General features: G+C 39.5%; 1 protein-coding gene across 1 annotated transcript; it reads right to left on the reverse strand.

The window, feature by feature from the left end:
• Nucleotides 1–9,389: 9,389 nt before the first annotated feature.
• On the reverse strand, nt 9,390–68,233 carry LPCAT1 (lysophosphatidylcholine acyltransferase 1; the record flags this gene model as incomplete). Its single annotated transcript, XM_082276989.1, has 14 exons — nt 68,102–68,233; nt 62,359–62,501; nt 60,616–60,830; nt 51,074–51,186; nt 49,606–49,666; nt 47,148–47,206; nt 42,340–42,374; nt 39,739–39,793; nt 36,114–36,196; nt 25,368–25,493; nt 19,660–19,813; nt 18,683–18,781; nt 14,602–14,740; nt 9,390–9,574 (listed from the first exon to the last, which is right to left on the reverse strand). The coding sequence occupies exons 1-14, from the start codon at nt 68,216–68,218 to the stop codon at nt 9,390–9,392; spliced, it is 1,584 nt and encodes a 527-aa protein (XP_082133115.1). The 5' UTR covers nt 68,219–68,233.
• Nucleotides 68,234–144,179: the final 75,946 nt, after the last annotated feature.

Raw genomic sequence — 144,179 nt, forward strand, 5'->3', positions numbered from 1 at the left:
GTTTCCTGGATAAAAAAATGTAGCCAGAGCTAATCCAGTCTAATTTAGACAGACTTATTCTCCGGAATTCTGGAGCGTCTTTTTTGAATATTTTTTGATCTTTCAATATTCTTTAAGCACGCAAAATAGAACTGGAACCAATATCACAGTCACAGAGGGATATTGTCTTTCTCTTCTTTTTTTCCATCCCTTCTCCCCCCCACCCCCCCAACCACCTGTATTTCATGGTCCCAGTTGTCAGGTAAACAAACACTGTTTTGCTACACACACTGGCACAGAGAACACACATCAACAAAGCATGCCTAAACATATACAGACTCAGTCTTACTCACAATTATGGTTTCTATCCTTTCCCTTATTGTAAACTCTGTTGTTTATAAAAAAAAAAAAGAAATCCAGAGGAAACCAAGTATTTTTTGTTTTATTTTTAATTTGGCTTCACACTGAAAATTCAATTTACAAGCCATTCATGAGGAAAATGTCCAGTTGGGCAGAATGAGCCATGATTGTGTAACTGCACTCAACACTTGTAATGTATCATTTAGGTCCCTTTCAGTAAATCATCTTACACCTTCTATAGCACAGTTTAAGCACCTACATCATATGCTCACTTCATCACACCCTATAGTCCATTTTAACCTATCAGACAAATAACAAGAGAAGAATGCTTGAATTGAGGTATTTCCTTAAAAAATTTACTGATCACTGGCATTCAGAGGTAATGTTAAATCATATAGTTTTAAACATTGAAAAAAATGTACAAAACCAAGTTAATTTTTAAAAAATATTATCCTTAGTCTTCCATGCATGTTAATAAAAAATATAAAAATCAAATTTATAACACTGAAGCTATACTTTTTGTTCTGCAAAAGTATTTCCACAATTGGAGCCACAAGGTATGGTCATCTTTAGTACATTACTTGTTTTTGCTCTTCATTTTATGACGTATAGTCAGTTCAGTGCGAAGGTAATAGTCTATGTACACATATAATTGGAGCCACATGAGGGAAATTTACAGCAGAAAATATGCATTCAGATCATTATTATCCAGTAGCACTACATGTTACAGATTTACACTGCTCATCCAAGGGCTCTTACAATAAAAAGCTTTTTTTTCCTTTAAACACACCAGGTCTGTTTAAGCAGCCTTGAAGTCAACAACAGAAGTTGTACCACTGATGGAACAACCACATGATACCTCACAAGTGAGTCTCTACAAAACAGATTCATGCTCTGTCAACACAGGTTTCCAGCTAAAAGCATCCTTTTCATGGCAGTGCCTAACTTGGATTCAGTAGCAGTACAAGAAAATTCTGGAGTGTGATCATTTCAGTGTTAACTTTTTTGATTTTGCATTTAAAGTTTCAAGTGTGTTCAAAACCATAGCAATCTTTTTTTCTCCAAAATACAAAAATGATATCCTCAATGCAAGTTCAACAATAGAGATCAAAGCTATTTTCTTTGAGTTATTTCTCAGCTTGTTGATGACTCAATTTTATTTTTCCAAAAAAGATGAACTAGTACCTATGATCAAATTAGAAATGTGTCACACACCTGGAGAGGTGCTGGGAATTACAAAAAGGTTTAGAAAGTGGTCCCATTGAACAAATGTCAAATTCAGCACAATGCTGCAACACTGAAGTAGAATAGTACATAATACAAGGTTAGCTGATGCTTACTCTTGGTCCTCTTCCAGGAAATAAAGTCTATCACTTCTAAAGAAATTTAGTTCTGACTTCTATTTCTAACATTGCTGATTTACATGGACTCTTAATACCCTTAGAGCAATCCGAAAAAGCAATATAAATAAATCACCAAACACAAACAACTATAGAGACAAGCAGCTGCAATGGTTTTGCTTTTTGTCTAAGTATATACAATTGCTAAGGAGACATGTTTAACTTAAAGGAATTCTAATTCACATATGTAAAAATACAATTTCATTTTTAGATGTTTACTTTAAAACTGCTTTTGTTGTCTGGAAAATACAGCACTGGCTAACCTAAATGTCCCTTCTGAAATATAAGAAATATTTTCCTTGAAGTTCATTATAAAAGAAAACATAGGACAAAAAATATATATACTTAGGCCATAAAAGATCTTTCAAAGTTTATTTCTTTAGTGTTTAAAATACAAAATTGTCTTCATGCTGGATAGTGAATAAAAGACATGTATTTGGGTTTTCCCCATATACATTCATAGACTTAGAAACAACCTATTGTCAGATGAATTTAATTTCCAGTACCATGGTAGGATGAAAAGTGTCGGGGCATCAGCTTTCTTCGGTATCCATGAGAAGGCTTTGTTTGCAATCACATTCTAGAACCTGCATTTGGAACATGGAAGTGAACAGGCTCACACTGACAGTGACATATATAGCGAGTCAGGAGTCAATCCAATTTAAGGTTGCACTGTAAACTTCTAATACTTCTAAATTTAATTTCTTGTTGCTCACAGGGACAAGAGAATCCCGTAAGCTCTTTCTGACCTGCTGTCACCTGGACACACCTGCAATGGGTGAAGTGTATGAAAAGAAAAAGCAGTTCTGTACCTAATGGCAGGCATGAGCTAAAATAGTACATGGGCTTTTAGTTTTGGGTAGCGTTACCAGAACAGGACTCGAATGTTCACCTGCTGCTCCTGGCTCAGGGAGAAAGTCCATGAATGTCACGTCAGCTTAAAAAGACAGCAGGGTCTCCCTCCAGCTGCAACAAACCTACAAAGAACAGACAGCACAAGCAAGAACTAGGGATTCAGTAAACTGAATTCACCAGCCCAAGAGGCAGAAAAGATCCTTCTTTACTGTCAGAAAAGGCCAGCTGCAGAGTGAAAACTTTGCTGCCGTGCTGGGCATGGATGGGATTTTCTACTTGCTGGTTCAGGATCAGAAGTTCAGCCTGATTTTTCTCCAGCTGACTTTGGCCTAAAACTGGCACTCTTAAATAACACCCCACTGATAATATAAAAATAGAGTATTACAGAAGTCATTATGACTTTTTTTGTCTTGCTTCTGACATTTTTGGTCAAAGCGAACAAACTGAAATGTAACACTATACCAACAGATTATCATTCAGCACCTTTTTTGAGATTCCCAAGCTATCCCAAGTGAGCTCTGATGTTCATATGGCTCTGTGCAACTTCACTCAGAATAAAGCAGCATGGTAATTGTGTTCATAAAAAAAAATAACACAAAGAGCTAAGTTAAGTAACAGGAATAACTTACTGAGGTGCAGTCAGTGCTAAGGTGATTCTACTGTTTCTGTTCCCAGTGATCATTTTAAAACTGCAAATTCATCTATATCCCAAAGCTGGCCTGCACAGGAGTACTCTGCTCTGCCACCCTGCTAAGGAAAATGGAATAAACAGCCACTGCTATCACACAACTAGTAAAATTATTTTGCATAATGAATTTGCAAGCCAGTCTAGGCAGTATCAACTACCATGCAGAAATGTCTCAGCATATCTGACAGAAACATGAACCCTCTATTTCATAAGCCTCTTACATCCTCTGCTCTCTTGGTATCACCCACTTCCGTTTAATCACATTGCACATGATAAAGCACATCACACCATCTGGGGAAAAAGAAGCTGCTTTCTACAAAACAAATCACTCTTCCACGTGAAGAAGTCAAAGTAATTATTAGTATCTTGAAAGAAACCTGAAATGTTTCCTAGAGAAAGAAACTGTCTTGACTTGAGCAGTATGAGATGCAGGAAATACTCACAGACCCAAGTCCAAGCACAACTAAAGGATGCCCTGTTTGCTGCTGTGTTCTCTCAGTAGTTTTACATCAGTATTACCATTTATACATGGTTTGACCAAAGGTGCATACCCAGTTCACCACCATAACTGTACCACACAATAATCGTCTTGTGCCTCTGAGGTGGTGCTGGAGGGTTTTTACCTGTAAGGAGATCTTACAAGGTTCTTGTCATGGTTTGAATACTTTTCTCCGTAATTCAAAGAAAAAAGGCAGGGTGAGAAGATGAAGTCTCACTGTCTACACTGCCAGTGACCAAACCTTTACTGGCATGCTGCAGTACCTTCAAGAAATCATCCTCTGACTAAAGAGCACCTGGCTTAAATACTGCCTAGTCAGGATAGCAAAATTACCCGAATGACCATGTCAGCCTTCCTGCTCATACATGAAACAGATTTTGCAGCTTTGCTGGACTCTTCAATTAATAATTTAATTAATATCTCATTATCAATGGCACTGATGATAACTCTTACTTTCCATTTTGTATTCTTCCTTCTTTTTTTTTGGTTAAAGATCTATTCAGAATAATTTAAGTTTTCCTTATCAGCTGAAGTTCAGATACCTAAAAAGTAGCAAACTGTTTGAAGTGCCGGGTTCACAGGGAACTTGTGCATCAGTGTGGCTTTAGGAGCCAAATCTGAGTTTTGTTAATGTAGAAATCTTGGCCAGTGTATTTGTAATTTATTTCTAGAGTACTCATGAAAACTCTGCTAGAGAAAAAATCAGAGGCTTCACATTAAGTAAAATACAACATTTCAGAAAGTTTATGAGATACACTCTGACCTAAAGAAGAATTAAACTTAGTTGGTCAGAGTTTTAAATCTGAATTTTCTTTTCTCTCCAGCCTAGTTTAGTTAGTCCTGTGACGTATGCAAAGCTGTGCTTACAGGGCTTTTTTTTTTTTTTTTTTCCTAAGATCACAAGATCTACAGCAAGTGCTACTAGGGTGTTGTGGTTTTGTTGTTCTTTTTTAATTTTTAAATTTTAAATTTTTTTTTGTCTTTTAATGAGAACACTATTTTTGAAGGAGCAGAGAGCAGAAGGTGACTGAAACAGTTAACATGAGAAGCTCTACTTACCACATGGTAATATAAAAGTAGGAAGAATAATTTAATGGCAATACCAAAGATGGACTTATCAGGGAACTCATAAATAAATAAAACCATACCTGCTTCAAAAATTTATCAGATGTTGAAGTGCATCAATGACTTTTCCAGAAAAATGTTTACTGCATTTTATGAATACAAAAGTACTCCAAGCAGCCCAATGCTTAAACTAGCTAACAGAAGTATTCAGCTTGCATGAACACATTAATAAAGAGCCCTGTGTGACACTTAGCTATTTCCTTCCGGCAGCTGTGTCACTTAAGAGGTTGCATCACTTCCCTACTGCACACGTGTCCTTTTCAACCCCTGTGACCTAAGGATTTATACCTTCAAAATGGGATTAGCAAACACACACAAATCTGTTTGCTATTTATCACACTTAGATCATTCTAGCTACAATAAATGCATCAAAACGTATAGTGTAATTAATGAATATAAAACTAAATGTACACCCTAGTTTCTCCATAAGGCTTATAGATTTCCTATGAAGCATTTTATCTGCTATAGCAACGGACTCTCCAAAAAATCTGTAATAACACTCACCGTACTGTGCTAGAGACAGTGGTTTAAACATGCTTTGCACCTACTAAACATTTGTTTGGTTTTAGTGGGGCTCCATTTAGCTTGAAAAAATATAAATGAAGCAATAAAAAAACCCAAACCCCCAAATCTTCAGTTATCTTGGATTTTGTGCTTTTCTGTGTAACTTTAAATACTTGTTCAGAAGTATTACTGAATACTTCTGAGCCTTGGCTGGGTACCTCATACAATATGTAAAAATTCAGGTTGATGCAAGAGCTCTACTTGGCAAGGGATGGCAATGTTACATAAGAGTACAAAAATGCTCATCAGAAATGTCAAATGCCTTCACACCCCTACATTTTTTTGTATAAGGATTATTTCTGAAGTTAAGTAGTTGCAAAGAATCAAAGTAAATTCTGCATATGTCTCCTTGTAACTTTAGGGGCTGTTGATAGTACCTGTTAAAATGTAACAATCTGCCTATAAAATCAGTAATATTTTAATGGAAAGCATTTACATGTCAATGTTTGGTGAAGGGGAAAGGAAGTTTTCACTTCTACTCCAAGTTTGCAGCAAGTCACTGAAACTTGACTGTCAAAACCCAGCTGCTCCATAGTCACATGCCTCTAAAAAGGGTTCTCATCAGGAACTACTGAAACACTTCTGCAGTTGGAGTTTGATGCATGAGTTGTAACAAATATTGCTGCAGTCATGCCACATGTTACAAGTCTTGGCCCTCAAGAGTCTGAGTTCACCACCCTGTGGTAATGTGGCTTTTCTCTCACTACAAGGCACTCTCATATAATATTCTACAGTGGAATTATATTAATAAATCTCAGTGTTGGTGACATGATGTGTGATCTAATGCTGTTTCCATGCATGCTGATCCTTCATCCTATCATTGATCCTATTATGTCTCCATCTCATTCAGTAATTTCTCAAAAGAGGAAGAATCACAATTCCTTCCAGAATATGTTGTTTTGTCTTATGCCTTTTTTTAAAATGAGTTTTAATCCACCAAGAATACTTGCTTGTGACTTGTGTTGGTCACCAGCCTTCTGCAGCAGCTCTGGCCTGAGCTCACTGGTGCACAGGACTTTCCGTGCCTCTTCACCACAGAATGTGGCTCCTGTTTAAGGGCCCATCTACTACAGGCTCCAGCGCCCTTTAGTGTGCTCTGTACAGCTTAGGTGCACACAAGTACAGCTATTATACTCACCACAATTACAAAGCATCTCAAATAAAAATAAAAAAAAGCCAATGAACCTATGGGCTTTCATAAAACAGACCCCCAAGTTACTCACACCATACGTGCAAATTAGACAATAGTATTCAACCAACTTCAAGCAGCTTTCTTTACTCTTTCACAGATGTGGGCAGAGTATCTCTTCCTTTGGAGCTTCTCTCACTTCAAAGTTATCCACAGGATTCTATGCTTACCTTTTTCTTCTTTTCAGACACGTGTTGGGGAACTCTCTTTCTCCGCATTCTGAAATTCTCAAATTCCCAAGCTCACATACAAAGCAAAAGATAAATATCTTAGACAGGCAGCTTGAGCCACGTGCCATAGTCTTGTAGAGATGCAACATGTCCAGACTATATGTGCCTTCCCTTACATACTGTATAATTACAGAAAACAGACCATAGGGACATTTCCCTGTGACCCCGGGGCATGATCAACAAAATCAAGTGTCTCTATCTCAGCTGTCTTCTCTGTTATTAAAACCTCCGGTGAAGGAAGGCAGGCACTTCACCCCATCTGGAATTACCCTTCTCCTTAGCTTAACTAAGTGTTTTGTCAGAGACTTTTCCTAATGCTTAACTTGCCTTTTCAATTAATAGCTGGTATCTACCATCCATGAGTTCCTGTTTTCTCTATAACAATTTTTTCCATATTTGAAGACTGTTCACATCTTCCTTCAGTCTCCTCTTCTTTGGATTAAAGGATACTTTTGATCTCTCTTTTTGAGTACTTTCTGTCCTCCGGACTTTATCCAGTTACACCCAATCTCTCTCAGGTGCCCCAGTATGAACAAGTACCTCAGGTGAGACCTAATCACATCTTGGTAATGCAAAAATACCACCCTGCTTCTCACAGGCCACATGCTGATGCATCCCTCTATCATGAGCATCTTTTCTGCAGCAATGAGTTAACAGTGCTCAGTTTGACATATTCTATGCCATCCCTGCCTCAAGATATAACACAGTAATACCTTCTCCCTCCTCTGAGCAGCTGACTATTCCTACTTAACTGTACTTTATCATATGCCTTATTTTTTCAATCCATTTCTCCTGTTTTTCATGATCAATTTTAATTCAAGTTAGGAAGTCTGCTGCCTCCCTGTCAGCTTGGCTTTTGTTACCTAGATAAATCAAAAATTTAATTATTGTCTCTACATACCTTCATAAAGCATATTTTCTTACTTTTTTTCCCTCCTACCATTTTTATTAAAGCCAGTTCCAGTTTGGAGACCTGTCACATATGGTTAGGGATTTCTAAGGACACATTCCAATACCCTAATGAGCTTTAAAACACCTCCTGCTATTTAAAAAAGAGTTATAAAAGCATTTGGCACAAACAGACTTCCTTTGCTAAAATTCCTTCCTTTCAAATCTAGTTTTAAATTCCTTTGTGGAAGACTCAAATCTCAACAGTTTTCCAATCACAAAATCATCATATTTTAGCACAGCTCTACAAAATTAGTCAGAAATTACTTGAAAGATTTTTTTTTGTTTGTTTGTAAGCAGAGTTGCCATCACAGTTATTTTGTGATAGAGTCCTCCTTCCTATTCCTTGAGGCTTTTGTCACATTTCCTAATCAACGAAGCTCTGTGGTTTTATAATAGTCCTGATTTTTCTCTGAGACCCCCAGTAGTAGTTAAGGCATCTGGCTTTACAAAAGGAAACATAGGTATTACTAATAGAAGTGTGGTGGGTTTTTTTAACAGTTCTAAACTATTCTAAGATTCATATATATTCTATGAAGTATATGTAATGTTGCTATAGAGATTTAACTAGCACTTCTTCAGGATGTTCTGTAACTTGTTGCTGGCTTGGCCTCTGAAGTGACTGCAACCTTTTCCAACTTGTGCTGATACACCAAAGTTTTCATGGTGTGTTCCATGCTATGTTATCTGTACAGGCTTTCTACAAAAGAAACCTGTGATTCCTGATAAATCTAAATCAAATATAGCTGTGTAAACATCTCCCATTAAAATGTTTTATGGACATGATTTGAATTGGTTGTAAGAGAAAAGCACAAACAGTTCAGTTACGTATTTTCAAACAGTATGTGGCATGTCAGTTTGGAAAGAATTCATGTTTAATTGCATCCGGAATATTACAGTAGAAAAGTGTTGGGGTGATGGATAAGGAGCCTTTCCTTTTCATTCTACCATGGAAAGAGAAATAATTTTGTCATTCAACAATAAAAATAAGAAGTAATCCTTAGCAAGTTTTTGTATGACCATTTCCAAACTGTTCACTGAAACCAAAACAAAGGGCCAAAGTATGCTTGCTTTGCTCAAGAGAATAATCCCACTGAAATCAACAAGACTGACTATTCAGATATGGACAGCAAAGTTTGGCCCCAAATAAACATTCCCATACCTAGGGAAAACACTGATCATCAAAGTGCACTTTACACCATAGTAGCTACAGTTTCTTTATACATGCACGGTTTGTGCGACACTTTGTACATGGAACTAGCCAATGGAATATAAATAAGTTGTGCCGCTTCCTTTTAAATATGAACATTAATAATGAAGCACATTCACATTATTACCTTTCAAAGACCTTTTAAAAAAAAACAAGCAAAAACAACCTTTCCCAAAGTAACCTGGAACATGTTGTTAAATATAGCACATACGATTCAAAGGATGGTATTAAGATAGATTTTTCACACACAAAACTGGTATTTGCTGTATAATTGGAGTGACTTATGAAAATTCCAAGAAAATACAACCCTCTCACCAGGAGAGGAAGGTAACAGTTGTAGTGTTAATTCAGTTTCTTCTGCAGGGGCTTCTTTCTATCTCCAGCGTTGTCAGGGCTGAAGTCAGTACAGATGCCATTAGGAGCAGAAAGAGATGAAGTCTCCAAGCCACTCTCAGCTCCCATCTGATCAGCATAGAGATAGTCTTCTGCAAAGTGTGGGTGCAACTCAGCAAATGTGTAGAAGTCATCTAAAAAAAAAAAAGTTGCACAGAATCAGCTCTTTGAAACAGAAGGATGCTAAATTTGAATACTTACACATATATAATCACATGATTTCTTCAGAGAAAAATAGCAGCAGTTAACATAATGCTATCCCCCGTGCTTGTTTTAGCTTCTCAGCAAAAGTTTACCACATTCGCAGAGCTGAGATGCTGCAAAGAGTTATCTAAGCCCTCTGAAAACACTTCAGGCCAGAGCTTAGCTTGCATGAAGGGGCAAACAGGCTCAGATTTGCATTAAAATGCATGATGAGCACCACATGCCCTGACATAGCATTTCACTATTCACTGGGGAAGTACAGAAGCCCTCCAGCTGAAGATCACTGAACATCAAGAGTCATTTCTTAAATTCTTAAAACTCTTTTGCAGACATGCCCTTTAATACTTTGCACTCGTAATTTGATTCAACCCAACAGCAGCTGTCATTGCCACCTTCTGCTTTCAAGAGCATTTCAAAAGTCCCAGTATTTTAGAGAATAATATTGAGGGGATAATTTATAACACATGAAAAAACTCCTGATTTTAATGTTGGATGATAATACAATAATAAGAAGAGCCAGATTACTTCTTAGGGGAGTGGGAAAGCCTTAATATCAAGAAGTAACATTTTGTGTTAAAAATCAGACTTTTGAAACTTTGTCTCAATTTGCCCATATGACTTTATTCAGACATGATTTGAACAGAGGATACTGTAAAGGATCCAAGCAACAAGCAGCTATTCTTATAACATAAACTGACACTAGAAAAATCTGGATGTGAATGTTTTCACTAATTCAGTCACCTACAATGTATCACACACCTCCCACTCAAATTCACTGTGCTATCCCAGAAGAGCTCATGATCAGAGAGTGCTGTGAATTCCCCGGAGTGCAGAGCGATGACACCTGAAGAAGCCTTTCAAAGGAGTGAAGCCCAGTTTCTCCTAGTACAACTGGGCTGGTATGGAAGAAGGGAACCACTGCAGCTTTCCCTCTCTGCCACTCTTTGAGATGACATGATTTTTCACTACTGCAAAGGGCAAGGGAATGCCATATGGCTCACAAGGCACTGAAGTTGTAGGGCAACCCTGCCTCTGAACTGTTGCAAAGGGATAGATGGGGAGAAGGAAATAAGCGTAACTTTATCCTTCCACTAACAAAAAAGTGGGTATCCTTTATCCACAGTTTATATAGAGTATTCTGGACCTATAACTTCAACAAAAGTTGATGAAATTTAGGTCATGAAAACCAACATTGCTATCTATGTTGAAAAACCTCTAGGTACAACAGTCTGATGGATCATATAAATGCTAAAGTCTCCATGAGGAAAGAACAATCCAAAATATCTGAAAATGCACACAGCAAAGATGTTTCTTTTGACAGTGTTTAATGCAAGTTCAACTTAAAAAAATCTCGTAGCGAAGAATTTGATTCATCTAACCTTTTTCAAGACAGAAACATGGGACTTTTTAATATTTAAAATATTTAACAGTGGTAGTATTTGCAAAGATGTATTAGAAACACTTGAGGGCAAACTGATTCAGAACAGTTAAGTACATTCAATGAAACCAACTGATTATATTCTTTTTCTGCAGCTAACAAGGAGACAGTAATCAGCTGTCAGCCTTAATCTTAACTGGGTCTGGCCTGCAGCAGGACCATGAAAGCATTCCCTTTTTTCATATGGATGCTTTAAGCACATCCCAAGGACGTACTGTTTTTTGTAACAACACATACAATGTGTGCATCATATTAATGACCATGAAAAATAGCCTTTTTTTCTTGGGAAAGGTCATTCTAATATTTGGCTCAACTAAGATAAATACAAAAATTTCAACCAGCAGCACCAAAGATGCTCTTACAATCACATTAAACATGGGAAAGACTGGACTATTTACTGTAGATGCCAGTCTAAGTGATTTCTCAAGAATTTACAGTATTTTTTCAGAAAATAAATTCAGAAAAATCCCTTGAAGCAGTTGTTCACACAGTTACAATAGTTTATATCCAAATTTTCATCCTGATAATTATGTGAGGATCCATCCCCCAGTGTTTTAGCAGTACTGGATCTAAATGAAAAACCTCTGTTTTCAGGGAGCACTGAATTGAACAGGGTAACATTTTAGATAGATCTCAGTAAGCTGACATTTTGGGTCCTGCTGAAATAAGTCCTGAAGATATTAAGGAATATTTATCAAGGTTGTACTCAGCAGAGTGCAATGAAAAGTGCTTGGAATCCCATTTGCTTCATTCATCAGAAATGTGAAACAAGGGGATGTAGAAAGAACCAGCTGTTCCAGCATTACTTCTAATCACAGAAGAGCTCAAACTGAAAGCAACTGTGAAGCGCTAGACTGAAGGAAAGATTACCTCAGTCTAACTTGGGGAGGAAGGTGATTTTGCTTCTACCTCCACTAAGAGCAAAGAGACATAAAGAAAGAAAGAATCCAAAGTGGAGGTAAGACTCACGTCTGTATCTTTGTATTAAGTATGCATATGCACTGCAAGAACTTCAAGAGGTTTTTATCCTACCCTTGAAACACCCTCCTACTACTTGCTGCTCCCCCGGAAGCTCTGTGTTCACCAATCTCCTCTAGTTTTTGTTTCCACTCAGGTAATAATTACCTTAGTGTACAGCAACTTAACAGGATAATCCGGTGGTTAATATATAATCATTTTAAATAATGCATCCTTCTCTGATTGTTCATCCATGCAGATACTCCAAATATGGCCACTTCCCCTTTTTTTCTGGTTACAGCAAGCCAGGCAGTCTTCAGAACACTCTCACAGTCTGAATTGTCTATTAAGAGCTGGTAGAGCGTTTCCTAGAATTTGAGATGCCCTCCTAGAGAACCTATTCAGACTCCCCAGAATCATGTCTTAAGACTGATAAATCTTGCCTCTGTCTATATTAGACTAAAAGGATAAGCTTTGCAATCAAAGTGCACCTGAACAACTAAGCCAGCTGCACACTGCTCAAGAGAACTGATACACAGATCTTTGGCAACCAGTGTACTTTCAAATGCAAGAAAAATCCAGATTTCCAACAATTCAGACTCATGATTACCAATCTAGTTACACAATCTTGATTTTGCTACTGGTTATTCTGTTTACCTGCAACCTGAGCTTTTCCTTTGGGATGAGATCTGTGGCTTCAAAGACTCTGCCGTGTGTGCAGCAATTTAGGTTTGATACTTTTATCTTTCGTTCTTACAAGTAAGACTTGACTTACTACTCCTGCTTTAAATTCCAACACCCTAGAAAGAAGATTGTCAGTAGACCTCTGCTGTGTGTATCCAAAGTAACATCAGTTCCAACAGATTCAATGTTTTGATTTCTCAGAACTTGTCTGGACAATATCTTCAGAACCGTGTAGTCTTCAAGTTTTTTCACCTCTCCTTTCTAGTAAGTAAGTGCAACAAATTGAGCATGTGTGAAGTTCCACATAATCTCGGGAAAGGCAAGAGGTTGAATATTTGTGGCAGGAACTTTCAAGACAGAAATACAATACCAAAAGTTTATTTGCAACTTCTAATTCTCTAATCTAATAAATTGGATATTTATTCTCACTATTAAACTTCCAGATATGTTAAAATGACATGTTTCTATTATAAAATGAGCACTTCTCTCAGAAAAAGCACTAAGGAAAGTTTCAAAGAAATTAAGTAAACACCATGCTACTATCTACTTTGTGTTGCCTCACAAAAGACTGTTCTTGACTACAGGAAATAAAATGGTGAAAATGAGAGCCAAGCACTCCAGTGGCCACTGCTGTGGCTTGGTGGTCCACATTTTCTTGTGATGGGAACATATGAGGACCACTTAGGGAAGAAGTGCAGATTAACTGCAACTATTAAAGATGAATATTAAAATACTAGTTCTTTGGTAACTCACATGACCTTCTCTGAGTTCACTTGTACATGACTACAAATTTAGCTATTCTCAAACAATGAAATGTGCTAAAATTAGAGTTCTGCCATGCTTACCAGCTAAAGATTTGTGCTGGTATTTTTGAAGCTGGTGACTGGGAGGTGGGGAGAAGAGCTGAGTTGGGTATGAGTTGGAAAACACAGCAACAGTGATAGGCAGGAAGAAGGCAATGGGCAGGATGGATGTGGAAATACTGGGGATGTGACAGATGAGAGGCACAGAAAGGAACAGGGTAGGGCATCAGGAACCAAGGAGAGGAGACACAGTCAGGAAATAAGGAAAGGACAGTGGCAATGACACTCATTTCAGTAACTAAAATATTTTTGTATTTGAAGATTTACATGCATATTGTATGATTGAAACACAGGAACTACTAGTGTAGAAACTACGATTTACTAACACTGATGCATTAATTTGTAAGATTTTTACAAATTAAATTCGTACTGATTATCCTGAGGGAAAAACAATTGGAACAGGGTATGTCATAAGCACCTCTACTGGAAATACATAATATGTTGGCTATCAACAACTCAGTTCATACTTAAATAATACAACTAAATTTAGAACCTTACTGCATAAAACAAAGAATCTGAAGTAACACACAAGTACTCTGACTCCCAGCACAATCTATTCACCCAGGTCTCAATTTTTCAAATTCAACTTTCTCGCCTCCGTTCCACCTACATTACAGACTACATAATAGGCAGCCTGGTTAACCCCCTCTTTTTCTGCTCCCAGACATAAGATACAAAACAACAGGACAGAGCTAAGGTAGCTTCCTTTAAAACTACATATCCACACACATGGAAGTCACAGAACAGAATATGCTGAACGAGCTAATCCTTGTATTATGTGACTTGATGTGTTAAGGGAAAACCGAAAACATGCAAACATGGTATTTGATACCAAAGGCGAAACTAATTTTTAAAATGTAAATTTACTTTGTTTGCAGTGCTTCTATCAGTACTGAAGTCAATAAGCCAACTAAAAAAGGTAGAGTTTAATAAAAATACAACTTCTTTGTTTATCAACGTGAGTGCAGGCAACTTAGACATTTTGTGCCAGTTCAGATGCAGTTAGAATACTTACCATATGTAATCTTTCCTTTTTCGTCTTCATCTACAGCCCTAAAAAGATGTGTAACATCAATCTGTGACACACCCATGGCAGTCTTCAGAATATGAGCTAAATCCTCTTCTGTTATAGTTCCGCTTTCTGACTGGTACAGCTATAAATCAAGACAGCAAGATAAATCATTGCAAAGCTGAATGCCAACTCCTAGAAACAACACTACATCGAAGTAAAGCGAAATAAAAATTTGGTATTAGAAATTCTAGTCATTCTCAGACTGATGTGATATATCAAGGATTTCAGATTAGTCTGGGTAAAAGATATCATCATCAGTTCACCTGTGTATGCTTAGAAAGTAAAGCTTGTTATATTCAGAAGAAAGTCCTATGTTTACATGCCTAACCACTGGAATTACAGTGATACTCAGGGACAAGACTGTCAATCACTAACAAGTTTTGCAAGTATATAAATGAGAATAATATTCAGTCCATCGAGCTACATGTCTAAACTCCAAGACAGTCTGTGGTATCGAGAGATATATTTAGGTCAGCTTAAATCAGATACCATTTCCACTTGGTCAGATGTAAAACTCAAGATTCCTTTGACCAAAATCCAAAATCCAGTTGGCATAAAATGCCTGTATCTAAATGGCATTAATCAGGAGAATCCTACCCCATACATCAGTGATGGGCATATAATTTTCTACAAGTATTTGTTCTAGAAAACAAGAATTTGCATAATCTTACATCCTAAAAAGTTCTCACAGAAGGAGTTAGTTTTACTACTGACAGATTGATAACTAAGAATAATTGTTCATAGTCTCATTCCATCTTTGCATATGTGCAGTTTTTCCCTGAGAAATGGACCTGAATACTTCAAAACATCTGTACGAAATACAGCTTCATTAAGCTTCCTTAAGATAACTCAATTTGCCTGTACAATGTAAAGTGAGAGAGAAGAGTTTTTGAAACATTCCTGTCTCCTTTTCAAGCATGGTAACAACTGCAAACATCAAACAATGTAAAAAGTGCTGTTTTGGAAACTTCCTTTTCATTTCTCTACATCATCGAGAAGGTGGGAACTGATGAGATTGAACAAAACAGGCATAAGTATGTATTTTTCACACAAGCAGAAGCTGTTGTCATGAGGTAGCACACCTCAGTGGAATAAAAATATTGAAGTTCCATGGAAGACAACATACGCTCAAATCAGGAATCGTGCCTTTACCCCCCCAGCACCTAACCTGCACAGTGTTTCACAGGAATAGGGGAAAGGACAAGACATTTCTTAAATAAAACCTGCTACCTTTTGACAGAACAAGCAGTCAGGTAGTACTGGGTGGTCAGGTTCACAAACACCATATTGACAAGATCTACAACAGCCTTTCGTTTCTTTAGCAGTTCAGAAGGGAAGGTGCAGCACTTACACCGGAGTGCAGCTCTTAGTCCAAACCCCCTGCCAAGGCAGGGCCACCTAGAGCAGGGTGCACAGGAGTGCATCCAGGTGGGTTTGGAATGTCTCTAGAGAGGGAGACTCCACAACCTCCCTGGGAAGCATGTTCCAGTGCTCTGCCACCCTCAACATAAGTAAGTCTTCTTCATATTGAGGTGGAACTTATTGTGATTTAGTTTATGGCCACTGCTCCTCATCCTGTTGCTGGGCACAACTGAAAAGAGTCAGGCACCATTGTCTTGACACCCACCTTTGAGATATTTACATGCATTAATGAGATCTTCTCTCAGTCTTCTCTTCTCTAGACTAAACAGTTCCCTCAGTCTCTCCTCATTGAAGAGATGCTTCACACCCCTCATCATCTTTGTGGCCTCCACAGGACTCTCTCCAGTAGCTCCTTCCTTGTACTGAAGATCCCAGAACTGGACACAGCTCTCCAGATGTGGCCTCACTAGGGCTGAGTAGAGGGGAAGGATCACCTCCCTCCACCCGCTGGCCACACTGTTCCCAGTGCACCCCAGCATCCCACTGGCCCCCCTGGCCACAAGGGCCCTGCTGGCTCATTGTCAGCCTGTCATCCACCGACTCCAGGTGCTTCTCTGCAGAGCTGCTTTCCAGTAGGTCAGACCCCAGGCTGTGCTGGTACTTGGGGCTATTCCTCCCCAGGTGCAGGACCCTGCACTGGCCTGCACTTGCTGAACCTGATTGGGTTTCTCCCCATCAAACCCTCTAGCCTGTGAAGATCCCACTGAATGGCAGCACAGCCCTCAGGTATATCTCTCACGCCCCCCACTTTCGTATCAACTCCATATAACGATACTATTTTTCAAGTTCTTCAGTCATATACGAAACGCTCTCACTTTTAAAACGTGTAGCTATGTGAAATGTTGCACTTTTTCTGAAAGCAAATGACAGCAAAAAGTAGCAGGAGGCAGAGGACAGCACCTGTTCAAAGTCATACACTCATGAACTGGCTAGATCCTTCAACGGGTCCAGGTAAGCTGTGTGAATATCTTACTGTATGTGAAGTCAGGACAGGAGGTAGGAATGGATTAAAATGGCTCTTTCCTTTTTTTTTTTTTTGCCTAGAACGAGCAAAATTTCCTCAGCTTGAGACTTTTCGTAACTGTTCCAATCATCACTAGTAGGATAAAATGAGCCAAACCTGTTTTCCCTGGCTGAGTACTTCTTAATACACACATAAAGCTTCTTTGCAGTTTTACAGCTAATTTTATATTTTGTAATTAACAAAGTAACTCAGAATTATGTATTATGAGTTGGAGAATGAAGCAGATAAGGAAGAATAGAAATTTTCCTAAGAAACAGTTTTATTAACTTCAAATGCTTCCAGAAAGAAAATAACCACCCTATCTTAGCTTTTCTTCCTCTCAAATGATAAAATGATATTGCACATTATGAAACATGACAGCTAAATTAAAAAAAAGAATTCCCCAAAGCCCCCTTTACGTTTACTTCAAATTTGTTCATTTTAGTATGAAGACATGGAGCTGACCAAACAGCACCTGACTATTTCTCTGTGCCATTTCATAGCTGAAGTAGACGAAGTCAGGACAGAGACCTTTCTGTCAGCTTTTCCCTCAGAAGAAGTAGCTAACAGCAGCTATTAGTGGCAGATTTCCCACAATATTTGTAGGAACTAATTATTTTTGCTCTTTCCTCCTTTGCCAAATTTATTGGATTCTGGCCGAAGGGTAAGAATGATACATGTGAACACTAAGCATTCACAGGAGCCTCATTTCTTCAGCAAGACGTAGTTGAAGTCGTCATGCTGAAGAACCTGAACACAACTACACAGAAAAGAAGGCTGCAATGTAGCACCATGCAATTGAATGCTCTCAGCTCCATGCATTCACTAGTGAAGACAGCATCAAGACTTAGCACTTCTCAGTTTCAGTAACACTGAAGACCATGTGAATTCAAGGCAAAGAGAGAAGATGATGCAGGATGCAGCATGTTGAAACAGTAATATTAAAGAAATTAATTGAAAATTAATACATCGAGGTGTCAGAAACCCGTTGGTTAAGCATTGCTGCTGTCACTTTCCCAAAAAGCTTGCATTAACAATCTATGGTGATGCTACAACAAACCACTGAGGCTAGAGCAAGATCAGGAGCACTTCTGGGAAGCATCAAGTCTGGACAAAGACTTCACGACCACCACACAAACATGGTAAGACTAAGAGGGAAGAAAATCTTTACAAGAAGAAAAAAGGAGATAAAAAAAAATACTCTATTAACATGTAGGAAAAATTTAAAAAATACTTTATTAACTTGAAAAATTAGATTTGGTTGAAACATTCTAAGAGTAGTAAGTACAACTCAACAGCCGGTTTGTTTAGAGGAATCAATATGAAGGACTTGAGGTTTGAGACTTAATTTGCTGAAAAGGATTCTACCAGAATTCTACAAAGAAAAATTTCAAACAGCAAGCTTCCATAATTTTACACAACTCACACTTGAAATGCATTCCCTGTTAATGTGAACTCTTAATCTAATTTTCCATTAGTACCATTTTAAAATGTAATTAAGTATTAAAAGGGAATGTGGAAACTTCTATTGAGTCTAACGCCAGTATTAACAATTTCTAAAAATAAGTAAACTACATAGAGCAAAAAAATGCTGCTTACCTGAAATGCCAACTGAATTGTTTCCAGAGTTTTGGATGGCTTACAGACAACTGACAGAGCAATGACAAATTCCCGAATGTCAATTACGCCATCTTCATTCTGTGAAGGAAAATCTCCCCTCAAAACAGTGCAGTTTGTCTGAGAATTTTCATAACTAACAGTTGCTAAAAATACAGAATATTCAGAAAGATTTTTACATGTGCCACAACAAAAAAACCAGTCTCACTGAAATGAAATCACATGAGGACAAGAACCTGGGTGAAAGCCCTGCAGGTCCTTCTCAGAGTCTCAGTCAAAAGTCATAGCTTAAATATTCTTGGAAGACAGTGCTGCTTCTGTCACCCTTCACTTGCATATTTAAGATTTTTTCCATTAAACCATCTGAATTACTGGGCTGAAATTAAAACCAGAGAACCAGAGGACAACACACCCTAATTTAAGCCCTGAATACATGACATCTGCTCCAAGAGAGAACACTGTGGACATATCCCCCTCCTGGTCCAGACAGCACCTCATCCTGACAAAGATAATCATCATTTCTCCATTCTGACTGATTGCCAGAGGAATGAAAAACTGGTTCATTTGCCAAGATCCTTCAGGTTTCAGGCACCGTAGAAGAACAAGTTTATTTGTATTTATTTATATTTATTTACATGGTAAATGAAATATCAGCTACCAGACACTTCATTCAGCTGCAATGAGCAGCAGCAGAGGTCTTGCCTGACCCTTTCTTCCTCTTCATATTTTGCATCTAGAAAAAAACAGGTTTTGTCCAGCTGATACTCCTTTTAAGTTCTACCTGAAGGAATGCTTTATTTAGCTGATATGTGCCCTTACCTTGCTGAAAGGGAAGTGCAGCAAGCAAATACTATGAAGTGCTCAGAATAAGACCTCAGTGAATTTGATTGAAACAGAAGTAGGCTAAAGTGGAGTTTACCAAAAGTAATAAATTTTTAAAACTTAATATTGCTTCTTACCTCATCAAAAAGTGCAAACATACTTTCTAATGTCTGAGAAACTGGAAATTCCAAGTAGGCTGAAAATTCTTTAAGATCAACCTTTTCTTTCTTCATTTTCATGGCACTTGCAGCATATTTATCAAGATCATCTTCAAGTTTTTCTGGCTTCAGCCTATAAAGCGTATTATTTTTGCAGATTTTAAAAATCAACCCAGTTTTAACAATACATATTTGAAAATACCAAATGAAACAATGGATGATAATGGTGTAAAGCATTACAAAGTCTGGATTAAGAATTATTACACAACTTTATTATAAAACACTATATTTCTGTAATTTTAAAGCTCCCATTAGTTCTCAAACTGTTTTAAGAATTACTGCAAGGGCTTAAGAACCCAGGACAAACTCACGTCCTTCAGTCTACCTTGGTTATAAGCCGTATGTGTAAGCAGTTCAACAGGAAGAAACACAGTCTAGAACTAGCTAGTAAATTCCAAGCATGGAGAATGAGGTGGAATTTAAGTCACCTGAATATGGCTGTATTGCAGGACAGTAACACAAACAAATTATGTTTCCAAATTCACTAATGTCACTGAACAGGAAGGATATGATGCATCTTGCCTTAAAAAAAAAGATCAGGGATTACATAATAGTGATTATACTGTTAATCCTGTTTGTCAGTCCTCATTTATCACATTCAGCCTTTAGCTGGACACCATTATGAGGTAATGGTAACCCAAACAAAATTCTAGCAGTTCATACAGCTACAGCATTTCCTCAGTCCTTCCCATTGCAAAGCCATACCTTGAATGCTGAATGAACAGCTTTATACTTATGCAGATATCTACTGCGTGGTTGTTGGTTAGTTTTTTTCCTAAGTCAAGCTTCCTGTTTTGGCTTTGCAAAAGAAAACAAACACAAAAACCAAACAAAAAAACCCCTACCAAATAATCTTACTATGAATAAAATAAATGGTGCTGCAGTATGATGCAAGGAAAAGTAACTTTTCCCTGTAATACAACATCAAGCAAATCTTGATCTACCCTCCTCTGAACTGATTGAGGGTAACTTGGGCATCCAAACTTCCCACTCTGAAGGCAAAAGCTGCCAGCAAAATCTTCTACAGTGTCCTTCTGCAGTTGCCTGTTTTGCTGTTTGCTGCTGCAGACAAGGAAAAGTAGTTATTCACACAATTCAGAAGCTTACACCAGAACTGTTCCCAGACTGCAGCTGGGACTCCTCAGCAGCTTCCTCTCAGTTACAAGAATGAATAAAATGCTTAATATCAGCATTCTGAGGAGCTTCTGAAAAAAGATAAGAGCATTTCTGCTAGGAAGATTATCTGATATACCAGCTCCAGAACTTGATCACTTGCCGTAGTGACCCTTCCTAAACCTCATGACTTTTAAGTAAAAATACAACTCTCATGTTGTCTGTCATGACCTATACTGACTTACCAATATGTACTAACTAAACAATTCCAAGACCTGTATTTCTGAATTATAAGACTTGAACAAGCAAGAATTCTTCCAGAAACCCATGGCTCCTATAGAACACTCACAAGTTCTCCACCCTAGCATTAAAGCACCTATCTTAAGAATTAGTCCTAGACAGTACAAAAGAGTGAGACACCCCTCTGCAAACATTCATTTTCCATGATCAAGTAGAAAAGTAGAAGGAACAAAACCAAAAAGAGTCCATAGAGGATTTGAGACACACACAGAACTCAGCTTCTCACATGCAGGATTACATGCAAGAAGTGTCCACTGATAATACATCCCAGAGCAGTAGCTGAAATGGATTTTAACTGTAGCATGTGGACAGCTGGCATCTAAATCCTTGGGATAAGCCCCCACTGACACAGAATACGTAGTGTAACATTTGTCTCTAAATCAGAGAGATTTTGTTTGCAATGAAGTGTCTCAAAATTCACCTTCTAGAACTGAGGGAGTACTCATCTGGTGAACAGCACTCAAGACTTGCAAGATCTTCACCAGTAATTAAATTTGAAAAGCTAAAGAAGCTTGAAGGCAAAACCTTGTATGGGAAGTAACATGGCTCACCACGAATCTTACAGACATCTTGTGGTTTGTGTTTTATAAATACAGAAAGAGATGTGAGGCAATCTCAAAAGCAGTATGTGATCAGTGAGGCAAACTGTTTCAACTTGAGTGTGACTTCATTGTGCTTCTGGTAATCCAAGGTGGGCTCACTTCCCTCTAACTCTTCAAAATCAGAAAGTAATTAATATGTTGATGACTATAAGCTGCTCAACTGAAGTCTTCTGAAGCCAAGCACAAATCTCATAATAAGTTCTGAACCAATGTGAAAAGGTTTGAATGTCCCAATTCCTTTACAGTTGTTACTTTTATCCCAATGGAGGCCATAAATTCTAGAAAGCCAAAGCAAATGTCTTTCCTCATGAAATCGTGCTTGTTGGCTCAATGGTTTCCATGCAGAATCTAGGCTTTATGACACATAAAATTATTTGCTGTTGTGGTGTTTTGCTTCATTTTTTAGGTCAGTGCACATTAGAAAGGGAACAAGAAGTATTCCCGAGTCCATGAAGATGGAAAGGACATTTTTCAAGATTAACAGCTCTGGACATTAAATTCTTCACAGCACACTTCACAAGAAAAAACAGATCCCTGAAGGTAGAATATTTTACAGCATAATTATCACTATTTTTAGCAAGTAAGCTAGTTTTAGCTGTATTTGACTATTTGAAAACAAGCTCATTTCTTGCATGCTGGGAACCTGCCAAAAAACCTTCTAGTGTCTCAGAGAGCTGAAAGAACAGCTGGATCTTGTAGCTAGCTACTGTAAACTGCAAGCACAGGAAAACATGCCCTAAGCCAGAAAAGCACAGTACATTCAGTTTTATGTTTGCTGATGTACTTCTGTGCAACTTCTTGCCATAATGGAGCAAATATATTGAAAAACTGCAAAACTGACCTTGAATACTCTTGGCACACCCTGCCTTGATCCACAAAAGCAGGGGCTGCCATGGTTGGTATTTGCTGTCATGCCTGATCCATGATCACCTCCTGTAGTGGAGAGTATTGCTTTTATCACAGGACGGTAAACATCCTCCAGAGGTTTTTTCCCTTGTCATAGATGACCTCTGAGCACTCTGAAGTTACAGCACTGGTAGTTAGATGTGAGGGTTATTACTCTGGGGATGCAAAGTTCTGCCTACAGTCTGGACCACCATTTCAGGCACACACGGAGAGTAGAATTCTGCATTGTAGTCTGGATGGTAAAGGCTGCTGAGCAAGAATAGAAAGGCACCAGCCTATGAGGTTCTTGCAGATCTTGGTAGCCTACAAATGCATGGCCTAAAAGGATCCTCACGGTCAACTTGAGGAAGTAATATTGGGAATTAGAACAAACAGAAGCTTGAAACAATAGGAGCAAATCAATTCAAATCAGAACTCAAGGATCTCCTTGCAGGCAACTACCAAGATACTACTTCTAAGAAGCGTCTCATAAAAAGACAGAGACTAGACTTAATTAACTGTATTAACACTTCCTGAAGGAGGAGATACCCAAAGAGGTCTTAGTAAGGCACAAAATCCAAACAAGATTTAATGTCCAGAACATGGCAATAGATCCAGTTCAAGTAAAAACAGAGATTCACTTTAAACAGTGGGGTAATTAATTACAGAATAAATCATCAAATGAAGCAGAGGATTTGCAATGTATGAAAAAAAATATGAAAGCAGTACCATAGACTGCACATAGCTTAGCAATCAGCTTGTTGGTCAGACAAATTATCAGACTGAAGAGAAACACGACTGCTTGAGGACTAATGAATGCACAATTTGAGAAGGTAAGTCTATGATCAATTGATCTCATTGATAAGGCAGTCATTTTATCACAGAGTGTGGTGTACAGCTCTGTTAACAGAGCCTGAGCTCTTCCTTAGATGAAGCATGAGAACTCTGCTATGCCTGCATGGATTCTGGACTGGATCCCATCCAGCTGAGCACAGACTAAGCAAATTTTACAGACAATGAAAATGAATCCTGTAGACACAATGTACACAGAAGTAACTCTTCAGTGTAGCAAACTGAGGTGTAAGTTGATTTCAAAACATCTAAACCACAAAGAACTCTGAATTTGTCTTGCTATAGAAATCTTCTAAAACTGGACATTATCTTGAAGGTACATCATTGCTCAAAAACAAGTACTAAGACTGGATGAAAAACCCATTGGATAAAATTTACTGTTCCAGTTATTTAGGGATGTAAGTGGATGATCTTAATGCCTCCCTGGCCTCAAAACCTTTGAATAAACAGCAAAATGACTACATTATTATCAAACATGCATTAGAGATGAAGTCACATTACAATCTTCATCCAATTGTGCCAGAAAAATACCATCATAATATCCTTCTTATTGGCACATGCCCAAATTCAGAGAGGATTATATTTCACTGATGATTAATCGCTCAAACCAGAGAGAACTTCTGTGCTGCAGCAAACCTCACTCACAAATGCATGTAACTGTTTCAGAGGCCAAAACAAAACCCTAGAGAAGCATAATTTCAAAGAACAGCTTTAAATTGAGCAGACAGAAGCCAGACAACTTAACAAGAGGATTAAACTGAATCCCGGGATTATCAACTGCATAATAAGAGACGTGGGTGGTTGGTTTGTTTTGTTTCACTTGCTTTTATTCCTTAGTACTGTAAATTCAGAGCCTTTGAAACAAAGTAAGAATCTTTCTTTTCCCTTAGAAGTCTCTCCTATCCTAACAAAATACTTTTCAGATGAAGGACCTGACAATAGCTTAATATATGCTTGTCATCTGAATTCATGATGTGTGCTGTCCTACATTCCTTATTCTCCAATAGAGCTTGCTCTTCTTCATTTTCATTTATGTACGCAAGCTGAAGATGAAGGAAAAATTAGTGAAGGCAAATAAAATACACAATGGAAACATTAAACTGTGCTCTGTACTTTCAGGTGATGAGACAAGAAAATGAAAAAGGGTGTTTGCATATTGAGAGTTAATAGGACGAGGCTTGTACATTTAGTTCATGGTTGCTCAATATGATCACTGGAGAAGCAGGAGAAAAATTGGAAAACAGCAGCAAGTTCTACTATTTGGTTTATGTGAGTTTTTCAGGTTTGCTGAGGCTTTTTTGAAAGGTAAAGCCAACAGGAAATGGTGCTATGGGAAGAAAGAAGAGAGGATCCACGCTGCATGCATTGACCTACAGCTCCACTAGGAAGTTCATCTGGCAGTGACCTGCTCAGAAGATCAGCTACCACCTTGTGCTTCTCAGGAAAGGGTGACCCCTCTATCTTCACTATTGCAAGGTTAATCCAGTCACAAGATGGCTATTGGCAGCACTTGTTTTCCCTGCACAGATGTCATAGGAAAAGGCAATTGACTCTTAACTGTATCAAATATTAGGAATCCCACAGTATTTGTGATCCTCTTCAGAAAGCGTCTTCTAGGTCAGGAATGAACGATTCAGACTCACTCTGCTCACTTGTCAGATAGAAAATAAGAACTTTACAACCTACTCTACTCATTAGGATTCAGGGGTGCTGCTTGCAAGTGAAGTACAGTACTAGTTTAATTTTATACTGGTCTCCCTGACTGTATGATGACGACATTCCATATTTATTTATTTATAAAAGCAATATTGTTACATGACAGGAAAACTATATAAACATAGATGCACCTTACATATAAATATTGTATATGCTCACCCAAGGCTTCTCACAAGCTTTGCAAATTCTAAAAGACATGTGTCTGAAGGTAGACGAAGTTGTCCTTCAGCCAAAGCCAGCTGACAGTCTTCAAATGTGTAGTCTGTCACTGAAACTCCCAATGCCCTTGAATAAACCAAAGAAATACTGTAAACAAGACAATCTAAGAAGACTAAACAGAATAATCACTTTTTCACAGCAAGAAATCCTGTAACAATTATGCTCTCTATTCTGAAAAACCATAGAGCTCATAAAAGTTCACATAGAGAAAATGAAATAGGGTACTCGATCCATAGCAGAACATCTACTTTGACTGAGTCCATGAAAATATGCAAGAACAAAAGGCAAAAATTGGGCAGTGCATACACTTTCATAGACATATCCATTTCACAGAAGTGAAAAACTACGATTTTAAAATTTTTACTCTAGAACACAAATTTATTAACAGCTGTGTCCAATATTTTTATTGTGATTGATTTATTAATGTGTTAATGCAATCACCTGAGCACAACGGCTATTACCTGTAGCTAATATTAATACTATAAAAAAAGGCAACATTTCTCAACAAAGAACAGGTAGAACATAACATATAAAAGCAAGTGTAGTTAAAACTCCAAGCAAGTAAGTTATTTTTAAATGTATGACATAAGAAAAGTAGAAAAAAAATACTCCCAAGACTTTATACACCAAAAAATTCAGTATTGGTTTTTGCTTTACTTCTGACTTGATGCTCTGTAGTAATTGTAGCACCAAAAGATAATTGATGGAAATCCTGATATTACAGCTGCCCTGCATTTGCTGTGGCAAAGTTGACAGAAAGACACTTTGGTGTGAAAGAGGCCTTTAAGAATTCAGTGTACAAACATAAGAAGCAATTTAGAAAGCCAACACTGCTCCATATAAGCTACTCATCTGCCACATTTTCTATTATACTTGATTTTACTTAGAGTAGTAAGGAGCATCATCTCCTTTATGCAGACCTTTCTAGTTTGATGAAATCTTCACAAAGCTTTTTTATTGACTTAGCTTTATTCTTTTCATCTACAGTTTGTCTGCCTTACTGCTAACCACCTTTTTCATATGTGAAGTTAATATACACTAATGGCAAGATTGATGCAAAACCCCGAGGCCTGCCACACTAATTTCAGCTTTGATGAAAACTCTGCATTCAATTCTGTGCTTCATAATAAATAGTTTGTTCTGTAATGGCAGTTCTCTCTCATGCAACAAACAATTTCTGTCAAACAGTCTCTTCCTCAGAATCTCATTCCAAGACCTTTGAATACCAAGGTAAATAACATAAGCCAGTTCTCTTCTGTCCACCAATTAATTATCAAACTTCAGGAATTCTGATATACAGGACACACACTAAACCTTAAAAGGTACTGATCAGGGTTTCTCTCTCTTTAAGGCTGAGAAAGTCAAACAATCAGGAAGAACACCTCATTAATAAATAGTCAAGCTCAAAAGTACCAAATATGGCAAAACCCCCAGATATTATTTATAAGCCATTTATGCACAAAACAAGGACATAAAAGGTAGTGATCTTGGCTGAATAGCCTCCCCCTTCCTAAGAAAAAACAACAAAGAGAAAGAAGCAAAAGGACAAAGCCAACTAAACCAAATGATTCAGGTACATAGGAAAGCCATCTTAAAAGCAGAGTGTTGAAGATTAGATTGCCTCATACTGGTGATCTAAGCAATTAAATCCAGTTCCTCAAAAGTTTTCTCTACTTTATCTGTTGTTGTTTCAGCAATCCACTCCTCCTATGAAGTGTCCTAGCAGTATTTGTAAACCAATAAATCACCTTAATGGAATGGACAAAATTCTTGTGATACCGTACCTCATCCCATAGACTTATGGTTAACCTAGCAACAAGTGTGTAAAATACAGATGAAGAACTCCTCCATGCTGTGGGGATTTAAATCCACTTCCAAGTTCAACCTGACTTAGAGATCAGACACTGCAAGCATGTCAAGACTTCTGTTTTATAGTATTCAATATAGCGTTGTATTACACAAGATGAAGTCCCTAGTATTTTACAATACAAAATCAATTTTCCTCAAAAGAAGAAAAAAGTGGACAAGGGAAGCAGAGTCTATCCTGCCAGTTGAGGTAACTTCCTATTCCCCTTTCGTACCATCTGTGCACTCCATCGTCCCTACAGACTTCCATGTCAACTGTCTCCAGCAAGGACATGCTACAGGCAGTACTACGCAGAGCAGTTCCATTAAAGAATGGGACAATAAACAAAGGTCTTGCCCAGCCAAGCACATTACACCAAAATCCATCAGTTCTCCAGGCCACACTAGGTACAGCATGTAAGAGAAATACAGGGACTTCGAGGCGATCAGCTGAAGCACAGGGGAACTACACGCAAAAAGGGAAGCTTGTTAAAAGTAAGTTAAAAAAAGAGTGAAGTGTTCCTCTGTTGGACATATTAGGGAATCAGGAGAAGTGGTAAGGCACTCAACAAATAAGATTCCGAAAGGACAAAAAAAAAAAGTGTCATTGAAACTGATTAAAGGTGGCAATTAAAATAAAGAGACTTTAAAGAAACAAAAGAAACTCAAGGTTCTCTCAAGGGAAACAGAGAAGATGGACAAGTTAAAACATAACCATAAGGTGACAAGCCAAAGCAAGAAACAACAGCCTGTTAAAACCAAAAGCAAGACATGTTTCCAACGCATCAAAAGAAAGACGACTAGGAAAGATCAGGGCACTCAGCCTGGGGGAAGGGTTGAAGCCTGACTGACTGCCAGCCCAGCACCAATGCCAGATTTAAATAACTGCTAAATAATAGTCCCTGATTATGTTGGAAGGAGCCTAGCCAAAGAGGAATAAAAAAACCCCAATACAAACAACCAACAAAAAATCAAAACCAAACTTAAGAAACAAAACAAATTCCAAACAAAACCAGGGGTCATTTCAGACTCAGCCAAACCACAAGGGGAAAGCACAACCTGCATCTTTTCATAGCATTCTGAACCCCTTATAAAAGGGGTGGTAGTTGGGCCAGACTTACACAGCTAACAGTACAGGAAAATCCCCACAACAATACCTACATGTATGTTAAATGTCAACACATACACAATATGGGATTGAGAAAGACAAAAGCAGCTTCTCTTGTTCACCTGCTGCAATTTTCCAGCTGCTGGACAGAACAAACCCAACCAAACAAAAAAAACAAACAAAAAATCAAACCAAATGAACTTAAAACAGGGTACATATACTTTCAGACTTTCACAATAACAAAGATCAGAAATGAGGAAGGAAAGAAACACTTTTGCTCAAAGCAGAGTTCAATCAGAATCAACCCAGGCCAGTAAGAGTTCAAGGGGCTCTCGAGTTCAGAAGAAAAATCACAAGCTGTATAGGGCTAGCAGCTTAAAGGACCTTGATTTCAGCTCAGAATGTTGAAAAAACTGAAGCTGGGGAACATATGAAGTTCATTATTTATGCTAAGACTTGTGAATTTTTTAATTTCTTAGAATAAAGCCTGGCATATTAGAGTTCACTCTAAGGCCTCGGTACAACTGCAACTCACAGGATTTTCTACAGAACCACTTATCAACTATTTTAACTTACCCTCCAGGGCAATCTTTTTCTACTTCAATTGGAAAAAAAAAAAGGAAAAAGAAAAAAGATAATTTCCATTTGAGATGCAAATCACAAGTACAATCCTGTATATTTAATAAACTAAAAATAAAAATTTTTCCCATATTTTCATTTGAAAGCATTCTTCCCCTCTCTTTTCTTCAAACTACCTCTGCTTTTGCAGTCAGTTAATGTGAGCCTAGCCTTTTAAAAAGTTCAGCAGATTTATATGGCCTGACATGAATGCCTGGCTTGACATACCTTAAGACTTTTTCCTTCCCTGCCCTCCCTGAGATGCTGGCTACTTTACCTGTCATGATATCACACTACATAAAATTTCAAGTCAGAGGGTCACTTGAAAATAATAAACCCAAATGGAACAAAACCCCAGAAGTTTTCCTGCAAACCCAACTGGTTAAACACAACAGTTGTACTTGTTATATCCTGATGTCTTACACCAAACAGCTCTCTATATCTAACATTTGTGCAGTCATAATATAAAATGAATTATTAACTTCCTCATTTTCTGCATACCAATCCACTATGCAGCAAAATGCCAAACATAAAACAGAATGTGACTGCTGGAATATTATGCAAAGGGAGAGAAAATAGTACAGGCAATATTGGGACATTCTGAACCTACGTCTCAACAAAAACACTTTCAAAATGTTTTACATTGTTAATAAGCAGAACTGTGAACTAATCAAGAGAATATTCCACAGGCTGCTCAAAAAAACCCCTTTATATCTACTGTAAGCTTTATACGGTGCTGAAAACATTAGAATTCTATCTAATTTGGCATTTTTCTTCATTATCCAATATTCAGTAAAAAGACATACAAAACACAGTGGACAAGTAACTCCACTTATTAGCAGTCATCTGTACAGGAACTTCCTGAACCAGAGACCTTTTGTACCACTATGTTTTAGAATCACTAACCACAGTTAATTACAAAAAAATTAGTTTTTTACAGTAAATCTCAGCTCTGATGAAGTCATTTTATCTATCTGGTAATGAATGCCACAATTTTGCATGTTTTAAAGACTTATTCTGTTTACTTTCAGCTGATCTACTGTTGAGTGCTTTCCATCTCTTCTGCAATGAAAAGTAAGACTTCCCTCATTGTGCTTTTCCAGAACACTCATGATTTTCCTGATCTTCAAAACAACCCTCCATTTTTTTTTCCATCCTTTCCCAAGCTGAAGAACTGTCAGCTATTTAGTTTTGGAAGGCCAGAGTAGGTAGTCCATTTTCTCTCCTCAGACAACTACTATGTGACATTCTCCAAGCAAAAGAAGGTCCAGTCATGAGTCTGAAGTTCACATCAGGAATCTATTATCTCATAATGGTTTAATTTTTAAGACAGAATAAGAAGCTGCCAACAGCTGTATTTCTCCCTGGTGTTGTTTGAAAATGGGTCCTGCAATTGTTGGTCCTGTAGACTTGCCCATCACAAATCTTCAAGGGGCAAAAAACAAAGGAGGTTCTCCTTGTGTTGTCAGCATTCAAAACCCAGTTCAAACCAGACTGTCATGAAGTATTACTTCACTTTAAAAAATTTATTTCTTCCTTGAGAAAATGAATGTGGCAAGAAGCTGCACAGTTAACCCTGTTCCGTGACTATGTTCTCCACCTGCCACACTCACAGTATTCACAGAAATGAACAGAGCACACAATGTATATCTCATCTCCGTTTTTGTGTATGGCCTGAAAACCAAACAATGCACAGAATCTTTTAGGTGGGAAAAGACCTATGAGATCATCAAGTCCAACCTTTGACTGATCACTCTCTTTTCAACTAGACCATGGTGACACCATGTCCAGTTGTTTCCTGAACATCTCCCTGGGCAGCCCATTCCAATATTTAACAACACTTTCCATGATGAAATTCTTCCTCATATTCAACCTGAACCTCCCCTGGAGCAGTTTGAGGCCATTTCCTCTCATCCTATCACTGGTTGTGTCAGAGAAGAGGCCAACCCACAGCTTAGAACAACCTCCTTTCAGGCAGTTGTAGAGAGCAATAAGGTCCCCCTGAGCCTCCTCTCCAGGCTAAACAACCCCAGCTCCCTCAGTCACTTCTCACATGGTTTATTTTCCAGACCCTTCACCATGGATGCTTGTTAACTCCAGCACTACAGTAATTCCACTTACACTGATGCTCATGCCTTTGATGGTATAAAAATGCCAAAAAACCAGTTTGGATTTCAAAGCTGAATGCTGAACATCCAACCAGTACCTGCGCAGAATCACGCACGGAACTTCAGTCAGCACAGGCACAGAGCACAGCAGTTTTTCCAAAGTTAGATTCAGGAGGCCACTGAATACAACATCTGGCCATGAGACAGACCAGCAAGCTGTTGTAAACTCACATCCTCAAGGCTACTCTTCAGCAACTAGCATTACTCTATCATGTATATTGGCAAAGACCACATTCTGATGCTGTCAGAGCCTGCAAGAAAAGAAACAAACCCTGATTTTGACTGTGTAGATGACAAGAGAAGATGGACACAGAAGACTACTGTAATATTTTTTGTCTTCACCAGCATGGTGGATAAAAGTATTCACTTCTCAAAAGCAAAATGTAATGCTCATAAGTCAGGCTGATAAGTCACTGCATTAATTGTATGACATGCTCCAACATGGGGAAAGTGATCCTGGCAAGCACTTGTCAGAGAAAACATCAGGAAGACAGATATTTCAAGTTCCATGTCTAACATGCTGCACTTCAATCAATTTCAGTATCTACTGCAAATATAAAAACATGTCTTTAAATGCTTCTGTAAGTGAGGAAGAAAACCAAAGTTATTAGAAAAATGCAAACTGTACTATGGTATCTTGGTATTTCTACAAGAGTCTGCCTTTCTGGGCTTGCCAAAAAAGAAACTTCACAACTCCTGGACAGTGCCACACATGTTATAATGCCGAGTTTAATACTTGAAAGATCTGGGAAAACAAAATGCTCAAAATCAGGAGTACTGACAGAACTTCAGTTCTGAGGTGCTTACAGTTTTGAAACACAGAGGGGCAAAGGTGTCTGGTTTCCATCAAGTTTCAGTCTCAACATGTGCCACATACAAAAAAAAATAACAAATTTGCAATATTTTGTCTTCCATTTTTTCCCAAATTGTACCACCTAAACATATTCTTCCCTGTTTTGAAGATAGTCTCTAAGAGAAACTAAAACAAAAGGAAAACAAACTGTGTTTGCATGTTAGTAAATGACTTATGGGTTTGTGTATCATCATCTAATCAGCTTATATCTGTAATTACAGGTGAGGTTACTTTGGCCTTGCACAAAGAGCCTGCAGTGCAGATTTCCACCATCAGCTGCCTGCAATACCATTGGCTCACCTATGTACAAAATCAATTTTTGCAACTTACTAAAAGCTAAGTTACAAACATACTTCTTTCAAACATATTTGAGTCCTAATAAATAGCAGTGTAACAAACTAACTTCCTTCCCCCCCACCCCAAAGTGGGAGCAAAAGTTACCTTCAAACTGAATTCTATACCTTAAACAGTACTTGGATTACAACTATGAGATGTCTTTCAGAATAAAGTTGCTAATGAACATTAGGCATTTAAGAACAGTAGCAAAAGGCTACAACCCCACAATGAAAAGAGGCAACTAATATATTTCTTTAGGGGAAAATACTCCAAACAAACCACAAAACAAATCACTCTTTAAATAGCCATCAATAAATTAGGAATTGTGATGCAGCAAAACAACACAGAGAGGTAAAAACAGATAGAGAGTTGCAACTGATGTAGCTAAGAAGAATGAAACCTTTTAAAGCATAAAAAATATATATAAAAATAACATAACTAACTACTAGCTAAGGATAGTAAAATTGCCATTAGGCAAAAAAGAAAAAAAAATCTGTCATGTGAAATAATTTACATTGGGAAACAATTAAGACAACATGTCTTATGAATAAAAGTAAGTATTTCCCCATGTTCTAAGAGTGGTAGAGGTATTTCCTCTATCACTGAGAAATTTTTAGAAATAAATACTTGTGATGGCAAGGTCAAGTGATTTGTTCCTGATAATTCTGGAAAAGCTGGGACTGAAGTCTCAAGTGGCTGACAATTTTACAACACTACCATAACTCCAGTAAATTATTACTTATTAATTTGAAGATTAAAAAAACCAACACAGGCCAGAGTCTGACACTCAAGTAGAAAATATATAGAAGAAACTGTGGAACTCAGTAACAGACCAAAACAACCCATGTTGACTACCCCATCAACAAAAGATGATAATAGCTTGTGCACATGAAGACCAAAATGATGATTTTGCTCAAATAATACAAAAGTAAGGCAATACAATATTTACCTACATGGCATGACTTACTAGCAGGGTGGTTTCAGAACTTTGTTAGAGCAACAAAGAAAACATGAAGTGAATTAAAGTTCAGGATAGCACCACATTTTTTTTATTGATTTTACCAGCCTGGACTGTTGCCATATTTAATAGCACTCAACATTTTTAGTGATTTGGAAGTGCCTCTAAACACAGCTCCTGATAGCACGTTGTGGGTGAGACGGGCATGGACTAAACCGAGCAGTAGTCAGAACAAGGCCAGAAAGACCAAACAAGACAGACTCAAACAAGACAGACTCACTCAAAATGGGTTGTATGAGAAAATCAAATGTGAAGCATATCATTAAGGGATAAGTAGGGACCATAAACAGCAGAATAATCTATTCTGCACATACCTTTTGTGCAAATTAAGAAAATGACCCAAAGGATGGCAAGCACGTTCAGCGCCAGTGGTGACCCTGTGTGAGTAATTCCAGTTCCAATAACACATGCACACTTTGGATTTCACTTTTTGGGCAAACATGCAAGAAACTAATGTCCTAAAGAAGCAAACTTCTGTGAATGACAGCATCTCCTTCATGAAATAGTTTGTGCTCACTTATATATAGAAATGGAGTATCTAGAGACCATGATCACTCACATCTGTGGCTGCCCACAGAAAAGCTAGTCAAATATGGGTAAACCAAGAATTCTTCACAGAGTCAACAAGAAGAAGCAGCATAAGATACAGAAATCTTGTCAAATGCTTTGTTCAGTGCTAAATAGAAGCCATTCACAAATCAAGATTATTGTGAAGGCAAACAATTTCAGGAATGGCAACTGTATCTATTGCTGCACTCAGCAACTTCTACTGACTCCTCCTGAAACCAGGAGCAAGACACAAGGTTTGCACAACACTGGTTCTAGACTCACGAATACATTATTACCTGGGACTGCCACCTTTGATGCTGTAAAATATCCAGTAGGATTACACTCTTCTGCCAGAGAAATATGATGGGGAGGAGGGGTAAGCAAACATCTAAATAGATCCTGAAATGACCTCATGACAACAAATTGCTACATCGCCACTGACTCAATCCCCAAGAAAAGCAAGACAAATCTAGATGAAGCAGTAATATTGTCCTTTACCCAGCAATGCAGAGTGCAATGCCAGCACCGAACAGCACCTGAGGTACTTGAGTTGCAACTGCTACAGCTCCAGAACAGTCTGACAGCATTTGAGCTCGAATCTCCTGTACCAAAAGTTGCATGAATAAACTGGGAAAGTCTGGAGAACTGCCACAAGAAGGCATCTGGAAGTGGTCAGAAGTAAATAATTTTTAACTATGTTTATGTTAACTGGTCTAGAGTTATGCCTGGTATCCAGGCATCAACATTCTGTTTCATTCTCATCTGCATTTTAATTTCAAAACTTTGATACCCAAACACATTTATTTTCCTATTCACAACAACACAGCATCTACAGCCCGTGCTTCATCCCAAAGTAAGTCTTTTTTGACATCTCTCATTCTGACAGTCTTCCCTTTAGATCTGCTTCCCTCTTCTGTTACCCCAAATGCCTAATTCTTCAGGGGTGGGAGGGAGAAACAAAACCATGTCTTCCCTCCTAAGTGCACTTAAAAGGACGGCTTGTGACATGGCAGTTGTTGTAAACTTTTGCAGGCTTTCAAAATTTCTCCTTATAGCACACAATCCCTGTTATCTGATTGGAGCAGAGTTCAGAATGAAGGTTTAGTAACCTGGCCTTCTACACAAAGTCTGAGGACAATACTTGACGGGCGATTGTCTTTAATTAACAACAAAAGTCTTTGAGGTCAGTGCCTCAAAGATTTTTGACTCTAAGACAAGATGATTCAAATAGGTCTTTTTGTTCTTTTCTCTTTTGAGAAATGTCCTTTTGTACAATGGATCTACTGCTATATTATCATCCCAACAACCTTAAGGAAACTCACAGACCTGGGTTCAGTCAGAGAAGAATTCTCAGGCACTACCTACAGACTGGCCTTTGGCTTAAATCCAAAACTTGGAAACAGAAGTTACACAAAGGAAATTAAGATTTCACAAGTTCTTTCGAAATCAGGGTTAGGAAGATTCATAAACCTCTCAAGACTTATTAGTGATCACAGGCCTGAGAGTTTGCTGTAAATATGCAAAAGAGTTATCTACTGACTAATGGAAGATTTACTGAAAGGACAAAAAAAGGAATGCAAAAGATGTTAATAAAAAATGCAACAGAAGAGTGAAAGTATTAAATGTTGCCTTTATTATACCCTACAGAGAAGTGTTTTAAGTGTCATCACATGAACTTCAATTAATTTGCATTGTATCAGTTCTCTGTTTCTAATGAAGTGGCTTTCCTGCACTTTACTATTTGAAATAGCCACAGGCTAACAATGAGTACATGAAACTATTCTTAACCTCATTAAAATAGTCACAGCTTAAAATGCAACCCCAATAGCACAAAATTCAGTTACATTATCTTCCTAAGGTTCAACCATACCCTTCCCCCAAGACTAAATACCCACTGGAGCAAGCAGAACTGGCTTGTTATATGAAGGCATGTTAAAAAAAACCCCAAAAACAACCAACCAAGAAAAAAATATCCCAAACCCATCAACTCCTACAGTTCTTGCTGTATTTGTGGCTCCCTGGCCTCCTCAGAAGGGAAAGCAACAGCTATGTAAAAGGTCTTGCAGACACTCCTGCACACTACAAAGTTCTTTGTAGGCAAACAACCACACCAACTTGATTTTGTGACATTTTCTTCACTCTAAACTTAAAATCACACATCTATTTTTATTCAGTATTACAACATACTTACTCTGCCATTACACGTCTGACATTATTGGCATATAACACTGGATTTTTTCTTTCTTCTTCTGAAGGAATATACACAGGAAGAAACTGCATACAGAGAACTGAATTATACCAAAAATATTTAACATTTTAAACAATATCTTACAGCACTATGGTGAAAATTTTATACAGTTTGTTGTTACTTACAAAATTGTATTAAGACTACAGAATACATTTAAAATTAAACTCTTAAATGCTTAAGTATATGTCATACTTCTAGAAGTTCATATAACATTGACTCTGCTCATTTCTTACCTCATGGAACCCAAGCAGAGTTTTATCTTCCTTTCCTAAGTGGGACTAGGAATTTTAAAATAATTTAAAAGTAGTAGTAATATTTTCTTGCATAAACCTTTCTCTTACATCTTGTATTGTTCAGCTCCTTCCAGATAACAAAAAAACCCCCCACACACTAAAGGAATATTGTTCTATAGCTTAAATATTAAGAATCCAAATTTTAAGGACATCAGGTATTTACTGTTCCCCCTGCACATTTTGAAATCATGTATGACTGCCTAATGTACACACGAGAAGTGTTTTTCTGTTGTTGGACATTTTGAAAGCTTCAAATTGGACATCAGCCATTAACACTCCATTGAAAGAAAAAATCTAAATGAATACAGATGACCAGAGAACCACAGAACAGTTGATGTTGGAAAGTGTAAAACTGAACCAGAACTGCTGGAGACCTGCAGCAGAAAGGGCAGCTTTGAAAATGGCATGGCCTACATGAAAAGATCTTCCAGCATTTTAAGCTGTTTTTAAGTGTCCATTGAAAAATTACATAATCCTCAAGATCATGGCCAGTCTCACCTATAAAAACCTTCAAAACATTTTGTTCTGCCAAGTAACTAACTTCTCAGATGGGAGGAATGAGGAGGCATCACTCTGATCACCACTCCTACTCAGCACCAAACAGACAGCTCTCTTAGTAGCACAGCACAGTGAGATAATTTATGCACTAAGTGAGCAAAATGCTCACAATCCTGTGTAAAGCCTCTGAATTAGAAAAAAAGCTGCAAGAAGTTTAGTTATAGTACATACAAATACCTATGGGTAGTGAAAAATGGGAATTATGATCCAGATATTTCACACTGGTCCTTATAATAGAGCCTAAGAAATGGGGAACCTATATAAAGTTTATAATTTCAGCAAATACTTCTCAATAACCATGAAGCTAGCTGTGTTTTTAAAAATACATAATGGTATGATCAACAGCACCCAAATGCTGCCATTAGACATTCATCTGTTTCCTGAATGGAAAAATATTGAATTTATTTTGAGTTTTCCTGGAGTTTTCCCTACATGCACCACTGCAGCTGAAAACATATGGCCCCTGTCTTCTAGGTTTACACTGCTAGTAGGTGCACCAGCCTCACATAATATACAAAACCACAAAGACTGTGAAGTTAACAGAGATGAAAAGACTCTTCCTTCAACTTCCAGACCCCATTCCATTTATTTGAGTTGCAAATGGCTATCAAGTCACTTGTCTAAACACAGAACAAACTTGAATATGAGGTGATTTCAGAGGTGTTCTGTGTGTCTGTGCCTAATTCAACATAAATAGCATAATCATTTCAACATCACTAACAAAACTAAGAGAAGAACTCTCAGCTGCTGCAGACTGTTGTGGATGTACGAACACTGAAGTTGCCAGGTCAGTAAAACAAGCAGACATGAGCCAAACCAAGCCACATGTGCAGATGATCATATATCCTTTCTTCATCGTGCACTGCCAGCATATCAGTTTTAAGTACCTGATGGGTGGATGGGCCAATATTTACAGAAACCTATTATAAAACCTACACAGATGCTTGCTTCTTAAAACACATACTGGATGACACACATAGTATGCCAGAACATTTATTATATGCACAGAAGCCCAGACTAGCTAACTTTGGATCCTGATTGCTGGCTGTTAAATCTTACTGGCTATCATTTAATCAAAAAAAACCACTGAAGTTGTTTTGTAGCATGTCTCTCCGAGTTCTTGGATCATCAGCACTAACCGGGGTATCCAGGCTGGTAGGTATTTGCCACTATCTCTGTGTTGATGAAACAGAGCAGGAATATAAACCAGAGAACTTCAGAGAACAGGGGAAAAATGAGACTTTGAAGACAGAACAACTAATTTTTCCTCTACATTCCTAGTCCTCACCACACTTCCTTACAAAAACAGATTTCAACAAGTAGCTCTCAAATACTCTGCCTCATACTTGAGAGCAACCTTGCAAACAGGTCTGCTCCTCTATCCTCTTCCAACTCCTGCTCTATATGGAATATTTCAGAAGGTCACTAGTTAGTTTGCCTTTTTCTTTTCCCCCCCAAGAACTACTGAAGATCATAGCTTGTTATGCAAGACCTGTAAGAGCTGCAGAAACTCAACATCTGCTAGCAGCTGCTGCCTCAAAAATCAAGAAAGCTCTGCAGTGTTCACTCCTGTGTGAAAGAACCCATTTTACTCACCTAGGGCAGAAAACTGTTTCTGAGAAAGGGTAAAAATCCTGCCAACCAGCTGGTTTGTCTTAGCCCTGCGTGAGCCAGTCACTCCCCGGCCCTTCTGCAAAACACAGGCCACTATCCTGGAAATCCCATTTGGTTTTTTATCCAACTAAATTGATAACACAAACCACAAATTTCTACAACACATACAACTGTTGAGTGGCTGGTATTTTGCACATTCTTTGATTTTGGGAATAATTGATTGCAAAAATAAGCAAACACAGAGCAATGATAAGCACCGTGATTAGCATGCAATATATGTTACTATTGTAACACAGTGTATGTAAATATGCACTAATTCTTCCTACTGATTTACCCTGCCATCAGTTCCATCTCTCAGAGCTAAATAGCCGCTTCTTTATTCAAAAAGCAAAAGAATTGCAGAACATCTGTCAAATATCCTATATAACACTTTTCAAATACTGTAATTGTCCACAAAAATATAATTACTCTGTGTAAAAGGCATAAGGACAACAAATTGAAAGGAAAGGCTTTAATTGTTTCCACATTTTCCCTACAATAGTCTTTAGCCTTAAAATTACAGTATTTTCCTCAAAACAAAGTTAAGAATATAGATAGATTCTCTTTTTGTTTTCCAATTTCACATTCTGAACAGTGCAGCCTAATAAAAAAATTAGCCAGACATTAAATAACTTATGTGGCCTATAAGAAGCCACGTACAAATTTTTCTCTGCAAGACAGTCCTAAGTTTGTACATCAGCATTCACACACTTGAATGTCTAACATACAAAGTTGGTACACTACTTGAAACAACAATCAGGCCATTAAAAGACAAGAAAATTGTTCACAAAAGGCTCTTTAAACTGAGCCAGAAATTTATCTACTCAATTCAAATCAGTAAGAAAATAAAGTCTTATGCCAACTGGAAAACTGTATTTTGCTATTTCATTTTTAGACTCTATTTTCAGATACAGATATTTATTTGTATAAAATACAAGTGGTATCTTAACCTATTTTTACAGACATACATACAAGACTTGAATGCAAACTTTTACTGCAGAATTAAGTACAATATTACGTATTCTGCAACTGCTCAGAATACACCGGAATTTTCTTTTACTGACCTCGATTTCCACAGAATTGTGAAATTGACATAAAGTAAGCCACAGAATTTCAAACCTAAAAGGGGAAAAAGATAGGGAATGATGAAGGAAAAAAAGATTATATGTAGTGAAACCTCAGTACATTATGCTCCAAAGACTTCACGTAACATTCCTACTTGTAGGTATGATCATATACAGATAGAATTTAAAAGAAAAGGTCTTTGAAAGTACTCCTACATATTACATTCTGTAAGGTGGAACAAAAGTAGTTTACACTGAATTGGCATCTTAAAAAATAGTCAAAAACATGGAAGACAAACAGTAAAAGGTAATATATGCATAATGTGTTAAAGGAAGAACAAGTCTGTTTCAGAAAAATGCTGTATTCAGCACAGAGTTGGCAAGATTAATTATGTAACCACTGAGATTTTATCATTGCCTCAGTTTGGAATCAAAGTTCATTACACTTCCAAAGTCTGTTAATGAAATGCAGTACGTATGTTTTAATAGCCTAAAACACAAGATAACTGGAATCAACTTGACCTTAGAAAGCATTAAGATTCAAATCCAGGAAAGGATTTAGTACACCTAAATTAAGAAGCAGTGTTAGTAGCCACATTTTTATACAGTATCTAGGTAGTTACATCAGTCAATCATTGTGATGGGCAGCTGGTCAAAATCCTCTTGCACAGGTAAAGTGCAGTTCCTGGAAGCAAAACCCCACTCATTTTGTTAGACAGTCATGTAGGGCTGCAAAACATTTCCCCCCCCTTCCTTTCTATTTAGCTTCCAACACATTAAAGCAAAGAAAAGGATCAAGAACAACAATGGAGCCTGTGATTGGAAGTTTATGTCCCTGACAGAAACATGAAAGTCTGGCTTCTAGGTCCTTGTTCGAGGGCATTAAAAATCCCCAATAAGTTACAAGTAAGATTTTCTCTCTGTCAACTCTGTAATCCTCAAGGATTAAACCCTGAATTTAATAAAAATTTAAAATGATAGAACCTGTATCTAACTCAAGTCCAATGTAGAGAATTCAAGTTATGTACTATGTTCATTCTTTGTTTTCAAGGCAGACTCAGTTGATCTGCTCTGAATACTGTCAAAGTTGTAAAAACATTACTTTCAGTAAGTGTAAGAAAGCGTTTAAATTTGCATGTGACAAGTTTTCAATCCATTTTATAACCCACAGCACCTTTAAACAAAGGGAATACTCCAAGATACAGAACCATTTCCAGATTAAGTTTTGGCTAACACTAAGACAGAAAAGATACGGGCTTCCTTTTCTCAGCAAATGTCTCAGTCTTAATAGTATTTTCTGCTAAGACATCACAAATACATTTTAGGTCACTCAGGAGAATTAATCCTAATTAAGCAAAGCTGTAATTTAAACTGACCCAGTCAATTTGTATAACATGACATGCTGCTGCAGATTCTGATTCAGCTTTAATTTAACTTTATTAGCAGAGATTGACATTTCAGAATAAGAGTTTTGTAGACATCATAGTGATCTGAGGAAACACACCCACAAGTTTCTTCCCTCTTTCTCCTTTCATGTGTTCTTGACTCCTCAGTTAGGACACTAGAGTGGAAGTAAGCTATTCACCTTTCTCCTCTATGGCTAAGTTATTTTTACATGAACTGCACTGCAAATGCAAGGGAAGAGGTAGTAGCTCCCAAGAACAGAAATCCCTTTATGCAGCAAGTGCTGCAGTGTCTATTTATGTTATACACAACCATGGACTTATTTACTTCCAAAGTGACAAATTAATTGTAAGCTGAACCTTTGGAAGTGATCAGTGATTTCCTCAAGTCTCCAGATCATGTCCTTAATTAGACCTGGCTCTCAAGTGCAAAACTAATTGACAAAATTCCAAATTACTTGAATCTTGGCTAATCCCCATGGTTTCCTCATTACTACAAAAATATAGAAACTCAGGTGGGACATTCAAAACAATACAAAGCATTAACCATAGAAGCCAACTCTCCTTTACTTAGGGTTCAAAATTTGTTGTTTTCATCTTCATCAAAACGTTTTGGAATTTCTACTCAAATCCCAACATGAAAATAATGCCAAAATTTTTTAAGCAAGAAAGAACGGCTTCATTTAATATTTTACATTACATGAATTTGCTAAAGAACCTCTAGAATAACATTTTGTTTAAAAAAAAGTCAAAATTATATTCCGACAAGATAATGGAATAGTATCTCCAAATTATTTGAGTCTGTCGACTCTTTTCGTGAGAGTAGACCCATTTCAAAAAACAGCCCTAGAAATTTTATACAATAAGATACCAAATCAACTTGCAGACAATAAAATATGTAGAGCAGAAGCAAGTTGTTTTACTTCAGGCACTTGGCTAAAAAAACCCAGAAGTTTGAAATAAAAACCTAGAATTCATTCTGCAAACCAGCAGAATCATAGCAGCAGAAGTACACTGTTTACACCTGGATTCCTCTTAGTAACTATTATCATAATCAGAGAATAACAGATAAAAGATAAATTAATCCCAAAGAATAATCAAATAACCAGCAACTAGTTAACTACATATGCACATAAGTTATGTAAATAAAAACTAACTGAGAAAAGCAATGATAAAAGCAATAAAACAAACCACTTACGCTCCCGGCCCTTGCCATGTCCATGTTATTGTGTCCTATGAAAAGAAGTGTGACATTTGCAATTAATTATTGTGCTTTCAATTATTTACGTTGCACACAGCATAACTGACAACATATGACTAAAAAGTTTTCATGGAAATTTCTATCCTCTCTTTGCAAAAGTTCTTAATCCTGTTAGGAATCAGCCTCTCTTTTATATAGCTGTATGGCCAAAATGACACTGTGTGAAACTCTAAGAAAGGACAGACTGCAGTAAAAGCAGTGAACAAGACGCAAATAGCAAAAAGGGAACAGAGACCTGAAAAGAAATATGTAACAGGTAGGAATATGACAGTAAAAGTCATCACATTTTTAACTAAGAAATAGCACAGAAAAAAACTGCACTACCTGGGGACAAGACTTAAGTGTACAAGTAAGAATCTGAAAACCTGGAAATTAGTTCTGTTCTAACTGGGAAAAAGAGTTCAAGTCATTAGTGTAAAGACAAGAGGACTCACTAAATTCAGGTTTCTAAAAGACCAGATCAGAAAGATAATTATTTCAACCTACTGAAAACTGTTCCAGTTCAGTTCTATGCTACCATCCAAACCCATTCTATAGATTTCAGGTGATCACATGTGCCACGACCATGAAAAAACTTGAGTTTAACTTGATTTAATTACCACTTAGAGCAAAAGGCCATCAAAAGTAAAAATAAAAGAAAACAAACCCGTTCATACAAGGTGAAAAATGCAATTAATGTGATAGAACAACAGCTTGGAGAATAAAGTCAGTATGTCGAAGATCTATTAAAAATTTAAAACTTTACTTTTAACAATCATTTTCAATCCAACAAAATATGATAAAGGATGAGTCTCTCTGTAGCAATCAATTTATCTGCATTAAAAAACCCCATCTCCATGTAGAGGTCTTTCAGAACTTTAATGTGGACAGTTTTATTGTTACACTGTTTCTGGCTATTTTGATGTCTCTGATAACACTGCAAGCAAACACATTATGGGGGTTGCTGTTTTTCCACAAGGAACTTTAATTACAAACCCTGAGAAACCAGTGTAGATAGCTGATAACTTATCTAGAGACTAGATCTGCCTTACAGAACACCAAGCACTACACATCTCCAGCTCAGCTCTCTAAATTGCAACAGTGCAGAGGGAGATAAAGAAAAATGTGAGCTCCACAAAGTATCTGGATCACTGAACAGTGCATAGGTATTTTCAGAATCCATGCTGGCTAGCTGGCAAGTCAAACTCAAGTAAGCCATGCTGTCTATCAACAATCCTGCAAGAAATTCCCAATGCAAATATCATAGCAGATAGACACGCTTTTTCTCATCAAAACATCAGGATGCATCAGGGATAATGGCTAGAAATGCTATCTAGGAGAAAATAGAATTCTGATCCGGAAGAGGCAGATCCATGTTACAGGAGACTCCTACCAGCATAATCACTATTTTTATGATAAAAACAAGAAGCAGACAAAGGGAAGTGGGATTTTTCTTACATAGCTAAGTTACCTTTTGTATTTATTGCAGCTACGCTTCTGGACAACATTCACTTTGACAGCACTCTGAGTACACTTTGAAACTATTGTATCTAAGTAATGAATACTTTAAATTGTGTGGAAGTACATAAAATGATACAATAGCTTAGTTGGAAGGGACCTTTTAAGGCCATCTATTCTAACTTCCCTGCAATAAGCAGGGACATCTTCAACTATGTCATGCTGGCCAGAGCTCCATCCAACCTGACCTTGAATGTTATCCCCTCCGTTTTTCTCCCCTCAGCACGGGAGGAAACAGGGAGAAGAGCCATCTTCCACAGTTTGTATTTGACACAAGAGGATACTGAGAATCACATGCCAACCTTCAAACAGGAGATTGGCTGTGTTTTTAAAGGCTCAGTTAACTCTGATATACCAAAACTGTACAAGAGTTGCTGCCAAACCTCTTATCAAATAGCACAGTTACTTGTGGAAGACATTTGGACGGAAAATACATTTTAAATGGCTATGTGATATTTAAACAGGTAGACAGTTTATATATTTTTATAATTTCATAACTAACAGCACTCTGACAGAAAATTCAAATGAAGAAACAACAAAGAAAAAAATGTAAAAAATTGTAAAAAGGATTGCAGTAGAGCGCCTATGGGTGAAGACATTAGAGCATTTATTTTAATTAGAGTATAGGTCATAGCTCTCAGGCATACAATACCCAAAATATTACCAATCTAGATAACCAGTAGCAAATATTGAATATCAGGTCTAAACAACATTTTAAGCCTTAAAATTTCTTTCTACTCATGCATCAAGAAGAGCAACAGACTAAAATACTACTGCTAAAAAGCACTGATATAGGACCAGAGATGTCATCTAATGCAAATAATCACAAGGCCCAAGGCAACTGTTATTCAGGGAGCAACCTGACTATAAATAATATCAAATAGAGAATTCTTCACAGCAACCAGAACCAGCTGTATTTTCTAGGAAAAAGCTGAATTTACTTCTTCACTTTTGCCGTGTTTCAGCCCACTGCAGAACAGTAGTGCTATCCCTAGTTCTTGAATAGACTACAATGAAACAAACATGCCAGAGTGCACCCATCTACTACATTCACCTCATGCTCTGATCTCAAAAAGCCTCCCAAAACAGCCAGGTGTACTCAAATCCAAGACTGTTCTCATCTGTACTGTGGAACTCAAAGCTCTGAACGCAGATCAGAGCAGGCACTTCAAGCGAAAAGCAGTGGGGTGACTGCACACAATGTGCATCTGGAGTTCACTGTCTAAGCAAAGATCCTAAAAAGTTCCTTTCTAAACCTAAAATTGTATGCAGCAGTCAAACAAAACAACAAATAGGAAGCCAGAGACATTTAAAGTTTGCTAAAAATGGTGTCTTAGTGTATGAAAACCAATATTCTTTCCTTACTCTGTTCCTACATGTGTTGTGGTTTAATCCTGGCTGGCAATTAAGTACCATGCAGCTGCTTGCCTGCTCACTCCTCCTCCCCCGGAGTGGGCAGGAGAATCAGGAAGAAAAGGTAAGCCTTGCCTTGTAGGTTGAGATAAGAACAGCTCAATAATTGAAACAAACTAATCTAACTCTGTATCCTCACCAAAAGAAACCTCACCTTCATGTAGCACATCATATTCCTTCTGCCTCTCCTCATTCTAACTGATGCAACTCTCCTGCAACCCTCAAGCTAATGTAAAAATCAAGCAGTAATAGCAGTTATTGCCTCTGTCATTAATGCTTAGACCTTTGGAAGGTCTCTAAGAAGTACACCATGGGAGGTTAAATTACTCAGTAAGGCAATTAAAAGTAGTAGGAAAAAGTAAAGTCCCATACACAAATTCATGCCAGCTCACAATGGATACCTATATAAATAATTACAATTTCTTTTATGACATTCTTGCAGTAACACAAAAATTATAATAATCTTCATGTACATTTACACTGTCTTAATTCAATGTTAAAAGCTCACAAATTTCTGTTAATAAAGTGTTAGGAACATTTAAAATTGGTTTACAAGCATTGCATATCATGCACTACAGGGAACAATGACATTTCAGTATGCACCTGGATTTTTGCAGATATTTACAAAATAACATTTGACAGCTTTATATTGCTATAGGCTTATCATTAACAAAAAGTTACAGGGCCTATTAAGTATGACATAAGCCATGAGCATATTTGCCATTTTAAATGGCACTGCCATCAAAATTTCAAACTATTTTTAGAAAAGAATCCTTCTTCCTGAAAATATAACAATTATGTAATGAGAAGTCCCAGGCAGCCTGCTACAACGCACTCGATACTATGCAAGCATAAGCAGGCTGCTATTCTTGTCACAGCATCTGCAAAGATAGTTTTTGGGTTTGTTACTGCAACTATTTGATTGCCATTACACCTTGTCTCAGTCAAGAGCAAATGGTGGTCTGTGTATATTAACTTTGCTTGGATCCTGTTCTTTTTTAATCAAGCATATGTTTTATATAAACCTGTAAACGACAAAGAACAGTGGACAGAAATATTTGTAAGCTACTCAGGTACCAAGAAACAAAATCCTTCCTTAGAAGAAGGGATTGTTAATGGGCTGCTCTGAGATGTTCTGATGTGATATGCACAGCAAAGAGACCAGGTAGTCCTCATTTTACTTCTGACACTCTCCACACCCTCCCTAAATAACTTCTGCTTCAGAAGGGGACAGACTGGACATGAAAATAGCCCCAGTGGGTTCAAAGAGAAACTTCAGACATTGTAAATAAACACTGTAATCTGCATTTTACCTGAATATAATTTATACTGTATGACTAGTCCGGGTTAGCTAATTCCTTACCCAAGTGCACAGTGAATGCAAAACACGGACAAGGTGATGCTTTACAAAGGTGCACAGGTCCTCAGCACGTTACCCTATACCATTCAGCCAGTCACAGTAATTGGTGACTGACACACCCCAAAGGCAGGAGATGCAGAAACATCTTCCAAAAATAAATGACACTAAGAAAACTCTCCAGCACACGCTGCAGGAACAGGGAGCACATGGGCACACAGATCCTGGTCAGAAATTGCCATTTGCCTCATCATTTGTACAGGACTTCTTGGAACAACCTGAACAACTTTCAGAGAAGAAACGTTTAAGCTGTCTCAGTTAAGACTCCTCATATTGCTTGAGGCTTAAGGAATGAACACTTAACTAATAAGAACTTACTAACAATTTTTGAATTTTTAAACCTAAAAGGTTGTACAAGAACCAATGTATTTAAAGGAAAATGCCCTGAATTTCCAACTACACTGCAAGCTGAACTTACCAGTTTGTTTGGATAACGTAAAACCACCGGCTGTACAGGAACCCCAGGAATAAATGCTCCTAGAAGGCACATATGACACATAATTAATTTATGGTGCATATTGGTAGAGAAGAAGTTTACTGCAGCAAAAAACAATACAACTAATGGACTGATAGGAAGTAGCTGATGGTGAAAAAATAGGATCTGAAAGCAGCCTCAAAAGTAATCAAAAAAGCAAGCACTGGAGAATGACAATGCATATCCACCTTTTCAGCAGATAGGCAATTAAAAATGTTTGCTGTCATTATCTAAATTATCCTCTACAACTTACATGTATTGTCATTTACACGAGTCAAAGCTTAGTACCAAATTCAGCTCAATAAATGAACAAAAAAAATATGACCACCTACAAGATGGTTAATTCCCTGTCACAATATTTTTGGTGAAGAACCCAAGATTTCTTATGCAAAAGAAGCTTTCTATTTTTATCTGAACAACAACAATTTATAGGCAATTTCTCATCTCTGAAATAACAGAATTAATGTCACTTCTATTCAGTAGCTATGGGAAAACTAATCATGATAAATTAAACTAGAGCTATATTGAACTAGAACTATTATACAGAAGCATTGCTTCAGCTCATGTGAAAATTACAGTTCTAATAAATAAACAGCACAAGTTCTATGCCATTTGCTAAGCATTTTCTTGGTTTCTTATACAAAGATTGGGTAAGCATGATAACTATCTTGTCCAAGACTTCTCTCAACATCTCCTTTCTCATGAAGAAATTAAGAGTTTCACTCAAAGTATGTTATTCTTGACAATTTACTAAGAGCTCACTAATATTCCAATTAAAATTAAGAACCAAATAATTGAAGTACACAGTATTCTTAGCATAACATTTGATTTACAACATAACTGTTGAGACATAAAAGGAATATATGTTAATGGAGTATAAACATCTTTAAATGAAGGTGGTCTGAATGGAATCCTTAGGAGGTTTGGAGGCCAGTGGACCTTCTGCTCTTGAAGAACAGTCTAAGCAACTTCTGAAACAATCCGAAGCTGACAAAAGCTGAGTGGTGGATGACAACACTACCATTTAAACACAAACACAAAGCCAAGAAAACGTGTACTAAGAGCAAGGAGTGTACGCCATGTTAGTAGAATGGAGAAAGGCATCCTGAAAGCAGTAACTTGAATAGAGACCTAAAGTAATGTGATACAAGTGAGGAATTTTGAGGCAAAGGATTTCTGGAAGGCTGGATGGATACAGAAGCCCGGTTTCAGTAGGAAAAGTGAGACAGTCAAGAGGCAGACAGCAGCATGTTCTAGACCAGAGCAGAAGAAGACAGAATGAGAATTTGAGGCAGAAACACATGGTGCCTGGAACATGTGTGGCACAGAGGGAGGGCAGGAAATCAGGGCTTACATGAAGGATTCAGGCTAGCTTTCAAAGCTAAAAGGATTCAGGTGGAGAGAGAGGGAGAGTAAGGAGCTAAAGAAGTGGATGTTTCCCTAACCACCATTCATTCATCTAAAAAGGTAAGAGCTGAGAGAAAAGTCTGAGATTGCTTCAGCCAAATGAATTAGTACAAGGAACCACAATGCTGACTCACTGCATGATATTCTAATAGTGATATTTAAATTGCAAGCCAAACAAAATACAAGACACACAGCAAGACCAGAAACTAGGCAGAAAGCTAGGAAGAGTCAAAAAACACATTCACAGCTGCCTTGCTCACTGAAGCTTCTTCATTGACCATCTCCCTGCCTAATGATAAAGGCATGTTTACATTAAAGGTTGGTGGTTTGCTGCAGTACTGGCATTTGTCCCTACTGGAAATGCAGTTTACAGCTGCAGCAATGTTCAGTGTTACACCCTCTACTAATCTGATAAGCTAAAAGGGTGATACTATTGAAAAGAGCTTAGAACATGGATCTTACATAAAAATTATAAAAAATGGCAACCTCCACAACAATGTTACACGGGAAACATTTTTGTGTCATCTTCACCAGAATGCAACTCCACAGAAGAGTTAGAGAAGGATCAGCCAGATACAGCACAACAAACTATTTCAGGCTGGGCATCCTGAAATAGATACACTATTAGAGCTTAAGGTAGCAGAGAGTATTAAATGCTGCATGACAGACCCAAAATAGGAAATGGAGGGGGCAAGGAAAAAAAAAAAAGCTAAAAGACAACCACAAACAAAAGCCCAGTAAGAAACATTAGTCCTCCTGCTCATATGCATCTCAGAAGCCAAGAAAAAAATCTGAATTATCTAAATTGTTTTGTTCAATGGTAGAATTACAATCTTCCTGTAGCATCAGAAAATTTATATTCCAATTTCACCCGACTGCAAGATTTTTAACTCAACTTCTGCAACAGCAAGCAAATTAAAATGCAAGTGGTATTTCAGAAAATGAAGATACAGGAACATTCTGTAGAGAACAGAGAAATGAGCATAATACCTACCAGGTTTGAATGTAATTAGACAGGATCGGTTTGTGCAAGTGCCCTCTGGGAATATCATTATCTTGAAGTAAAAAAAAAAAAGTTGACTTTTAAGAACTATTTCAATGTGAATTTATTTATAAACACATCTTTTCAAAGCTGTCATTAACTGATTACAGCAAAAATGTTCTCAGGGAAAAACAGTTCAGTTAGAGTTAAAAAAAAAAATAAATGGCACCAAAGATGTTAAGTAAAGTTCTACCTTAATAAGAGAAATATTTTTATCTGTGAATTTGCCTCTTTCTTGCCCTCCAATAATAATTCTATTTACTGGAACTGTGACCAGAAACACTTGTTAAGTATAAGAGCATTTTCACCAGAAGTTTTGGTGCTGGTAAAAATATCATATTCTGTTTTTGTACCAGAACAAAATTCCTGCTCCCAGGCTACCTGCTTATAGGCTAAGACATTATTTTCTCTTTGCTATTACTTGGCATGTGCACAGATGTCCAAATGACAGAGACTGAAAATACCTAAACAGAATTCTAAAAAAAAAAAAAAGCAAAAAATGCTTAAGTTGAACCAATTCAGCAGAAGAGGGTAGCCTCTACAAAAACAAAGCCCCCCCCCCCCCCTCAAATCTGTATCATAAGGGGATGAAGCAATGGACTAGAACCAACATGACTAGTTTTATTCCCCACTCTGTACTAGCTTTCTTTGAAACCGAATGATGAAAGTCATGATGCAAAAGCTATATATCACCTGTCAATTTATTTATAGCTGTTTATAATGTTTTTGAGGTCCAGTATGCAGAGGCATAACCACTGTTAGCAGCAATAATCCCACAAAAAACATACAGTAACCTAATCTCAAAAAAACCACAGGCATGCTTCAAATTTGCAAAATAATCACATGCTTCTAGGAATTTGAGATCTTAAATAGTCATCCCTTCTTTCCCATTACTCTCTTTCAAGGCACATTATAAACAGTCACACTCTAGGTACAGAAAAAAACCCTGAGCCACTTATTTATCCATGCTTTCATAATGTGGTTTAATAGAGGTGGGCTCTGGTTATTGGAACATCCAAATTGCTTGGGCTGCCTTGCTCAGTATCACATCTCCAACAATGGCAGTGCCAAAACCTTGCTAACAGCAAGAATACACAATACATCCCCAGGTATTCTGCTGAGCACTTCATTTTTTTTTCTTCTTAGAGGACTTCCTAACCTGCTATGGGGTCTGTCCATTTAGCACCACTTAGGAGCTGTCTACCCATGTACTTACCCAGTTTCCCTTGAAACACAGTGCAATGAGAGACAGATGAGAATCTTACATTTTATCTTCTGGAAAGAGGGGGTGGGGGAAATTTCACACACACACACACCACCCCAAACCATCTAAAGCCACCCACAATGAAAAAAGCAAACTGCATATCCAAAGCCTGGAAATGCCAAATACCATGTCTTACAGAGTAGCAGAATACAGTACCTGCGGCCATTTACCCTCAGACTGAGCACGTCTCTTTATCTCTTCAACAGTTTTCCTGCGAGAATCCTGGTCTGACCGAGATACAAACACTGGTCGGATATATTTGATCAGAGCTGAAGAGAAGGGAAAACAAAAACAAGCAACCAGTCTTTATTTCCCCTTTGTTTGAAAAACATCTCCCCCCCCCCCTCCACCCACCCACCTATTAGTCCTCTGGACAAAAATTCTGTTAGAAGAACATAACCACTTTACTATATTACACTGCAAAGTCAAATACTCAGCTGAATTATTGCAGTTTTATTGAAATATTTTTGTAAGTTTCTGTGAGGAAAAAAATTTTCAGTTTTGGCACTTTGCACTTTTTCAGTTTTTAATAGATCATTACATACAACACAGATAATGTAAAACATGATGATACATATTATGTACAGTTTTCTGCAACAATGCAGCTGTGGCTGTCTATAGGCCATTTTCTCCTTCCACAAAAATCACAAAATCTATAGCCACTCCCAACTCAGCAAAGCAGCAGGAATCTCCCTGCTACGTAAGTGCTTCCAAAAGACATCCTGTGGGTCAAACTGTCTCTGTCTTTAGAGCTCTTGTCTTCTATGACTGCTCAGCTCCACTAAAGGTACACCACCAAAGACATTATATACACTGATGTTATTTTTTGTGAAGAATCAGTATCAACAGAAAAAGCATGCTCTTTTTCTCAGTTGTCACTTGTCTGCCAGTTCCTCATACCAGATCAATTAGATCTCAGACATACTCTTCCTGCCTCAGTGGGAAAACCCTTGTACATAGCCAGACAAAATGAACATGAGCAAAAATCAGAAGTCAATCCACAAGATAATCTCCATGCATGTCTGTCACAAGGACAGCAAAGACAACTTTCAAAATAGTAAGAAGCCCATACAGCTCTTTTGCAGTGTCCAAAAGCACTAAAAGAGAAGCACCTTCAAATGTATGCTTCAAGCCTTTATTTAAGCAGGTTGTCTTCAAATACCTTTTAATAATTTTTGTATCGTGTAATCTTACCTGAAGGTTCAAGAGTGACTAAACATTAGCTCTCCTACTTGCCCCAAACACAGTTTCCATTTTTCCAGACACTGTGAGAGGAGCTCACTGACACCAATTGTATAATCTGCTTTTGTCAAGGATAGACTTGCTACATTAATGGATCAGCCAGTGCTTAAAGTGTGAAGAAAAAACAGTGTAAGGAATTACAGTCCTGTACTCAGCAAAAGCTGCTGGTTCTGGTGTTATCCTACTGAAAGTTTAGCCAGCAACTCACCAAAATCCTTCAGTTCTGAAGGTTCTGAGAAACTAATCTGTCAAACCTTACAGCAAGTTCCCAAACATTTGGCCAGCCTCTGAAATACTACTTTTATCCCACAAGTTGCCAAAGCTCAGGAGACAGTGTAACAGAGAAGTTACCTTACTCTTGCACTTTTTCCTACACGCCCTGCTCTCAGACAATATCTACAGAACAACGCTTGTCAGGGGAGCAATCTTTGGCCAGCTGGGGTTACTGTCAAGGGAAGGTAAAAACAAACAAAAAAGCCCCAAAACAAATCACAAAAATACTAACACACAAAGAATAGGGGAAAACCCTGACAAACACAGAACAAGCAATAAAAACAAGGGAAATCACACTTGATATCATAATTGTTTTCTTTTAAGTGATGCTACTTCTGAGTTTGCCCTACTGTTGCAAATTACTATTCCATAGCAAAAACATTATAAAGCAAAGGAAAGCAAAAGATCCAACATCCCCAGCCTTCACTTGGAAGTTTCTTTTACATTAGGCCCAAATGACAGAATTTAGGTTACTTCAGGCCAAGGAATGAGTAAGATAATTCCAGAACTCCAAGGGTCTTTTCTGAGGACACGCTGCAAGCAGGGTCTTATTTATAACGCATGAAATTAAGCAAGCAGACAGATTTTTCTTCGGGCAGTGTGACAGAAAACATCAGACTACACTGATGTCATCTGTAGCTGAAAACTGCACAGGCAAGTAGTGTGAACCTGGGAGCTTTACTGTTACAACCTTCCCAAAAGCAAGCTACTGCAATGGCACTAAGTTCCAGAGGAACACAAGGCCAGTTACCTTACAAATGACCAGCACCACAAGCAGCAACATACCCCTGTGCAAAGAAAAATAATTATGGTACGCTGAAAGACAGGCAACTGAAATCTTGGCTTCCTATGGATTTGTCCTGCCTGTTGAATTAGCCTATTAGGGCGGTTATATTAAGCCTTACTTCCTTAGACATTGGACTAAAAAGCTGACAGAATTATTTTTTTAATATTAAACAACTGAAGCTCCTGTGAGACACCAACTATCAGGCCCCTAGTGGTTAAGCCCAACAATTTAAGTGAAATTGAAACTCTCGGTCATCAGCAAAAAGCTGAAAATACACACCAAGAAAAGTCTAACTCTATAGTCTTTTCTTAACCACTTCTGAAAACAGAGCACAAGGCTACACAGACCTTTACTCTCACCACATATATTCATGTTCAGTCAATACACAGAAATCTGAAAATTCAAAGGCTGCACCAAGTCTGTCTGTGCAAGAAAGTCAGGAGCAGGGCCAAAGGTCTGTAAGGAGAAGCTGAGAAACATACCAAATAGGCAGCCAAGATGAGACTGTGGTCAGAAGGCAAGCTGAAACACAAGGAGACACTACCTAAGGTAGTATGGGATGCAAGGAACAGGCAGGACTGGGGCAAAGTCAGGCCAGGAGCAAAGACATAAAAGGCTCCAGACAGCTGGCATACTGAGCAACTAAAGGAAACAAGCAGAACTCTGCACCACGTTCAATAAACAGAACATAATTATATCCTTCTCTGCTCAGTGATTTAACTGTCCAAGACTGGCTGTAACCAGGTAGTGAAGACCACAGCTCAGGTGCTCAGATTCTGAAAAATGTGCTTGCCCAGCTCATCTCACTCCATTAAAGCCAGCCTTGAAATATCAAATCTAGTGGGCAATGACAGACAATCCCTCAATTCACAAAACTGATCTTCCGAGCATCATTATTTCAGCTTATTCTCTAGCAGTGTCAATCCTATTTCATCTAGTCACTCTCATTCCCAATTTCAGATCATACAAGGAATCCTGAGGACAGCTGACATGCTGTACTCCACCTTCTGAGGCAGGTGCCTGCAATTTAAATAGTGCTGCCAGTATATCACTAAAACCTCTGCCTTACAGGGCAGCCAGAATGCCACAAATACTCTAACCAACTGAAAATTGCTCAAAACAATTTATTTTCTAAAGAGAGCCTGCAAAAACTCAGTATTGCTTTAATTAATTGCAGGGTGGCAGCTCCAACTGATTTCAGAACCGTAACTCCCACGCAATCAATTTCAGCACCAGCTCAATGCATAAACAAAACCCACTTCTTTTTCCCCAATAAGCTGAACACATACAGTTGGGTGCCACTAAACTTCTTAGGACAGCAGCAGGGAAAAAAATTATTTCACCTCTCTATTTGCAGGCAAATGTGCGTGAGGAAACCTTGTTTTGATTCAAGACACAAAGTGCTGTATAACACACAACAGCAGAAAGTATTGTAGCAAACCATTTATACTGGCAACATCACCACTGGCTCTACAAGGCACCAGAGAACACAAAAAGCTATGGAATAGCAACGTGGCACTACATACAATTCTTCTAAGATGTATCCATACACACATTTTTGAGTGGGCAGTTACATTTTCCCCACTGTAGAATCAGCAACAAAGCAACAGCCGCAAAAGTACAGAATGCTGAAGCTGAGGGTTTCACTTGGCCTCTCTCCCAAACAACACAAACCCCCATCACTACACTCGCCTGACACTCTAAAGGAATCCTACAGAGGCAGCACAACTGGCTCTGCTTGCCTTTAACATGGAGGTAAGCTGTACAAGCAGTCTGCAGTGGGGTATCTATTTACAGCATTTACTCCTCACTTTTTTTCTAGTATGGAAAAAATGCAATTATTTTGCTGACTGCAGTTGCCATCTTGTGCATTTTGTATTTAGGGGTACAAAACCCTAAAGGCTGAAAAGTGCCATCTTGGGCTGAGTTCTCAAGAGCTGCCTTACTCAAATGTACCTACAAGGTTCTGAACTCACAACTTTTCTAACGAAGTAACATCTACTATGAAAACTGCTCTTTCCTGTAGAGAAAAGAGGAAAAGAAATCTGCAAGAGGTTCAAAATTGTTCTGAAAGTTATAGGGGGAAAAAACCATTAAGGTTCCAGATTACAATTACTTCCTGTGTATTTGGATATAGACCTTAAAAATGGAAAAACTCAAGAACACACACACCAAATACACAAAGTTGTACCAATGCACAAAACTCAATTCAACCAAAATTAGGAACTTTTCCACTTGGAATTACACTGTTCTTACAGAAGAAGCGTTATTATAGCCATGATACTTTACAAAAGATTTGTAAAACTGGTGATAGTAACTTACTAGAGCAACAACCATACACAGAAATATATACTTATTTGACTCAAGTCTGAACCAACCACTGAAGATAAATGTATGTCAAGAACAACTTCTCCAAGTTTGACTAAAAGCTTAGCAGATGGACCACCTGACAGAAGGCATACCAAGTATTCATGGGACAGAGGCAGTATTAATGGGAAAGTTCTCCTCCCTACTTCCAAAGACAAGGGCAGGAAACAATGCAGCCCGTAGGACAAAGAAAGGTCAGTAGCTGGAAATAATCAGTGTCCTCTTTAGCTTTAACAGAAGTAAATTCTGTGGTATTTGGGTTGGTCTTTCAAAATGGGAACTATTTCCTTAAGGACTTCTTGAGAGACAGAGACTTTGCTTGTATCTCAGAGATTGCTGTTTGCTCTCACACGTGCAGTAGCTGTATGAGGGCATGGGTCTATGTTTTAGCTTTCTGCTGCCAGTCTATAAAGTATTTAAAGCAGGCAGCAGCATTGGTTTGAAGGTTTCCTATATACTGCACTTTGTAACTTCAATAAATGATATTAACAAGTAACTTCGTAACTTCAATAAATTATATTAACTAGTAATGGTGGTTTAGGCATTCCAGCAGCAGTTTAAATGAGAAATAATTTTTACAGAATTTTCCAGGACTCCAAGCCAAATGATAAACACACCTATAATACACGGGTGACAATGCAAGTATCTTAGGTCTCTCCGAGAGAGCTTCTGTGAGGACCAAAATCTTGCAGGACCATCTGGGGGCCCAGAGTCTGAAGGAAACACTGAATTTTGAAACACAGGGTTTTAAAGGAGAAGATGAAATGGATAAGCTTGGCAACAACTTCAAGATGCTTCTCAGAAATGGGGAGCTCAAGTGTGTACTCAAGGCGGGCTACAATGCCAACGTAGCGTAAGACATTGGCATTCATCCTGGTGACCTCAGCGTTTAAGCTGCTGATTTGCAGTGTATAAAAGAGAAGAAATCTGTGATGCCTTCACCTTAGAGCAGGTTTTTCCATAAGGAGTTTAAGGACTGTTTTAGTGAATCTGAGAAGTGCAAGATTCTCACTGAAGAACTATGGGTCCACCACAGTTCTCCTCCTCTTGTGCTTTGGTGGGGGGGCACTTGGGATGCAGAACTAAAAGATGAGGTCGCACAACAGAGCTGGTGGGTAATTTGGCACCTTTTAAGTTTTGAGATGAAAACATACCCAGCTACCTAAGCATAAATACTTTCCCCTGAGTTACTTACTCTCATCTTTTAGTCATGATACTTGAGAAAGGCCAATAATGCACTTTAAAAAAACGAGCTTGAACAAAACCTCACAAGTTTACTAGATGTGGAAAAAACCACCTACAACAGAATTGATAGTTTTATAGCACTGTATGATCCTCCCTTTATAGGTCTGTTGTGTTCTGCCAAACACAAATTACCTCCTTCCCCTTTATAAACCTAAGGTAACATATCATCCTGTACATTTCACAGGTACCAACTCCCTCTCCTTTTCAGAGAGTGGTGTTAGAGATGTTGAGAAGTTGCTTAAAGTTTAAATTAGCTTTTCAATTAAATTTAGTTTCTAAAAGTTCAGACTGAAAATGTTCAAATCATAAAAGCGGTCCAACAAAGTCCACATCAATTCATATTTACTCATAAATCCCTTTTCCTTCTTACTGAAGCATTTCTGCAGCAGGACCCATCATTTCAGCAATGAAAATTTACTTTTATCCAGGGTGCTTCAACAGTCAAAAAATAAGACAGTGAAGTGTAACTATCCAGAATTTATGCACAAATTTTGTCCTGACTCGAAGTGGGATTCAACAGACAAAATGGGAAAGTGTATGGATCTGTACTGATAAATTGATCTGACTTCTTCAGCCCATGTAAGGTATAACAGACTCTTACATGTCATTTTCCTGCTCTAAGACTTGAGGGGTCCAGCAAAGTTCACATCTCCAGTCTACCAAAACCCTGGAAAGTCATTGTGTAGAAACATACATCTTCCTTCAGCATCATGACATATTCCATCTGTTTGGCATTCTCTACTTTCCAGATACTGATTTTTTTTTTCTGGATGATTGCTGAAATATCCTTTATATTTGGGCAAGCAGTTCCTCCCCAGAGTTTGTTAACCTTGTGTGTGTGCCAAGTGGATAATTTTCCTCACTACTGACCACTGACTGAAGAGTTCATAACCAAAGAGCATTTTAAAATCTGGTTTTCTTTGTTTTCCTAAAAAGGATGAAGATGTCTGTAAGAATCACAAGACTTAAGCCTGCTTCTGAAATGGGACTTTGCAAACCAGGAGAGCTGCCTTCGCAAACCAGCAGTGCTGCCTTTAAGTTAGAAAGCAATAAAACACTTGTACACAAACATACAGCTGTGGAATACTTCCAATCCCATAAAAACCAGGCTTTTAATCATCTGGACTTTCAAGTGGATCAGAAGCTTAATATTCCATGACTGACAAACTAAAGGTACAATAACATAGGCAGCTGTTTCAGAAACCCATTAAAATACTTGCAGAACCAATCTTGGTAACCATTTAGCAATCAGATAATTTTGTGCCTGCTAAAGCACCTGATCCCTCTGGTATATAATGTACAATGTCCCAATAAACACTGTCATTACATCAAAAAGCAAATTTATTTATATCATACTTCAATATATTGGATGAGGATGTACTTTTCATCCAAAGTCCTCATCCTTAGAAATTATCTTTAAATTTCCTCTGCCACTTCATTTTTCACATTTTCAAGTCTGCTCAGATAGTTAAATTAAAGTACTTTACTCAAAGCTTCCCAGAAGATTCAGAACAACCATTAACAAAAGACTCAAGAGATAAAAAAGTTAGGATTATCAGTGACTGGCTCCAAAACCTTACAATGGAATGGTATAACAAGTTTGCAAGACTTACACAACCGAAGAACACAACACAATTCTGACCTCTCTGGGATAAATTCTGGATCAATGTCTAGAGTGTTGACAATTCACCAGGCAATCCAATAAAAAACATGAGCACATTATCCCATAAGCATAAGAGAAATATCAGTGGTCCAATAACATGAAATATATTTTTATGTGTGTGCTTGCAGAGAGGTGTAAAAAACATAGGGATTAAAATGCTAGATCAAAGAAGGAAAGGATAGAACTATCTGCTTCAGGGAAAACTTCTTTCAAAGAAGTAGAAGAGATAAATAAATCACAACTTTACTGGAAAGCTCCCCCTAATTTTTAAGTCAAACTAATCAATACAGTGATTACTACCTCTCTGTTAAGGTCCATTTACTTAAATAACACGAACTGCTGTAATTAATGGTGCTCATATGAAAGTCCACCCTTAAAAACAAAAAGATTTTTGAACTCTGAATCGCAGTTACGACCTTTGGCACGCCTCACTTCTGTGGCATTTTTGTGAACCCTTCACAAGTGACAACACAACTTTTGTGGCTGCAAGCATAAAGTGAATGCAGCCACACTAGACAAAACATTCATTTATTTGACTGCACTGTACATTCCAGTAATACTCCATCAAATCACTACATGTTCTCTTTTTCTGTAACTGGTTATACTCACACGTGAACTAAATGAAGTGAATAATTTTTAAAATGTATTGTAGGAAGTCTAGGGTTACGATGGAATCCTGTAAAAGTCACCTCAAAATTAAATTACGTACTTAGAAAATACTTTGAACTACTCAATACGCATTACTTGTGTTACATTCCCTGGAACTACAACCTCCACATCCCTAGAGATTGTTCTGGTTCCCACTGAATCTACTGTGTGGGATAGTCAAGTAGCCCTTGTAGCATTCTGTCAAATGCCATCCTGCCATTTCATCAAATTGCAGTAACACAACATGGACGGGAGCTACCTCATTTAATCTGGGTGCTCCAGACAGACCACCTTCAAGTCAAAGGGAGTTCCACACAGACTCCTTTTATTTTGCTGAGCCAACAATTATTAAACAGTCAACTGAGTCACCTGAGAAAGAAGATACATCAGCCTCTGCTTCTATGTCTGGACTGCTCCTAAGGCCCAAGCTGGCCTGGATACACCTATGCTGTACAGGACTGCCAACATACTGTCTCACAACAGTATCCTCTTTCAGTACTGAACAAGGGAGTTGAGTTTCTTTTTGTTTTCACACTATGCTTGTTTGCATACAGTTGTTTTCAAAAACACCTACCTGTCTGCGCCCTTTTTCTTTTTGTTCAAAGCATCTATTCATTTTTACATTTTTTTCACTGCCACAAATTTCCAAACTCCATTAGTAAGATACTCAAGGAAATTAAGATACAACTACAGATCTGGACTGAGCTTTACCTCATACAGGCAGACCCTTACATGAAGACTCCTTAAACGAAACTTCCATATCTAACCACACACCCTTTGTGGCCATGTCTCAGCTTCTGGTGTATGAATATCACCTTAAAAACATATTGTCTAACTAAATTTTAGAAGGATGTCAACACCAACAGCCTGATTCCATTTAGGTGCAAAGGAACTCAAAGCTTTTGTTTATACTTTTAAATTGAAGAGTCCTACCCATGGCCAAAGTAAAATCTTTTGTCACTTTTATATTACCCATAAAAATCTACACAATGAGACATGGCAGTATTCTTTGAACTTTGCTGGTCATTAGACACAAGATAGTGAGTTTCTCCAAAATGCTTCCACACAGACTTACACAATTTTTTGCTGTCACAACTGCACCAAAAATTACAGGTGTCTCTCAAACATTTGGGAGAACTTAGATTAATAATTCCAAAGATAGTATTCAAGCACTACTGACTCAGGCATCTGCTTTTCTCATGACTAAACCCAAGTGTACAACAATCTGTTCTTGCTTGTCTCTCACACTCTGCCGAAAACAAACTTATTGATGTGTGAAGGATTAGCAGCACTCCCTCAAGGCAGGGTAGCATTCAGAGCACACAACATTCCTAAAACACATTTCTGGGAGGGCACCACCATATATTATAGCAAAACTCCCCTTGTGTTTCAGTCCTTCTCATACCCACCCAGTGAACTTCCTAAGCAATAATTTTTAATTGGTCCTTAAAAAGTAAGTATCTACCAACTTACTTCCCCAAACAGGAATATCTTTGCTTTCTGCTTTCATCACAATGGAGGCGAAGGTCATAGTTACTGGAATGGCATCAAAGTAGGAAGAATGGGGAGCCACTGTTAATATTGCTGCTTCTGCTGGCAATGCCCGTCTGCCTTTTACATTTATCCAGTGGAATCCACCAGCAAGCCACATCATCCTCATTATTGCTTTCAGCAAAATATCCACTATCCTGTAAAGAGTTGGGAAAACAGTTATGTTGCCACAGGAACACCTTAAAATAATGAAAAGAAAAACATTACATGCATGACAAAAGTTCAGATAGGATATGATGCTTAAAACAGAGCTGGAACACTGCACACACTTTGTTTTTCTCTTTCTTAGCTGATTTAAAACCACTTTCAAGGTAAGATGCTGTTTAATTTCATTTTATACCTGAACATTAATTCATTTTAGTCTCCAAGATTGGCATTTAGTTCATCATTAATTTTTACTCAGACTATGACTGTTAAATTTCTTCTACACAATGTCTAAAAAGGTTTTCTAGTAAAACCTTAAAAAGCTCTAATAAATTGACTCCTGAAATATGCTACTAGGATATTGCTAGAATGCATTTACCATAATTCTTGGTTTCAAGTTTACCCAAACAAAACAGGGGAGAAATGTAGGGCAGAGATTCTCAAATACAGGAATGCCTACATAATACATATGGGAGCTCTGGAAATATTTTACTTTCTTCCCTTTTGCCCATCTCCTCCTAAAGTGGTTTGGATTTTTGTTTCTTGTGGATTTTTTTTTTTTTTTTTTTTTTTTGCTGGGGTGGGAAAGATTTTTGGTTTTTGTCTGGTTTTTTAAACTGTCACAGTCATGAAAAAAGAAACTTTGAACCAACAGAGTACAGAAATCAAACACCACAAATGGTAACACTTACAGGGATTGGAGGCTGAAGAGCAGGGTAACACTGAAAATTGGATTACATGGGGAAGGGAGAATCTAAAAAGATTCAAAATGACTGTATGCAAAACTGAAGGCAGCCAATTATTCCATTAGTTATTGTATTGATATCACTCCAAATGAAATGTAAAGTGACAAGCCTCTGTGGTTCTCAACCTCCTTCCCTCATGTAATGAAAAACACAATCAGCTTCCTTCATGCTAGTGCCAGCTCCTAATTTTAAATTTGTCTACAGAAGAGGTGATACACCCCTCCTTTCCTGCTCCTCAAATGGCAGTCTTCATGGATGGGAGGACACTATCTTGCATTCTACCTTAATTAGCATTGCAATATCAAAGCAACCACAGACTTTTAATAAGCACCAAAGTATGGGGCAAGCCCCCAGGGAATCAACACAAGTTTTGTCAGTTCATCGTGGGGCAGAAAACAATGGGGTGAAGCAGTTTAAAACAACAGTTTAGAATATGAAATCTGGGCACATTCCATAGAGTGAATCTTCATAACCAAAAGTTGACATTACAGGAATAAATGCAATTGAAGATGCCACAACAAGGCTTCATGCTACATCCTCAATAAAGGTAAGAAGCCAGAGATCACCAATATAATTCTTGGATCACCTGGTAAATCAAAGAGTTGAGACATTTCTAGTTTCCCACCTGAGGAAAGTGTTTAACAATTTTTTTATTTTTCTTTTGAAGAGAGAAGCAGATCTCTGAGACAGGTAAAAGGTATTTCCCATCTCCTCTATTTGAAACTGCTGAACTGTATAATGATTCTCTTAGTATTTCACCACATCAGTGACTCACTTTCGCCACCAGGAGAGGGGCTTTTCAAGCTCCTGTTCATCAGATCCCATTGAAGCAATGAAGGCAAAAGGCCAGGCCAGCAACATCATAAAAGCAGCAAAAAAGAGTCGGATAGGAAACAGAGTCAAGGTCATGAAGGCAATCTGCAAAATAATAATAATAAAAAAAGCATTATTCTAACACAATCTCAGACTGAAAAGGTCAGTGATTCCTAGAAACTGATACCAGTTCTTAACTTAAAAATATCTAATGGTAGAAACAGCAGAATACAATTCAATTCCAGATATGCCAGATAAGATTAAAAAAAGCACACTTTTCAACACCACAATAGCTGGGCAAGGATGAGTAACGAAGCATAAGGTGCTGTCTCATGTTGTGCTTAATCTGACGCATCTCCAGGCTGCTGTGGAAAGCTTAATTCATATTCTTCTCTTCCCTGATGCAGATCTAGTCATCATGCAGCTCAGTTTCCACTTCCTCTCACTTCCCAAAACAGCTCAACAACCATCTCACTCTGTAGGTGCACAAATCTGTAAATCTAGGGTAGGTACACACAGCAGGAGAAAAGCCCAAGATACCACTTTCAAGCCCTAAACTACCAGCCCACTGCAGTTGGATTTTACAGTGATGGTTCAGACTGGCACCATCATCTTGTAACAACCATGATCTCACTCTCCAGAACAAGATTCCAGTCCCTGTGTAGACTCCTTCAGTTTGCAGAAGTGACAGAAAAAGGGGTATTTTTTTCCCTTAGAAAGGCTAGTTTCCCAAATGAACCAGTAAAACTTCCCACACAACAATGGTCAGATGAGCACCAAAGTTACACCAACTCACACAACTCTGCATCCACTGACAAGACCACCACGTCTGGCAGCAAACAGAGAAGCATTCTGGAGATGAGAGCAGCTGCCTTCTCAGTTTGTAAAATGAGAAGGACCAGCCGCTAAGAAATAAGGGAAACACAATGCAGGTGAGGACACAGACCTTTGGAATTCATGACTCCTCCATCCCTCCCTCCCACTCCTCCAAGTCTTCTCCTACTCCAGGGCAAAGCTGAATGGCGGGTGATTGGTAGTGAGGTATCCCATCCCTTGACTCTCTGTACCAATCCTTTGTACCAAAGATCATTTTGGTGCCATAATTTTAGTCACAGAATGGAAACAGAAGTTGCATCCTTAATTTCATGAAAAATGCCATAAATGTGCTGAAAACCCCTCTTGATCTTCCAGAGACAGCAGGCAAGAAGCAAATGCACCAAATGTACAGGGTCTGGCTGTGACATCAGCCCCTTATTAGCAGGTAGTAGGTCACCTGTTCACACAAGAAATTTGGTAGGAGAGAAAAGTATGTCTACCTCCTGAAGAAAGTTAGGAATCAAGAAAGACACTGACATTAGAAAAGTAGTTTAGTCTATATCTTACCTGGGAAGATGTTCAGACATCTTTGCAGGTAAGACAGCTTCTATCCTGTAAAACCTATGTACAGCAATAGCATCAGTGTCAGACAGAAAAAGGAGAAGATCCTGTCCCCATTGGCCACTGTCAGAGGTCAGAATGCAGGAGACATACACACTCTGGCTCTGACCTTATGTAGACACTATTTCGGTGATCACATTCCTAGGTATTTGGGATGTTCACAGAGACACGTCTTCTATTAAAATTAAAAATTCTGTTTGGCAATAAGTCAGATGTAAACACCTGTGCTTTGAGATACATTTAAAAACCCCTAAAGGCCCACCCAGAGTTGTACTTGAGGGGTTCAGCTCATGACCAAAGAAATCTCAAGAGGGGGCTGACTGCAGCTTATTTAACACTTGCTGGCCTACAGCATCCCACTTAGTTTCTCAGAAGCTGCACTGTATACTGTGAAAGATCCATGGACAGCTTGTAATGGAAGGCTGCCCTGGGACACTGATCTCCATTCTTCCATCAGGTCTTAAATCGGGTGAAAGGCAAGTCACTTAAACTAAATAGGTATCATATGTTCTCCTTGTTTAGGGAGACTGCATTCAGATTTAAGTATGGCCTCACAATGAAGGTATAAAATATGAACTCAAATTCCAAGTTCTCCAAAATATCTCATCCTACTTATCTAAGCACTGAACAAGAGAATCACAGAGTACCTTTGTTTCTACTTCTCTAGGTCTGCTTCTCGTCTTGAAATCCACTATCATAGCTCTCATGCACAGGGGAGCTGAAAAAATGCAACCTGGAAATCAGCAATACAGTGAGAAACATCACTGAAAACAGTTTATTCACAACAAAGTTTCCAGGACTCATTACAAAGTAGTGGTCACATACTGAGAAAAGAAAATAGTATTTGACATGGTAGAGGTTTTGATTTTTCTCTCACACATATCAGATAGAGATTACATCTTGCCCCACACTTGTACTTCCTCACTATTATCATCCCTATAGCTCAACTCACCAAAGACGGCAGTGAAGGAGCTAGGAATTAATTCCTCAACAATTCTCTTACCCACCTTCCCACTCTGCAAGTCCCCCAACAGACACATTCATGGAGATAAATACAGGAGGAGAAATTTTCCTGTGCAGCTAAGCCAATCTAACAGATCACTGCTGTGAAAGAGTGGTCCTGTTCACTCTCTCCTCAATCCTCCCCTTGAGTCAGCTCTAGCACTGTGTGAGCTAGCAGTGAGCCAATATAGCTCATTAGTGAGAAAAAACCCAACCATCCCAGCAAAAGAAAATAATCAGAACACAGAAAAAACACAATGATATGCTGGCTTAATGAGCCAAATCAGCTCACCAAGGCACCAAATGAACACCAGTACTGGTGAAATAAAAGGGCCAGAAACACTGGAAGAAAAGAATATGGCATTGTATTGTGTTTTGAAGTAGCAGGGAAAAAAGCTGCAGATGCTTAGAGACAGCTCCAGTAATGCTTCTACCTGTTCTGAAGTGGTAACAAGAACCAAGAGCTTGAACTTACATGACAGGTAAGACATTAGTATGAACAAAATCCATGGTTAATAAAATCACGTCTGTCTTTCTCACAGAAAGAATATTTTTATTATAGTACTGAAATAAAACAGGTAGCTCCAAGAATGACTCCTACAGTCACCCTCAGATCAGAGTAAAACAGCCATCATTTCTACTGATGAGACTCAGGTCTGAAGCAGGCTTACTACTTTTACGCTCCTGTAATCTCCCAGTTTTTGTAACGTCAGTGAACAGTTCCTTGACAGCCAAATGTATTTCTTTTTGCTGTTGTTCTTCCTCCTTGTGTTTGTTTTACCCTCTGTACTTTCTACCTTTCTTTCACTCCCCAGTCTCAGGCTGGAACGTGCTAAAAGGCCTCTACTTTTGAGCTGCATTAATGAATAAAAAAGCTAATCTAGCCTCTCGCAGACTGCAGGACGAGGTTATAACGAAGATAATGCAGCTATCTGGCAGACCATCAGCAACAGACAACAGACCACCGGACAAAGCAGTCTTGCCTCCCAGTCCCCTGGGCTCCCTACCTCTTGTACCTACATTCCTAACCTTCCTCAATAGACTGTGCAATCCCAGAAACCCCCCCGTTAGATTCACAGGACAGACAGAAAAGCCTGTGACACAATGTGTGCCTACAGCTGAACAAGAAAGTGAGTTCAGCTGCAATAGCTCACACAGAGCCCTCTGCAGCTGTCCAGGGCTGTAGGGAAGAGAATGCACACTTCTGTAATTCACCTGGAGGGATTTCTTCTCAAGAGGAGCAGTTCCACAGCTCTGCTTTAACTGCTTCTGTCTCAAGCACAACTTTTCATCAGTGAAGAGGCTAGAAAGGTATGACTAAGGCAAAGAAAAAAAATCTTCCATAGTTCCATATGCCAGCTTACGGGCTTTTCCCCACATAAAACTGCAACAATAAAATTGATGGGAGGTTGGGTTAAAGAACTCTGTACCACTGTGTATCAGTGAAAGACCGCTCGCTTAAAAAGTGAGTCTGAGACACAGTCTTTGGTGAGGGGGCTGTTCCTTTGGCCTGTGCGCTGTGACAAACCACAGAAGTTTAAACACGTCCTCATCTTCACTGAAAACAAATCCTTGAAATCCATTGGCAAAGGTCACATCTCACACCTATGTACAGGGCAGGTGTGTTCTACACACACAGAAGGCAGGTGTGTTCTACAGCCAGTCACTTCTCTGATGAAGCACCTCAAGGTCTGTCAGGACTAACATCAGATCAGCAAGGCTAGTAGCTCCTATGAGACTCAATACTGCAAAAACTGTAAAACAGAGTCTGCTCTCCTCTCCTACCAGTACTTTAAAAATTTCTTATAAATAACCAAGCAGAAAGCAACATTAATTGCTATAACTGGAGACAATCCTAGTCCATGTGAACATGTGCTATCTTTGCTTTTCTCTGCTCCCTGAAAGACTTCTACCTCATTAATCGCATATTAACCATGACTTCAGGAACAAAGTACACGGAAAGGAAAACTTTGCAACTATGCAACTTATTGAGGAAGCTCTAGATATGAACTAAATTAGGCAAACGACACAAACCTTTTCTCCCTCTTCTGGCTCAAGCAACGATTTATCAAAAACCACTGAATACATACCGGGCAACTTAATTAAAAAGTAGAAACCTTTTCTGATGGAGTCTACTACGAACTTTTGAGCTGCCAAATATGTATCAGGCAGCACATTCTGATGTTTTTTAAGTCAGGCCATACATATCTCGCGTTAAGTATCCGGACAGCAACAGGGCAGTGCAACAACGAACTTCACTCAGAATGCAATTAAATCAAAGCTGGATCTAAAGCGCCTTGACCCAAGAGGCTCAGTATTAGTGGATCATAATTCCCAGTATTAACAGGTACCGAAGACTGTTAGGCTCCCAAAACAACAGCTTCAAAAAGCTGAAGTGATGTGATGGAAGTGGCAGAAATGGCCAGCCTCTCATTAGGTGAGCCTCTGACGGTATTTCTTCCTCCAGCAAGCGACCCAGATCTTACCGAAAGCCTAAGACAAGGGCCATGCCCTCTGAATACCCAACCACTTACTGCTCACTGTGCGAGGAGACGCAGAGGCACGGAGGGGGAAGAAAAGAAAACCAAAACCAAACAACGAAATAAAAAGCCACGCAACTGCAAATTTGCATTTTAATACTGCTTCCTGTAGTCTTACCGCTACCTGCACAATACCGAAATTACGCCGCAGGGACTATTTACCCAGGGGCCAAACTTCGGCTGCATGGGATGTCTCGGCCCAGGTTAATTCCTACCTTGACGCTGCTAAAGAGTGGCTCCGCAGGGCTGCTCCCCCGCCACCCATTAAAAAAAAAAAACAAACCACAATAAAACAACAAAACAAAAACAAACCCCAAAACCCAGAAAAACGAAAAAACTCCCAAATCTCAAAATGCCTACACAACCTATTAAAAATACCCCAAACAAAACAAAAAAAACCCCCCCACCAACAGCTTTTTTTCCCTTGAAGAAGGCGTTGGAGCACAAGTTGAGGCGCACGCCCTGCGAGCGCCGGGCACTACAGCATCACGGCCGCCCCCATCCCCCCGCCCGCCCGGCCCGGGCACGGCCGCCCCCGGCAGCCGCCTCGCACACGCCCGGCACCGCTGCCCCGGCTCTGCCCGGCACCGCCGGCTCACAAAGCCCCGGCAGCGCGGAGCCCCCGCCCGCCGCAGGACGCGGCCCGGCAGCCGGTGCGCAGCGGGGGACGCGCGGAAGGAGGCGGCGGCGGCGAGGAAGGGGGGCCCGGTGGCCGCACGCCCCTACCTTGGCTTTCTCCAGGGGGCTGAAGCGCAGCTGGTGCACGAAGGGGCTCCGCGGCGGCGGCCCGCGCTCCCGGCTGCCGCCCGCGCAGCATCCCCGGCCGCGGCTGCTCAACTTCATGGCGGGGCAGGACAGCGGGCGGGCCCGGCGCAGGAGAGGGCGCGGGCGCTGCGCGGCGGCCGCCGGTCCCGGGTAGCGGCGGCGCCGGGAGGGAGCGCGGAGTGCGGGCGGCACTGGCGGCCGGAGCGCTCCCCGCTGAACGCCGGCCCCCGCCCTCCCGGCCGGCCGCGCATGCGCCCTGCGCGCCGGCTACAGCGGCTCGGCTGCGCGCCGGTTTCCGCGTCGGGTGGGAATGGGAAGCGGCGGCGGGGTGGGCGCGCACCCTCCCACCCTCCTTCCCTCCGCCCACCTACCCACCCTCGGAGCGTCCCCCTCGGGCATGCCGGGAGTGCGGCCCCGCCCGGCGGCGTGAGGGGCACCGCCCGCCCGCTGCCGGTGGGCCGTGCCGGCGCCGCATCCCCGGCGGGAGAACGGGAGCGTGGCGGGGGTGGCCGCGGGGACCTGCCGCCAGCGCCGCGCAGGTGCTGGCACCTCGCTCGAAGCCCGGAACGGGGGTTCCGCGGGGCGTGCGGTAGCGGAGAGGAATTTGGAAAAAAAAGGGGAACGAGAAGGGGCGAGGGGAGTCGCTCAGGGCCGGAGATGGGTGTTGGGTTGCCGCAGCGGTAGCGGAGCGCGCGTCGGTGGTGCTGGGTGAGCATCGCCGCCGTACCTGAGAGAAGCCAGGTGTTGTGCTGGCATCACGTGTCTGGAATTGGTGAGGTCCATGGGGAAACCTCTGTTCCAAGCAAACCTAGACAGTTTTTAATGAAGTCTGGCTAATTTGCGCCATGGGATCTTGACAGAGTTGGCTGAGGAAGTAGCTACGTTTGGGGTTTAATAAATCTTTAAATAGAAAGTAATTTAGTAAGAAGTAAAGAAAAATCGTGTTCTGTCCATTTTCAAAATACCAAGCTGGATGACCTGTTCTTGACTGCTTTAACATAAACCACAGGCAAAACAGTGGAAGAAGGTACAAAAAAGGTTTGATGAAGAAATAAGTAAGATATCCTTAATCACCTCACTTGACTTATAAAACAATTATAGCATTGTTTAGTGACGTTTACAGGTAAATTGATAAAAGTAACTTCAGAAACATCATGCTTCTGGTTTTAATCTAATACGCTTAGAACTGCAAAATGGTCTCTGAGTCCTTTGGTTAATACCATATGTACTTCCAGTGGCTACTGCTGTTGAACAGTCAATGGGTTAAACAGAGAAATAGTTCTTGACTTCTGAATTATCAGAAGAGTTTTCAGAGGCTAGTGTTCATGGTTTTGGGGTGTGCAAGCTTCTGCAGCCTCAGCATTTTCAAGAGTTTCGCCAGAGATCCAAAATAAACTCACTGTTAATAAAATCTGTGGACGTGCTAAATGGTAACTTAGTAAACTACTGTGAGAGCAACTGCAATGTCATCTGGACTGCTTAGTAAAAATTAACACTTTCAAACAGCCAAATATGCAAGCCAAATTTACTGCTGAATTTTCCAGGAATACAAGCCATGCCTCTGGAATGAGTGTTTATGTCTTAGAAAAAGTTGTCTAAAAATCATATCAGGCAAACTGTTATGGATAAGGTGCAGGGTGTCCAGTCTGACTGTTGGATATACTACCAGCATTACAGTGTATATTAATGAGAATGGATAGTACAAAAAGGTTTGTGTGGCTCTTGACATTAAAGATCAAGTGGTGCAGAAAAGACCTGCCAGAACATTATAGTACTGGAGGAAGTCTCTTGTAACAGTATGTTTTGAATGCATTGTCAATTGGTCAAAAATATCTGCAAGATTTGCCATATTAAAGCTTTTTAAGATGGTAGAAAAGAACATTAAAAAAACAGTGATCAGGAGCTGATACAATATAATGCAAATGTAATGATTTTAATCACAAACAAGCTCCTTAGTTCAGTTTGGGACTGGTAGTAAGACTTACTGGCCTGTGGTCAGAGTATGTGATCCAGTGGTAAAGTATTCTAGCTGCATTCCAAATGATTTGGCTGCGCTCACCTTTTTTCCCTCTCCAGTGACCTCAAGCCAGTTGCTAGTTCAGCCAAATGGGGCTGATTTCTGTAATGACTGACAGAGTTCTTGCAGAGTGAAGGAGAGACTCTCTAACAAGGCCCGCATGCCACGTAGCCAGGGAGGAGCTCCCCTCATTGCAGCTCCCCTCAGGGATCTTCCAGGCTCATCAGCCAGTATAAGCTGTCCTGTCAGGTCAGCAAGGAGGAGGTGGTGGCCACTGGCTACCCAGCCCATGGCCCCTCAGTGCTCCAGCGCACGCCCTCCTTCCCCATCTGGTAGGTGTAGGACACAAGGTACAATGAGGGTACAGGTTCAGCTGTGAGATGTGAGCAGGCTTTATTTCTGCTGGTTGTGCTTTATTTGCTTTCTAAAGCCAGCTTCCAAAAAGAATCTACTACTACTATTATTATTATTATTATTGTTATTGTTATTATTTGCACCAGAGCTTTTGGTATCTGTAGCATCTTCCTCAGTTATAAAAACTAGTGAAGAACTAGGCATGTGCCTGGTCCTTTGGCTCTCAAACCTTTGCTGTTAAGCACTTTTCTGTATTACTGAGTGCGTGAGGAGTATTCTATCTTTTTATTACTGCTTTCATGGGTTTAGTCAATTATTTTCTAATTAGCACATCTGTAACACCTGACAGAGTTTCCAGGAGACTTTGTAGTTTTATAGAACTCATTTGTTCAGTAGGGATAATATTCCATGAATTGTAATTTGATAACCATGTTCTAGCTTGTTTTAGAGGCTGTATGTACATACATGAACTACTAGGATGTTAAGGGGTGCTTTCCTGGTTTTTGGTTCACATTTGTTGTCTTCAAAATTCTGCTGTGATCAGTATAGCTTAAGACAGATAACTTAAAAAATGTACAGCCTAGTGGTCTTAAACTTGCAGGAATGTGTTTCCTGTATCTCTGTAGTCCCTTTAAGCTGAAATTGTAAAAAGATGAATGTAAGTCCTGTTTCCTGTGTAATAAAATTTGCGCAGTGAAGGAACTGAGCGTGAGCCCCGAAACAGGGGCAATCCCATGGCAGGACTTGAATGAAAAAGGCAGGCTAGGAATCTGAAAGCAAACCAGTTTGGCAGGTAATAAAGAGAGGGGTGAAGGGACCAGCCTACATGGCAGGGCAGAGTCAGCCACACTTACACGACAGTACTGCTTACTGTGTAGTGAACTGGAAAATTTATTTGAATCCTTCTAGAGACACACGATAAAACTTGCTCCTGGAGCTTTATTATATGACCCTAGGAGGATGGGGTTAAGACTCTGCAAGCATGCATAAAAAAGGGGCAGTATTTTATACTTGTAATACACAGAATCATAGAATTATTTAAAAAACTTGGATCATTTTTGTGAATTAATTTGGAACTTGAATAAAGTATGTCTACTGTGTTGGGGTTTGATTGCTACTTTTTTGTGCAAATCACTAAAGAGGCATAACTGTGATGTTCGCTGTCAAGTCTGGTGTGCTCTAAGTAACTCAGCTAATAAGAACTTATAAGGACATAAGGAATTTATTGCAAGATTTATGGAATCTACCTTGCATCACAAGAGGAGAAAATGTGTGATACATTATGTTGGATGTAAGTGTATTATGATACAACTGGAAAAGGAAATGTTGAAGCTGACTATCATGAGAATAAATTGCAGTAAGCTCTCAAATAATCTCCTCGGGGAAACTGTGGAACCTGAAACCACTAAAACGAGACTGCACAAACATCTAAGTGCCATTCTACCCGAAAAAGCTCTAATTGGTCCTTTCTGTCATTCATTTATATGATTTATAGGGAGCTGTATAAATAAGAGGACTCATGCATGAAAAGCATACAAATATTATGAAATCTGCTTCTCTGAGCCTTGACGTAGGAAAAGGAGTATTCAATATTTAACAGCTAAACTGGAGTGGTTTTCTCGAAAATAAATCAAATAAATATTCATAAAAAGCAAATATATTGACCGTAGCCCTGAGCTTTATTTCAAAGTTTAAAAAAAAATTACTGCCTAGGAGAAGTTCTTGCTTTGATTTTTATGATGGTCCTTGACCTTGATGGCCATTTGGTAGAATCAGCTGATACCTATTCAAGCATGATTCTGGTACACTTCCACCCTCAAAACAATTTTTCTACAGTTGATTTCACATGTTCTGTAGGGGGTTTTTTCCTTTTTCTTTCTTAGTTTTTCTCCATGACTTTAATCACAAATATATTCTGTGTTTGTACTTGGAAAAGATTTTAAAATATTTGAAAAAAAATGTATTTTGTGAAGGGAAAAGGCATGTAAGTTCATGTTGAATTACTAGAAGTAGTCCAGATTTTTGCAATGAAAATGCACTAACATTTTTCTTCTCATTTGTGAAGAAATGCAGAATCTGTCGGACTTTCTTTAATCTGGAAAGAAATAGCTGGAGCTAATGGCAGGTCTATGGGAAGAAGAGCAGTTTCTTGCTTTGATAGTTAAAAAACCGAAAGAGACCTCCCTCATTTAGGAATTATTAGGAAACATAGCATAACATAACTCAGGGTTTTCAAGAAATAATTTTTCACTTAATACCTATCTTTCACCTCAGGATTCACAGTATTATGGTTCACACATGACCTTGGCTTCAGCTTTGCAAAGAAACTCTTTAGTTCCCCCTGATGATGGCCTCTCAGTAGTGGGGCAGGAGCAGGCTGGTGTTTTAGGTGTCACAGACTGCTGGATGCTGAGCTGTCCACACTTGGTGCACAAACCCTGCCCCTGCACACTACTGGAAATACCCAGCCTTCTGAGAGTGAGTGAATTTAAGGTGCAGTGTGTGCTGATTTCATCCTTTCCCCACTGAGGAAAAGAATTTTTGGTCAGCAGGAGCCTTGTTCAACTCATTCAAAGGGTGATTTAAGACTGTGGAACAAATTGCTCTGCAATTTGAGAACTGCCTCGTACTTGATCACTTGATCAATAGTATCCCAATTTGTCCCATGTATTTTATTTCTCTCTTATTTTTCCTAAACTGAAACACAGAAAAAAAGAGTCCATACTGGTTCTGATAATATCTCACAGACATTTAAAAATATTTGGTTCTTACAGTTTAGGTCTAGACTGAACTTCTCTCAGTTCTTACTTGAAAAACCACATCCTTGTAAATAGCTGCACACACAAGGTGTAGGAAGTTGAAAATAGAGCACAGATAAAAGGAACTAGGTACAAAATAAAGTAGCAAATATTTTCAGTGCTTTACTATGATTGTAGCCCTCTATATATGTGTTAATTTCTCATGTCCTCTTCTCTCTGAGTGTCTTGGCTAAAACCACTTTATGTTTCTAGTTCTGGCAGAAAAGTGCAGTCCTCAGGACATGAAACTGTCCCTGACATAAGATAATCTTGGAAGGTAGGAATGAAATCCTTGACTTATCTGTGCCTTATCAGGTACATCTGTGGTTTGCATGCTCATCAAATTCTACAGATGTACTTGTGCTCGAAAGAAGGAGTATTTCTCTGCCCCCGTGTAAATCCCATGCCCAGCAGCTAAAGCTCCATGACTGTCATCATAATTTCTGCAAGCTAGGACACTGAGTAAATATTTCCCGTCTCCCAGATCACACTATATAAAGTAGATAAGAACATCTAAAGCTTTCTGAATACTCCACTTTTATCTTTGTGCAAATATTGCAATATCTTATGAAAATGCCTTTTGAATTCCACCACATTTGAACTTTAGTTTGCACTTGTTCTCTTCCACCCACTTCCTATGATTTCTCATTTCTAAGTTACTGTACTTATTTACAGAGGTTTTGTATTAGGCAACCTTTATTTAAGGAGTGCTACATTAACATTATTCAGAAGAGCAGTAAAATGGTATCCAAAGATTTATTTTAGGATTTATTTTATTTTTCATTATTCACATAAAATAGTCATAGAGATTGCCGATAAGATGAATCAAATTCATATAAATGATTTCACCAGAAGCAGTCTTCATGAAATTAGTATCAGGATCCAATTGCATCCAATACTGTTTTCCAATCACGTGAATTGCTTAATTTAATTTTCCTGAAGTAGTATAATACTTAATATATTTTAAATATTTATTTACTATAAGCTAGTAACACTGGCTAAATATGCAAAGCATAATATTCAAACATGTTATGCTTTTGGAAGTGCAAATAGGATGAGATGCCAAAAGATCCCTGGGCAAAATGGCCAGATTCAATCTGTTGCCTTGGGAGGCAGATTTTAGGGAGGGAAAATCACAGCCTGAAGCCAAAAGAAGACCATATGGGAGTCCCAGCGGTGCCAGTGGCCTTATGCCCAGCTCATGCCCCTGCCCCTGCCAGCTCCCTGGCAGCTGCAGCCCTCAGATGGGACAGGGCAAGGCAGAAACAGGCATCCATATCTTTCGGATCTGTATACTCCCCACACTCTGCTGGGGAAAGAAGCAGATTAAGTAAGTGTGTGTGTGTGCATGGATGTTGGTGGGGAGAGCAGGGATACAACTGCTCTCCAAATACAGATGGATGCACAGGTCTTCCATGGGGTCAGTAAAATCCAGGGGTTGTGTGAAAATGAAAAATATGGCTGTGCCACAGTGAGTGTTTTTGGCTTCCACAAATAAGAACCATGAAGGGCTGCACCTGTATGTCTGTGAGTCAGGATAGCCCAGAGGCAGAACAGGACACAGGGACAGCAGGCAGTGTTGCCAGGAGAACCAAGTAAGATGATAAAGAACTGCCAAATACAGATACATTGCTTCAGGATGCGTCATGGACTGCGTCATCCAGTGGAATAACCTATCTAAATCTAAGCATATTAAGTTCTCCAGTGAGTTTATTAATGTGGGCTAGCACCATCTGTTTGTGAATGCAGGGCGTTATCTCTCGTTAACGTGATATGGCAGTTAAATTTAGATAGGCTCTTCCATGAGCTCAGAATTACTTAGCTGTTCTTCATGCTATGAATGATTTCTTGGTGCTGGTGAATAGAGTGGTTAGTTAATATGACTGATTGTACCTAACTTTCCTACAGCTTTTCTTAAATTCAAGATCATCTTGCCAATAAAAAGACGATTCTTTGAATAGAACATTTTGTGTTAGTAACATTTCAAAGGAAATATTTTACAACGGTGAGCCATGATGACAAACAATAAGGTTGGCTAAACAGAGTGTGTTAATTTGATGTGAAAGTTTTAAACCCTGTCAAGTAGTTATAAGTAGTTCAGTAGTCATTTGAAATTTGAAATCATTCATTTGAAATGATTCAGTTGTAAATTGCACAGTCTTGTTCTATACTAATCTTGTACTCGGATTTTAGCACTTTTCATTGGCTTTTGCCAAAAGGTAATTGATTTTTTATGTCTGCTGTGTAAAGTGGTAAGTAAGTGTGTAAGTATCCAGTTTTCAGTTTGCAGGAGCTCCCTGCTGGTAACTTTCGATTCATTCATAGTGTGCTATTGCTGGCTGGATCAGATAGTTTTCCCAGAACTCTGGTAAGGATGGGTATCTTAGAAAATCTACTCAGTGGCAGAAAAGAATAGTCATAGTGATGGTTTGCAGAGCAGCCCCTGTTAAACAAAATGTCTTACAAGAGCTTTAAGCTCATCTGTGTGGCATCGCACAGCTCCCCCACAACCAGCAGTAATCACAGGGCAGCCAGCAGAGGATTTGCAAAGGGAGCAGGGAAGATTATTGCCCCTGTGCCTTGCTAGCAGTACAAAGCTACTCACTTGCTGTCCCCAGGAGGCAGAGGTAGTTGGCCTGCGTGGTGGCTGTAGCCCCTCAGCAGAGCAACTCTATCTGTGTCCTTTGATGCACGTGCTCTAATTCTCTGGCTCATATCACAGTGAGCCAGAGAGAAGGGAAACAGTATTCAGAGATGATGAATTTATTAAGAGGGCAAGGAGATCATCAGCCCACAATCAGCTGATTCCCCCCTACACAATGTTCAGGCTTCAACTCATGTCACTAGCATGCATTAACATGGCTCTCCCGTTTGGATTGAGCATGGGTCAGTCCTTTGCAGCATGGGTGAGATTGTTACCGGAGGATCACATCCTCATAAATGACAGTAGTCTGTAAGTGAGGTTTCAGCCTGAAAACAAAAGAATATTCTGTGGTCTGGAAAAAAAAAGAAAAAACAGCTGGTGAGAAAATTGGAGTCTGATGTACCCTGTAGGATTCATAATTACAGGCACTTTAGGAGATTGCCAGTGGTAGATGACTCTAACCCTGCAGAAGACAACATCATAACAAGATCCAGAGACTGGAAGTAGAAGCTAAAAGCATCAAGATTCAAATTAAGTTGGAGAAGAGCAGATTTGGGAAAAGGCTAGTGAAAAAAATAATTAAATATTCAAAGGTTTCCTTTCAGATGCTTATATTTCTTGCATTAGCTGTTGTAGTAAATATTTTCAGTCTTTCTTAATGGAAATAGAAATTCATGCAAAAGTCACTGTCTGGGATTTGGGGCAGAAGTTATAGAGATCAGTTTATGTGGTCGTGTAGTGTTCTGCTTGAATGGCCATTGCTCCAGAAGTATGGTGGACTTTACCTCTTTCACTAGTGAGTTAAACTAATGAACTGCACAGACAATCTACCAGCAGCCAGGGACTTGGGCGATGATTCCAGTCAGCATCAGAGACATAAAACAAAGTGTAACCGGTAGCCAAACTGAAATATGAAGGCTCATCTGCCCTAAAAATCTCAAGTTCACTATCTGTAGCATGGGAGAGACTGTTTTTGTCACTTGAAGTGTTTGTGAAAGTCAGGGAATGGCAAAAGGAGGTTTCTCAGGAAACATCTTTTTCTTCAGATACACGGCTGCTATAGTGTAAACCATTTTTTCTTCTCCTTTTTAACCACTCTTTGGGATTATTCAGAAAGCTTGAGAAAAGTTTATTCCCCTATCTGTGTCTCTTTTGAACCATTAACTCACTACCTTCTGATGTCTGACACGATGAAGAGAATCTTTTATACTGCTTTTCACAGTTGAACCATGCCAGAGTCCACAGCGTGTGATGAGCACCCTCTTAGCTTGGCTCTCTCCCTTGTGCTGAATGTCAAATTTTTAGTCATTGGCTTATTCTATGACTTGCAAGTAATATAGCTCAGCATCCTCCTGGTTCAGCAGAAGCTTTGTAACTGCATCATAGTTATAAAAATATACAAAATAATAATAATAATAATTTTTATATATTCATGCACACAGATGCATACACCATACTTTCAGTTCTTGGTCTCACATCATTTACCATATAGGAACTGGTTGCATGCAGGTAATTTGTTGCCACAGACCACGTACAAAAACTGTAGTTTCATATCTTCTTTCAAAAGATACAGGCTGATCAACCCCCGATGTCTTGTGCTCTTCTGTGAAACCCCCAAACCTCTGTTACACTGGCATATTGCTCTTCTTCACTTGAGACTGCTGCTTAAGGCTCTTTCCTCATAGAAAAGAACCCAAAGAGGGTCAACTTCACTGTATTTTGCAGTAAAGAGGCATTGACAAATAGTGCAGTTGGCATTTGTTTTATTTGTAGATTTTCTTAGCCAGTCTCTATATTCTGCTATGTTTAATCTTAAGTCATGGAGTGTGCAGCTTTTGATAACTAAATCAAAATTGTTCTTCATCTATTATCATTTAAGTTGGGGCAGGGTTATTCTGTAGCAATGAAGGAAGGAGCAGAATCCTACATCTGCATGTGGAAACTCCTGAAAGGAGCAGATTACAGAAAGGATAGCAGCTATGCATATCTGTCCTTCTTTGATGGGTTTCAATTAACTGCCAATTCCAGTTAGCTGGCAGCTGTCATTAAAGAGGCTGCAAACCCATCTGCATTGACCTGGTAGTCATGGGAGGAGGCTGCCTGGCCCTTGAGAGCACTTTCAAATTCAGGAAAGCATGATAGGCTTGCTTCGTGTTTTCACCACAAGCTCCTCAAACCAGAGTGAATCAATCCAACAGGCATAGGTCTGGTGGAAGAGGACACATCAGAGAGCCTGATGACTTTGTAAGTAACAGAGTGAGTCCAAGGACTTCTGCTCTGGAATAGAGACCAATGTTTTTTCAAAACCCTAATGAATGAAAAGAGGCGAACGTAGGACAGCCCTGTTCGCTGCACTGAAAGGTGTTTTGTTGCCATCTCTGCAACCAGAAATACACCGTGGCAGCAGTGGTTTCAGTACCTTTTCAGTTCTTTGGGACAGGAGAATGCAGCCTGACTGTTTCTGTGAGGTAGCACCAGGGCATGGGGCAGGGGAAAAGACAGGCAAAGGAGGAGGTCCTCAGTAGTGAGGGCTGAAAATCTGGGAGAGGACATGGAGCTATTTTTATTTTGGGTAATATTCTGAGCACTCAATGTCCATGACAATTCCCTTTAAGGAACTCTTTTACTAGGTGCACAGGTGTGCAGTCTGTAGCATGGAGTTAAGGCTCAGTGAGGTAAGGCAAAGTGGGCTTCCCCTTCCATCAGAGTTTCATACAAGGGACATCTGCAGTTCAAACTTCCAGCAGCTCTGTCACTCCCTTTCTTCTCTATGTCTTGCTCACCCAGGATAGGTTAAATAGATCAGTCAGACCCAGCCTCAGATTTCTTATTTGCCTGTCAGTACAGATTTCAGTGTTGGTCAGCCTAGGGCCACAGTCAGCGATTCCTCTCTTTTAACAAAGTAATTATTAAAGGGATTTGAAGCCTAGAGAGGAAAACAAACTGTCTTTCTCTATTAAGAGTGATAAACCAGTCTTACTATAGTAACTAGACTTCTCTGTAACTCTAGCAAACAACAGAGAAATATTCTTTCCACGAGGAAACTCGGTGTATTGGCTACATGAATCTCACCAGCAGCCCACATGACTACGTGGTATTTCCAAATGCATTGCAGCACTCTGTACTGCTCCTTCATGATGGCAGTGTGGAGTTCTGTCACAGCAAGTGATTTATCAGCAGTGTTCCAGTGACAGCAATTGTAAATGGTGATCTTCCAGATGTCACAGGAACACCTTACTTCCTGAAATCTCACGTTAGTGGATAGTGGCAGTACATTTCTGACACAAAAATTGTGATGGTGCTGCCAGCTATTGGGCTGTTCCACCAGAGGAAGCTGTTTGGAGTCAAAGACAGGCAGTTCTTGCAGAAAAAAAGAGTCTCTTTGGGAAGACTTCATAGTCTGCTCAGTTTTAGCTTCTTCCATCTCACAATGCACATGGACCCAACTCTGCTGCACACCAGTGCTGTCTTGGACTGAACTATGTCTATTTTTGGTTCTGTACTAGTTCTTAACTTTCTTTTCTCATCTTGGGAAGTGATAGTGCTTAAACACTTTTGAAGAGGACAGATTTGAACTTTTTGATTCTCTCGCTTGGAAATACTTTTTCCTATCTTTGATAATTTCTGCAACTCATCTCTGGAATATCTCCAGTATTCCAACATCCTTCTACATATCTTGCTGTTATGAGAGGGGCTGAAGAAAAAGCTGCTCTGCCACCAGATGGAAGAGAGTATGGGAGAAGGTATCAGTAGGAGTTATCCAAGAAGTCAAAAGAATTAATGCCTCTTGTGATGTGGATCTACACTGCAATATCTGTCAATGGAATAGCAAAAGTGAGTGTCTGTGAAGAGCATTATTTAGGACTTTTTTCTGTGTTGACCTGTCAAAAACGAAGAAGATGGTAACCCTTATGGAAACAGTGGAAGAGATAAAAAGAATAGCAGTGAGAATGAAGATGATCCGGTAAAGAACTTGCATAATACGTGCATATAGATATTTTTTCCTAAAGCAGCTTTCTGAGAGATGTGGTTTCTGCACAAACCTGCTTTGCAGAAAGTGTTTGAGATGCATCCTTACAGGTTTTGTGAAGTTTTGTTGCTGAAGACTGGGGCGGTCTCTGTGATGAGAAGACTGGAACATGAGAATGAAATGGAAAATATGCTTGTGAGTACTTAGCGGGTGTGAGGAAAGAGCAGAATTACTGCAGCCTAGGGATCTAGGAACGTGGATTGAGATCTGCAAGGCTCCACTTCGTGTTTGCTCGTTCACCAGCTCATGAAACAACTTGTTCACTCTCAATGCAGCCGGTTAATCTGTTTATGGCTTTCCGAAAGCTAGGAGCACCATCTAGCGGAAACGATGTTGGTCCAGCAGATAAACCTGTTCTTACAGGACAACGGATTTTGTCTTTCCATTAGAAGTATTTACACTTGCTTTTGTCTTTATCTACAAGCACAGGAGAGAAATGCAAGTCTAACATCACAAATCAAATGAATCACACAACTGTTTTTATTCTATCCTCATTCCTGTCGAGCCACTGTTACTATCAATTCTCATGTCCATCATAAGGATACAATATCACTTTAGACAGTCCTTTCTTTTTAAGTGCTGTGGATTCCCCACTCGTATACTAAACATTTGGTGTTTTCACGTTCGTATTACAGTATTCAGTGTCCTCACCAATTCCCTTAGAGTCAGTTTATGTGCATATAAATATCTGAACTACAACCGAGGGGTGCAGAAGAATCTGGTACGAGGGTAGAGTCTATTTTCCATGAAAAATCGGCGCAACAGAAGACCATAATAGGAATTGCAAATTATCTGTAGAAATAAATGGTTATCCTTTCAATTCCTATGCTTTATCTGTAGTAAGTTTTGGCATTGAACTCTCAAAGTTACCTCTTAAAATATGTACTTTCTAACATTTTATGAGAATAATTTTGCTCTGAGGAATAAAAAATAAATGAGTAGATGAACTGCTTCAGGCTAGAAGAGAGCCTTATGAATGTATGGAAAAGAATATGATAAAGATCCCCTGATTTTTTGCTATTTTCTCATAATGTGGTGAGTAGAGCACATTCAATGAAGGTGCCAAGTGACCTATTAAAAGGAAAAAAGATGAAGTGCCTTTATACACAATTTATAAACAGAATTTAGAATTTAGAATGTTGCAAGATAATGTGGAGACCAGAAACAGGTTTAAAAAAATGGGATTAAGCATACTTTTGGAGGATAAACCTGATGTGGCTGTCAAACTCAGCAGTCTAGCTGCAGCCCTGGAAATTGCCCAGCTGCTGCTAACTGGAAGCTGGTAGGATATAACAATCTTAAGAGTAGAGGAGTGGCTGGACTGGTACAGATCATGGGCTAACTAATCCATTATCCTGTCTCAGACAGTGTCCGAAAAGCCTATGGCTTGGGAACAATAAAAGCAAATGTATGAAATACTTCCCTTGTAAAACTTCCCCAGCTGAGGGTATTTCTTGATCTCTTTTTTGCAGCACTCAGGACCTTTTAAGTGCTCCTGCAGCCTCTGTTTGATGCCCATCAGACTTGAAGCTGCAGCCTCTTGGTCAAGGAGTTTCTCAGCTCTCTATCTGCCACGTGGTGAGCCACTTCATTTTGTTTGTTTTGAGTGTGGCTGCTACTAAATGAATTTTGTGGCTTTTGCTGCTGTACTGGACAAGAAAGGGAACAGTCAGTCTCTTTTCCATTCAGGGTATTGCAAAACCACTCACTGTGAGCCATTGCTGTCCCCACATGTTAGTGCAGAACTGCTCCCAAGCTCTGGCTCTCCTTGGTGCACAAGGGCATGATTAAGTTCCAGCTGCTTTAGGGGGTGTTTTCACTGCAGCATAAGGCAGATTGCTCAGGGCTACTGTGGTCCTTTTCTCTCCTCTTTTTCTTCCCTGATCCTGCTCCTGGCTGCAGGCTCCTGCCTCCTCGTATCAACATCAATGCAATTCAAGACCTGTGCCTGTAACAGTATTGGGATGCTTTGAGCTGCATTACTTCCATTTCAGTTTTGAAAATGTGGCGCAGGGATCCCTGGGCTGGATTTTCTCAGAATGGGCTGAGATGAAACCAAATGGGCTTGAAACAAAAAGGCGCAGGTTGCTTAGGGCCATGTCTCAGCTCAAAAACTTTTTAAGACCTGAGAGAACTCTGCTGGTGTTTTGTCTTCTACCATAGATCCTGCCAAGTGTGGGGTCCTGGGGAGAGGGCTGGGGGTGCATAGGCTGCCAGAGGGGCAATGTGTGCCAATGGCTCAGAGCATGTTCCTGGGGCCGAATAAAATAAATCTGCCTTTGGAGCTGGACTCAGACTTCCCGGACTTAAACAAGCATGATGATTCCACATGTCTCTATTTTGCCATCTCTTTATAAATTGGATAACTGCTACTATCATATAAATTATGTTTTTACAAACCAGGAAAAGCTTCTAGATCAAGAAGTTTGCTTGAGACAGACTGGCAACCTCATCACCAATATTTATACAATCCTTTTCTTCTTCTTCTTCTTCTTTTTTTTTTCCTTTTTCTTTGCTTCTCTGTTGCTCTGCCAGACTCTTTCTTTCCATAAACTTGCCTTACCTGCAATTTGTTTCCTTCCAGCCTTATGGGTTTGCTTTGCTGTTATGTATGCAGCATAAAAGAGGATGTTAAGGATGGGAAAGTCTCTCTTTTGGTGAATTTGGTGTAGCCAGGTCACTGATGTTGCAGCTGAGTTGGCTGTCTTGGGAAAGGAGTAGTGCTATTTGAAACAGCAGCTGCTTTTGTCTGAGCCTCCAACCTTGTAAGTATGAATTGTGCCTGTGGCAGCAAAATTAATGGCTAACATAAAAGGAGAAATAGAAAGCAGGTGGCCTCTTGAAAAAACAGCCAGAGCTGCAGGACCACATTTGTACTACAGAGCACATCATCAGCCATGCATTTTCTTTACCCAGAGTATTTTTTGTAGCCCTTTTCTGTAACCTTACTCCCTACCTGACCTACAGTCCTCCCAGAGGCCCATCCATCAGGCTGGGGAACTTGATATTAAAGTATAATTAAGATGAATATGTTCAGACCCTGGTAAAAAGACCACGAAACCCTGCAATGTTGCACTTGTATATTCATTTATATTTGCTGTTCAGATGCTTTTATTTGTAAAAGCAATTGAATCATGAACACCCCTGTACTTGAAAGAATGTGTTGCCATCATGCAAGGCAACATATAGTTGAAGTCTGCATCTTCCTTTCTAATTGGAGTGAGTGACGTCTCTTTGTTGATTCATCTCTATGTTTCACTAAACTTGATCAAATACACTAAAAGTCCCTTTTTCACAGATGAATTGGAGGCATGGAGATCAGGGGGAGCTGCTTCCTAACATCTGTATTTCTTTTAACAGATCTGCAGTCTGATCCACTACACCAGAGAATCATTCCCTAAGAGTGGCACAACATATGAACCTTTATTTTAAAGAACTTTAAAAAAACCCCCTGCCTTTTAAGATAGGCAAAGTGAGCTACCTAGGGGTTCTTATGTGAGTAAAGGCTGATAGACTGGGCAATCCATCTGAATGGGTGATTAATTCACCTAAGTCTACATTGTGTGATACACACTGGTACTACAGAATGAATTATTTGTAACATTTTATAAGTACTAAAATTAATGTTGTATGAATTTGTCATTTCAACAGAAAAGTTATAGATTTTGTGTATTATAATTTCATCTTGTTAATGTAAAAGAAGGAATTTTGCTTTCACTGGCCTCTTGGGAAGCAAAAAAATAGTGTATCTAATTATCTGAACACTCAGGAACATAAAAGAATAGCAAGTGGTGAAATTACAAATCTCTTGGAACAACTCCATGTTTTCTGATTAAACTCTATTTCTGGTGGCTCTCAGCAATCATGTTCCTCCTATGTTCATAGTAATTGCATGTGTCAAAGCTGAGGCCTTCTGTAAACTGTACCAAATGAGTTACAATTTTAATTTAGAAGGAGATAACTGTATTTGCCCCTGCAGGCAGATTGCATCGGGTCAGAAGTTTAAAAACGAATAAGAAAGAGAGTAGGGAGGAGGCTGGAGGGCCTCCAGGTTAATAATAAGTAGAAAATCTAATAAGGGTTTCATTACAACAGTTGAATTTTAGGGGAGGGAAGGGAAGAAAAAATGCAATTTGCAAACATGAAGCCAAACTCTGTTACTTGCATATTATCTGTGTGTATGAGTGCACATTACTAACTGCATGTGGGTATGTTTGGCTTTGGTTAGGAACTATTTCTGTATTTTATAGGTAAAGGCTACAGTGCACTTTACTCCTATACTAAATGGATGAAAAAATTTTGAAAAAAAATTTTCAAAAACTTGCAAGGTCTCAAAACCAAATGTATTTTCACAATTTAAAAATATCTAGTCAATCCCTATAATTGCATTATCTTTCAGATTGCTTTTGGCCTAAGAAAGACAGCAGATAGTTTTCTTAATGCTCTGTTGCATTTTTAAAAGGTTGGTGTCCTCATGAAGAATAAAATTTTTTTTTAATCTAAAATCTTCTTTTTTTTATTTTAAATTTTAATCAAGGCTATTAGAAATATGTTTGAATATGGCTATGAAACTGCGCTAATTTTGTGTATATTTGAAAGCAATCACTTTAGCAGTGATTAGATACTGTCAATAATTTTGCTTAGTACTAGGATATGAAGGTTGTTTTTGCCTAACCTTCTATACAGAAGACCAGTCAGCCCCAAAGGTTGTTTGAAAAGAACGAGCTCTTACTACTGCTTATAATTAAGACTTAATTTAATTTGTCTACAGCTTTGCAAAACTTCCCCTTTAAAGAGCCTCCTTCAAGCCGATTCTGTGTTTGTGCATGTTTGATTTTCACCTGAAATGGTCCAGTCATTTCTCAGAGTGATATTACAAGAAGAAGCCTGTTTTGTACCTGTTAACATTTTCTTTATAATTACTTCATTACAAAGCTGTACTTCCTTTGTGATTCAGTGCAGGATAGAACCATAGAAAGGTTTGGATTAGAAGGGGCCTTAAAGGTCATTCAGTTCCAACCTCCCTGCTGTGGTCAGGGACACCTTCCACCATTACAGGTTGCTCAAAGACCCTTCCAGCCTGACACTAAACACTTCCAGGGATGGGGCATCCACAGCATCTCTGGGCAATCTGCTCCAGTGCATTACAACCTTCACAGTAAATAACTTTTTCCTAATATCCAATCTTTAACCTTTCAGTTTAAAGCCATTCCCTCTTGTTCTATCACTCCATGCCCTTATAAAAACTCCCTCTCCAGCTTTCTTGCAGGCCCCCTTTTAGGTACTGGAAGGTTCCATAAGGTCTCCCCAAAGCCTTCTCTTCTCCAGGCTGAACAGCCCCAACTCTCTCAGCCTGTCTTCCTAACAGAGGTTTTCCAGCCCTCTGGTCATCTTCGTGATCCTCCTCTGGACTCGTTCCAATAGGTCCATGTCTTTGCTAAGGGCCCCAGAGCTGTACTCACTATTTCAGGTGAGATCCCAGGAGAGTGGAATAGGGGAATAAATCACCTCCCTTCATCTGCTGGCCACACTACTTTTGATGCAGCCCAAGATATGGTTAATTTGAATGGTTAATTAGAAGACCATGAGAGATGGATAATCAGCTACTCCCTCTATAACCATGTTTCAGAGGTAAACTACCTTCCCTTTTAAAATACTCTGCCTGTTTAATAATGGGAATGTCAAACTTTAGCTTTCAACCTTGTTGTTGGTGCACTTTATGCTGCTGGTTTCAAAAACTACTTAATACCTGTATTAGTATTTTTCCCTCATAGAGATGGCTATACTGTGTAATCTCCTCTCAGTCTTCTCTTTGATATGTTAAAGTGTATGAGGTCTTAAAGTCTCTCTCTCTCTATTCTTAGAGACATTTTTCACAGTTCATGAATATTTTTGAAGCACCTGCACATGCACTACAATTGACAGTGCAATACTTTCACTGCATTTCTTTGTTTAGAAGGAAGTGTGGTCCTTGTGATTCTTTACTGTCCATTTTATGAATATCTTATAAAATGTTTTCTTCTCTCACTTCCATTTGAGATCTCTTGCTCACAAGTAACAGATCTCCCTGGTCTTTGTCAGCACCAGCACAAGCAAGTCACCTTTTCTGCAAGGTCCAGTGCTTCCATGCATGCTGCAGATGCATCTTGTGGCTGTATGGGACTCACTGCTCTGTGACGGTCTTTGGGCTGTCAGAGTTCTGGGCAGGACCTTTCAGTCAAGACATGTAGTGTTTTATTAAGAACTTTAGTACTGAAGTCATGTGTTTGGGTTTTGGTGAATTTATTTCTGTGGGGTTTTTTGTTTTTTTTTTTCCTTCCCCCCTCCATTCTATTGACTTGTATTAATTCCTCATTTCTTTGTTAGAGTAGCCCAAATCATCTTCTGCATGTGTGAACATAGTACATAAGAAACAGAATCTGCAAGGAGTACAAGACACACAGTAACATCATTCTTCTCTCTACAAGTGAACTTCCTGCATCTCCTTTTTTGGATAAGGCTGGGAACTCAAGGGGGTTACACAGAGTTACTAGGATATTTCCTTTTTTTTTAAAAAAAAGCAGTTCTTCGTTATAGTTAGGTCAGATCTTTCATGTGCCGAATGTGAAACTTCAAAAACATGTTGGATCAGTAAATATTCCAAAATGCTAAAAAGAATCCAGAAACTAGAACATATAATTTGGTTTATAGTCTTCATTAGAGTTTTCTATGACTTGTATATGTCAGCCATGATTACAGATTTCAAAAGGCCTAAGGAAAGTTGATAACTGAGCACATCTTCCACCAGCATATTTGCATAAATATATCGCAACATATTTGCTTATCATGTCTATTTGTTTTTTGGTTTTGTGTGTCACTTTTGAGCAGGATGACCTAACAATCCATCAAGAATACTAAAGTCTATAACGTAATAGTTTGAAATTGATTGTGGTACTGATTTAATATTTGAAGAAGGAGGATAAGACAGTAAACAATGTGGGCAGACTTCAGCTCGTTTTCAGAGAGAAGCTTTAATGTCGTTTTGTGCCAAAATGAACCACAGATGTAAATGTGCTCATGCATTTTAGATAAAGGAAAGTATTATTCAAACTGAGGGGACTAAAATCAATTATAGGTTATATGTTCCTTAGCAAACAGTTCTATCATTTCCAATTCAATCTCCTATAAAACAATTCCTAGGATAACTTCTGACTGGCTGAAGGCAGATGGAAATACTTTAGTCTTTTGGCAAACAAAACTAGTTAATATTAGAGTCTCCTGTGGTGTTTTGTAAAGTGGTGGGTTTTGCAAAGCAGTATTGGTTCCACAGAAAAATTTTTACTCTCCGATATCTAGAGAGAAAACTGTCCTTTTTTGCTCAAAAGAAAAAATGCCTTTAACGTGAGAGTCAACATGCATTTATATAATCAGACAATTTAGTATGAAGTATTCAAAGCCAGAATGACGTGACAAATTACAGCTTTGCTGATCCTCTTGGAGTTTCAAAATTACATAATTAAATATTTATCCCGTTCCATGTGGTCTGTTAGCAAACATATTTTCATTGGATATCTGACCTTGTGTTTTCTCAGAAATAAATAGTTTTCTTGCATTGGGAGACATTTGATAACAAATGTAAATAAGTAACTGCAAAAGACCACCTTTCTGTAGATTTCAGCTTTCATTTATACATGGGGAAAAAAAGTACACCGAACAGTCACATGCACAAAACCTTCTTGTATGCAGGTAATTACTGCTTATTTTGATATTAGTAATTCTGAAAAATGATCATTTGCTTAATATACATGAGATGGGAATTCTGATAAAGGACATTGGCCTTTAGTGGCCGTAGTGACTTTACAAAAGTGCTGAAGTCACTGCAGATTTACATCAGCCTTAAAAGAAAGTGGAATCTTTCTCAAAGTAATGTAGTGAGTTCCTTTGTCTTACTTAATCCTTCTCACTGCAGCAGCTACTACAGCTTGCACACTGTTAGTTGCTGTTAGTGAAGCATACTTGATTTCAATTGCTCCTCAGAGCTCCATTCCCTGATACCAAACGATTTTGTGTAAAGTGGAGATCTTTTCTGATTATCAACAACAAACCAAAAAGTATACTGTATCTCTTTTCATTGCTGCCTTAAAATATTGGTAGTTTCTTTTAACTTTGAACTTTTATTGGTTTACAGGTTTCTTTCTCTGGAAAACTATTGTAGAGTTTAATTATTTGCATGAGTAAAAATCACTTAAATTTTTTCCCAAACCATCATACAAAATTGCATTAAACCCCCACCTCTTTAAAATATTGCAATATTTTGGTGGGTGTTGGTTTGGTTGCTTTTTTTTGTATGTTTGTTTGGTTTTTTTATGTGTGGGGTCTTCGGTTTGGCTTGTTTGTTTTTTGGGTTTTTTTAAACTTTTAGAAATATATAATTTACTTTGTATAGCATAATTGCATATATTTCTGATGTTTTAAATCACTGCAATATAACCACAATATACTAATATTGCCAGCTAAGGATTTAAAAGGCTCTTTATTCTTTCAAGGTGCACTTGAGTGTTGCTGTTTTAAAATAATTTCATTACTGATAGCTCTGTCCTGATATCTTACTAAAATCACAAATATGCTGAGTTGGAAGGGACCCATCAGGATCACTGAGTCCAACTCAGCCCTGCACAGGACACCCCAAGAGTCACACCATGTGCCTGAGAGCATTATCCAAGCTCTTCTTGAACTCTGTCAGGTTGGTGCTGTGACCACTCCCCTGGGGAGCCTGTACCAGTGCCCAAACACCCTCTGGGTGGAGAACCTTCTTCCTGATATCCAACCTAAACCTCCCCTGACTCAGTTTCATGCTGTTCCCTTGAGTCCTGTCACTGTTCACAAGAGTGAACAGATCAGCACCTGCCCCTCTGCTTCCCCTTGTGAGGGTTTTGAAACAGTCTCTGTCCTCTTTATCCATCCTTTCTTTGAGATTTGAGTCCACCAACAAGGAAAAGTGTTGCTAGTTTTGGACTTCTTAGAAATATTGGGCCTTGAGGTTGAGATGGGAGTGACAATAAAGAAGAAAAAAGGCATAATTTTTTCACATCCTCAGCAGCAGCCTTTTTCCTTCAGCCCATCCCTTTGGTGCATAGCCAGGGCCACTCTCAAAGCTACCACCCTTCCCCTTGTTGCCTACACCATTCCTCCAGGCTGACCATGACAGTGACTGCTGAAGCAGGAAACCAAGAAGTCTCTCCTTGCCTTCTGCTTGGGAGAGCTCCAAGCAGCCACATGTGATCACTACTAAAAGATACATAGGAACCCAGAGCCAGAAAACACATTCACGGTTTATACACAGCCCTTTTCTCCTTGTCCCACCATCTGACCCAGCAGTGGTCCCCACTGTGTAAATGACTGCTCCTTTTCACTGCTGACTGATCTTTGAGCTCCCTGCCCAGTTATAATCTGCCTGTATTTTCCTTCAGAATTGACCTGGGAATATTGAGGAATGCTATCCTGACAGCTGATCCCTGAGAGAATTTATTAGGAAAATGCTTATTATCCACGAGTCTTCATTAGTAATTATGTTTGGACAACCATCAGTTAATGACTTTACAACCAGTCTAGTGTGAATAATGATTTCTGTAGTGATTTTTTTTCTTTAAATTTTGTGCATTATTAAACAGATATCTTCTGTGACAAAGCTTGCTTTTATAGCTATGCTTGACATTAGTACTAATAAAAATATAATGAAATTCAATGAAGATTGAAACTGGACAAAATCAATGTGTTCCATTGGCAGTCTAAGGCAAATTTCTCTGTTCTTTTTGTCACAGCGTCATCAGTTCCTGGAATCAGATTTGTTGACCCTAGAGGGAGTCATCAAGATATAAAATTTGTGAGTGTGGGATTTTATCTTTTTGTAAGAAAGTCCCCACTCAAAATTGCACTGCTGTATGCACAACACAAATATGATTTCATCATGTGTGCCAAAGTGAAGGCTAATTCACTGTCATGACAAATTTTCACAATGATGTCAAATCCTGTTCCAAAGTGGATTCAGGACAGTCACTTGAATTTACCCCCAAGATCAAAATGAACTAACAACCCAGAGTCTATCACAATGTTTGTAACAGTGATGAGAATGGAAAAAAAAGGCCTCCTCCTTCTTTTTTTTTTGCCTGAGACTATTCACATATGGATTTCAAAGAGCCTAAACTTGAAGAAACTGCATTGTTGTGTTTATCATAATGTATATCCTCAACATTATCAAGCAATGGAAAGGAAAACAAAGACAAGGTTTTATGTACACAAGAACCTCTGTGCCCAAAAAAATAACTTTTTTTTTCCAAATATGAGTTGGTCTAATAAAGAGTGACGATTACAGATCTTGCCAGTCTAATGTCCTTTGGCCATAACAACAATATAATGTGTGTGTTGAGATAAAACATTATGTCAATGAAGACAAGTTGTATATCTAGCCTTTGTCTTTCAGTAACTGGCGTCATCAACAAATGTACTCTTTTTCAAAACACATTAGCACCAGTTTTCTCAATTTTTGAGACTTTTTAATGATGTTTTTCTGAGAACCGCTGAGACCTACAATGGAGCCCTCTTGCTCTTTGCTCTTAATTTTCATTAAATAAATTATGAAAGTCTTCAGATTGTAATGCAACAGATGAAAAGGCAATTAGCACAGATTGAAAAATACAATAAGAAAATGTAGTTGGAATGAACAGTCTCCTAATATACCATACAAAGACACTTTTCCCAGAAGTTTTCAACAAAAAACCCAAAATCTTTGTGCGTGCCACTTATGGCACAAACCTTCTCTGTGCAGGGACTATGTCATCTGCCTCAATGTAATCTAGTATTTTCATTAATTATTAAAGGTTCAGCATATTTCTTTCAGTCCAATGATGGGATTTCCTCCACTGACACAAATATTGCTGAGGGTTCATCTGGAGAGGGAGTTGACTCAATTTACAGCAACTCTATAAGAGTCTTTTTCTGGTGTAGGCATTGCTACTTTCTTAGTGGTGTCAGTGTAGACATTCCTCTTGTGTGCCTGGGAATACTGCTGCTATTCCAGAATTAGTCCCATGGAATTATGGGTTCCCTGCACTATGCATCTACAGTTATAATTTTCTAACAGTTTTCGTTATATGCTTTATTCTCCCTGGGAAGGTTTTGGCACTTTTTAGCTTCTAGAACACACCTGACATCCTCTTTTGGGCTCATGGTCCCTCAGACTGCTGGAGTAGGTTGACAAAACATTTATTTCGCACACAAATCAGTCAGCCAGCTCTGTGGCTTTCTTCACTGAGGTAGGTTAGACAGCTCGTCTGCAAGATGATATCAAAGGGAGAGTTCTCAACCTTTTTAGATTCCTATGAAAGCAAGAACTAAGAAAAATACTCTTGTTTCGGTCTCTGCCATGTTCAAGTTTAGTAACATTTTATTCTTACCTTTGTCATAATGTTGAATCAGAAAACACATCCTGAGAAGCTGATTGTAACAGTCACAGCAAGGAAACTCTTCATCTGGAGAGCCAACTTCAATAGCACCAGGTATTTCCCTCTGGGAACGGGTCTTTTTTACAAGAGACATGAAGAGACAGGAGTAGTCTGCTGTCAAATCAATCAAAATTCTAATTTTAGGTGCAAACTCTTGACTTCTAAATCCTGAGCTGGTGTAGAGTGCCTGATAGGTAGCAATACAATAAAGATAAACATAGAAGGTAGGCTTTTTTAGTAAAGTTTTATATTTATGAATTCCTGGTTGTAATTTTTAATTTTAATGTTTGAGTAGAGCAGCACAATTAAGATGTATGGCTGTAGCTGAGCACTGATGTTTCAATATAAAGTCATCAAGGATTATGTTTAGCAGTATCTCTGCTTCTATTGCCCTTGGTTTGCCTCAGGAAATGGAATCTTATGAACAATTTTAATGAACAAACAAACAAAAAAATCCAATTTAGTTCAAATGACATTTGTTTGGGGTTCAGTATTTCTGAGGTTAAGTTTTTTAGTCAGGCAGTGGTGTTTATTGCAACAAAGAATTGATTGGGTCATGTAGGGCATGGAGTACAAATAGCAGTGTCATTCACCAATAGGTACCACAATTTCCTCCAACATGCACTGAACTCCTACTGGTCCTTCCAGCACCAGTGGAAGAGAAACAGGGGAGAGTATCAGAAAAGCACGCTTCGTTTTCATTTCTATATCTTAAATAAGCCTTGAGGCTAAGGCTCAAATGAGTGACAGGCTGGCTTATGTTGTTTTAGTCTACAAAAGTGTTTTATCAAATCGGCAGTGCTGTGTGTCAGTTATGTGTGACCTCTGTATGGAAAATGTTTACACGATATTATTAACTGTTTTGCTCCAGGGTTTCCTTATGAATCTGCTATATTCTCTGCATTAAGAGCATGGCAACCAAGCTTCCTAGATCTCCAACCAATTGTTTGAAAATACACTCTTACATACACTCAGATCAAGCACATTTATTCAGATGTTTGGGAAAAAAAGTTAATATTAAATTTTAACTTGGGATTTCTGTGTTGCTTGATGGAGTTTCAGACACTGAATACATTATTAGTTGCCAGTTCATTCTCCCCTACTTAACAGTTATAAGCAAAGACAGATGATTATCCACAACAGTGGTAGAAACACATTCTTTTTCCAGATAAATTCTGTATGGTGTCTACTTTTTCTAGGAAAAAGACTTTTCTTGTGAGTCATTTTCTAAGTTCCCCTCAGATCCACACATTCTCTCTCTTCTTTTACAGTACCATGTACACCACCTTTTGGAGCTACATTTTTTTCTCCTTCTTTCTTTCTGTCTTGTGAGACCTGTTTTACTTGGGAAAGGTTATTTTTCCAAATCCAGAAATAACAGTTCGTGAGTATTCTGTAATCTACACTGCCCCACCCCAGAAAGGACTTGTATTGGAAGGATACACCTGATCCTTCTATCTCCAAATACACATGTGATCTTTCATACCCTGAAAGAGAAAACAAGATATTTCAGCTAGAGTCTTACTGCCTGAAGTGTCTTATATTTTCTTATAAAACAGACTCTGCAGCCTTGTGGCTGGGTGATAGAACCAAATCTCTTCATCTAGATTGTGGCGATTTTACCTGTGTCACTTGTTTTACTTGTTAGAGTGTTTTTTGTGGTCCCGACCCACAGCTCATTTTACTCTAATGAGTAAAACAAGTGACAGCTTGTTTTAAACAAAACAAGCTTGTTTTAAACAAAAACACTCAGGTTTTTGCTAATCAAAAAGCTTATAAAAAAGTACCTCCCTTCCCAGACAGACCTAGATGGTCAGCCAGGTTCCACACACATAAACACACACACCTACTCACCTCAGTCTCCCAACACAGACCAAATGCCCAAGCACTGCCTAAATTCCTGCAGTTGTGACACCACAGACTCATGCACACAGAGCACAGATACATGCTGAGAACTTCTGCACTGCTCAAGTGATGAACTTTGGTGATTTCTTTTTGTCTTACCAAACTGAACTCAGACTTGGCAGAGTTATGAAGTGGTACAAAAGAATTTTCCCTAGCTTGCACTCCCCAGGGAAAAGCAGATTTTCAGGGTAAATCAATAAATACACATGCCATATATATATATATATATATATATATATTTCTAAAATGGTTGGAAATATAGTTCTGGCTTGCTGTGCACAAGTCGGGAAATGCCCAGTTTACAGTAACTGTTTGGATTTCTTTCCAGCTCTCTTGCACTTCTGACCTGCACAGTACATGACATGGAAGTCATTCAGGAGAAGTTGCACATGCTCAAAATATAGCAAATCTGGTTTATTTGTCTCTGGGATGACTCATCACTATCGCCTTATTCTTTGGTACAGAGTCTCTGTCACAACCCTTCTGATTTGTACATAAAAAAAGCTGGATTATTTGTTACTTGTTGAAGCAGAACTTGTCATTACAGATGTGCACACCTACTAAATAACAGTGGAATTTCCTCCCAATGAATTCTTGGTTGTTGGAAGACTGATATGTCAGCTTAACCACTGTTTTACAGGCTGCAGACACATTGAGGATTTAAAGCCCCCATGTCAGTGGCCACGTTAAGTCAGATGGCAAGCAGTCAGCAGGCTGATATGAGCTAAAGACTTAACCTTTCAACAGCAACAATGATGAGTGGAAAGGCTTATCTAAGTCTGGCACTGAGCAAGAAATTGGAAGCTGAAAAGGAGATACCTGCAGATAAGCCATCTGATATATGAAAGAATTTAGTGTGCTGAACATGTCCTTTAGTGGTCTACTGGGAAGTCAGAAAAGCATCCTGATGCTGTGCTTAGAGCAAAACCAAGCAGCATTTGATCTGATTGGAAAAAAAATGTGTATGGCACTGAGCAGTCCCATGGAGATGTGATTCTTCAGGAGTTTAGCACAGCCTGTGCAGGCTGGCCAGGTCTGCCAGTGAGGTTTCTTGTCCTCCTCCTGGCACCTTGGACTTTCAGTGAAGCAGATTAATTTTTGCTGAAGCGAGACCCTGCCAAAGGACTGCTGGAAGAAGAGGTTCAAGGTTGGAAATGTTGCTTTCAGTCCTCCATGAATCCAGCCTTGGGAATATTTATGTTTCAGAGAAGACAGGTCTTATTTATAAGGATGTCAGCTAACAGTAAGGTGTCACTGAGAGATGAGGAGCACATTGCTTCTCAGAGCATTAGTTGTTTGGCTTGTGTGGTTGCAGTAGAGAGCACTTTGGGGCAGCCTGTGCTTCCCATGCTCTGTTAAACAGGGACGGGAGACGGCTTCTGCCCCGAGGGCAGAGAGCCAGAGCAGGTGGACAGAGGGGCAGGGTGGGGTAGGAAGCAGCGCTGAGAGAGGGACCTTCCCTACAAAGCTTCAGGGAACAAGAGACCTGTTTAAATATTTGTGAATTTAGGTCATTCACTTAATAAGATTTCTCTGCCTGACAAGTTACTCTGCATTAGTACTGTATGCTGAGTTCTAATAACTCCTGCTTTAAAAGCTGGAGGCAGATGGTATCTTCTGCTTTGCTCACTTCAGAGCTATGTGGAGCAGTTCTACCTCAAGGTTCTGGTTGGTTTGGTCCCACCACCACTCCTGAGCATGGCAAACAACCGCAGACTGCACCGGGTGAAACTGCAAAGCAACACTGCCCGTCTGTGTAGGATGGATGGGTGAGGACAGTCACGGATTGGCAGAGGAAAGGATTTGCACATGGAAAAAGGAAAAGCTAAGTGCTTGACCATTTCTTACACTGAAAACATAAAGTCCCAGACTGGCAGTGCTGTCTGCAGGGTGTTTTCTAACTTGCAGAGGTTCAAGTGCATTCTCAGGAAGCACAAGTGCCATTGTGGCTAATGATACAACTTCTATGGCAAATATTAGTGCTTTGGTTTCTTTAATTATCATCTCAAACTACAGCCACTAGACAGGGAGGGCTGCTGTGATCTTGTCAGCCAGCAGTGATGAAGAATATTTTAACTGAGATGTTCCAGCTTTGGCAGCCAAACCAACTCAAAAGGAAGCTGAAGACTGGTGTGAGTATAACTGCCAACAGTTTGCATCCTGCTGGAGTCACACAAGAGGCTGAAGTATCTCCAAGCAAGGACACTAACCTTGGTTTCCCAAGGAAATGAACTGTGAGTGTTATCAGAGTGTGAGTCCATTTCTCTGCTCTAGGGACCAACTCCTAACTCCATGCAGCTGAATTCAGTAACGCAAGCAGTCATCGTCTCTGGATATTGAGAGTTAAATACCTTCAGCAGAACACCTCCAGCAGTTTTATTTCAGGGGCATGTCTATATAGCAGAAAAAAATTTTGTCATAGCATAGAGATGATCCATTTTCCCTCTACTGCTTGTCACAAATCTGAGAGAAGAGCTAACCTTCTGCCTGTAGGTCACAGCAGCTGCAAGTAGCCCTGAATGGATGCAAGGAGTAATTTTAAATTATTGGTTTTGAAAATATTAATGGCTGCAATTTACTGGTTTTTAAACATCTGTTCCCTATTTTTCCTCTGATGAATTTTTAGAGGCAGAGGAAATTACCTAAGAATTCTAATTTTTCCCTCTGTGTGAGGGTGACACCCAAAAAAAGTCCTTGCGGGTAGCTGCCCAAAGAAGGAAAAGGTTGTTTTGCAACCTGTTTGCTGTTTGATTTATTCAATCACCAGCACCATCTCAGCACTCTTGGTAACCAAACAGCCTGTTGGATAATGGTTTCTTTCAAAAATCTTAGATCCATGCAAGTATATGCTCACAGGGAACAACAACTCCTTAAGTTCTAGTTGGAACTTCTCAGACTGTGATTTCTATAACAGTGCTTGTATAAATGGAGAGTAGATAATAACATTTATTAATGTGATTATTAAAGAATACATTTATTCTGACAGAATAATTACTCTTAAAAGACCTTTAACATCTGCTTCAGTAAGTCACAAGCCTCTCACCACCCTTATTCTTATGTCAGTACCATTCCTCACCTACAAGTACTGCCATCTGCACCTAAATAAAAGAAATCTGAAGTGGTAGCTGAGAAATTAATGAGAGGAAAATTTCCTTTAAATCCTTTTCTCATTCAAACCACTCAGCCTTTTGTCAAAACTCACCAGAAAAATCCCCAAAGCAAGACCCATCCCCAAACACTATTGCAGAAACAGAACTATCAAATACTGTGTTTACTGCAATATAGGGAATTGCCCAAGTCTGTGCTGCTTCTGCTTTGTATCTTCTTCCTCTAGTCTGGAAATCTCCTCCTTGGCAATTACAGAATCACAGAATCATCAGCATTGGAAGAGATCTCCGAGATCATTTAGTCCAGCTGCCAACATAGGACCACCATAAATCATATCCCCAGATGCCACATCCAGATGCCTTTTGGACACTGCCCAAGACAATGATTCCATCACCTTCCTGGGCAGCCTGCTCCAATGCCTAACCACTCTGTCCGTGAAATTTTTTTTAATATCTAATCTGAATCTCTGCTGGTGCAACTTAAGGCCATTTTCTCTCATCCTTCCCCTTGAGGCATGGCAGAAGAGCCTGGGCCCCACCTCACTACAACCTCTTTTCAGAGGGCAATGAGGTCCCCCTGATCCTCCTTTTCTCCAGACTAAACAATCCTGTTTCCCTTAGCTCAGTTCCCTCATAAGATGCATTTTCACCCTCCACCCTCTCAATTGCCCTTTTCTGAACACAGTGCAGCACTTCAGTGTCCTTTTTGAAGTGGGGGGCCAAAACTGGGCACAGTACTCGAGGTGTGTCCTCCTCACTGCTGAGTACAGGAGCAAAATCTCTCCCCTAGTCCTTCTGGCCACACTATTTTTGCTACAGGCCAGGATGCCACTGGCCTTCTTGGTTACCCAGCTGGCTCATATCCAGCTGGCTGTGAACCAGCAGCCCCAAGTCCCTTTCTGCTGAGCAGTTCTCAAGCCACCCTTCCTGCAGCCTGTAGAACTGCAAAGGGTTGTTGTGACTGAAGTGCAGGACCTGGCATTTTTCCTTATTGAACCTCATGCCATTTTCCTCAGCTCACCCACATTCTGTTAAGATCTGTCTGCGGAGACCTTCTACCTTCAAGCAGATCAGCACTCCCATCCAACTTTGTTTCCTCTGTGAACTTACTGAATTCCCCAGTTCAAATAATCCATAAAGATGTTAAACAGATGTTTGCCATAGGTGAGGTCTCCCTCGTGCAACATGCAATACACAGTTTTTATGTGTATTGAAGTCCTTTGCATCCTCTGTCCACTTTCAAATGCATTGGTTGGTTTCTGCTGAAGAGCTTCATTATGGTCCTGGAGTAACTTCTGCAGCTTTTCCTTTGGTCTTGCAGTCCTCTTAAAACAATTTTCTTATTTTTTTATGTGTATCATGGGGTCATAGAGAATGCTATTGTGTGTCTCATGCAACCTGTCTTATTTCTGAACTTGTAATGCTCAACACACAAGCATTCACAGAAACACTCAGCAGGAGTGGAAATGTCAGTCACAAAGGGGTAACAGTAAAGTTCTCTCAGCAATCCTTTTGTTTTTTGGAACAGAAGCCTTTGATCCTTCTTATTTTTTTGTCAGTGCACCTACATCTGGTTTAGTCACAGGATCCAAATAAAGAGATGAATATATATTCTTCTTTAAAGGCTTTTTTTGTGACTTGGCTTACTGTGCTGGGCCAATCTCCAGGGCTGGGTCACAACACTTACCTGCTGTAAGAGGACAGCTGAGGGCCATGTGCTGTGCCAAGTACAGAGGGAGCAAAGGAAACAGGGCGTAGGCACCTACCCTTAGGACTTTGGCAGTTCTCATTCATGTTTACATTTTTGTTGCTTTGTATGAAGAAATACCCAGTTGTTACTGGAACCAGTGAGAGAGGTTTCCTTTTCTGTGAACATGAATTGTTGTAGTTGAACTTGGTTTTGTAATCTGCAGGTGTTAAAATCTCCCATATTTTTCTGAATTACAGTTGACAAAGCTACAAATTAGTGACACAAGCTATTTTTCCTGAAAGAAAATACCTGACCAGTATAGAGACTCATGGTACAACAGCAGAAGAAATCTCTGTTAATATATATAGCAATAATATACAAATAATAATGTACAAATGCATGTCTGGGTTTCCTATCCTAATTCCCAAGAGATACTGTACTATCAAACATGAAGAGAGTCACCTCCAGTAACCTGCTGAACCCTATATCTGTTTTAAATAAAAATTTAGGGAAGATAATTGTACCTGAGTTGGCTGTAAGCACTCCTTTTTCTATTTTCTCTTCAACTTTATTACCTATTCCATCTCTGTTAAGAGCATGGGATACTCATAAGCAGAAGGAACAGCCAAAACGTGCAGATGTAACTCACACCTTTAATGTTTGAAGTGTGCTGCAGAGGCAGTATTAATTATCTGACCCACTCCTTGTGAAAAACTCCTGCGTTTAGCACCTTGCCATCTTTTTGGGATGCCATTAACACTCTTCCTCTGTGCCCAGCTGGGCTTGGTAGCCTTCCCCTGCGAGACTTGTTTTGCTGGACTCTATCTCAGTACTCAGCCCAAGCTGCCCTGCCAGCCCATACTCTCCTGGTTTCACAGCCTCTTTGTTGGACAATTCCAAAGCTGAGAGTAGGTGTATTGAGCCCGTATGAATGGATGCTGGCTGCTTGAGTTGTCAGCAACAAGCACAGACCTATGGAAACAGTGGTTCGGACCACACCAGCCTCAAAGCTGTTGGTTTGAGTTAGGCATTGACCTTTGTAAGGCTGCAGAAAGGTCCATGGGATTGTGTGTGGTGTGGTCACACAAGGACTGGAATAGTTTTCCCTGGCCTGATGAGCCTGGTGGTGCTAAAGGTGCCCCAAGCATTGCGAAGTATTCCCTAGAGCTTTAGCCCGTTAAACAGGGCACCTTTTTGCTATTTGTACAGGCAAGTTAGTAGAGCAAATACAATGAAAGTGAAAAGTGATGGTTTACAAATAAGTTACAGGAAATGCAGAATACAACTGTGATTTATCATTTAAAGTCTCAAGTCATAAATCAGCTCAGTGACCCTTAAATGAATGCAGTAGCAAAGTGGCGTGACTTATAAATCAGGTTCGGACTTCATACATCAACTAGGCAGGACGTAAATCCATTGTTTGACAAGGTATGTCAACAATTCAAGACATAAATAGTATCATAAGTATATTCTGACAAAGGTCATCTCGGCTGTAGCCAGTGCTCAGCAAGAAGAAGGGGAGGAAAGAGCAGATGGTGTTTCTGCATTTGCTGTACAGAAGAAGCTGAGGGAAGAGCTGATTTTGCCACCAGGAGGAGAAGGCAGCACAGCCACCTCTGCGGGGAATGCCAGCCTTGCACAGCAGAGATCAACACGCAGATCTCTCTGCTGGCCCTGATCCTGCTTGGCTGGGGAATATAAGCTGTGCATGTGTAGTGCTGAGCTGAGCTAATTCGCTTCTGTGCTTGAGTGTGGCTGGGGATTTCAGGTTTGTATTTTTGCAGAGAGCTCTGCTGTTCCACATAGGTGTGCTGGCTCCCTCCCAGCCAGATGGGTATCTCTGACAATGCTCTGTGCTGTGCTGTGTACACATGCCCTCTGCCAGCTACATATCCATTACAAGTTCTTGTGGAAATGCCAGGACAACTTAACACTCTGGGTAAATAAATCATGACCAAATGACAGAGCCCAGCATGACTGTGAGCTGGGAAGCCGGGCTGGATCTGGGCAACTGGGCAGGATGTGGTGCCTCTAGAGTGCAGGGCTAATCTCTTGCTGTAACTGAGCAGTGTGACTTCTTCTCTTATCTTAGATTTATTAGGCATAAGGCTATTTACTGCAGTCACCAAAGAAACAATTATTCGCTACCATACTTAGCTGCTCTGGAGTGATGGAGCATACTTGCTGCATTACGAAATCACTTAAAATATGCCATATCCAAATGGTTTTTGAACACTTCCAGTCATGGTGACTTAACCACTTCCCTGGGCAGCCTGCTTCAGATCTTGACAAGTCTTTCAGTGAAGAAATTTTCCTAATATGCCATCTAAACCTCCTCTGATGTAATTTGAGTTCATTTTGTCTTGTCCTGTTGCTTACCTTGGAGAAGGGACTGATGTGGCTAAATGATAAGATTTTCCCTGATCTCAGACAAAGTAAGGAAACCGTCAGGGCCACAAGGGCACAGCCAGCCCTGACTGTCCCCTGCAGCTCTCCCAGCCTGCTCAGGGCCCAGGCTAGACTCCAGCTCTCCACAGCCCTGCCCTGGCCCAGGGCAATGAATGACAGAAAAAAAAGCATTGGTACCAATACCCGAGAACACTCCTATTAAAACAATAAAATGAGTTACAAGCAGCACAGATTTGTCAGAAAGAATTTGTGGCAACTTGTTTGATTTCTTCAGCAGGATGACAAATCTCTCACACAGATGAGCAGTAGTTGGTGGCTGCCTCATGTCATACACTGACAGCTGAGATAGGGAAGCACATTCTGGACAAACTGCAGTTTAGAAATTGTTTGGAAAAGTATGCTCAAAGACTTTTTACAACTGATATCACTGTCAAAACAGACAAGGTCCACTTTGTGTCTACAACTGCTCAGTATCTTTATAAGTGACCTAGAGAATGGGATAAAGAATATGTCTATGGGCATGGAAGAGGGCATGAGGAGGAGAGGACTATGAAGGCAGGCACAGTTTGAAATCATAAGGGCCATGAAAAACTGGAGAAAGAAACTGGAAATGATCATAGGTCTTCAAAAAGTCCTCTGTGAGGGAAATCTGAACAAAGAGTGGTAGTCTGAAGTAAAGAAAGCAGCATTAAACTTGGCCAGCAGATGTTAAGTAAGATAAAAGTGGCTGCAGGGAAGATAGACAGCAGATGCATGGAGTACTGCAGAAGAATCAACATTCAATTTGTCCATCAGTAGACTCAGCTTAGACACCAGAAAAAGCTTCTGTGCTGTAAGGATGGTGAAACCCTGGCAAAGTGTCCCTCAGTGTGCCAGTAAATCTCCCTTTTGGGAGGTATTTAAATTCAGACTATGCAAGCTTCTATGAGGGTCACACAGGCATCCCTAATTTTGGTTTGGGTGTGTGGCACAAGCTAGAAGGCAATTTGAAAAACTTGCCAGTGCTGAGTTTTATGATCTTGCCAAGCAATCTGGATTGCTGTGCGACTGGCTGGTCCTCAGTATCACCTCTCACACTGCCAAGTTCTCACCACAGTTTTGTCATTGCTGATTTTCTTCTTTAAACATATGACTATGTTAATTAGTATCAGACTTAGCACTGATTGTTCTTTCACTTTACGGGGAAAACAGTATATGTTTTAATATTTTCCCAGTAATGACTACTGAGGTCTAATGATAATTAGTCATTGTACAAATTAGTCATTGCTGCTGTGCATTTCAGCTCCGTGTGACAGACATGTGAAGAAGGTGCTAGTGTGGTTGAAGTCTGGATTGATGAAAGCATAGGTAGCATAAAAGGAGTGTGAGTGTTCCATGATGAAATAAAACCTTTTGTTGTAGAACAACTAAAAATTTGGACTACTGTCTCATGAAAAGGGAACTGTTATCCATATTATACATATGAAGTACTTCAGCCTAGAGCAATTACAACTTCTGTATGTATATTGTTAAATTTCACAAAATTATAGGCAATGCAATGGATTAAGCCTCAAAATGCTCTTCTGAAGTGTGTGATCAAATACTCTTGTTCCTAGCTTTTCAAACATGAAAGCTTAAGGCGATATGAGACAAGCTGAAAGCTACTGTGCACAGACCTTGAAATCACAGGTTCCTGATAGAGCTTTGCTCATATTATCTGTGTCCTGTTCCTTTCCTTATATTAATTATGTAGTTAGAAGATTAAAACAAAACCAAGAAAAAGGGAACACACACACACACACACACACAATGACCCTAGTCTGACTCTGTGGGACAAGGAATTATCTCACCAAAAATAATAGATCATACTAAAAAACCCCCAAACTGGAATTTTGTTCTGTTAAATAAATATCCTTTTATGTTCAAATGCTTGTGCAGTTTCTTTATGGGTGACGAGTAATAAAAAGCCAGTTACAATCTAAGGTGTGTCTAGGAGATGATTGTACATTGGCGGTATCTTCAGAAGATGGTCACAGACGTCTGAATCACCAGGTACAACAAGGTGCAGATCAGTCACTGCAGCTATTTTCTTCCCATAGGCAGGAAGCTCTCTTCAGTCCCTCCAGTGGAGAATTGCTCCTCCGAGGGAGGTGGCAGCTCTGAGATCCTGGGCACTGAGATCTCCCAGCTGCTCTGCACTGCCCTGTCTGTGTCCCAGTGTGCTCCTGCCCTGCTGGGTGCTGCTCACAGGGGTTTGCAACTGTTTCTGCTCTCCTACTTTGTCTGTACATAAATGCTGAATACCAGCACCTTGCAGTTTTAGGTACTTTGTAGAACTGTGTCTTTTATTTTCTGTTTCCCGAGAGGAAGGTATCGACAACGACACCAGTAAGAAAGGAGATGGACTGGCCATTGCAGAGCTGTGTTCGTAGCTGCAGAGATAAGACTGGTTTATCATTCCATATTTATAGTACCTACCCTAAATCTTGTTGTTTGGGTGGTTTTCTTTTTGTATTCAGGACATTTCATTTTGAACTTAATCCACTTTCTGAGCATGACATATCTTAGTAACAGGTCAGGACTTGGCTTTTCTAATGCTATCATGTTAGTCAAGTGACTATTGTTGTTTAGTATCACCCAACACTTTGAGTTGTCAATGTCCCAAATATGATAACCTGCTTCCTTTTTCCTGCAACATGTCATCCATTAGCATTCCAACTGCATTACACACTGCCTTTAGGGATACAAAGTTAGAGCACCAGGCTCTCCTAACATTAAACGAGGCGACCATCTCGTGTCCCTGAACACTCAGGGTTCAGCAAGAGGAGTTAATAGAGATGAACACTTATTTGAAAAAAAGCTTTCAGCTGGCTAAATTTATAAATTATAAATTCATAATACAGCCTCTTTAATTGTTTTGTCTCTTTAATTAATTTGCAATTTAAAAAATTCCATACTTAATAGAAATTGTAATTTCTGAAATATGATTTACTCACTGCTTATTTCTTACCTCTGTATTTATTGCAAGTCTTCAGCCAGCTCCTGGTTACTTAATGCACTGAACTAGTAACTTTAATTCTAAGGCTCACCTCCTATTACCAAAGCAATCAGGATTTGGGTCATATAAAGTAATCCACTGGAAATAGAATAATTAGTTATTCAGTGTGGAATTATATTTGTAAAATTGTTGCTTTGAAACAACAATAAAAGATAAGAGAAACCAGAATGGAAACTACCTTTTAAAATAAAGATAAGAGAAACCAGAATGGAAACTACCTTTTAAAATAAAAATTCCATCCATTTGCTGAAGTGAGATTCGTAGTTTCCCCTTTACCTTTTCCAGTCCAATTTTAAAAATCCCAAGGGATATTAAGTAACAAATTAGACATGAGCTTCCAATATGTTGTGCCTATGAAAGAAAGGTCAGTGTGGTTTTGGGTTGCATTCACCAGGCACCCTATCATCCTCTGTTGGAGCAGGAAGCTAATAATCTTTCTTTATATGGTTTTAGGATGCAAAACATGCTCTTGCAATGCTGTGTTCAGTTATGGGCATCTTATTACCTGAAAGATATTGACAGATCATAAAAGCAGAAGGGCTCAGGTCATTTTCATTTGTCACACAGTGTGACATTCCATCCTTCTCCTTCTCCCAAGAGGTAAAAAAAGTGTAACAAAATTTGACTCTGGAAATATTCTGATTTATTTATTAGTAAGTTATGGTAATAAATGCATTGTTCTGATATTATATTATGCAAGTTTAAGTGACCTGCCAGTCTTGTGAGAACAATTCCAAATCCTCGTCATGTATAAAAAATGCAGAATACTATGCTCCAAGGTCCAAGTGAGAAGTATAAGAAGATATAGCTATACATTTCCTGCACTAGAATGGTAAAACAATTTAGGTGTCCACACATAGATTCAAAAGTCATTGGCACCCAGAAGTCTTTCCAGGATTCCAGAAAGTCTTGGCATGCCCTTTAAAATATGAAGGTTTTTTCCCATTCTTACCACAGGAACTACTATTATTTTAAACATTTAGAAACCTGTAAGCACTCTTAAGCTAATCACACTTGTCTTCTTTGTAGAGTATTATTAAGGTTTCTGAATTAGTAATGTATTACAATCTTTTGTGATTTTATGAATGTTTTAATTTTGTTTCATAACTCAATGCCCAAAGACAGCATTTCTCATTTTTTTAATTATGGAGCAGATAGTTCAGTCGGAGTTTTCTCATTAATTTTCTTGTAAAAGCTTTTGCAATTCTTTGGAGTTTCTTCAGCTTCTCACTGAAGGAGGAACAGATTTCCAAAAGCAGGGCAATTATTTTGGCTTTATTCTGAATTTGAAAATACTCTTTTTGAATCTCTGATGCACGGGGCTTCGGACATGCTTTCAATTATGTCATAAGAAGAATGAGTACATTGAATATTTATTCATGTCTCAAGGGAGACTGTCACCTGGAAAAGGACACGATCCTGGCCAGAGTGGGGAGTCCTTTGGCACTATAGTCTCACTCACACCACAGGCTGTTGGAACCTGGGTGCAGCAGCCACCAGTGCTGCTGGGCCTCAGATGACCCCTTACCCTTGTAAATAAATCTAAGGCTTTAAAAACAAACATGTGTCAAGCTGCTTGTGAACTTTAGTTGAAGATTGACTTGTATAACATCCCTTGTTGCATATAATATGCAATACCTTATGTAAGGCATGATCTATAGGTCGATTATAATATCCATCCTTACACAGTAATATGCACAGTGCTGTAAGCACAGGTACATGTCGGTGCACACAGACAGACCAACACATACACACTGATACACAAACATACAGTAGTAAGGAGACAACAGACAGCAGAAGGCTTCAGGAAGGTACATGGGTCACTCCTGCAAAGCCAGAACAGACAGGATGGATCAGAGTGGGGATATACTCCCTCTGCCTGTCTGTGTCTCTTTTCCCCTTGCTCCATAGCCCATCAAAGTTCATGCCATAGCACAAGAAGTTCAGTCTACACAGGCACATGGTGTATAAGGTGGATGGGAATATGTTTTGTGTACAACAGGAAAAGCTATGGCAGGAAAGAAAACCTGTGACTGGTGGTGTGTGGCTCAGGCCTGGTAAACATCACGGTTTTGTTAGTCAGTCAAATATCTGGATTTCTGAGTGACTGAGGTTACAGTGCCTGGTGCTGGAGCTCTCTGAGGAGATCAAGGCAGCAGTTCCTGTTCTTTGATGAAAATATGAGGTTATAAAAGTAGGGTCCTGAAATACAGATGCACAAGGCCTGGGAACATTGTGGAAAGGCAGAAAGTGCACTTTGGGTCCTTTATTCTGAAGTGAAATTCTTCCCTACATATCAAAACCAACCATTTAATTTACAAAAGCTGTAGTTTGGTAATTATAATATTGTCAGGACTATGGAAATCTACCTAATCTGGCATTTGCATGATTTTTTTCATGACATTTTTGCATGATATTATTCATTTTTGCATGATATTTTCCAGTCACATTTACTACCCCAGGAAGACTTGCTGATTACTGTGAGGGTGGTAAGCCACTGGAACAGGTTGCTCAGAGGAGTTGTGGATGCCCCAACCCTGGAAGTGTTCAAGGCCAAGGTGGATGGGACTTGGAGCAACCTGGTCGAAGGAAAGGTGTCCAAGCTCATGGCAGAAAGGTTAGAACTAGGTGATCTTTGAGGTTCCTCCCAACTCAAGCCATTCTATTATCCTGTCCTGTGTTCACTCTTCCTCAGAGACAGTGCAACTCCATATTTCCTCTCATCTCTACTTAAAACCTCATAGATTTCAGTTTCTGCAATCTGGGCATTTTATTAAAGTCTGAATGGGCTTGTAAAAATAAAATCAGAAACGTTAGCTGGTCTTTAATTTTCGTTCTATATAGACACTTGTTCTGGTTTCGAGGACAACGTGTTTGGTTTCAACGGTAGTCAAAGGATATTCAAAATCTTTAAAATTCTCGACTACAGTAATCAGCCTGGAGGACAAGGAAGTAAAAAAGGACAGGAGAAAAAAATAGCAAGGTGTCTCCCCCATAGGTTGTTCCTCTGAGGAGAAAAATCCAAAGGTGTGATTATTAATTGTTTTGAGTAGATGACTCCCAAAGCACAAAGGTGCCTGCAGTACTGAATACATACTCCAGACTGGTGTCCCAAACAGTGACACTGTCACGTCATAAGCCCATCCCACAAAATACACCACAGAGAACATGTACTGCAAGTAAGGTATTACTGGTATAATACAGACAAAATGCTGTGAGTATGAGAGCAGATAACTCCAAATTGTAACTAGCAGCTGTTAAACCAATACAGTGAATATTTAGAACAATTTCTTTTAACACACTCTGGTTGGATCTGTCCTTACCTCAACCCTTTTGGACAGACATTGGATGCCAAAAATAACTGCCATGGTTTTAAACCCACCTGGAGATGAAACACCATGCAACCACTGGCTCAACACCCCCTTTTCTTCCCCACCACTCTGGTGGAACGGGGAGGAGAATTGAAGTGAAAGTTGTATGCTGAGATAAGAACAATGTAAGAATTGAAAATAAAGTAAATTGGGTCAGTTCAGGTCACCTGTCCCAGCTATGCTCCCTCACAGCTAGGGTTATTTTTGTTTTTTATAGACCTCCTCACCAGCAGAATATGAGACAAAGAAAAAACAAGGAAGTTTGTCCTTGATTTAGGATACACATGACTTAGCAAAAACCCAAAACATCAGTGTGTTATCAACACCATTCTCATTCCAAACCCAAAAAATAGCACTGTAACAGCTACTGAGAAGAAATTAAATCTACCCTAGCCAAAAAGAGGAAACTTCAAAATGCCATAAAACTGGGAAATTCCCGTTGTTGACTCGTATATGTATGTCCCGTGGCACTGGTACCTCAGGCACGGTAGTGCCAGCAGCCCTCTCCCTGTATGCCAGCATGGTTCCAGTCACTTGGTGCCAGGCAAGGGAGCTGCTGAATCTCTCTGGAAGCATGTGATTCTTAGCTATGCACGAGCCACTATGCCCTACTCCCCTTCTTCGGCCTTTTCTCCTCCCATTCCGCAACACTGTGAAAAATGAGACTTTACCCTGCAGTGAGAGCGTCTTGGGAGCAGAAATTCTACAGCTCTCTGTTTATTGCAAAGGTAACTCTAGCAAACGAGTATATGCATCGCCTCGGAAACGCCACCCTGTTAGGGAACCCGGGGCTCCCGTTTCCTTCCTTGCCTCTGCCTCGGAAGCATGTGGAAGGATGCACTGCTGCTGGCCAACAAATGGTGGAGCTCTTGCTTTGAGAAATGGGGACGATAACTTCGCTGCTCCCAACCTGATGCAGAAAGAGGAGCTGGCAAGACACTGTGTTAAACGGCAGGACTGCTGAAGGACCAGTTCTGTCTGTTAGACGGATGCCAGTAGAGAATAGAAATGCATTATAGCTAAAAAGACTAAATTTTTCTCTTTTTTTAAAAAGGCAGCTACCTCAGAGAAGGTGGCTAAAGGATGCTCCTGATTCAACAATCTTCATTTTCTGAAATTGGCACAAACTAAGAGTTAAACGTAGCTAATTTGATTTTTTTTTAATAATTTAAGAATTCTGCTTATGTGTAGCAATTAAAGTTTGAATTTTTAAAAGACAAAAAAGTCCGTTTTATATTTTAATATTAGTTCCTAGAATAAAGAAAGTAAAGAAAAAATAGGCTGTAGATTTTCTAATGCACTTAGTTTTTGTAATATTGTCAACACAGCAATTCAGATCACTCACCAGAACATTACAAAACTATGTCAGAAAAAGAAGTGTAAAAATAATAGCTTTTATAAGAATCTTCCATCATTCAAACCACAATTTTTAGATTTCCTATAACTGCTTTTTGTACAAATCTTTATTTGGATATTTTTCATAGGTATGTTCCTAGGAAAGATAATTTTTTTTTTTTTTTACATTTCAAGTGAGACACAATTACTGGACTAAAAGAGTTGAAAAATAATTTGTCCCACGCATTGTTTCAGAACATAGGCAATTAAGTTTTATGTGACTGCTAGAGTTATTTTCTTTTTGATCCTTAAACAGAATGTTGCTAATAGATATTGCTGGGAAATACATGTGTGTGCTCAGCTTTACGTATATATCTAGTTACATCTGCCTGGTGTAGGAAAATATCCCAGATCAGTCTTCTTGCCCTATCATTGCAATACATTCATAAAAGTGTGAGCCTGTGTTACACCGCCAGTGTCACAGCCCAAGTACTGGCTTGTTCTCCCCCGGCTACTGACAGTCTTATGGATTTGGGGCCAAAGCATTCTTCATATGTTTGTAAGTGATGCTTGGGATATAGAACCACCATGTAACAGTTAGAAAGACACTAATTATGTGGCAGATTAACTAGAATATCCTGGCCTTTGTGTTGCATAATGTGCTTGATAATTTGACTGTAGATTGTTCCACAAACAAAATAGAAACCCCAAACAAAATAGAAACTGCACACAGCCTTCCAACGTGTAAGGAAACTCCAAACAATATGAAGTGTTTTGGTGGAATTGGGTTTGGAGCATCTATATGGAAGCCGGACAGCCAGGAAAACTTTCCCTCTCCATTTCTTCCTTTGCCATTCTGTTTTTCTTCAGGACAGAGTGACTGCTTGTTGTCAGATAACTCCTGCCTCCATTATTTCTCATCAAGAGCGATGGAAAGGGTGTTGGCATTGTGTCTTCTCAGACCCTAAAGGATCTACCAAGACAGCCTGCTGAAAAGCCATTATATTTGAAGGAGCATTTAATTTGTGCTTTAGTCTTACTGCAGGCTGTAAATACAGGTGTGGGGATTTTTTACGGGCTCATTTTTAGAGGGGCTGCAGGGTTCACAGCACTGCAGTCTTTGCCAGTCAGATAACACTTTGCACATGGTGTATACCCCTGGAAGTGACTACCTTGGTGATTTAGCCTGAGTGCTGTTCTGAAGCTGACTGGAATAGATTTACTTGTTTGGGCCTCTAATTGACTTGCCACAAACCAGTTTTATCAATCAATGCTCTTTAATTGTTACTTTTGTGACTGTTTCCTGAAGCAAAGGGGGGAAAAGCATTCTATAAATGGTGTGACAGGATTTAAAACAAATGATCAGACATTGCCAGCAAGCTGGCTGGGCAAATGTAGAACTTGAAAATTACTGCTGAATTCTTTCTAAAAAATCTGTGTAGATTCAGAATGATGTTGACACTCTTAAACTAAACTCATGACAAAGATTTTAAATCATATCTCATACACAAGAGCAACTTGGAAAGCAATTAAGCTTCCCTTTTGCTAAAACCCCCCATATCTGCAAACCTAATGCTACAGCAGAATTCCCAAGTAGCAATTGCAGGCTGGTCTGAGGAGCAGCAGGGTGCTGGAGGAGGACTCGCTCTCGAGGGCTCTCCAGATTTCAGATGCTCCAAAGTTTCTAATTTTTCAAAATCTTCTACTGGAGCAGACTGCACTATGGTTTTAATAACTTCTTTTGATAAGATACTGTACTGTAGTGATAAAATGCCTCAATTAAATTTCTCATCTTTTATAAAGAATGACTGAAATGTAATTCAATATTATAACTGGAAGGTGCTTAGTTGGAAGTGGATTTGGGATGTTCATTAGAGTCAGTGGCTTGGAAGGAGGCATTTAGATCCATTCCATCAGTTTCCATCTCTGCTAATGTCAGAGAAAACCAGTCTAAATAGCTGTCTAGAAAGATTTTCCCCCTGTGTTGCTGTGCTTTAAATTAGGTGATTATGAAGTTTTCAATGCAGCTAAGTGCAATTTATATTAAACTGAAGTATATCTTATTATTTCTGAGGCTGTGCTTGAGCTTTTGATTTCAGGTTGATGAATTATTTTAACAGTATTCTGCATATTAACTCACTTCCTACTATGGATGCAAATGATTGAGAGATGGGACACAGCTGATTAACTTGCCTACTGCAAGTTAACTGATACTGCAGTGCTACAAAGCAGAACAAGTAAATGTGGAAATGGTTCAACTTTTGCCAGCCCGGTATCTCTGCAAATATCTTTAAGTATTTCTCACATAGGAGTTCTCAGCCAGATCCATCTGCTGATAGCTGGTGGCCAGCACCAAAACATTTATAGGCTATTAGGGTCCACAGAAGCTTGAGACCAACAGTTACCTCGAATTGTTCAGTTCTCCTTAATAGCAGGCACTATTTCCATTTAAATTCCTATGGTTATTTTAGATTTCAGGGTAATTTTCCCTTCCTGCAATGTTGGTTTTGCAGACTCCATCCATGTCTGTTCTGCCACAATAGATGGCTGCTGGAACTAAGAAAACTACTTTGAAGCTGGCTTAGGTTTCTTTCTACCACAGGGCACTCCCTGGCTGTCACATTCATACTGACTGCAATATATACGTACTGATAGCTGTAGACAAGCTGGCACCATGCTATTCTTATGAGTACCAGCTATACCCACTGCTAGTTAAACCAGACAAAATTTCTCTTCCATTTGCCTACAGAAAGATTAATTTGTGCTCTCCTTTCACATTTCCCCTGGGAACGTGCTGTTGGATCTCTTTATCTTCCCTTAAAATTTCTCTTTATTTGCTTTTACAGACACTTAACTTTTTTCCCCCTGTAACACTTAGGAGGAGAAAGGTAAAGCTTATGCAAAAGCTCATTCAAGGATGCTGATTTTGAAATCATCTACTTCTTGAGGGGATACCCTAGGCAAATTCCAGGAAAGTTAACCTGTCAAACCTCATTAGATCTGCTTTTTCAACCCGTGATACATCTTTCTCTAGTCTCTTCAACATTTATTAACATAATTCACTTCATAATTTTTTTCCTAAATAAAATATGTAGGGCTTGATCTTACACTGAAGCAAAGTGAGTAGCATGCTCCAGCTGAAAATGCAGCCCCATAACTGCCAAAGAAGAGATTAGCTGGCAAAGATTTGTACATGCTATATCAACATTGCAAAAATTTCTACATGCGATATCAACACTGAGGAGACATAAGCTAGCTTCGTACATGTATCTAGTCTGTTTGATCTTTATGCTGGAAAAAAAGACTTACCACAAATTAAGATCCTCAAAATCAGAGAATACCAAAATATTCAGCATGGACTGCATAAACTTTGACACTGCATTGCTGAATAAATTGTTATTGTACAGACTATTCTTCAGAAACAGAACTGCGTAAATAATACTTCCTATTTTCACACTCTGAGGTACTCTGTATCTTTGTAACCAACATCCCAGAGCACTATTTTTCCTCATTTCTCATAAAGTCTCTTGCAATTAAATATTCATATATAGTAAAATAAAAGACAAGGAATTTGTCTATGCAAATAAAGCATGTTACAAAACCTCATAACCGTTTTCATTCCCAAGATGAACAAAAAATTTTTGACTGATACTCATGAGCTCTCCTTGTAAAGTGAAGCTGAGAAATCCTTTGCTCTTTACTAAGGTCTACTGAACAATGAGTGAACTTTACAGAATTTATCTTTATTTAGCTGATCTGTTGCAAAGGCTAAAGCATACATTTTATACATACTGAACTTCTGGTTAATTATTTTTTACATGCATTAGCACTAGGTAAATTAATCCACATTAAGTGACAATGATGTTAACGCTGTCCTGATTTAGTGGCAGTTATTATCACTCAGTATATCTAAGTAGTTTTCCTAGGAGAAATCCTAGGACAACATATGCTTGCAAAAGCAATGGGCAGTTAAATACATTGTACTACAATTATATTTTATATATGTGTGGAGAACTTTTCCTCAAAACATTGCCTTATGATTGAATACTGAATCATGTTCCTGCCAACAAGTGATGCATCAAATCAGTATAATAACAGTCAGGATTGAATCAGGAAATGAACTGTCAGAATCAATTGGTGGTTATCCTGCTTTTGGAAATTTGTAGTTGCATCAGGCAGAAATGGACTTGAAAGTGTGGGCCAATAAAGGTGAATGAGCTTCAGAAGATAAAAAAAATCACAGATCTGAAACTAAACACAGTCTCAGAAATATTGTATGCTTTACTTTAATATAAGCTGGTTTAAAACACATTTTAAGGTTAATGAATCCATCATGTAAATCACCAGCATAGAAATTAGAAAAGAAACACAGCAGAAAATGAATAGATCTTGCTTCTCAAATCATCACAAATGAAGATGGGTTCCATGCCTCTTCTCAATGCAAGGTCTAATGATCCCAAACCCTGTTAAAATCTCAATATTCAGGTACTTGCCAGAAGTCTATGTAATAGCCAAAGAATTTGAATATTGCCAGGAAACGTTAGAAAGCCTCAATGGTTCAAGGTATTACCGATTTTTTACACAAGGAGGCAAATTAAATTTTAACACCAACCATATGGGGACCTCCTCTCTACTCCTTTGTTTCAGCAGAACAGAAATACAAGGATGAGAAAGAACTTCCAGTGTGTCCTTGCAGCAGCAATCTCTTCCTCCAGTCTTTGTTTCAGTCAATGTGGTAGCCTTCTGAAGTGCAGAAAATTTCAAGCAGGCCTTTCCAGTCCCTAGAAAGGGCTGCCTCTGGGACATGCCTAGATGGCATCCTGCTTCCTTCAGCAGCCTTTCAGCCCCTGCTGCGCTGCCTCCTGTGTCAGTCCTACCCCTCTTCTCTCTGCCACATCCCACTGCGTGACGGCTTCTCCCCCGGGAAAGTGCTCTAGTGCAAGGGCAAGTGGGACTCTGCTTTTATAAATAAACAAAATATAAAAACTGAGAACAAGAAAATAAAGCAGATACTGTACTTCAAGCTAGGTAACTCCTTTCTTTGAGAGTATGACTGGTAGGGGACATACTGCTGCATCCCCTTCCATCCAGAAGCTCAGGGGAACCCTCACTTGCCCTTCTCTCTCTTCCATGAATTTAGTTCTCTCACTCATCCTATCAGCCCTGTATTGTTATCTGGTTCCTGTTGAAGTGACTTGTCTTCAGCAGAGGGATTTGGTTGAGTCTCCATGGTTGGAGGTGTTCAAGATGCAGTTGGTCAGGGTGCTAGATAATCTCCTCTATGTTCCCTTTCCTCTGAAAAGTTGGACTAGGTGAGCTTTGAAGGTCCCATTCCAACCAGGGCTGTTCTATAATTCTATAACTATTTTCAGGACTTAACTGAGCCAGGAGAGATACGACTCTGAAAAGGAATGATATGGCATTCATATATGAAAGTGAGTACTGGGTTCTAATTTGTGCCACAGAAACTGAATCATCTTTCTACTATGCATGTATCTTGCGTAAATGGCATGAATAAACTCTGGAGCAAGGAATGGAAGCTCTCTCCTGTTCCCCAAATGTGACCCCACAACTAGTGGGCTACATCACTGACTCCATCAGTCCATTTTCCTTCTCTCTCTTTTGTCTCAAGCAGGTATGTTCACCTTGTCGCATAGCACAGACACGTGTGGGTGCAGTGCTCGTCTCAGCATCACGACATGTGGAGCTGAAAGGTTTTAGGAAGTGGAAAGAGCTTATTTCACCACTAATCCTTGAGCTGTCCTGCGAGAAAGAGGCTGCTACTGCATGGCTCGGCAGAAACCCTTGTTTCTTCTTCACCTTGGCTGCTGGAAGTTGTTCAAGAGAAAGCCAGAAGAAAGGGAGCCTCAGGCAAAGAGCTTGATGGGACAGCTGAATGTCTCAAGTAGGAAAGCCACATGATGAAGGAAGGGCAGGTTCTCGGAACCTGGCCCCAGCGTGGATAACATTTTTGGCAATCCAAGGTCTGCTGTGCAGCCACATCCTCCAAGATGAGGAGACAGCTCCAGGGACTCGGAAAGTGAGGGAGCCTGCTGTGGTCCTGCAAATATGGCAGCTGCCTTGTATCACTGAGCACCTGGGTGGTGTTTGGATGTAATGGTCCTATGTTGATCTGAGTACCTTCGAAAAACAGTGATTTGTGACTCACTGAAGCACCAAAGGGCAAGCATGGTCCCAGGGGGAAAAAAATGACTGCTTTTTGCACCAGACTAGGATTGAAATGATCTCCTTGTCTAATTGCCCTGCATGCCAGCAGTATGCCCAGACCTTCATCCCATATGTCTGTAGAGCAGTCATCCACTCCCATTGATGCTGGGGCATTGTGTCTGCTAGAAGGTAAAGTTGCATGGCAGGAAGGAATTTCATGCCCTAGCAGTCAGGACATCTGGCTGGAAGCAGGAAGTCCTGGAATTTGCTACCTTTTTCTTTGGTAGAGTATATGTTTTATGTGAGACACGTAAAAAAAAAATTAAATTTTTTTTTTTGATAAAAAAGAAACCATTGCAGAGTGTGTTGGAGGAGTGAGATCTATACCAAACAACATGACACTACTGAAAATATATGAGTGAAAGATGAAGGTAGTAGAGGTAGCAAGCATTCAACAGTTAATTTGAACTTTTCTGTACTGGCATCATGAATCTGCCACTTATGGCTGTGTTAAGCAGTGTTGCACAGTTTACCTCCCACAGACCTTAGAATATCAGAAAAAGAACCAGCAAAACTAATGTGTGGATCTCAAAGACTGTCTCTTGGGACCAATAAAACAACTGTCAGGAAAGGAATTCAGGACTAATGTGCTTGAAGAGTATTGCCGTTCCCACTGCTTATAGAATCAGGTTACTTATAAATCTTGGAAAAATGCAACACAAAATTTAAATATTGGTGGAAATATTTACAGTTAGAGTTTCCCAGATTTGAGCCATGACTGAAATATTTGTGTAGGGGAAAACATCCATAAATGGACATTTCAAACAACAAGATGAACATTGCTATAGGATTCAATGATCATCACAGCAGATGGGTCCTGGTCTTAAGCGTATTAGAGGGCAGGGCCTTTTTGCACATTTTCCTGTATCCTTGTCTTGGTTTGAAAGACAGGTGTCTGCTAAGGAAGGCAGAAGCCTCCCTTGGAATTGCAGATGCAACCCCCTTCCCTCCAGGTTATTATAATTTTGAAATCAAGGGGCTATTTAGGCAAAGATGTGGGAAATAGGAATAACAGTTCTTTACTATTATATATCTATGTGTGTATAACCAGTCAGACAAACAGCAATAACCATGGCAGTAACAGCAAACAATCCCAAACCCAGTGCCAGCCTTCTCGGCTGTCGGGCCCTTTCCCCTCGGGTGCAGTTCCGCTCGCAGCCGGCAGGGGCGCTGGCGGCTCCCGGTGAGCAGGGCAGGTGCGATGGTTCCCCCGCGGCTGCAGGGGGCGCTCCGGAGCGAGCTCGGGGAGCACGCGGCAATGGCGGCCTGGGATCCCGGGAAGGGATGGAACAAAGGCTTCACAAACCCCTGGGCAGCTGGCCCCGGTGTCCGGCTGGACCCTCGGGAACAGCAGGCTGGAACGGCAGGGACGAGCACAGATCCCGGATGGCAGACGAGGTGTATCCAAGCGGGGAACCCCCCAGAGGTCTGGGCAGGCAGGGCGAGCACGGCTACAGCGCAGCGAAGGCTCGAAGCAGCGGCGGGGCAGGGCAGCCACAGCCCGGCTCTGAGCGGGGCAGGGAAGGCGGCTTTGGGATCCCGGGGCTTTCCAGCACAAGGAAAAGCAGCTGAAGAAAGCAGACTCCTCTCTGTCCAAACGCCGGAGACCGAACTGCCCACACACCCGGTGAAACAAAAAGGGTAGCCAGCTCTTTTGTTTTTCTGAAGTACCCAGCCATTTACTTCCCTAGCAACACGAATGGGGAAAATTCCTTTAACAGAAAAAAAAAAAACAAACCAAGAGAACTCCTAAAACCCCAACAATCCTCATAGTATAAAATGTCGACATGAGATAAGCTCGTTAGACTAATTTTAATAGACTATTTTTTTTCCAAAAGCAGCATCTTAATATTTTGTTCCCAAGTCTTGATTTAGATGACCTGCTGAACAACCTGATACTCACTCTTTAGAAGCGCTCTTGCTACTATGATGAAAAAAATATGTGTTGGGCTAAGTTCTTCAGTTCTCCAGTTCTATGATTGGTTTACATATAACTGGTGAAATAGGACCAATTTCTCATGAATATTATTAGTGAAGTTATAGGAGGAAAAATTAGGACCGAAGCAGAAAGGAGATAAGCATTTTCAAATCATGCCTAAGACACCAATTTTGCAAAGAGCTCAACTGACTGCAGGCAGTCTTGCTGACTCCAGTGGAACTCCTGATAATGTTCCAAGGTAACCATGTGCCCAAGGCATTGCTGGACGTAATTGTTGATCAGTAAATCATCATTCAACACAACTTCCATAATATGACAAGCCTGCAGTAAAAGCACAATTAAAAAAAGAGAAACTTTAGAAGAGAAATGCTTATTTCTTTCAGTGTTAAATTGTTCAGAAGTATTTGAAAGATGCAGGTGTTCTATGTACATTAAGAAGTAGAGGTATCCACCTCAACAGAGGATGCAGATACAGTTGTCTCATGAGTTCAAAATTGACAATGTTGAACTCTCTACCAAAACCCATTAAATACATGAAAGCATTACTTGGTATTATAAAAGATGTATATATATATATACCTACAAGAAAGATTTGGGGTTTTATTGATATGGCATTTGACCACTGAGCGTGGCAAGCCAACCACCTTCCTCTAATCCACAACATGAAGACAAGAATAAACACTGCTTTCACTAACAAGTGACTGGGGACTTACTGCTTTAAAGCATGACCAAATTATTACATTAGCCAAATATCCATAAACAAATCCATAAATATTCATGTCTGCATCTAGCTTTAAGTAGATGAAAGGAAACGGATTAACTCAGCTTAGAGTGAAAAACAGGTAGGGGATTAAATCATGTTACCTGTTAGGCTGGATAGCAGATTCTGTATCACCAGAAATGTTGTGAGTGATATGCACAAGTAACTAAGCCATGGAACTCCCAAGCTGCTTGGTGTTGCTCAGGATACCACCAAGATTTATAAGTGAGACATCCTCTGCTCATTTCATGTGCTAGCCTGACTCATATAAACTAAGAAATCTGGACTTGGATGTATACCAGTGAAGAGAGGCTTGAGCCTGGCTTACACTGATCATGGAAGAGCATTTAACCATAAGTATACTGAAATAGACAGACAGAGGGGGGAGAAATGGAGCAGAGAAGGAGATACTGCAGTATTAGCTCTGCCACTTCTTTGTTGGGAAAGAAAGGACTACACCATCCTCAATGCTTGGAAGAAACCCTCAGTGCCTAATTCCAGGAGAAAGGTCATGGTTATGAACACCAAATGGAAATAAACATCAAGAATCCTGTAAGGAATAGGTCTTAACCTACTGCCTTCCTATCAGCATTGCCTCCCTCAGCAGCTCTAGCTTCTGGTGTGGCATGCTGGTTTCTGCAAATCCCAGACTCTTTAGTTTGACTGTGTTTTCTTCATAGTACCTGCTTCTGCCTAGTTCACAGCTGTGAGCCTCACCAGGCAAAACTGCCTGGAAGCTAAATGCTGCAGCAACCAACATCCAAGGGTTCTTGTGAGTCAAGCCAGAATGTATTGTTTTCAAATAGAAGATACACTCAATTGTATTGAATACTGATCTGATTTCCGAAACTGAAAATGCACAAGCTGTTCCTTTCAGAAGAAATATCTGCTCATGAAATACTACTTTTTCTGTGGACCTGAATAAAAGAACTTGACACATTCTCTTCAACACCAAGTTTGTGGGAAGAAGGGAATTGTTTCTTTAATTTCTGTGACTCATTGATCTACTTGTTTATGAAGTAGATACTAAATTTCAAATGAAAAGATCTTTGGGGTTCAAAGAATATTACTCCTCTAGTTCTTCCTCCTGTCATCAGGTGCTGAAGTATCCAATGAAATGTGCCATTTAAGATTTGATGTGTCTGCTTCTGGTTGGTTTCTGGAAAGAAAATTGTTCAGCTCAAACTTTTTGAACAGCAATTGTTTAACCACCCCCAGTTCCAAGTGATTAACAGCCCTTATAATGTAGCAACAAAGCCTGTATGTTTAGAAAAAGATTATATATTTACTCACTGAGAATAAACACTGAAATATTTATGGCAAGACATAAAATCATAAGTAGCTATTGCTTGTAAATCAAAATTTAACCCTCAAGCAAAAGTAATTGCTTTTCCACTATATTTCAATTGATAAAAATAATCAATAGAAATATTAAATATTATGGCAACACAGTATGAATTATATGTAGATTAGTTTTTAACCAATTCTCAAAATAAAAATTGGAAAGTTCTAAATATGCTTTACATATTATAAAATATGTTTTTTTCTCAATATAAAAATAATAAGAATGCTTTTTTTCTTCATTAACATTTCAATTCAATAAGGCCAAGTATGCCATGAAACCCCATAGTCTACTGGATTATTTATGGAACTAAGTTTATTCTTCCCTTCTTCATCACAAATAGTATTTTTGAACAAGAATTTCCCAGTAATTTTTGGCTATGAGACAGAACTTCACCGTTTTCTTTCACTGAGGTCAAGCTTAGAGACTTCCATCTTATTTCATTACAAATTAACACTAGAGCCAGGCCTAGAAGAGAGATCCTCCCTGCCTAATATCATACTTAATATGTTCTTACTTTCTATACAAAAGACAGGCAATTACATTTAACACAGGAAGAAAATGTTCTGTATTCAAGTTGTCCGCAGCCTTGGGTGCAAAGGTAAATGAGGACTATTAGCTCAACTTTATGGATTTGAAATATAAAGCTCTTGACAAAATAAAGACGAGATTCTTTGGTTACACTGAATAAACCTTGTTACATGAATAGATACATTCTTTTTAGTGGGATTTAATGGTGAATCATTACTCATTCTGAATAAAGGAGTAATGAGTACAGCAACCATCTGTCACAATTTCACTTCCCACAGCAGGGATTAGGCATAAAATTGTGTTAGCAATTTTGATGTTTCGCCTCATGTAATGTCCAGCTCTGGGCATACCACACAACTTTCCAGAAAGTGACCCAGTAGTCAAAAAGTTGTGCATTTTCTTACAGGAATTTAAAATATCATGCATAAAAACGAAGGTATCTATAACTACACTTTGTTATTTGATATAAGGCACACAACACTCTATGACTTTTCCCTTCCTATCAAATCTGTGTTCATGCAGAATGAGCTGGAAGACTGATAATGATGAACTTCAGCATTGTGAAATGGGATCAAATCCATTGATTTTACAGACATTCTGAAATCACACAGGATTTTAGAAATGTTGTCATACTGTAATTATAATTATTGTCTGTTTGTATATAGTTACTATTACAGCTGGTAGTGGGGTCCGAGGCTGTGACCCAGGAAGAGATGACTGGTCTGGGGAGATGGTCCCGAAAGGAATCGCCTGCCCGAGGCCCGGTGTCTTCCTCTCAGCTGCTGGCAGAGGAGCCCTTGCAGAGGCTGTCAGCTCTTTAGTGATTGTCAGCTCGTGATTCCAGCTCAGCTCTGCAGGGCAGCCTCCAGGCCAAACCAGACCAGAGAGAGAGAGGAGAAGGCCTGTGTGGCTGGTTCCGCACGAAGGGAGCTTTATTGTGGGTCCCCTCCGGCGAAGGGAAGCCAGGGACGAGCTCTCTCTCAAGGGGTTCGAGGGAGCTTGCCTTTATAGGGATACAGGGGATCAGCAAGGGGACCAATGGATTACAGAGGGTCTGGGATAGACCAATGGGTTACAGAAAGATCTGCATAGGGTCTACCAAAGGATTGTGGGTCTACTTTTCCTCACCATGACTCAAAAGTAGTCACCTTTCCAGGGAGTCCTGCTGGGCGATTGCAAAATCTTTTATCTCAGCAGAGATCCCTCCAGGGCAGTGGCTGGGCATATCCCACAAGTTACAGTCTCTTTTCTTACCTTTTGAACTAGAAGTCATTGCAGACTAAACTAAAAAAATATTAATAGAGAGCAGATGTTACAACACTGGTAGTTATTTTAAGCTTCCTATTGTGGAGAAGCTGCAGGGACTAGAATAATGAGTTGGACTAGAACTAAAGTTTTGCCAGTTTCATGACATCAAATATTGTGCATCTGAGCTTGAAATTTTATAAAAAAGTGAAAAATTAATATAATTGTCTCCAAAACAGAAAGACATAAGAAAACCCAAAGAATTATCTTAGGCAATTTCTTGGTATTACTCTACATTCTTCCCCTTTCCCTCTTCTCTTCATGAGATAGTCCTGCCTGCTTTTGAGGTTTACTTGTGCCTAACAGATCTGTTCTAACAGGCTCTGTTCTCCACTGCCACAGCTCATCCCAAGGCAGGGTGGTCCTTAGGGGTTATGTCTGGGAAATGCACAGCTCAGGACTCAGATGACCCTTGGTGCTGCTTCTCCCCCTCCCCTTCCTTTCATTGACGGAAAGAACTTCTGGGTGCCAAGCAGAAGAAAGGCAGAACTGCCCTGCCTGCTTCCTAAGCAGTCTAGATAGTTCTGCCCAGAAAATAGGCATCTGGAAAATGAAGTTTTTTTCCTCAAACAAGCCTAATACTCATTCAAAGAACACCATTTCTTCCATGGTAGATGCTGACTGCAGAAAGAGGCAAAGTCTCAAGAGAAATCCCAAACTTGTTAAAGCAGAAGTAGGTAACATACCTTAGGTGCAGATGTAGATATGCACAAGTTTCTGAAATTCTCAGTTTTAGAGAATTTGGATTTAGATAATTCCTCTTTAGAACCAGGACATCTATGAGATCTGGATTCAGGTTTAAACCTGAGTGTTGGAATGCCAAAAGCTAAAAAGAGTCTAGAGCTTTGGCTTTGGTATTGTAGACCAGAAGGGTTCTCCTGGACAGCAGCCACGTGAAAGATGGTCTGACCCATGTTCTCAAATGAGAAACCTCCCATGCTAGTCAGGAATGTAATGAGCTTACAATCAGGGAGGCTTTTGGAAAAGCAATGGCCAGTATGAGAAAGAAAAAGAAAAATATGTAAAATTGCCACCTGATCCTACCAGAGATCAAAGAATTCCAGCAAACAGTGGATACTGTTGTGCCTTTGCACTTGTTAACTGATTGCACAAGAGGAAAGACAAAGGAGCAAAGCTTAGTCTAGGCATCTGCTTCTCTGTGAACTGTGACAAAGACATGAAGAGGCATTTACTTGTTATCATCAGCCCAGGGAGAGCCGTTCTGAGAATGGAAATGCTAATCATCAATCTCCCTGTGCATGCAATGTCTCTGTTTAATAGCTGATAGAGAGTCTCCAAAGGGGCTTTTTTTTGCTCTTTGTTTAAAATGACATATAATGGACCTGGACTTATCAGTGTCTCTAAATGCATTTTCTGTGCTTTATCCTTACTAAGGGATTTAGTCCGTTCTAATGAATATGTGCAGAATTGATTTTGAGCTTGGTATAATTTAATCCATCAATTTAACATTAAATTAATATGCGAAGGGGGTCTCTTTGTGGATGAAAAACAGAAGGGGAACATTCTTATTAATTTAAAATGGACTTGAGAAATGGAAAGAGGCTGCTGCTATTAGTATCTGCCACTGGGCTTAACCAATGGTTGGTGAGTTACCTTGTGTGAATACTGCAGCTGCTAAAGCCACAGCAGCTGAGAGATCCCTGGCTAGAGAGAGCCTAGAGCCCAGGAGGCTGTCGTCACCTCTCTGGGAATCAAACTGCTGAGTGATGTCTTGCCAGGAGCTCTGGTGGCTGAAGGCTCCTCACCATCCTCCCACCTAAAATGGTTTTCTGCAGACCACCACTCCCAAGACAGTTGTCACATGAAAGAGGGGTCCAAACCAAAGCCGTGTCCCAAGCGCTGTTAAATGTTTTTGTCTGTGATCAGATCTCACAGCTGACACCTAGTTCCTGAATTGGACAAATTCTGAACAGGAAAAGATACCTGGAACAGGACATTGTGCAGCATCATCGACCAAAACAGTTTTAAACAATGCTTTTAATCCATCTATGGAGGTCTAACAGAAGTCACAAAGATGGCACATAGCAACAACTAAGGCTTAAAAATTAATGATAAAATTTTTAACAAGGACATACAAGAAGGGCACTGGGAGCTGGAGCAAATTTGTTCAGAGCCACATACCTTTAAAAAATCTTTATCAAAGGAACATTTTAATCACTCCTTTATTTTCCTTTGGATAAGGTCAGACTTACAGGCCTGTAAACTGATCTACCTGGATTCCCATTTTTAAGCAGCAGTACCATACTAGAAATGCTGGAGGGCTGGGAGGAAGCTGCCTTTCAACTACTGCTGAGAATGACCCAAGAGGTTCCTCAGTTTTGCCTTCAGCAACACTTGGGAGCCATGTGGTCCAGACTTCCTGAGCCTGTTGGTATTTTTCAAAGTTGCTGTTATAATCCTCTGGGATTATGGATAGAGAATAAAGTTTTTGACCATCATTATATGAGATGAGTATGTCATCTGCCTCTTGCTCTTAAGAGCACGGGTTCCCGAGAGCAGGAGGGTGGCAACAAAAACATGCTGGAGCTGATCCAGGAGACCCAGAAATACTCCAGAGAAATGCAACAAGACAAATCAGTGGTTTAGAACAGCTTTCACATGAAGGGAGACAAAATAAGTTAGGCTTCCTAGGCTTGGAGAACAGAAGGCATAACAAAAAATAGCAGGGAAAAATTATTGGTTTATTACACCCAAGTAACCCAGTGGCAACCAAATTAATTATCAGAAAGAATTTAAAATAAATGAAAGGGTTTTTTTCATAACACATAATAATGTTTTAGAATGCATTGCTGTAGGGGATTGTAGGAGATAAAACTCAAATTCAGAGACACACTAGAAAGAGTAGTGAGCTGATTTAACCAGAGGTGTGGCTGCTCAGGTGCAAATGATACTGTAGAAGTGTTTAGGTTACTGTTACACTTTGTACAAGAGATCTTTTCTTTTATCGTATCATCAGGGCTTTTTTCCTTATGTGGCATCTGCTGATTTGCAGCAGAAGTGAATGAATACTTGATAAAGAAGGAATGCACATTCCAGGGTGGGAATGCACTGATAAGTAACGCGAACCCTGGATAGAAAGACTGGATGGTCTTTACCTCTCTCCTAATAATATATGGATGATTTACATTGCAGTATTATCATTCTAACACATTAAACTGTGAAAGACTGATTTGTATCACATGCAGATCAGGAGGATGCTTTCTCTTGAAACGATTTAATCTCATTTAATAATTTTATCTGTTCAGGTACCCATCAGTTCAGACAACTCTCTATGAGAGAGCACCTGTGGAAAGCAAAAATTGGAAAGCCAGCTGGAGTGGAACAGATACTGCCTCACCAAACAGAAAGCACACATAGAAAAAATGTGATCAGTAGGAGAAAGTTAATGGCCTTTGGGTCCCTTAGCTTTAGCTATGTCCTGAAGATGTGGTGGGTCTTCATCAGATGAAGCACCTTCTGCCCACAGAATACTGCAAGGCACATGCAAAATGAGTATGAGAAAAAGAAAGGGGATGAGAAAGGAAGATTTTCCCTGGTTATAGCTCCTGTATATAGCCCGTAACACTTTGGCAAGGCACTTGTCATCAGGACTAGTCCTCCTTGGAAAGGGCAGATCCTTCATCAAGCCTCATACCCCTGGAGAAGGAGCCTTGTTCCAGCAGCTTTGAGCAGATGGATGCAAACCACTCTCTCTTCACTCCCTCCCCATTACAGCTGGTATGTACTCAACCCTGCAACTCCAGTACTTCTGGAGGTGAAATAAATGTGCAATGGTGGCAAGCCTTCACGGTTTTGTGTTTTCTTTTGGATTTCCCCTCTACCACTTTTCAACATGTATGCTTAAAAGTGGCAATAAGGGGAAAGATTCATCTGCCTTGCAGAATTGCCCACAATAAATGTTTATGGAAGAAAATTTTAAACAGACCTTTTACAGTCCTAAATATATTTAGTAGCTCCTTGCAAAAGGCAGCTCATTACCTCATTACCTAGTGTGTGCTTTTGTCATTGCAAAATTGCTCTCATGTTGCAATTACTCAAGAGGTGCAAGCACCTGCACACTACCTGCTCTCAGTTTGGCCTGTGGCTTGCCATCATCACAGCTGCTCAGGTTTTGGTTTTGGCTTTAATCCTCATCAGAGGTGGTAGTGTCTTGCCAGCAGACTTGCTAGGACAGTAAAAAAATCCCTGCTTGAAAGTCATCCCCCATCCAATATGTGCACCCTGCTCTTGTGCACTGCCCATTTGGGAACAAATCCAAAATCACACCAGCAGCAGAGATGTGCTGCAGCTGCGGCACTGGAGGAAATTTCTTTTGCCAGTGCCAGAGATGGGAGGAAGTGGAGAGAGCATTTTTTAATCTTTGTGACACCTATGTCCACTTCTGTTTTCCAAAGGTCTGTCAAGCCCCCCTTTCAGAGGAAGAGGAAGCTCTGGAGAAGGGAAGGTGAAGAGTTTGGGTTCATTTACAGGGAACAGCTGGGGTCTCTGTTTGGTACTTGGGGAAAAATGTCAACCTGACCAGGCAGCTGTGTGGACTTGGAATATTCAAAGCTCTTTGTGCTGGTGAGGACTCTGAGCTCCCTCTCCTAATGGTCCAGTCCATTAAATCTGACCAGTTAGTTTCTCTGAGAACCTTTGGCGCAGGACTTTGACAACAACTTTTTGGAAATCTCAATCCCTGTGTCATTGGGATAGCCCTAACCTCAGGAGTTTTGCTCCTTCAAAGAACTCCACCAAATGCAGACTCCATGGCTTGTCTTTGGAAGGGATGAGCCTTTCACTTTGTACTGCAATCTAGTCTTTTTTAGAATTCCTTGCAATTTTTCTTGTACACGTCAGGCTGCTGTTTCTTGGGTCACCCTGGGATCCTTTTTAAAACCTGATGCCATGTTTGTCAGCTTTCACTTCTCTGACATTGAGGCCAATTTAAGCACGGTTTATTGCATCACAGATAGCACAAACTTAATGTTTAAATTTTCTTAGACCTCTGCAGTGAGTACTGTCTCCTGACAACTTTTTACTAGTTATTTTATTGATTTGCCAAAAACCTTTCCTAAGTTCAATCAGTACAAGGGTATTCTTCTTGCATGTTCCCTGAAAAGAAAGGTTGTCACAGTGTCACACTTTTTTTTTGCAATGAACACTGAAGCAAAGAGTATTTTTCCTTCTTGTTCCATTTTCTGAATGCTTTTATTGAAAGGTGATTCTCTGGTAAGCTCCCTGCTGTGGGTGTTTGAAAAAGTTTTGAAGTATTTTACATTTCTATATATTTGTTATTAATTTATTATTAATTAAATCTAGTTTCTGTTAACTTTATATTTCAATCTATTTTGTCCTGCATTATTTTTGTCACCAGAGTTGAGGTTCCATTTTCATTCAGTTGTTTGAGTGTCAGTTCCAATTTTTGAAGGATTCCAGTTTAGTACTCTCTTGGGGTGACTTTATGATGTGTATCCCATATCACTGCCCTATGCCCAGAAATTAATTTTTGTGCCTTTCTATGCCTTTAACTGAGCCTGAGAGGGGGAAGGAAAAACTGAGAAAAACTTTTCAAAGCAGTTTGCAGCTTGTTCAAGGTCACACAGAGATAGAGACTTTGTTTCCAGCTGTGGCAGGGGAGCGAGGAAGCACCCGGCTTGCTGCTCCCAGGTCAGTTTTTGGCCAGTTTTTCAGCTTCTTTTTCTCCAGAGAAAGACTGAGAATTGAACTTTTTTTCCTTCCTTGGAATTTCGGATTTTCTCCCTTTTCTGCTGGACTGCTTCAATATCAGAACACATCAGGAGGACTTTCCACCAGGCACAGAGGGCCTGGCCCTGGGCCAAGCCCCAGCTCCAAGGAGACCAAAGGGAGGACTCGAACACTCAAACACTTTCCCAAGTTTTTCTCCACAGTGAGAAATTTCATTGTTTAGCATTATTTTCCTTTTCCTGTGTGTTTGCTAAATAAATAGTTTTTATCTCCTTCACTTTCCTTCAAGGAAAATTTATTTTTCCCGAACCTGGTGGGGGAGGGATGGTTGTGACCTGCCTTCTCTCAGAGGATGTATTTCTAAATTTGGCCAAACCAGAACAAGTACCAGTAGTCCCCTTACTCTACTGTTTTTTCATTCTAATTACGAGTGGGAAAATTTTCTTAATAGATGGTACAACCATTAGATTTTCTAATAAGGTCCTTCTAATAAGGGCCTATAATAATACAGTATTATTTATTCTCATAACATAATATTTCAAACACTGTTATTTCTATTTTTACCTATTCTTTTTCCATGCAAGTCAAATTTTCACCATCTTCTTCCTGAATAAATGTTACTTTCACAGACAGAACTGTGCAGGTAAGTTTTTAGTAAGTGTCTTTAAAAGGATGACAGCATGGCATGGGAATGACAGAGATGACAAAGCTTTGAAAGCAACTGGAAAGATTCCCGTTTGAACTGCAAAGGTACACAGTTCAAAATGTTCAAGAGGTAGCTGATTTTCTTTTTTTCCAGCCTTGCTGCCTGAGTACACTGGGAGAAGAATGAAGTTGCACTTCTCTGATTTTCAGGGATGAGATTGTGCTTGAAACCAGGTGACTAGAGAGGCAAAGCTGTAGCATGGAATTGATAAAAGTCTGTTAAATGCTTGATTTCTAGAAACATTATTTATGGAAAATAGTTATTTTTTTTCAGAATGCCAAGAGTGAATCTGTTGAAGAATTGACCATGGAACTGTAAGGCATACTGCGTTTACTGAAAATCATAGCACGGCTCCACCAGAGGCTGGGATGCTGGAACAATGGGGGGTCCATCATCTGTGCTGTGACAAAACTGAGCGAAAAATATAGCTGAGAGCAATCTCTGTAACTAGGCAAGACACATGTTGGGGTTCTGCTATGTAGATGCATAGATATTACACCCCAGCAGTGACCATTATCCCAAAATTATAGTCAACCTTTCAAATGAGCAAGACCACATAGCCATGGAAGATTTGATACAGAGCAAGTCACTGTGTTTCTAGCTTGCTGAGAATGGGGGGTGTGGTGGATGCTAGGAAGAAAAGCAGTTGACTGATGTGGCTTATCTCAAATTCTGCCTCACTATTGAGAAGAAAAAAATATAACCCAAGAAGATCCATATGGTTGAAGAGCTTTGTAAAAAACACGTAATGCCAGATACATTGTAAAGACGCTGCCTGTCTAAGGTAGGGGAACAAAGGTGTTTATGACTCCACTGGATTTGACCTCATTAATAGCCAGAGTTTAGGAGAGTGGCTGAAAGCTGGCTGGCCCAGCAACCCAACAGGAAACGTCACTGGCTTGTGCAGTGCAGCCATGAGGCTTCCAGTGGCTTCCAGTGACGTTTGACCCTTTGCAGTGTGGTGCCCACAGATAAGAGACTGTGCCACCAGAGTCGCTGATGAAGTAGTGTCAGTTCCCTCCCTACACAGTAGTAAACTAGGAAGGAATAATTCAACTTTGTGCAGCCTGGATGGTCTAGTGGAAGGTGTTCCTGCCCATGGTGTGGGGGGGTTGGAACTAGATGATCCTTAAGGTCCCTTCTGACCCCAAACCATTCTATGATTCTAAACTTCCTCGAAGATTGACTCCAAAAGCCTCTTTTCCTTTGGTTTAAACTGCCAGTGAACTATCTTAAAGGATGCACATGGTGACACATGTGCCAGAAAAATAAGTCTAGAGCTCAGTCCCTTTATGTGGGAGCAGATGAGAAAAGCTTGCTTGGGGCCGCAGTTTGAGTGGTGCACAGAGGGTTTTCTGTGTTGTGGGGGAAGACAAGTTCATAGCATGCTATAAAGTACTGAAGAGAGCAAGAGTTCAGGGGAGGAAGCTGGGTTTGAATGTAAATGAAAAATTGTTTGTAGCCCCAAACTATAAGATTAGCTAAAAATGTTAGGTGTTTCATGGTCCCATGCTTTATTAAGCTTTTAAAATACATGTAGGATTTTAATTCTCTTCTGCATCCAGAAAGGCTAGAAACAACCATCTTGTTTTTCTTCTCTCCTGGAAAGAAAGGAAGATTCCATATATATTTGCAGCCTGTGAAAGGGGAAGCTTTAAAACTAAAGCCACAATGGAAGAAAAAGGAAAATCACAAGTTGGCACTGCTGACCTTTGATCTAGGAGAACCAAGAGCTGCAGAGATTTCCTCCTGACCTTTCAGCAAATAATTTAGCCACATGGGATAAAGCCAGCAGAAAACTGACAGGTCACTGAGAGAGTCCTCCACACTCTAGACAACTACACAAGATACCTCTATTAACATTTATTTCAGACTCTTTTAAAATATTATATAGGTGTTTTGCCCTCCACAACTTCTATTAGAGGGCTGTTCCAGAACCTTGCTTCTCTGGTACTTAGAAATCTTTTTCTAATTTCCAGTCTAATTTTATTCATGACTGGTTTACACTAATTTGTTCTTTGCTAACATTATCTTTTTCTTAAATAGCTCATTTCCTTCCGTGGCATATATTCACCTGCTGAATTTACACAGTACCATCTTAACCCCTCTTGCCTTTCATTTTTTCAGGCTAAACCAGACGACTTCTTTTATATTTCCTTTTGTACTCTAGGCTGCCTGCTCACTTAGCCATCTTTCTTGACCTTTTTTGCACTTATTCCTGTTAAACTATTCGTTTTTGTTCCCTCTATTATTTTCTTTTTTTTTTTTTTTCCTCCATGAGCGGCCAGAAGTACATATAAAATTTGTGGAGGATCTCACCAGGGCCCTATATAATGCATTCATATTTAAATTTGTATTAAAAAAATATTTTGCTTGAACAATTATCTGTTTTCATTCTTTCCCTGTTCGTCTCATAATGCTGTGAATCCTGGTTTTGAATACTACAGCTAACTCTAAGTCCCCTAAAATTATGAAACCATATTCTGACAACAATAGTACTATCCTTAAAAGTAGCTCAGTTCTAAAAATCTGCTATAGAGCCATCACTTTGTGCACTTGTGTGGTTACAGAGCTAGATATATATCCTGGTGAAAAAATATGGAACCTTAAACCGTTCATCTATTTGGAATGTCTGTGATGGAGCATCTTTAATGTATATCCTTTGATTCTGGTTGCAAACCCAAACATTACTAGACAAGAAGAATTACAAGCATGAAGAGGAGTGATCTGGCTTGATCTTTATACTAACTGATTGGAGGAAGGTGGACTAAACAAAGATGACTTAACTTTTAAAAGATTAGGAGAAAAATGTTTAAAAATCCCATAAACATGAGCACAAATGCCTCCTATGTTGCATAATGCATTGCTGCCACTAAATTTTTTTACAGACACAATCTCTTTTCAAAATTATCCCTTGACCAGAATTTTTGGTATCATCACCTTTTGATAGAATCTCCAATATTTACTCTATATTAAAAAGTGTAAAAAATACACCTTAGCATTACATGTAACCTTACTGTATTACAGTAAACAACTATGTCTTTCTTTTTTTTCAAGCTTTTTGTGTGAAATGGCATAACACAATACACTTGAGCCAAACGGGTTTAGTAAAGCAGCTCTTATGGAAAAGAAAATGGGGAAAAAGGCTAGAGCATTGTCAAATAAGAGGAACAGTGAAACTATATAAAATCTAAAGCACTTTCTTCTTGAATAAATAGCACAAAATGTAAGGGATGATGGTTCTAATGCTTCCTATGCTTAGGAAGACTCATAAACTCTTAAAATGCAACTCCCACTGGTATATAAGGACTCTGAAGGGGAGGGAAGGGGGATAGCTGATGAATATCCATAAAGACAACCACACCTCAGGTATCATTTTCCTTTCAAAGCTAGCTTTTATTTCTAGATTTTGATTTGGTTTGGGTTTTTTTTGAGGGGCAGAGGGCAGGATGTTGCTGATCTCTTTCAACTTTTATACTTTAAAAAGTTGCTTTTTCAACAGACACACAGTCACCCTAAAGGGAATTGAAATAGTCTCTCCTTTATCTGTAGCAGGATTTTAAAGTCTGCAGGTGAGCAGAAGCCTGACTGATCAAATACAGCATCAAACCTAGACACCCTTGTGAAAATTTAGTGCTTGGAACATGTATGAATGACTGGTTTTGCAAGCACCCCCTGGTACCAACTCAACTGGTGTTGAGTTGTTCTTAGTGATCTCCCTATGGAAGGCTGAGCTCAGAGTGAACCCACACTGTCAGGGGTCTTTGCATAGGTTAATGTAATTATCCTGCCAGACTCTCTCATGCAGAGAGTGTGGGGCTCTAGGAGGGTTTAGATAATGATGAATAAGACATGGGAGGTTATATAAACGAGCATTTCCCGAGTCAGTGGAGAGACTTTTTTCCACATGCAGCTTAGATCTACCTTTGAAGCTCGTGAGGGCACTGAGCATCTGCCACAAATGAAACTCAGCAGCAGCCCTGGGAAAAACTGTTTATATGGAGTCAGTGAGAAGACTCAAGATGAAGGATTTTCCCTGCTGTCCTGAGCTACTGCCCACTCAAAAAGCCGTCTTCAAGAGACCAAGTCTTCAGAGACTCATATAAGAGTCCTAGCAGGATCCTGAGCAATATATTTAAATAGCTGGACACAGTCTGTCACTAAACCACTTTAATTCTGTCTTCCTAAAGCTTATGACTGGCAGGACATTGCCTGTGATTACAGCATGGTGAATTGAATGGTCAGATAACCTTCTTTGAAACCCAGAAGACTCCAGTGTAAAATGTTCTCATTGTAAAGCATTTCTACCTCATTAAATGAGGATCATGAAATTCCTCCAATAATAAAAAAGAATATCCCACCCTGGTATTAAGAAGTGCTGTTCAGTGGCCGAGAGCCATCTGGATCCATATTTCTGTGCTGAAATGGACAAGCAATCACCACAACTCTTAGAAAAAACAGGATTGCTTTATTTGGCTTGGAGGGAGAAGGTCATTGCTCTGTATCCCTTGTAGCAGTCTGTATCTTCCTAGAACTCTGCCCAAGAGGCAACTTAGTTGTCTCACAGCCAAGATAAGCATCCATCATCATAGCCTCAAACCTGTGAGAAGCAAGCCCACTTCTGTGTAGGCTTCATCATCACAGAAGTGAGGTACCGTGGCAAACACTCTGATACTGAAAGGTATCACTCATAGCAGTCCTGCAATGATTGAAGGTGTAGTCTGGTCTGTATCTCTATAGAAGAAGAGCACTTGCCACATCTGGAATCTTAGTGCTGATTCTCAGTGTCTCTAAGATACTGAATCACAAGTGCCTGCATTGGGAACATCTACTCCTACAAAGCCACAATGTCACTTTGCCTTCTCTCTGCAATTCAACACTCAACTTCCTAACACTGCGAAGAAAAACTCTCAAGGAGGCAATAAGAGTTTACTTTCACTTAAGTGTCTTATTTTTTTACACTTGTTGAAACGGGACAAACACAGCTGTGTTGGGGGACATGAGCTACATAACACTGGGAAGTCTTTTGCAGTCTGAATCTGGGATGAACAAGGTCCTGGCAGTCTGGAGGAGGTTCCATGACCATATCAACTTGTGGCTGCCTGCCAAGCAGGCTTTGCCCCCATCAGCCCTGTTTCCAGTTGAGACACAATGGAGACCAAAAAATCATCTAAAGGCTGTTGCTCTACGACTTACGTCTGCAAACCTCATGGCATGCCTGACATTTGATCAAGTCATGCCCACAGAGCCAAACTCCTCATGCTTTTGTTGTTGGCATGCTTTCATACTGCAGCCCTCCTGTAGCAGCAGCAGCTCAGGGAGAGGCATTTATCTGGGGATTTTCTACAGGAGTTGTCAAAATTGGGCCAGGTTTATATGCAACCACATGCACAGAGAATGATTGGCTCTTCAAGCACAAGGGCATCCATACCCCTCTCACGGTCTGCTGGCCACAGGACACTGCTTGTAGTGACAGGACAAGGGGGAGTGATTTTCAACTGAAAGAGGGTAGATTTAGATTGGCCATAAAGAAGAAATTTTTTTGTGGTGAGGGTCTTGAGGCAGTAAAATAGGTTTCCTAGAGAAGTTGTGGATACCACATCCCTGGAAGTATTCAGGGTCAGATTGGATGAGGCCTTGAGCAACCTGGTCTAGTGAAAGATGTTCCTTTTCATGAGGAAAGTTGGAATCTTTATGTTAATGGTTTTCAAGTTGTTTCATATTTTCCTTTTTACAGTAGAATTCTAATATGGTATCATCAAGAAAATATAGAATCACAGAATCATAGAATCATAGAATCATAGAACCATATAATGGCTTGGGCTGGAAGCAACCTTGAAGTTCATCTAGATCCAAAGCCCCTGCTGTTGCCAAGGACACCTCTCACTTGATGAGGTTGCTTAGACCCTCATCCAACCTGGCCTTGAACACTTCCGGGGATGGGGCACACCTGTCTCCTGTAAATTTTCTCTTTAGAAGCTTAAGTTTCTTTTCAAAAGTCTTATTTTTTGAAAATCTGAGGCTTGTTGCTCTATGGGATTTTGAATTTGAATATATTATGGTTACTATTACACTATGACCTTTTTTCGTCTTTGCATTCTCTGACTAAGCATGCCAAGAACCAGCAATCTCTTTGTGCCCAAAATTCAGAAGACATCATGCCCCTTGCACAATTAATTCAGTTTACAGAGGAGCAAATCAACTCATTGATTATTTCTAGGTTTTCTCTCTTTAAAACTTTCCTAACCTTCTATAATACATCAACTTTAATGACCATTCGGATAGGTTACTTGTAATGTAGTCCCAATACTATCTGATTTTAAAAAGACATAGAATTAAATTCCTTAGGTATATGATAATTAATTTTATATATAATGACTTTGCCTTATTAACTCTACATTTTAAACCTAGAAAGTCACTCATTCACAAGCTAATTTGATCTGCATCCAACTAATTACAAGAACCTACTGGCATTTCTTCTACTAGGTTGTTTAAAATCTGTCAATCCTGGTTCATCTCCCTCACTTTCCTTAGATTTGTATAGGAATATGTCATATTTAAGCTTAGTCTAGTTGTGTGTTTTTATGCTTCCTAACAAAAAGGAACTTTTTTGGCACTATTCTTGAATTTTACTGATTTGAGTCTGTCCTTTTCTCATGTTTACAGCATGTATCTAGAATCAGAGAATCATTGAGGTTGTAAAAGACCCTTAAAACCCCCACTGACCCCCACTGTAAACCCAGTACTGCTAGGTCCACCAATACCATGTCTCTAAGCACCACATCTATGTGTCTTTTCAATGCCTCCAGGGATGGTGACTCAACCACTTCCCTGGGCAGCCCTTTCCAGTGCTTGAGAATTCTTTCATCGAAAAAAAAATTCCCAATGTCCAGTCTAAACCTTGCTTGATGCAACTTGGGACTACTTCCTCTTGTTCTGTCACTTGTTACTTGGGAGAAGAAGCCGACCCACACCTTGCTACAACTTTTCATGCAGTTGTAGGGAGGGATAAGGCACTGAGTCTCCTTTTCTCCTTTTCTCTAGGTTTAACAACCCCAGCTCCCCCAGCCAGTTCACATAAGGTGTTTGCTCCTGCCCCTTCCCCAGCTTAGCTGTTCTTTGGGAGCTCTTTTTTTCTTTTTTGTCATGCTCTGCTTGGATGACTTCACATTCAGAGGATATGTCATCCTGAAAGTGTTTTCTTTGCCTCTGCTGGTATTTTCTCCACACTTTCCTACAATCTTTCTAACTGCCCACATAGTTGTATCTGCCATCCTGTCATTCTGGTTTTCTTTTATAGAGATAGAACTTACATGGGAAAAAAACATCTTTGTAAAAATGGTGTTTTATCTGCAGATAGTTCCTCTCCAGGTTTATTATTATTGCTAATATTGTTATTTTGCTGCCAAAAGTTCCTTAAGTTCTGAGATTAAAGGCTGTTACTCACTGAAGACACTGAAAGATACAGTCCATCAATAGCTCCAGGCCAATTTTTCACAAGAGGTAGTTGCCTGGAACATACTTTTTCCTCTGTCCCTTCAGATTTTTTATTTTATTTTGGCAATTACATGAAACATTACTTTATCCCTTATTATTCTCTTGCCATTCCTAATAAGCTGTGTTTTAATTTAAAACAGCAATTTACAATTCAATTAATATATAACAACGCAATCCATTGTAATCACGATGCGATAAATTTGTGTTTTAAGTAATTTTTAATGCTCATAGCAGCTGGATCTGTGAAGTGTGGAAATAGCTACCATTTTTCACCATGTGCAATACTGCCTGTGCAAAGCACCACTTTTTAATTATATCACCACCAAAGCTCAATGTAAGGAAAATGGAGCAACTGTAATTGCAAAGGAAGAAAATTTTTGCTTATATTATACAGTTAATACAGAAAATATAAAAGTAATGCCAACTATAATTTGAAAAATTATATAAAGGTGAATTCCCTTATAAAATCACTACTGAAAGATGTGTTTAGCATTTATATCTCTTTAAAGGAATATGATTAACTCACCTCCACCAACAAAGAATTACTAGGTTACTACATCTGATGAGAAACTTATTCTCTAGAAATTGCAAATAATGCATTGTTAGTTTACTGTTTTTTGCAATATCTTTTGTGACAGACATGTTGTTTTTCAAATTTCTGCGTTTCTAAGATATGTAGATAAAAATCTCCCAAAGGGCTAAGTTGATAATTTCTCTGACTTCAACAAAACTACATTAATTCCAATGTAATTATAACCTTTATTTGTCTGTAGTTTAGCTGTTAAATATAAACCATTAAATGTCACCTGGAAAAAGAATATAAACCCTCTTCCAAGTTCTATTTCAAAAGAGGAGGTTGACTTCTTCAAGTAGATCCTCTTTTCTGCTCTTATCAAGGCCATTTGGATTTAAAATGATCACAAGATTTTGCTGCTACAAAGATTAATCAGGAAGAGAGACTTTCCACTCCTCTGTCAATGTTTTTACTCTTTAAAATCAGGAGTAATTCTATTGCATTGAAAGGGATTGCAGTGGAGTAATTGTAAAATCATAAAAAGGTCTCACTACTTTTTTTCCCCCTTCTATCTAATAGAACATTAACATAAGGGTTTTCTGTAATCCTAATTTACTTCTAAAGGAACTTCAGTACAACAGCTTTCCTTTTATTTCCCACCCCAGCAGTGTGGCCCATGTCAGTTTGCTCCTGGTCACATGGAAAGTACTCATCAGAATTAATAATTCTGTGCTTGAGGCTTACAGTTTTTGAAAACGGGAATTAAGTTGCTTTCACCAGCCTCCTATTTGATATAGATTTTTTTTTTAAAAAAACTTAAAAGCTCAAAAGCTTTTTTAAGCTTAAAAGCTTAAATTGTAGAAAAATGTTCCCAGAACTATGAAAGATCATATATGCAAAAAAACCCCAAGCCAAACCCAACCGAAAAAACCTCTTAGCCCAAATTGGAATAAATTGGGATATATATCCCACTGGATAACAAAGATGTGTCCTAATAAATAGAATGCTACAATCTTCATGTTTCTGAAGGTTAATAGGAAAAGAAAGTAGGTAATATTAAAAACAAGAAAATATATATTATATCCTGTGGACAGAAGAGAAGATACTGAAAATTGTCAGATGGGAAAATGTACCTATGAGTTGGTTTTCCTCAAAAGAAACATTTTTGCATGGGCCATTTCAATACAAATCTTGTATAAATGCATATAAAATAAACATCTACATTTCTTGATGACAATCATTATACTACTTGTGGAAAAATACAGTGTAAATGAAGTGCAAGGCTTTTGTTATTGGAAACCTCTATTGTATCATAGAAGTCCATTTGAGTTTAGAAATTGAATGTACATATAACAAAATCAGGACCAGGACCCCAAAAATGTTAATTTCCTACTATTCTTTATTCAAATGCAAAGATAACGTCTCTGGCAATTGCACCACAGACAAAAAAAATGCTGTTCTTTTATGTTATTACTGGCTTTTCAATTCTTACATTTGTCATTGATATATGTGGCATGAAAGTAAAAAATGCATACATAACATAAAGGCTGAGTAAATATACATTAAGGAGAACTAACCCATCAAGTGATTTTACCCTTATCTGCATTTGCAGGTTGGTTAGATCCATCAATGTATGTACCGCCAAACTCTATAATTCCATTATAGAGGTGGGAGGAAGAATGTGGGAGTCTTTGAGGTGATGCCATGCGTCGTATAGTAAAATCCAGCAAAGTTTCATTTTCAAATATCTGGTGGAGAAGTGGCAAAGTATCTCCAGTAATTTTAAGGACATTTTCCAAATGTTTATTTAGATAAAAGATAGATAACAGTAAAACTATAAAACCTGCAGCCAGATAACTAGGTTTTATTAATGACCTGCCATACACCGTGGCCGGATAATTAAAGTTCTCCCTTCCTCCTAACCCCCTCCTCCCAGAGAAGGGAGAGTGGACAAATTTATTTGATAGTTTGATAACCAGGGGACACTGGTTGAAAACTATTGATATAATCAGGGCCTATTCAATTTGCTCACGACAGACACTCCTATCTGCTAATTTCACCTGTGAATAGTTAATTATGCCCCGGATGCATATGGTCGAGCCATTAATAAAATTTGTCTGTCATAGCTTTCTGTATATTCCTTTTTTGTCATCCTCATGTGCATTTTATCTATGGGAATCTTTCCCCCTTTTTTTCTCCCTTTTAACATTGCACAAGACAGATGTTAGTGTTATTGGTATTTCAGCAAGGCTACGTTATAGATGGCATGCAGCAAGGATCAGGATTGCACTTTTAGCCTGTAGAAGACTGGTCCTGTGTACATAATGAAGTTGCTGAAGCATGCATGATAATGGAGTTCTTAACCATTTCACATTTTCAAGCTATGCTTAGGGAATTTGCTTCCAACTAAACAAATGCAAGGGAAAACGTGTTGGACTTTTTTTTTTCATTTGCCAGGCTCATAAAGATTTTACGTATATAGGATGGCTGTTTTTACTTTGTTTCCTTTAAATCTGGCTGCTGGCCCTTTCTTAAGATATTTCTTTGGGTGAATGTGGGTATCAAACCCCATATATTCTTCCTCCAGTCAGCTGAATTTAATAAAGTGAATATTGTAGGCCAAAGCAACTTGCTTTAATCTCACAGTGGCCTCTCAGGAAACTTCTAAGCTTCACATCAAATTTCCCTAATTCTGCCATTTCCTCCAGTTGCGAAAATTTTCTCCCAGTCTTCCCTACCTTATAAAGAGATTGCTTATTTCATCAGAAATAATTTCAGAACACAGAAATTTATTCAGAACACTGCAGGTGAGAACAGGCTGCTTTGCCTGATGTCTCTGAATATAAGTACCTAAAGAATAGTAATAAAGCAATGAATAAGAAATTTTCCCCAACTTTTGCTTACTATTCTTATGAGACTGTTTTTTCACTATTCAAATGTAGTTCTTAAAATGGCAGAGGACTACTCTCTCCTTTGAGGTACCACTTTTTTGCAGATAAATCCTCCTGGTTTCCTTGTCCAGCAGTTTTGTTTCTTCCCTGACCTATGCATTACCAGTAGAGTCTTGTCCTTCTCTTACTTGGGAAGATCAAGATGGAGAAGGTCACCAACAAAGGACAGGCTCTGGGCCTTTCTGGCGTCTTCAGCAGCAGCAATCATTCTGACATTGTCATAAAACGTAGCCATACCTCAAGAAATTTAACAGAGGATCTCCCAAATACAGTATGGGTTGGGACCTGGCCTCCAAATTGATTGATGACTCTTGAAACTTAATTTCAGCTTTACTTCTTAAGTCTTTTGGGTCCAGTCCTCAGTATGATAACTGCGATTATCATGGTGTGGTTTTCTTAACAATTCTTTCTCTCTGCAAGTCTGCATCAAGCCTGATTGAGTTTTGAATCCTTCTTTCCAAAGAGCTGTGCTGGATTCATGCATTTTATGTTTCATGAAGTCATACTTTATGTCAGAAAAAGAAATAATTTAGAGATTCTTGCCACCAAGTTTTGCCTTGGTGTATTTTTCATCCCCTTCCTTTAAGCTTTCTGAGAACTCTTCGTGATTGTTGGAAGCTAAATGATAAGGAGAAGCTTAGATATTTTGCTTCTCTCTTATATTTTGCTTTTTTCTTTGCCCAGTCTCAATGAATGACAGTGCTAGATATTCTTGGTAGGTTGCTTTGCTGTAGTCTCCACAGGGTGATCATCAGTGGAGGTGAGCAACGGGGGAACTGGAGAGCAGACTTGGGAAAGCACTGTTATTTCTGAGTGTGAACAATGCCTACAGCAATGTACTTAAAGTTGAAAAGCACCATCACAGACATAAAACCAAATTATTACATCTGGCTGGAATGTTTTAATATGATTTTGGTAAAAAAAAATTGCACTTAAAGTGAAAAGTTTAGCAAAAGTGGTGCAATTGCAACAAGAAAATTTTGTCTATAAATTCAATAGAAACAGTGACTTGAAAAAAAAAAAAAAACCAAAGAAAATTTAGAAAGTTTTAAAAGCTTCTCATTTTCTTGAGTGGAAATCTGTGTTTCTTTGCTTTTTATTAAAGAATTATTGATCTCCAATTGGGTAGCAAACGTTTAATTGACATTTTAGTGAGAGGGCGTTTTGGTTTAGATTTCTGAGCTCTAGCAGGATTTGTAACCAGTGACACTGTGAATTGTCACCCTGAATATTGTACCAGAGTCCATCAGAGATATCTGAGAAGGTGGCCTGGTCTCAATGGGTAAAATTGTATTGCATGATCCCACATCTAGGAATATAGTTTCATACAGAAGGAGAAAAGGAAAATTCAATTGTTATATGTCGGGCATCACAATATAAAAAAGATATGAAGCTATTAGAGACCATCCAAAGGAGAGCAACAAAGATGGTGAAGGCCCTTGAGGGGAAGCTGAATGAGGAGTGGTTGAGGTCACTTAGTCTGTTCAGCCTGGAGGAGACTGAGGGGAGACCCTATTGCAGTCTACAACTTCCTTGTGAGGTGAACAGGAGGGGCAGGCACTGATCTCTTCTCTGGGGTGACCAGCGACAGGACCCGAGGGAATGGCCTGAAGCTGTGTCAGGGGAGGTTTAGGCTGGATATCAGGAAGGAGGTTCCTCACCCAGAGGGTGGCTGGGCACTGGTACAGGCTCCCCAGGGGAGTGGTCACAGCACCAACCTGACAGAGTTCAAGAGGCATTTGGACAATGTTCTCAGGCACATGGTGTCACTCTTGGGGGGTCCTGTGGAAGGCCAGGAGCTGGAACTTCGATGATCCTTGTGGTCCCTTCCAACTCATTCTATCATTCATTCTATCATTTATTCTATCATTCTTTTCTCTGATTCTCAGTAATTGTCCTCTAGCATCCCACTAATTTCTGTGGAACTGCTTTGGTTCCTCTTGCTGTTGCTGCTGTTATTTTGGGGAAGTTTTCTACTCAGCTCCTAAAGGCTCCTTATCAAGCCCTTTTGTGACATGGTATTAACAAGAAAAATCCAAAATAATGAGTTGGCTTGCTCAGAAATAATGACTTTGGCTTAAAAAAGTAATGGGCTGGATGAAAGAGAAATCAGGAGTTCACTGACACTTTAGTTTTTGAAACTCTAGGGTAAGTTGAGGACAGATTTAATTTATTCTCCACAGTATGAGGCACAGAAATGTACTTGTTTAAAGTTAAGGCTGAGATTTCTCACAGTGTCCCAACCTGGACAATGACGCTTCTGCTTTGGGTTGAAGTCTCAAGAAAAACAGATCTCCTGTGTCAGCTTCTCTTCATATCTGCTCATACTTTTACAAGCAGTGTAGACATAATGACAGTGAGTTACACAGAAATTTAAACTGAAGGTCAGAAAAAAACCACTAAAATGCCCAGCTTTCTGTGGCTTTTGGCAGTTGCTGTTCTGCTAGTTTGCAAATTCAAATTCCTCTGACACCCACACACCTTGATTATGTTGATTTGGACCCAAACATTATGTAAGTATTGGGACAACAATTCTGTGAAGTTGCATGATGCTCAGGGGGCTTCAGTATTTCCTTATGGCCCCCAAGTAATCTTTCAGAATTTTGATATTCATCATTCCAGACTCCTGGCCCAGGCCTAGATTAAGGGGGTTTTTTATCTTCTTTCTAAATGCTTTGTGGGAGTTGCTACTGCCTTTGTATACTGTAGATGGAGGTCCTAAAAGGATACTTTCCATGACAATTAACCTGTTCTGTAAAGCACTTCTAGTTCAGAGCAATCTTATTTGTCTAGGGAGAAATATGGGACCTTGAAGAGAGACAAATGTAATTATGCAGCAAAACAAAAACAGCTTTTGACTGAAGGTAAAATAATTTTATTTATTTATTTATTTATTTATTTTAAATGGAAAACATACACACAGCAAGTAAGAGTGGTTGGTATTTTAGAAGAATGAGGAGTTGATGGAGGAAGGAGTGAGATCTCTCTCCAAAAAGAATCACGGTCATGTTTTAATATGTCTCATAAAATGAATATGTCACAGACTCACACAGCCATGGACTGTATGGTCATCGTCTCCTCTGGCTGAGTTCTTTAAAAGCTAGTACTGGATAAATCTCACACAAGTTCTGGTATGGACAAGGAATTATATTGTGCTGGAAATCTTTGGCCAAGCATTCACCTAAACTGTCCATGCTGACAGACCAATCTACGCTGAGTCCAAGAGGCAAAGAGCCTCATTGCCTTCCAAGAGACATTAGACATTTCTCATGTCTTGTTGCCAAAGAATTTCAAAGTGTTGCAACCTTAAAAGCTGGTCCTCTGTCTGATTCTTTGGGATGGAGTAGAAGACCACGATCACAGCAAATTCTGTGTGTTTGAAGTCTAAGCTAGTGGAGGTAGAATATCTCATGAAGATACCTTGTATCCCTAACCATACGAAACTTGCTCATTTACATCTAATGTGGCACCTTACACATCTACTCTACAGAGTAGAGCAATTACTTCCCTTAGTCCTCATTGGTCAGAACAACATAAGGGGAGTAACATCCTGTTTTATGCAGGGTTTTTTTTGTGTTTGTCCTCTGCTTACCGGGCTTCCCTGGATGTTCCATGATTGTGCAGAGTGTCTAGTCAAGCTGAGCCCAAAACCACTGATGAAACAATTGTCTTCAACTGAGTTTCAAGACTGAGCTCCAATCCACTTCCCATGACATCAACAAACGCAGAGGAGGGACGGGATGCTCTAAATTCACCTGGAGTCACAAGTATGAATCTCTGCTACCTATGCTTCCAGATACGCTTCTCCAAGTAACACGGTACCTTTATATATGTATGTATGTATATGTATTTATATATATATCTGTATTTACCTTGTTGATACTATAAATTCAAAACCAGTGACTGGTCATTTTTCAGTATTTCATAGTCTTTCAAAACTGGATTTAATTACATTAATTTATTTCAAAAGTATCTTCCCACCTCAATTGTGTAGTTACAAAGAAGGTGTCTTGCAAGCATTGGAAATGTTGGAGTTCTCAAGAAAAAATCTGAATATTTCTTTAATGGAAAGTCATAAGTATGAAGTTAATACCAACACCCCTAATACATGTGCAGGGAACCTAAGAGTCTTTCTTGCTTAAATGGACTGCTTCACTTCAGCAAGTTCAGAGTGTGAGCAGGAAGTGCAAAGAGGACAATGCACTGGAAACTTCTAGAATGACAGCTTGAATGCTCAAGACTTAGAGGTCAGTAGATGGAGATAAAGAATTAATTCAACATTAGAATGGCCGTAAAAAAATATTCCAGAAAAAATATGAACTTGTTTGTATTGTAAGGATTTTACTGTGCAAGGCTTTCCTTTATTCTTTGGCAAAGACATTTATGCCCTTGCAATCAGAGAAATAACTCTGTTTTGACTGAGGTTTTTTTTGAGGGGAGGGGGTTGTTGCTTATGTTTTGAATATGTATTAGTGAGAAAAGGATTTTTTGTAAGATTTCTGGAAACATCTGCTCAGCACTTAGCTGTTACCAAGAGACAAGTAGAACAGTAGGAGCTGTTGAGATGGAAATAGAGAACAACATAGAAAGCATTATCATGTCATTATATGAAACACTGGTGTACCCAGGGACAGTGTGTACAATTCTGGCCCTCTTCATAATAAAAAAAAAAAGGGATATTTTAAAACTAGAAAATGTGTGGAGAACAGTGACAGGAAGGGGATCTGAAATAAGGAAGTATTTCTGTACAAGAAGAGACTAAATAGACTTGTTCTGCAAATCATTGAAAGTTGGAGGTGAGATGCTTGCTGTAGGGAGATACTACTCCATGCTTTCCTTTGATGTTTTGTCTCTAAACACCCAGTTAAAGACCCACAGTTAGAGACAAAATGCAGGATGAAACAGGCCTTTGGTCTGAAACTCTGCAGGTGTTCTTCTTATGAGTAGAATGTTTCCTGGCACAGCCTTCCTCACCCGTGAGGAGAAAATATTGGTGTGCATTCCTATAATGTGAGAGATTGGATCAAAATGTGATTGCTGTGAAAGGGGAATATTCAGTGGCAGCAGCTTAAGAATCCTTCTGCAAATGCTGAGTATTCAGTAGCTGTTGAGAACACTGTGAGCAGTGACCATGGGCCTCTTTCCAGGATTAATTTCCATAATGTTGCTTAAGTGCAATTGTCTGCCTGTGCATCCTGCTCTGTACAGGAAAGTGGTAGAGCAAACTGCCAGCACTGGGGCTTGCAGAACTGTTTACGATATGCAGTGACCAACATCCTCAGTTACCTAACAGGGGGCTCCCTCTGCCAGCTGGGTAGACCAGAGAGGCTGAAAGGAATGGCTGGCACTCCTCTGGAGAGCAGGGCTGCCATTAGTCAGCTGTGGAGAAGGCAGATGCTGTCTCTTAGAGGGCTCCAGCAATACAAAAGCTTTATCAGGCCACAAGAAAATGCAGCCTTTCGTTAGCCATATGAGCTCCTGTGCACTCCTGGAACAGTGGCATTTGTCACAGGAACATGCTGAAGTACACTTGTGCCAGCAAATGCCAGCAGAACTTGACTGGCTGCCAAATGCCACGACAGAAAAGAATCAGGCTAGAGCGCTGTGAGTCATGGGTGGTCCTGAAATTGAAAGGAACAGAGTAGAAGTGATCAAATAAACAGCAGTTAACACCAGCATTGGCTGAGCAGTTTTAATCTGGGAAAGTCAGTGGTATCGGGCCAGAAAGTTGTACTCCAGGGGACAAAGAAGGGAAATTGAATTGACATAACAAGAAGTGTCTAGGCTATGTAGAGCTGACTCTCAGAGGCATGGCAACTCAGCCTGCCTATCTCTGTCTTGCTCTGTTAGCTGGTTCATGAAACTAGGCTACAGCCTATGGGGGCAGTCCCATGTTTCGAGATCCAGTATATCCCTGCACTGCACCCTGAAAAATCCTCTCCCTTCAGGCAGACAGACCTTCCTTGCCATGAGGCTGCCAGCTGTCCAAACAAGTCCTTCAGAGTCATTTTTGTGGGAAAGTAACCCCCAGGATGGGTAAAGACAGAGGATGGAGTGCCAGTATCTTCCAGAATCTCTCAGGCTGGTGCAGGGCATGTGGGCAAAGAAGGCTACGACACAGAGCTGTGGGCAGTGAGCAGAGCAGCAAGAAGGCATGAGCATGCTCAAAGTCAGTAAATGTCCCAAAATCCATGCTAACATCCTCATGCCTGCACAGCTCATCCTTATTCTCACAGGCCTTTGGCCTCCTTCTCCCTTCAGGAAGGTGATATTTTGTGTCTGCCATTCCTGAGACCTCTGTGCACAGCCATGGCAGGATGCCACTCTTTCTCATCCTTCCTCCGTACTGAGTGGGGTAAGAAGAGACAGAAAGATCTGGC

The sequence above is a fragment of the Coloeus monedula genome (genome assembly GCF_965178545.1).
Source record: "Coloeus monedula genome assembly, chromosome: 1".
NCBI lineage: Eukaryota > Metazoa > Chordata > Aves > Passeriformes > Corvidae > Coloeus > Coloeus monedula.